The sequence below is a fragment of the Struthio camelus genome, chromosome 10 (assembly GCF_040807025.1).
Source record: "Struthio camelus isolate bStrCam1 chromosome 10, bStrCam1.hap1, whole genome shotgun sequence".
Lineage (NCBI taxonomy): Eukaryota > Metazoa > Chordata > Aves > Struthioniformes > Struthionidae > Struthio > Struthio camelus.
Window position 1 is genome coordinate 30316287 of NC_090951.1, and position 139100 is coordinate 30455386.

Sequence of the window (139100 nt, forward strand, 5' to 3'; positions counted from 1 at the left end):
ATGCACCCCCTTCCCCCCCCCCCCCCCCCCGGCCCGGCAGCTCCCGGGGGCAGGCGAGTGGGAACCTCTGACTGTTTTAGTGCGGCAGCATCTGGCTGTGCTCACTCCCAGGAATGCTCCTCTGGGGCGGCTGCTTGGGGCGAGAAACAGATTTTGCTGGAAAAGGGCTCCTCTGTGCTCTGCCCTGCCGAGGGCACCCACCTGTTGCACCCTGGGCACTCCCAAAATGGGGCTGGTTCCCTCCCTCGCCCCAGCCCTGCGCGACTGGCAGCAGAAGTGGCACAGGAGAGAAAGTGAAAGGGATGAATCCAGCCAAAAAGCCAGGCAGTGGGAAACAGTGGCCTGGCACCGTTGCCCTCCCTGTGTGCCTGGGGCTGAAAGCAGCTGCAGGGACAGGCAGCAGCTGCAGTTCCCATGGTGGGTGCAGCCCTCCCCCTCTCCGGCCCCCAGCCTGGGGGTGCTGAGGTTGCTGCAGGGTGCAGGGGAGGCACCCCAGAACCTGGGACCTGGAGAGACACTGGCTCCCGGGGGGGGGAGCCTGGCGAGGCAGCCAAGGATGCCTGGGCCAGCCTGTCCCCTTGTCCAGCCTCGGTTGGGGGGGGGGACTGCTCCTCACTGCTGGGCTGGGGGTGGGGGGGAGGAGGCAGAGCCTGGCAGAGCTGCCCAGACAGGTCGTGGCAGGGGACTAGTGGCACTGGGAGCAGGGCCCCAGGCTGCCCCAGTTCAGGGTGGCAGGGGCAGGACACTATTTCCCATCCCCTATTTTTCCCCAGCCGCTGCAGCGGAGCCAGTGCCAGGATCCTGAGGCCATCTGGAAATGCTCACTGACAGAAGTGAGGGACCGCGCCAGAGACAAAAAACCTGGCATTTCAGCAGCTGGGCTCAGAGCCATAGTGCTGCCTTCTCCTCCCATGGCCTCTTGGGGCTCCCTGCTGCCTCCTGCTCTGCCCTGCTGCCAGCCTGGGGCACCCAGTGGGTCCCAGCTGTGGGGCTGGCACCAGCAACCCCAGGGAGGCATTGCACCCCACAGGCTTCAGCAAAGAGGCATTTGCCCCAGGGCCCTGTCTCGCTGTCCTGCTGTGTCCTCGGGTCCCTGTGGCATGCAGGAACCCCCCCCCCCCCAAGGGCAGGGATGAAGCTTGGCAGGAAGGGATGGGCTGTTGGAGCTGCCCCCAAACCAGGATCCTTGCACCTCCTGGCAGCTTGGCTTCATGCAAGTCCCGCTCAGCCCGGGCCCTGCCAGCAACTGGGCAGTCATACCAGGAGCCTCCCCGCCTCTGTGGCTTCCCAAAATAGGCTGGAGAAGCCAGACCTGGAAAAGCCCCTTGATCTCAGCTTCCTCTAGGCTCTGCTGTGGCCAGAGCAGTCCTGGCCATGGGAAGTCCCAGCACATGGAGCCTAGTGAGGAGCTGGGGCTCCTCTTGCACTTGGTCCACAGCCCAAATCCTGCCAGCTTGGCTGGTGCCAGGCATACTGGCATGAGGGCACCATGGCTGGCAGAAAGGCTGTCTGGCCGCTGTCCTCAGCCATCCTGTGCCTGCTTACCTCCCCCCCCCCCCCCCCCCCGGGGCCCCAAACACTCAGCTCTGGCTTGGGTGAGAGTGGAGCCTATAGCTGTGTGACCCAAGGTGCCGAGGCATCTCCCAGCTCCCTGGGCTGGAAACGAGTGTTGGGGTTGTCGAGGGGAGGAGGACCTCAGAGCAGGGTCCACCTGCTCAGAGAAGGAGCCGGGGAGCTGCAAAAGGAGCCTCCACCCTCCTCCTCTCTGTCTGGGGCATGCTCCCCCTCCTGTGTGCTGTGGGGGAGAGGACCTGGAAAGCAGAGAGGAAGCGGGGCTCAGCGCAGAGGAAAAGCTCATGTTCAGAAACACCGACCGGCTGGCCTCAAGGCCAGAGGAAATTCAGTTGGGGGAGGACGGAGGGAAGAGCCGTTTGGGGGGGGGGGGGGGGGAGGCGCAAAGGATTTGTGCAAAGCAGCGTGCTGAGGCAGCAGGAGGGTTCGAACTCACTGCCTGCAAATCCTGCTGGCAAGGTCAGAGGCCTCAGGTACTGCTGGGACAGTGGGGATGGGATGCTCCTGCCCATCACTGAGAGGTGCTGGGGCTGATCTCCCAGCAGTGCCTAGGGACCCCAGTCTCTTCAATGCAGACATGCCCACTGCTCACATCTGTAAACCCAGAGACATCGCCTCTCATCCACCCCACAGCCACCAGCCCCTTCCTCTCGGGGATGGACCCTTCGTCTCAGGGGAGTTAGGTCATTTCTGGGGACATGAGGGCAACATATGAGGTGATAGCAGAGTCCCCTTGCTCCCCCCAACGACAACAGCTGGTGCCTGCACCAGCATACACAGTTCACCCATCCCACCCGAGGTCACTGAAAGCTGGATGTGTGTCCTCCAGGAGTGTAGCATGGCTAAGGCCCGCTCAAAGGACCAGTACTGATGGAAAGACTGGGTGAAAAGCATCGTGCGAGGATTAGAAAGCACACTCCAAACACCTTTCACTGCTCTGCCTACTGTTGCACCCTGCAACACTCTGAGCAACCCCCCCCCCCCCCCAAATCAGCCTGGACAGGGCAGACCAGCCCCAGTCCGTGCTACCCTCTACTGCACTGCTCTTGCCCCCAGCCTCGCCAAACCTTAGGCAACCTCACTCAGTCAAGCTAAGCTGGGGCTACCATGTGCCCCAAGCCTCCCCCTTTCCCCCAGCCTACAGTATAAGGGGTCTTGCTGGTCTCGCAAGGGGTTCCAGAGCAACTCCCTCTGCTGGGGAAAGCGAGGTCTATTTTAGCACAGTGCCACTTAGTGTCCATCAGCTTCTCACCTCCAGCAGCTCCAGGGTCATCCCCATCATGTCCCGGGGTTAGTTCTCAGGGCACACAGCCATTCCCTCATCCAAATAAAACCTTGCTTGGGTGGTCCCATTTTGCAGCTTGCCTGGGGAAGCTCTAACCCCTCTCTCACGCACACCAGCAGGGCAGAAAGATCTGCTCTCCTTGTGTGCAGAAGTGGCCAAAGTCCCCAATATGGTCATTCATTTTTCCTGGGCAGTGGCCAATGGCAAAACTCAAAATAAATATTTCCCTCGCCTCCAGCACCACCCGCCCCATGCTAGACAACAGCTGCAGAGGATTAATGTCAGCTAGGAGGAACAACCCCTCTACAAAGAAGGCAACGTTTGGCCCAAGACATCCAGGGAGAAACAGAAAGGGAGACAGAGAGAAGCAGAGTTTGGCTCAGATTTTGGTGATTCCTGAAGATCCCCTTGATGATCAGATCAGAAGCAAATCTGACTTTCTCCTCTGCAAAGTAAGGAAAGGAGAAACCACAATATGGTCCATGAAGGTCATCTGTCACTCACTCTCACTGCACATGCTGGGGAGCCCAGCCTGGGACCCTGCTCCTTTACATAAGGTGCTTAGGTCAGGATCTGCTTAATGTGAACAGGACAAAGCAAAAAACAGACCTAGGAAGGGGAAAGTCACAGGTGGGGACAGATGCTGGGACCCTAGCTCCCATACCAGTTTCCAGCTCCACTGAGCTGGACTGCATCTTGCCTGCACCGCTTCTGTCTCAGCTGTAGTGTGCGATGGGTGGAAAGGTTTCTAGGAACACCCCGTCATCCACTTTCCCTGCTGGAAGCCATTCACTGCTGCCACCTGGCAGGGCAGAGCTGCCCCAAGGAGATCAGGGGGCAAGAAAAGTCCCAGAGTTGGCTGGCCCTATGCAGTGACCATCAACAGCTTGGCAGCACTCCTGGTCAGGAGGAGCAACCCCGCAGGGAGCCGTTCTCTGGCTTGCCCCCAGGCTGCCGGAGGAGCAGTGCAGGGGAGGGTTGTTCTCCCATTGCTCAGCTCCAAGGTGCTGCAGCCCATACACTTGACATCTTCCAGTGGCCAAGATTTCAAAGGGAAGCTTTGCCTTTGATGTAGAAAGCAAGCTCTGAGCACTCCTGTCCTGATCAAAGCGCACACTTGCAGGACCTTGCCCCAGCCAATAAAAGAGGAGGACGAAAAGCTTGCAGAAGCAAGGAAAACTCATCTTTGGACAGACCCTGCTCCACCCTGGGTTGAAACTTTCCAAGGGCTCCCCCGTGATGAGAGATTCCTTTCCCTCCCACTAGACATAAATTAAAATAAAGCTTTAAGAAGGAGCAGGCTGCCCACAGAAAGGTGAATGAGCAGGAGATATTTAAGACCTATTTTCTGCCGGCGTCTAAATTGAGCCAGAAATTCCCCCCACACTTCTCTTTGCCCCTCATATGTGTCCCAGCCAGGTCAAAAGCTAACTGAAGTGGCAAAAACATGGGCCCTTCATCACAAAAGATTTGCTTTTACTCTAGAAAACTAGTGCTGACAGGATTCCTGTGACATTTTGGCCTATCTGCTGCCAGCATCGTGCTTTCCCATGGGGAGGGGGAAGAGCATCCAAACTTCACTTGCCCTCACGTCAGCGAGAGAGTCAAAAGATTTGATGAGAGAGGGGGATTAGAAGAGGAAGATTTTTGAACTATGCTATGTAAACCCACTATCGTCTGGCCCTAAAGGAAAGAGCCACTATCTAACGCTGCTCTGCTTTGTACAACATGTAAACAGGAAGATTCAGTATTTTGTTTCATGTTAAAAAATACACAGAGGGCCCACGTGGATGTACGGGTTTGTGGCTGGGAATCTATCCCAGCAAATCCACTGGCACAGCTCCCTAGAGGTCAGGCAGGAGTTGGCAGCAGGACCCACCTAATTTCTCTGCCCAGGCAGCCAGCCCAGGGACCCAGAGAACCTAGTCAGCTTTAATGTGTTAAGGTCACTCACTCAGAGCAAGTCCGAATCCTCAGTGGACAAGGGGTGACTGGTCCCTGCCCGTTACCCACAGCATCCTCGAAGATGGGCCCCAAGGGGGCAGGGAAACACAGTAGTCTCCCAGTGAGTGCTTGGCTGCCAGTGACTACTGAAAATATGTGCTTGCGAGCAAAGGTTTGTGGGAAAAGATGCATGCCTTACCTTGCCTGGGCTTGATGGATTCCCTCTGCCGCTGAGACTCCCCCATTCCCCCAGCCCTGGCAAGCCTTGCAACTGTGTTAGGAAAGCCTAGCAATGGACTTCATTGAGGCCAAGCCTTGGCACAGGATACAGTGTGATTCCACTTAACAAATCTCAAGTCCAGCCAAGCCTTGACAGACGTCAAGGCAAGATGTATGGTGCCTTCCCATGCGGACTTCCTTGGCTGACCAGATCTACCAAGCTATTCGGTCGTTATAACAACTGGAAAGCCTTCTGCAAGCACAACCCAGCACCGACAGCATGGGTCAGCCCCTCTGTTTCAAATCCTCCTAATTTAATGATTTAAAAAAAGGCAGTTGCATGCTAGGACACCCTAGAGGTCTAGGCTGCAGAGGTAGAAGCGGGGTCTGTATGAAGGAACTGCTGACTCTGACAGTGCACAGAGCCACCAAACCTTTAAACCAGCTGGAGAGTCAGCAGCCAGGATCAAACCCAGGAGCTGGGGCACGTTCAGAGCCCTCAGCATGCTCTCCTTCTGGGAAAGACCAGTTTTGTTTTAAGGTACAATAACATACAGGCAGTTTTCCCAACTCACTGTACAACCCAGCACCAGGGATGGATCATTACTAGCCTAGGTACCTGCTGACCTGATTAATTGCTTGGGGCTTGGCCCCAGGGAGGAAAGGTGTCAGCTACTCTCAGACTTTCTCTGTTACTGATGGAGGTTTGCAGCCTCCTCTCAGCAAGCCTTTCCACAACAAAAGCAAATTGGTTTGAAATCGGGAAGGGCTGCTTCAGAACAGGAAGAGACTTCTGCTTCTTTTATGCTGCTTTGCTAAACCTCCCCTTTGATCCCCAGGGAAAGGGACAATTTGGCAGCTGGAAGGCTATTGTGTGCCTTTTGCTATAAGTAGCTGCTAAAAGCTTGGTTGAGAGCTGGAGTGAGTTGTATAACTACACAGCTAACTGGACTGTGCCCTACCAGGCAGATAAGACTAGTTTGTCACTGTTGAGAAAATGGCTTCAAATAAGGGAATGAAAAATCCATTTCCATCTTCCAAAAGTGAACAGCATGAGTTTTGCTACAGGTCCATTATCCTGAACCTCAGGTGCTGGAATAAGCCACAATGGACAGATCCCATCTCCTGTATGGGAAACCATAGTGTTTTTCCCCTCTCCAGATTACTGTTGTCCATGGCTGTATTCTCCCTTAAAAAGGAAGGCTGCCAATCAAAGTCAAATTCAGAGGCAAATTTTAACATCTGAGTTCCTAACGAAATTCCTCAGCACTTTCTGAAGCGCTAACACGTGCAAGTGAATGGACCCATCACAGGAGGAAGACACGAGGAACAGACTTACAAACAGACTCAAATGTTTAATAACTTTCCAAGAGTGAGTATTACATCCATATTTAGAGCATATATAAAATAAGAGATGGAAAACCAGGAAGGAAAATAAAATTGGTATCTTCAAGAGGGCACACTTAACCCTGTAATTCCTGTTGAATCCTCTCTTCGGATGCAGAGTGGCCACTTTCAGCGACCACTCTGTGCAACATAAGAGATTAGGTACCATGCCACTTGCATTGTTTAGACTCAGCATTTTAGGAATGGCCAGGAAATCTCCAATTCTGTTCAACTCACATACCAACAAGGCAGTCCCAGACCTGTTACATGGTTAATTGTGTCCTGTCCAGAAGGGGGATCCCAGATGAATCAAATTTACCCTAGGCAAGGTGAGCTGATCTAAAACTTGGTTTCAGTAGGGCCTTCTCTTCCACCTGCTTTTGTTTTCCTACTGACCCCAAACATTTCTTGCATCTCTTCCCAACATGATGTTATTGCTGGACAGAGCAGGGAGAAGAAAGAAGACACTTATTAGACACTTCACATACAGGCAGCACTAAGCAGACTGTACTGGGTGGGCTCCGAGTGTTCCCTGGGCACCTCTGCAAGGCTCCAACAGTCCAGAAAGAAGTGACAGGTTCCCCAAAGGCATTATATACTGAGAACACTGCCTTCTACCTCCCACTAAGATCAGTGCCTGAGACCCCCTTCAGCTCCTAGAAATTTTGCCCAGGAGTCTTCTCTGCTAAAGGTGGAGGCATCTGCATTGAGACAGCTTGGCTCTGGCCAAGAAGGTGCTTCCCCAGAGAGCCACGCTGCCAATATGCTGGGGACTCCTGTCCCATTGCTGTAAGAGCAGAGCTCACCATGTCCTCCTGCCAAACTGCCACAATCTTGCCCACCCCCTTCTCACCTCAGCACCACCATCTGCACTGGGGCAGGGAAGAGAATTAGAAGGGGGTAAATTTGGGCTGGAGGGACACAAATGGCATCTCTCCTGGGAGACGAGCATGGAGCTGCAACCAGCTCTAACAAAAGCCACTGTACTGAGTCATGGATGAATCCAAAGGTTACCAAGAGATGCCTGGAGGCTGCTGCTCTGCCCAGAGTCCTTCAACACCACCTAGAAGGACACTGAAAGCAGCAGCACAGCTCACCCTGCTCCTAGATGGGAATGACCACTTCCATGTTGTTTCGCAGGAAACTCATTCAGCAATCCACTGGACAAAATGCTCACCCTAGCACCAGCCAGGGTGCTTCCTGGCTACAGGCCAAACCATAAAACCTACCAATAAACATTCTGCTCCTAGGTGAAAACTTTGGATTGCAAAGACAGAGGGAGGAGGAACGTTAGCCCTGGCCCAGCTATTGCTCCCACTCTCCTGGCCCATAGCTAGCTCACCTTGGCCTTGTTCTGGACAGGCAGATACAGCTTGAACTCAGCTGGGAGTTCATCCTCTGAGTAAAGCCGGTCGGAGAAATACACCCGTCTGATGCGACAGTTGGCATGGATCTGAGAGTCAAAATAGAGAGTCAGTCCCTTTTTCCATATGCTTTCTCCACATTCAGCTTTGCCTTCATGCAGCAGCCTGTCTCCTCTGAAGTCTTCCCCTCTTTCAGTCTGCCCATTGCTGCAGGGTGATTTCCACCTCTTGCCCCAGTGCCCCTACTGCTTTCCTCCTAGCTGCTCTGCACTCCCCTCACACCACAGATATGGGGACAGGATGTCCCAGCATGCCATCAGTTCTCAATCACTGTTATGGGGACTGAAAGCCAGTGGACCTACAGATCGTTGACGGCCAGCAAAGCATCCTGTTTGTTTCACAAGGAGAGAGACTTGTTTTGGCTACTCCATTTTAAGCCTCCTGCCTGAATCTTCTCAGGAGCCTCAGTGCCTCTCTCCAAATCTGATAGTGCACCACAGAAGAAAGGTTGGCTCACGCTCTTTGTCCTGTGCTAGATGCTCTCTTCAGCAACCTGAGCTGGCTCCAGAAATTTGGCCAAACTCTGCCATCTCCACAAAGTCAGTTCTACCTAGGGGCTTAGTAGCAGAAGGTTCTTTGCTATGAACTCCCCTCTGCTTCTCCACTGGTATCAGCACTAGTGAGGAAGACACTCTCAGCCTGCTGTATTTTTAACACTCCCTCTTTAGAGCCTCCCTGAGGACAGGAATGAACACTGCTCTGTCTGTGCCCACAAGGCAGCACTGCCACCAATAGTAGCCAACAAAGAAGCCGCTCTAGCCCCTTCACGGGACAAAACACGTATGTGAGAAGCTAGACACTTCCCAGGTGTTTACCCTGATATCAGCAGACAACACCACAGGGAACTGCAGCAGTTCCATTATATCAAGGAGAGAGGCATTCTCTTTACACAAGCATTCCTCACAATAACTCATGTCATTCAACATGGTGAATGTTAATCCGCAGCACAAGAGCCAAGTCTCACGTCCTCCAAAGAAACAAGCGCTGCTTTGGCTTTAGTTCAAGGAGATCTGCAAAGGCTGGGCCACTTCACCACCTTAGGGAACAAGCCTGATCAGGGGGACACACAAAGAACACACCACCCTGGGTCTGCACCAGCCAGGAACCCAGAGGGATGATCATCTGACACAGTCATGCCTGACCCATTGCTGTCTGGTATGTTCAAACAGTGCTGCACTACACAGCTAACACTGAGCAGGTATTGTCCCAGGAGGACACACGTGGTGTGCTGCAGCAAACTAAGTGGACTGCAACTCTTACCCTAGCTGACAACCAGAAAGAGGGAAAGGAAAAAAAAAAAAGGCGACGGGCTCCTTCACTACAGAGAAACCCAGTAAAGTGAGGCAGGACTGAAGTCTCCATTGTCTCCTCCCACAGTGCACTGCAAGGAGTGGGACTGGCAAAGGAATAAGTCAGGGTAAAGCCCAGATTCCTGATCTCCAACAAGGCTGTTCCAACCAGTTAGAAGACTACCTCCAGGTGATCTCTGTGTAGGACAAACCTGTTTCGTACCTGAACTCTTAGGGTCTCAATGTAATTTGTCCCATAAGCCCGGCGCGTGAAGTCTGAAAGGTTGAATTGGATTTGGTTCCAACCATCATCCAGCCGCATGGGCATAGTGCAGATGAAGGGCTTCACCCGAGTTGTGCTCTGGTAGTTACTCGCCCGGAAGCGCCGGCGTACGTTCTTATCATCCAGCACCTGGGGCGGGAAAGCAAGGCAGCTGATTCAGAAGTGAGTGGCTCTCAGTTCTCTGAGACAACAGCAAATCTAGACTCGAGTTCTATTTGTCTGTAAGAGAGGACATTCCTGTTCTTATCCCCTCCATTTCATAGAAGTATTTTTAAGATAGCAAATCAACTCTGTTTCAGAAACAGCTATGAAGCGATCGTGAGCTGACTGGTGCTCCCATACTGTCATAGCAGAAGACCTGACACAGGATATGACCAAGAAAGCACAAACTGTTTTGAGGACCACACTGCCTGGGACAAAGACAACAGTAAGACTACAGGCTCCTTAGGACCTTGCTCAACAGTCACTGCAAAAACACTCTCCAGTCCCTGGAGGAACCTCACCACTCTGCTCTCCTCACCTGCACTTCAAAAGTGAAATATTTCTTCAGGTTCTTGATGATCATCACTAGGAAAGGTAGTTTGATGCCCAGGGTCTTCTTTGGGTCAGCAGGGCATGTGATGTACGTGGTACTGAGAGGGACAGAAAGATGCTTTAGGATCTCACGCAGCACAAAGCCCACAGTCTGAACCCCAAACCTCTTACTTGACTTAAGGCAATCCTGGAGGGCAGGCAGACAATAGATAGCTGTGATAAGATCTCAGCAACAACCTATAGGGCTTCCTATAACAGGAGGTAGAGTTTCAGAGGTAGTAGCAGGGAGAACAAGATAAAAGGCCCAAAGAGGACATGTCAAATCCCACTTTTCCCATTCAGGACACTGAACACTCTCCTGGACAGCTTCACCTTCCTAATTTCAAGGCCATGTCAGCACAGTTTCTTTACACAACCTCCTCCTAGCTCTTGACTGAACAGGTAGAGCCCCCCAGAACACAGCAGAAGCCCTATGTACTGTATATGGCTAAGAAAACAGAGGCCATTAGCCCTAGAAGCACACGTCACATCTGGCAAGTTCTGTATCAACACATCTTAGGATGAAGAGAAGCGTTGGCTCAGCCTGTCTGTAGGAGAGGAGTCTCCACTGCCCTTATAAGGAGCGCCCTGCTCTCAATCTCCCCTGGAGAAGCCTTGGAGACTCCAAATCCATTAATGGAGGAGCCTGCGTAGCTCCCTCTAGTCGATGAAGACGAGATTGCTAAGTGAAGCACCATAAGCAAGTCCCCTCATAAATCTCCCTTTGATCTTCCTTCCTGCTGTCAGAGAGCAACTGTCACGTGAGAGCAGCAGAGCAGGCCTAAGATAATAAAGATGCAGAAGGCAGAGTGCTGCTTTGTCAGCAATTAGCTGCTTTGAGTGCTTTGAGGACTAGGTATCAAACAGAACTTTCTTCCTAACCAATAGGAAAATAAAGTGACTCTTTCCTTAGTCCCCATTGAGGATGACAGATAGCTCTACATGTGTGTGAGAGAAAGGTACAGTAGTTCCTCAGTGCTGCAGAAGGGTGGCAGTGATCTGACCCCAGATCATTTTCTTCTATTTATCGAAGAAGAGATCATAGCAACGTCTGAAGGAAATGTCTGCTGGGCACCAACATCTTTCACACTGCTCCAGGGCACGCTAGGAGAAAAAGAGCCGCCCTCTCATACCTGACATTAGTTCCTTCGATCTCCAGCACGAGTGACTGGATGTCATTGTCAGTGATTCGTTTGATGTGGCCATTCCGCACCTGGAACAGAAGCAAGGGAGACAACACAGAACATTACTTGCAAGGGAAACAAGAGACACCAAACTTCAGCGAGGAGACAGAGATCCTGGGAGAACCTGTCTATGTTCACTTGCCTTCTGTTGTCCTGGATGTCACTATTCCAAAGACTTCAATCATTACCCCAGAGTGCCAGAACTCCAAGCAAGAGTTTATGGCCCAGCACGCTGCACGGACGCTGAACCTAAGCTTCCGATCTATCAAAACACACTACAGTGAACACAAATGACTCAAGCCTCACACAAGAGGCCCAAATAAACAAACAGAAAAAATGTTAGAGCAAGATCAAAACAGATTAGGATAAGGAGTAAAAAAAAAAAAAAAAAAAAAAAAAACCCAAGAAGGATCAGGAATACAGAGGCAAGGAAAGGAAGCCACTAGCCAGCCACTAGTCACCAAGAGGACTTGCTTTCTATTGCTGGACATGGCTGACCGCCTCTATGAAAAGGCGAGACCAGATGAGAATTTGGTTAAGATTCTTCGCAGTTACAGAGCACACAAGTGCAGAGCCATTGTCTGCTCTGTTAAGTGGCATGGGGATTCAGCTACATGGATGCAGCCAGCTCCCCGCAGAGCTCAGGGAGGCCAGAGCAGACTCAGAAGCCAACACAAACTCATTTTTCTCTGAAAGCAATGTGGCCGAATCCCAGCATCCAAGGATTTATTTTTTTAATAAAGCAGCTCATTTCCCATCAAATTTATCTCCATTTAAAAGGCACTTTGGCTAATTAAGCCCTCTCCTCTTCCCCGACGCTAGATCAGCGAATTGTAGTGCTCCTTCCGGTTCCATGAATTAATTTAACACCTATCACTGCCACTACTATATAGGATACATTAAGCTTCTAATGGGATGGCTGCACTCATGAGGTATAAAATGATTTACAAGCTTGGCAATTCATCTCAAAACTGCTAAGTTCATTTCTTCATATGGACCTACCTGAGCAATGTTGTGCACATTTGCTGGAAGAAAGAGATAAGAGCTGTGAACAACTCACCTCTCTGGTCTGTCTCTACATTACATGCAGTTTCAAGAAATCTCTGCCCGGATCATCTAACTGCTGCTGATAAACACAAGAACACAACCTGCCCTGCCAGACTATTCTTAACCCTGCTTCAAGCCCACACAAATACTTCAAGAAAACATTAAGCTCAGAGAGAAAGAGGAACCTTAAAGGGTAACAGTCTCTCTCCTTTGCATCAAATGCAGCTCCCATGGATTTATAGGTCTGCTCAGAAGAAACTGACTGCACAGGATCTAGATGAGTTGGCAGCTTTTTTTTTTTTTTTTTCCTCCCCCCAAATGTTAAATTACCAGCGACCGGAAGCAGCCCAGTAGAAGCCTCATGTGCCTCTCTGTATTAGCAGTAGCAATTGGCATATGGGAAACTAAATCCTGGAATCCACAGGGATATTGTGTGCCAATTTAACACCAGGAAATAACCCTGCTTAACCAGGCCACAGTAGTACACAAGAAAGTCTGCCTCCATGCCATGTAAGACAGTTTTCACTAGGGGTAGCTTACAACTCCTTAGAAGGGAGAAGGTTCTGGTTTGGGCTTCTCTGGAGAGGGCTGTAACAGAGAAGACAGTTAGCTAAATATGCTTTAAACTGATTAGTCAGCAGTGTCTCTCTCTGCAACCAGGTCACATTCCTTTGCCTGTAATAGCTTTTCCTTCCCCAGATTAAAGAGACAATGTAAAAGAAGCAACTTCTTCCTCAGCATTGCCAGAAACAGGATGAAAGACAGCAGAGAAGAGAGGAGATAAGTAATAAACATTGACAGATTGTGGCAGAGGCCTTCATCCTAGTCCCAGCATGGCATAAACTTGTGTTAGCTGCACTACCATAGCAGCTGGAGAGATAAGGTAGGCAGGTCACACAGGCGTCCTTCTCCACAAAAGACAGCCTGTCTGCGCGTGCCTGCAGCAAGCTCTTCCAGGACAGACAAACAGATATTTATGAGTATGACATCAGCCCAAAGCTTCTGACCCAGAGGCAATGCCCACTGGATCAGAAGTCCAAACAGCCTCACCATTTCGATAAGATAAGGCTGAACTGCATTGAAAGTGCTCGCAGCCAACAAGGGCTTAAGACACTGCTTTCCAGGGCACAGTGACACACCAAATCCCTTCCCTGGTCAAGCGTTCACACTCAGAGAGCACTTGCTGGCTTCCCCTCTCCTCCCCTCCGCTTTTATATAGCGGCTACTGTTCTGAATTGGCCAGAGAAAAGAGAAACAGCAAGCACCCAGCTCACTCCCCTGCACCTCATCCAGGCTCACTCAGGAGCCTTGCTCCCCTCCAGGAAGCTAAGCTCCCCTTACACACGCTGCAAGGACCGTCTCCTTGATGGAGGACACATTTTGGTCACAGATGGATGAGCAATTCTGTCCCCCTGTCCAGCTCCGGAGGTCACTTGCCTCGAGCCCACATAAAGCAAGAGGTGACCATCAGCCATGGCCACGTTACCCAGCAAGAGAGCTCTGATCATCACCAAAAGAGGACGATGTGTATTGCTAAACTAACAGCTGTGTCTCAGCAATAGCTCCAAGCCTTCAAGGGTTTTCCACTACTCCAGAGGTACTCAGAAAGATATAATTTCAGAAAACTTTGGAAATCAAAAGAAAACACTCCACATCTCTACTTGGCCAATATTTTCTAGCCATCTTAAGCTTAAGAAAGCGGATTTTTGAAGTTGGAGGACAAGCTAATTACCCTCTTAAAAACAAAAAATCCTACAAATGCCTAATGTACTCTAAATTAGAATAATCAGGAAATTACCTGCTGTCTAAAGACATATTTTAAAAGCCTTTTTTGCAGATGCAAAAACCCAAAGCTGGGAGCAGTTTAGAGGGAGCAACAGCTTCAAAGACAGCTACGTCCGAACATATATATATATATATATATTTATATATATATATATATATCTTTTTTTTTCTTTTTTTTTTTTAAGGTCGATGTTGTTGCCTGTAACATGTTGCTAGACAAATATAACAAAGACCAGAGGAAAATAAGTAGATGAGTTGTCCTCCACAGGCTGAGCTGCCCTTCCACCAAGCACGCTGGAGGGCCAGGATTAAGCAGTCTGAGGCTGACCTCTGGAGGCCTGCTCCCGAATCGTTTCTGCCTGTCCAAGGCTGGCACTGCCGTTGTTAGGTGATCGGCTTGTGCATGGCTGGAACCATACTAGCAACAGCCAAGCAGAGAGACGGTTGTTGCCATCTTCATCTCCTAGGCTACTGTTGGTATGGGTACACCCTCACCTCTGAGGAGCCTTGCTAAAGCTCAGATCAGGTGGTGAGTCCAAAGGGGGCATGAGGCCTTTGTGCTACCTTCCTCCCCCAAGAAGGGAGAGGGGGCAAAACAAGAGGCAAAACACAGAAGCTAAGTGGCACTGCTGTAGCTTTCGATACACAGGTTTGGAGGGGCGGTGGGGAAGCGGCACGGACCATTACATTCAAGATGCTGAGATGTGGGGCATTCCAGATTGGGATGCCATAGTAGAGAAATGAATTCTCTAACAAGTCAGAGAACCGCTGCAAGAGATGACTCAGCCACAACATTAGCAGGAATTCAGACCCTGCTGTGCTAATCAGGGAAATTGCTATCTGTATTCTGACAGCAGAGCACTCACTTGACATTCAGATGGGTATTGAATATTAGCTGACCTCATATTCTTCCAACAGGATTTGAAATGGCTACGATATTCTGTCTCCATCTGCCAGCAGGAGGAATACAGAGAAATTAGCAAGAGGATCAATAGATTTGACAAGTTCCATTGAACTGTTTCCATTTGCTCTACAAAAAAAAGCTTCAGCAAGTCCCCCAGAGACTGCTAAGTGCATGTCTGTGCGTTAGCAGCAGAGGCTAAAGAATGGTGGTGGGACACTTCAGGAATCAACAGAGGGCTCTGAATAACTAAACGCAGACAGACTATGCTTTGCAAACAAGTCTCCAAACAATGCGCAAGAAGCTCTGGAAGGCAGAAGAGGAAGAGATCAGAGGCCAGCAGTTATTAGCTCTCTGCAAACACAGCTTAAAGTGGAAGTTCTTTCTGCAAGGATGGTGGGATAGTTACCAAGCTCTTCCCAAGACCTGGCCATTTCAGTCCTTCCAGAGTCCCCTGGGGCAGGACACTGGCATGCAGGACAGCAGATTTTGTAGGTCTCACTGCCAAAGCCTGCCCAGAGCTTACCCACAGCCCACTGTGGGGAAAAGGAAGACAAAGGGAAGGATAACATCTTAATATGCAGAGGTAGGTTATAAACGCTCACACAGTGTAACAAGGAAAGGCTTCTAGTGTCCAGTTTCCACATCTATATTGAATGAAGAAGCCTCTGATTCACATCTTACCATCTCCATCAAATCACCAGCACAAAGAGTACACCTCCTACTAGGGCTAAACAAGAAATGTTTTTTTCCATGTCACAAAGCTCTGAGATTCCATAAACTCTTCATTTTGCAGGAAGGCAGAATCACAGAATCGTTGAGGTTGGAAGGGACCTCTGGAGATCATCTAGTCCAACCTCCCTGCTCAAGCAGGGTCCTCTAGAGCAGATTGCCCAGGATCGCATCCAGACGGGTTTTGAATATCTCCAGCGAAGGAGACTCCACCACCCCTCTGGGCAACCTGTTCCAATGCTCTGTCACCCTCACAGTCAAGAAGATTTTTCTCAGGTTCAGATGGAACTGCCTGTGGTTCAGTTTCTGCCCATTGCCTCTTGTCCTGTTGCTGGGCACCACGGAGAAGAGGCTGGCCTCATCCTCTTGACACTCCCCCTTCAGATACTTGTACACGTTGATGAGATCGCCTCTCAATCTTCTCTTCTCCAGGCTCAACAGGCCCAGCTCTTGCAGTCTTTCTTCCTAGGAGAGGTGCTCCAGCCCTCTAATCATCTTGGTAGCCCTCCGCTGGACTCTCTCCAGCAGTGCCATGTCTCTCTTGTACTGGGGAGCCCAGAACTGGACACAGTACTCCAGGGGAGGCCTCCCCAGGGCTGAGGAGAGGGGCAGGATCACCTCCCTCCACCTGCTGGCAACACTCCGCCTAATGCACCCCAGGATCCCATTGGCCTTCTTGGCCACAAGGGCACACTGCTGGCTCATGCTTAACTTGTTGTCCACCAGCACTCCCAGGTCCTCCTCTGCAGAGCTACTTTCCAGCAGGTCAACCCCCAGCCTGTACTGCTGCATGGGATTATTCCTGCCTAGGTGCAGGACCTTGCACTTGCCTTTGTTGAACTTCAGGAGGTTCCTCTCCGCCCACCTCTCCAGCCTGTCCAGGTCCCTCGGAATGGCAGCACAGTCTTCTGGTGTGTTAAAGGCAAAAAGGTCACAGCCTTCTGAAGTGCTTGCAAAGACGTAGAGAGAACCCACATGAAGGCAGATAAGAAACTCCTAATTGGGGCATTCACTCAGGACATGGGAGAACATCAATTCCCTTGTTTTCAATCCACACAAAAACTATAGGTGCATCTCCTGCACCCCAGCAAAGGGCAGCAATCACTTATTGCCAGGTTTAGGTTGCTTTTCCTCCTTCCAGAAGCCCCAGCGTAGTCCTAAGTAGCCTTCTCCAGTAGAGAGGCCAGAGCTGGAAAATTCCTGGGATGCCTGGGTTTGGACGGATCAACATTTGCCAACAAACAATTGCACTGGAAAATCCCTTACCAAGTGTGGACATTTACTCACTGAATGCCTGCAACTGCTCCGTAAGGCCTCTCTTCCAATATGGTCTGCAAAAACAACATGCGGTCACTACATTCAGCTACTGTAAAACCACTCAGTCCAGTAGCAGCCACCAGCCTGGGGCGCACAGTCTCTGACCGTATGTCTCCATCACACCAGTAAACATGGTAACAAATGCAGGACACAACCTCGTTGGCACAAACATGCTGTGCGGGCCAGACACGAAGCATGCCCTAGTACTTTGCTTTGGCAAGTGAGAGATTTCATCAGCAACTTAGCACCCAGTTCCTCACTTCCAGCAGGCTGCACAAGGCCATCAGCACTCAGAACACGAGTGGCATTTTCCCAAGGTATTAGTTCACACAATCTTTAGATCATCCAACAAATGAGTCAAGAGCACAAGCACGATTTTTCTGAAGCGACCAAGCAGGGGAGGGATGATAATCACTCCTTAAAGGGTAAAGACTTGCGGGACTCCTCTTTCTCAGTTCCAAGGCAGCATGATGTCTTACTTCCTAAGTCCCCCCTTCACTTCCCATTGCTGTTAACATACTAAGTGTGTAGGATCAGCAATGACAAAACTGTTATAAGCCCCTCACCACAACTACTTTCAAATGGAAAAGCAAAAGACTGAGCCATACTGATATCCACAGACAAAGAAGCCAAAAAATCCACTCTGATTTCACTCCACACCTTTGTAAGCAGCGGTCACCCTCGCAACAAGCTAGCCCAAGCTGGATATGCTTCCTCGGGACAGACAGGTGTCTGGGCAAGGAAAGAGCTCCTGCACACAGCTCTGTTGCTCACAAGGACCACAGGTGTTGCCACCAGGCAATGTTAAAGCAGCCCAGTTGCATGCATGCCCTACAGCAGGTGATGAAAAGCACCCTGCACGCAGAGGTACTGTTCTCAGGAACAGCATTGCTCCTAATAGTCCAACTTTTTGTTAATCTTCTCAGGCCCAACCCAATGATGTTTTGAACCTGAACAGATTGCTGCTTTACACCAACACCTGCAAGCAGAGTTGCTGCCGGACACCCCAGAAGCTGCATGGTCACTACTGTGTCACTGTGCATAGGATAAATCATGTCGGCAGGGACCTTCACTCCAACCTCCTGCTCAAAGCAGGATCAGACCAGGTTGCTCAGGGCTTTATCTTTGTCTAAGTGCCTTTAGCATGTCCCATTCTTGCATCATCCAGATAAGCTGCTGATCCCTCTTCAAATCACAAACCCCCAAACACAAGGCCTAACGCACTCACATGAAACAATGCAACAAATACATTTGGGCACACGTACACAGTCAAAACAGGCCAGTCTATGCCAGGTAGCACAGTCCTTCATAGAGGAACACGCGCACCCTGCTGATGGGAAATAGGATGGATCAGAAGTGCCTGTCTCCCATCTCATGACTTGTAAATATTCACACCACCCTCCTGAGGTCCAAAATATAACACTGGTGTCTGCTTTGGAAGCTTTCATTCCTGCTGAAACGCCATCAGAAATTCAGGCTATGTTATAACATGACAATAAACTGAATAAACATTGTAACCTTAGAGAAGGGAGCCAGCTCTCAAGTGGTACAGCAGAATCGGTTTCAAGCAGTAACAATAACCAGCAAGGATTTGCAAAGAAAGAGAAGGAGGTAACAGGTCTCAACAACAGATGCAACATCTCCAAGCTTCCCAATAATGGCAAGAGCTCACAGATACCTGAGATACCCAGGAGAATGAGACTGTGGGGGACCCTCAGTATAACCACTGTAGAAGCAGGCAGAAGGAAAAAAGAAGGAGAAAAAATATTCATGACTTCAGTGTACACCCTAACACTAGCCTTAAACAGCTTTGGAGGCCATATTAAAAAAATGAGAGAACTCACAAGAAACAAGAGGGAAAAAAAAAACCCCAACCCTATCTTAGTTACATCCCGCTATTACATGGAAAACTCTGTATGAGAGCAGATGATGAAGCAAAGAACAGCTCTGCATCGGGCTGCACAGTTCAAGCGTTTGACTTGTTTTACAGTCACTCTCACTGCTTCACTGCCCAGCTCCTCGCTGCCCTGCCATCTTTGAATGGGTGCTCTGTTCAGCAGAGAGAGCAAAATACAAGTTTTTAAACCCCCAAAAGCACGAGGACGCGGCGCGAGCAACGCGGGGCCGGAGGCCGGAGCAGGCGCCTCCCCGGAGGCGCCGGCCCTGCGCGGCGAACGAGCCCGAGCGCGAAGCGAGGCGGCGAGAGCCCCCGCGCCCCTGGCCCAGCGGCGGGGCCGCCCCGCAGCCCGCCACGTCCCCGCCGCGCTCGCCGCCTCCGGAGGCCGCGGCCGGGCCCCGCCGCCCACCTTCTTGTCCCAGATCTGGAGCGGCTTGCTGCCGATGCTGTACAGCACGGAGAGGAAGCCGCTCTGGAACGTGTTCTTGAACATGCCGGGGCCGGGGGGAGGGCGGGCAGGGTCGGGCCGGGCCGGGCCGGGCCGGCGCGCTGCTCCGCCGCCGCCGCGCGCAAGGACACGGCGGCGCCCGCGGATCCTTCCGCCTCCGACTCGGCCGCGCGCGCCACGCGCCACGCGCCGCACTTCCGGGTCGCGCGGCGCCGCCGCCGTCACTAGGGAACTACTTTCGGCGCCACCGCCTTCTCCACCCTCCTTCTCCCCCGCCGTGTCGGATCTACTTCCGGCCGCCCGCAAAGGGGCCGCGCGTTGTCGGCGTGCGCGTGCTGCCCTGGCAACGGCGCCGCGCGGGACGCCCCGCCCCGCGAGGGGCGGGGCCGGCGGCGGGGAGGCAGCTCGGTAGCCTGTGAGGAGAGGGGGGAGAGCGGGTCGGCGGTGGGGGGGGGGGGTCAAGGGGAGAGAGGGTCGACTGTGGGGGTGCCGAGGGAGAGAGGGCCGGCAGTGGGGGGTCAGGGGGACAGAGGGTCGGCCGTGGGGGAGCAGGGGGAGAGAGGGCCGGCCGTGGGAGGGCCGGAGGAGAGAGGGCCGGCGGTGGGGGGGCAGGAGGAGAGAGGGCCGGCGGTGGGGGGGGCAGAGGAGAGAGGGCCGGCGGTGGGGGAGCAGGGGGAGAGAGGGCCGGCGGTGGGGGAGCAGGGGGAGAGAGGGCCGGCGGTGGGGGAGCAGGGGGAGAGAGGGCCGGCGGTGGGGGGGCAGGAGGAGAGAGGGCCGGCTGTTGGGGGGGGGGGCAGGAGGAGAGAGGGCCGGCCGTGGGAGGGCCGGAGGAGAGAGGGCCGGCTGTTGGGGGGGGGCAGGAGGAGAGAGGGCCGGCGGTAGGGGAGCAGGGGGAGAGAGGGCCGGCGGTGGGGGGGGCAGAGGAGAGAGGGTCGGCTGTGGGGGAGCAGGGGGAGAGAGGGCCGGCGGTGGGGGGGGCAGAGGAGAGAGGGCCGGCGGTGGGGGAGCAGGGGGAGAGAGGGCCGGCGGTGTGGGGGCAGGAGGAGAGAGGGCCGGCTGTTGGGGGGGGGGCAGGAGGAGAGAGGGCCGGCGGTAGGGGGCTGCCTGGATACCCTTATGGTGCCCCCTCACTGCTCTCCCAGGGCAGGCGTCCTCGGCGCTGCTGCCCGGGTTGAGCGCTGCAGGGATTGGGGCAGGCCCAGCGCTTCATCCCCTGCTTGCTCTCCCTCCATGGCCCCTGGGACACAGGGCCCGGCTCTCCCGGGATGCCCTGAGGGTTGCTGCCGGCCGGGAGCCGCGCACGGGCTGGGCCGCAGGAGCTCTGCTGACTGCACAGGGCTGCCCCGCGGCGCAGAGGCCAGCAGGTGTATGAAGCCTCCCATAGCTGGCCTCATGCCTGCAGTGCCTCAGGCTAGTGTCCTCCCTTCCCTGGGTGCCCAGCAATGCCCAGTGCCACGAGGAAGCCACTCGGTCCAGTCGCCAAACGCAGACTCGGCAATGATGGTGTGACAGGCCATGTGCCTGATGGGTGCACTATTAACTGAGGACAAAGCAAGAGGACACAACCCTACCAGGTATCTAGATTTGGGGTTCCCTACAGGACACCTGTTCTCTCTTCCTACACCTATCCAATCTTCTTCCCAGTCTCAGCCCTGCTTTCTGGGACCTGCGTGTTACTACTGATTTCTGAAGCATCAGCTGAAAACGCTGATCCTTGGTGCTTCATGTGAATATGTTTGATTAACATAGAGCAGGATAGCTAAGGAGGGACCTTGAAAAGCAGGCACATCTGACCTCTTCTCCTGCTAATGTTAGTGCATACCAAAAAGCCCTTGTTTCAGCAATGAATCAAAGCGCCTGTCATGGGAGGGAGCAAAAGAGACAGTGGCTGGTAAGAGTCCTCATAACCATTTAAGATGCCCCGAGGACAGAGAAATCTTTGTTGCATGTGACTCACAACAAGACATACTGCACGCATGATGCACAGTCCTCTGCGAGTACCCAGTGTCAGACTGGCCCCAGGGGCAGCTCCCTCTTGGGCCTTTCCAGCTGGGGAACCCAGAGCCTGGGCCCAAAGACCTGTGCGTTGATAGGCTGCTGTCGTGGCTGTAGTTGCCAGAAGTCGATGCAGGGGAGGAAGGCTGTGCTGGGCAGATTGCTCACTGGTGCTGGTCCATGTCTGAGCCCTTCTGTGTGCTGCCGAATGAGAGAGCTGCCTGGCGGTGCAGGTTGTAAGGGCAGGTAGGTCCAGCGTGGCCTCAGCACCAGGACGCCATCCTGAGCAGATGCCAGCTAGGAGAGAAGTTGTCACCACTGTGAAATCCTGGCTGAGACAGGGCTCACTTCTCTCTCCTATTATGCACCATGGTTTTGACCCATCTATAAAACATTGCCAGACGGCAGTCACAAGAATGGCATCTCCATCCCCTTTTCTCATTCACTCAGCTAAGTCTGTTACTGAAGCCAAGGTTGTTCGAGGCCACACAGCCATAGCTGGCCCATTGCAGCTAATGAAGTGCCTAATATTAAATCTAATGAACACTTGACTTACATGGATACAGTTTTGAAATGTCCCCATTCTCCCCCGACAGTTTGCAACCACCAGCCAGAAGGAGGCTTTTTGATTTTCTGACAATGCACGTTTTCCTTTGCGTATTTCACAGTTTTGGCTCTCCTGTGTTTTGTCTTAGGGGGGCCTAAGTCTCTCTCTTTGCTGGTTATAAAAGAATGGAGCATCTGGACAACGTGTGCATCACTTTGGTACTCCCCTTAGCCTAGCTCTTGCATCCCAAATTCCCAAGCTTAATCTGCCCCATGTTACTACTGGCAGTGGTCATGCCCAGTAGGTGACATTTGGCCATCCAGGCATTGGACACTGCTCTGAGTAGCTTGTGGACATCAGCAGTTACACATACCAATTAGAAATCCAGCATGATTATTAATGCTAAAAGCTCCATTAAAAAGTGAGTGATAAATGTAGTTGTTCAGAGATTAGCCCATCATATGGGAATCGGAGTTCAGGGTGTAACGTTACTGCAAAATGTAAGTACCGGAAAGCAGCTCACATTACTCCCAAGGAATTTGCCGACTCAGGCCTTCCAAGACATTTCCAGGTCATTTTCTATATCTCTATGGCCAAAGAGAATGCCAACACCTTTGGTTGGGATGGAAGGGAAGATTTTTGCTGTCACACAATGACTCCCAGAGCTGCAGCCATATGCTCAAAGCTTTTCATTTCTCCAGAGCACTGATGTGGCACTCACAGGGATGCTCTGGTGCCAGAGGTTGCTGCCTCGTTAGATCAGAAACTGTTGGAATGTCTGCGAAAACCCATGTTTTCCAGAAAAGCCTCCTACACACCAGCTGATGTGGGAGATCATCCCACTGCAGCGTCACACTTGTTTTTACAGTGGCATTTTCCTAGAGAGCATTTCAGGACAGAATTATTCCATTTCAGGGTGGAAATGGGCCAGATTCTGCACTCACTGATACCAGACATACCCATCATGAGGCAGACCAGACACAGTAGGAGGAAGGGGCAGGAAAACACGCAAACGTAGCGGCAGCATCACCTTCAGTACAATAACTCCAGCTTCTGCTTAATGCCAGTCGCTTTTGCTCTGAGCCATGCAGAGAAGCGCCAGCCCTGTGCAAGGATCTCTTCCCAAGGGAGAAAGGGGAATGGCTCCAGTTGCTTGGCTTATTTGTGCTGAAATGTGGTGATTTGTGCCCACATGATGGATTGAATTTCTGGATTAGTGGGAAGGGACATTTTTGTGTTTCTAGAGCAGTGCCAACTCCCCAGACCAAGGAGTACTGTTGAGGAGATTGCCCTGCTACACTCTTCTGGGAGATGGGCAAATATTGCCTGTTCTTTGCAGGAGCACAGATCAGACCGGACTAGACAAGATCCAGCCTCCACTGACTTCTGTGGAGGTACCCAGCTCAGCGCATGCAAGGACAAATGGTAAAACCCCAGCGTGAAAGTATTTGCCCAAAAATACAGGTGCCTGAGGAGTGAGGCTCTGGAAAATCATCCTCAAGTAGTAGCAGATGCAAGAAATGAAAGTGGCTTTCCATGAATATAGGAAACAGATGATGTGATGTGGCTGCACATAGGAGCCAGGGACTCTCCCTCCCTGCCCTCAGCCAGCCCAACCCAGCCACCCACTGCTGCTGCTCAAGCCAAAGCGGTGGCTCTGCCTCTTACCAGTACTGGTAAGAGAAATCTGAAATCAAGAGTCACAAAAACTTCTCACACAGGAGCACGTGGTGGGTGAACAGAGCCCTGCACCTGCTGCATATGCTGCCAGGCTGCCAAGGGACCATTTATTTTCCAGGAAATCTCTGTGCCCCAGGTACACGAGCCAAATCCAGCTCATCTTCAGAAACAGTCCTTATCATGAGCAAGAAACAGCACTGAGCACTGTACAACCCTAATTTTTCATGCTGTGTACTTACTCCTTTTTTAATTGTTATTGCTTTCAGCTTTGGCCTAGCCTCCAGAGGAAAGCGTTATCTGTTGGAATGGGTCCATCTTTATGCTCTGAGATAATCATGCCAGCGATAACCCTTGTCTTTGACTGTTTAACTACCAATAAACTCTTTTTTTTTTTTATTTCTGTCAACAGGGGTACGATGTAGTACCTTGCCATGGGGGGGGGGGGGGGGGGGCTGATGTACAGCTTTGCTGCTGTGAAAGTGCTTTAAAGTATAGACGGGGCCTTGCACATCCGAAGAGACTTAAAAGGGACAATTTTGGCTAGCAACTATATTTTTAAATAAAAAAATATTAAACTTATCCCTACTGTAATAACAAATATAGCCTCTATCATCAATGTACAGACACTAAATAGCATAAAAATTACCATCCTGCATCAAGGTAACAGTCCTGCAACTTAACTCCAGGCCCCCGTATAGCCTCTTGTTGTTAACTAACACCCTGTCCAAATCCCATCGATGGCCATGACATTGTTCGCTAGTTGTGCTCGTCTTTCCCGCAGACCCCCAAATGCTCCGACTGCCCCAAATGTGCGCTCCTTTGCAGCTTCCGGTTTAGCAGCACTTCCTCCTGCATTTACTAATCCTCATTCTCAGGCTATCAGTTCTCACACAAACATGAGGAACCACCAAAAGCAAGGCACTTCACTGTGAGGGTGACAGAGCATTGGAACAGGTTGCCCAGAGGGGTGGTGGAGTCTCCTTCGCTGGAGATATTCAAAACCCGTCTGGATGTGATCCTGGGCAATATGCTCTAGGTGACCCTGCTTGAGCAGGGAGGTTGGACGAGATGATCTCCAGAGGTCCCTTCCAACCTAAACGATTCTGTGATTCTGTGATTCTGTGATTATTTAGAAATGATTGGCTAGAGTACACCTCATACAGCACAGTTAAACAACTTAGTCCCTTAATCAGATGGCAAGAGACACCTGGGACAAACATCCAGCTGCCGTTCCTGAACAGCCTGCTTATTCACACACTCTCCACTTACCATTTTAATGCCATGTTTTGCTGCAAGGGATGTACAGGGAAATAAGTTGTGGTTTCAATTTGTTTGTCCTTATTTCTCAGTGAATTTTAAAGAAAAACAATACTTGTTGTGTCTCCTCTTGTCTAAGGGCGTGTATGGGCTAAAGGAGAGGGAAGAAACAGAGGAGCCTAATGGGATGTTAACACATATTCAAAATTCAGAATTCAAAAAAAGGCCTTGGGGAGATATATGTCATTGATATATGTCAATGAGACTCAAGCTGTGATCTCCCTTCAGCACCTTGGAAAAGCTGTCCCAAAACCCATGTTGCACACAGAGCTGTCTGGATCTGCAGTGTGGTCATTTCCCACCAGGCCCAGCCCTGGATCTCCAGCTGCAGGCAAACCTGAGCCAGCCACTGGCTCCAGGGGGCTCTCGCTGATGTCCTATCGATGCCACCGTGTGCTCACTTGGCAAGAAGTGGTTGGCTCGCCCCGCAAGCCCAGGCCCCATGATGTTGCTCGGCAGGATGGCTCAACCCCATCAGTTGCTGGAGAATGATGTTATCTACCTGGAGATTGCTGGGAAGGCACAGGTATGTCGCATGCCTTCCATCCTCACTCTAAAGGTATCGAGGAATTGGATTTGGGGGACTGTGCAGAGGGAAAGGTCCATCCTAAGAGAGTAATCTGGTCTGAGGACTGACTGAACAGAGGTCCCCACTCCAAAAATAACTGTCTGCTAAAGCATTTCCTGCCCTTCAGAGTTCCCAGCAATCTGATGCCTTCAGGGGAATGAGATCTTCAGGAAGCTCCTGAAACATTGCTCTTCTAAGTTTCACATTGCTGGAGGTGTTTATGAGAGTAAATGTAGCAGCTCTCTCCAATATCACCAAGTCTGTGCTTGCCTTGGAGGTGGATGCACTTGCTCTGGGTTCGTGGCCTAACCTGGATCCTGACCTTAAGCCATCACTGGAGAGCAGAGAAACTGCTTAGTGCTGCATGGCCCAATGGGCTGCTGATAAAACAATGCTTGGTCCAGTAAAACCAGAACCAAATTCAGTAAGTATCTCTGTGAGCCCAAAGCCTGTCATGCATGGCAAAAACAAGGACAAAGCAAATGACTTCTACAAGGGACATGAGATTCTGGCATGAGCTATGCTTTGGGCAGGGCTTTGTCCAGACAACTCTAGTGGTCTCTTCTGACCTGAATTATCTTTTGAGAGTGGGACTGGATGAAGGGCCACTTTAACGAGGAAACCAAAAAAGGAATTGGGAAGAAAATGCATATCCAGAGTATGTGGAGCGAGCATGCTGCAGAAGTGGCTTTAGGTGCCTAGGGGAACCTGGGCAAAGGCTGTGGAAGGCTTTGGGATGCACATGCCGGCTGAGCTTGTAGCAGTGCAGACTCACACCAGGAGGAGGCAGAGGAAGTTAGGCTGTTACATGAGATCAAAAGTGAAAAGGAGACCTCACAGTTCAGTGTGCAGCAGAGAGAGGCTGTGCCACTGTGTGCTGGAATTGTCCTGCAGAGGAAGCCAAGGAAGCAGGACACGCTGCCACAGAGAGATCAGAGGACATGCAGGAAGGCTGTCAGGGTGGAGCAAGGGTGAAGAATGCATCAACCCCCTCTGGCTCTGGACAAACTGAGGGCAGCAAATCAGCAGAGTTTTCTGACCTATTTCTGGCAAACAACTGGTAAAAAACTAAACCATAAAAAACCAAGTAGTCATTGAGAGCATCCTTAAGAGAGAAGCTAGGCTGTGGCTGGCAGTGTGGTGGGGCTGGAAGACATACCCCAGCAGCGGGGGATGTTAGGAGAGGGAGGACTGAGGTGGCAGTGGCACTTGGTGGTGGAGACATGCTGCAGGGACCACTGTTCTGCCTGAGCTAGCCTCACTTCTGCACAGTGTGTGAGGGACCTCAGATGGCCAGCACATTGGGCTCCGTCCACAGGGATAGGCTTTCACCACCAGGCTGGTATAAGCAGGGCAAGAAGCAACCTTGGCTGAATTTAAGCACCAGAGAAGTCAGATCAGCACAGCTCTTAGGTACCGTAGGTGTAACAGAGACTGTCTTTACACCTTGCCTCTGCAACAGATGAAGCCCTACCTCAAAGCGTCAGTAGCTTAAACCCACCTGATAGATAAGTGCACACCAGACCCCCAGATTGGCACATCTCCATGTGCCATGGGGCACATGGGGATATTACATGGGGACAGTATTGGCATTTCCATGTGTAATCCTGCAGGCTTTGTGTGAGGTCTCACTCCTGCATTTCCATTTCAGTCACTGCATAGGGGTCAGAAAAGCATCGTGTGGTTCTGTCTAGACACAAGCCCACCGCTTGCCTTACCCAGCTCCCCTCCCTGGGAACTGCTGCTGGGTCTCTGCATTTCACTGTTACATTTTTTGCTGGCTCAGTGGTGCCTGCATGTCCTCACCAGGATCAGATGGCTGTCATGGTAGTGCAGAGACCTGCTCCCTACTCCTTGCTCTTCCATCTGCAAGACCTCTGCAATCCCCCTGCTTCCCCCTCCCAGTGAGCCTGCGTGGGACATGGCACCACTGCTCAGATACACAGGCCCATACGCACAAACACAGCTAGCAAATACCGAGCTCATATATACACATGCACAGGACCGCTTCCATAAGGCTGTTGTAAACATACGTCACAGGGAAGTGCTGTTTTGGGAGGTATTTAGTGAGCCTTCAGGTTGCTGAAACGAAAATCATACTAGTACAGCTGAGAGCTTTATCTCAGAGGTAGCCTTACCCCAGGCAGCTTCAGTAACCGGGGAAAAACCACACAGGCAGGGAAGGAACGGGGCAAAGGGAAACGACCAAGTACAGTGGTACAGAATCCCAGTGGAGGATTTCAGAGCAGAGCTTCAAAGTGCCTGGGTCTGCTAACGTCAAAACAAAGGTTGCCTGGCCGGCCCCGTGCCCAGAGCCTGCTCAGATAACCACCAGCCTTACAACCAGGCTCTCCTGAGAGCTGTCAGCAAGGCTGCCCCGTGCAAAAGCAGGATCGTGGCCAGCAGGGCAGAGGGCTGCCAGGAGCAGGGGGAGATGCCTGGCTTGCTGTGCCAGAGATGAGGGATGGCCTGAGGCAGCAGGTAAGCCTGTGAGCAGGAGCTGCAGGAGCATGGGGCTCTGCAGGGAAAGGTGCTAGGGGGAAGGAAGGTCTCAGAGGAGGCTCAGCCCAAGAGAGAGAGGAGGAAGGAGCTCCCGGGGCGCAGACAGGGCCATATCCAAGCTCTATGGGGTGGGGAAAAAGCAGGTACCAGCATTAGCATCCAGACTGCCACCCAGACAGGTGCTCAAGCACCTCAGGTGCATCAAGGCCTCCAGAAGAGCACAGAGGGGTCTAAAGGGGTCCCCAAAGGCAGGTAGTGGCTCCTTCACCTCTACCCACAGCGTTTTTGTATAACTAGTTCCTCCAGCTTTTTTGCCAAGCCCAGGCAGGGAAAAGCTCACCCTGCCTCGTGGCTCCCTCCCCACTGAATATTCCTCTTCCTCTTAAAACTTTTATTCAATAATACAGAATTCTTTCAATTATAATATAGACCTGTCCATCATGATGCTACGTCCCCTCCCGCCCCAGTCCTGGCAGAGGCCAGAGCCAGCTGGTTGACCGTGGTCCACGGAGGTCAGGGGCAACAGCTAGGAGAACAGAGGGAGAAACAATTAACCAACAACTGCTTTGCAGACCCTTTGCATTCCCGTGCTTTCTAGGGCAGGAAGAGAGCACCAAGGACTCAAAAGCAGAGGAACCTTTTACAGGCAGAAGGAAGGGTTGTATTATAAACAGGTGAGTGCCATTGAGCCAGGTGCTGTGCCCTGCTCTCAGCCCTGCCTGTGCTGCGCAGTCTACCCACCATTGCTCTACGCACCGATAGGACATTTGATTTGGTTCTCGTTCTGCTTATGGAAAATTGGGAGAAACAGCATCAGACCTGGGGAGAGATGGTAGGGAAGTGAGCGTCACAGGGTGAGCGGGGCAGCGTCCGCGTATCGCAGAGCTTCTCCTCCTCCAGCCTGGCGAGCCAAGGCGACGGATGGAATGCTGCCCCGATGCCCTCCCAAACCTGCTCCCAGTCAGGCACAGACAACGGCCAGGGCCACAGCCATCCCTGCCGCACCTCTCTGCATGCGGGGGCCGATCCTGGGCAGTCCAGCAGAGCAGCGCTTTCACAGCTAGCCAGCCACAAGTTTGGAGTTTCTCCTCCCCAAACTCCTGTGCTAAGTCCCCCTCCATTGCCTGAAACTCCCCTTTTAGCCCAGCTAAAGGCTCCCATCTTGTGACAGCACAGACACTGTTGATACAGGCACAGACTAGCCAGAAAAGTTGCTTAGTGCTCTTAAGCTCTCCCCTTCTGCCCCCCTCAGTTGCTCCGATTCTGGTTTTTGAGCCTCTCTTACAAGGCACTCAAAAAACCCAAGGCATGTTCACGAGGAATCTCAGAGGCAGACTTGACGGAAAGGCCAGCACATGCACCAGAGGACACTCCCACTCAGTGCAGCAGTAGCAGCCAGAGGCAGGAGAAAGTACACAAAGAAGCATGTTCAGGAACGTGCCCCAGCCTCCTTCCTTCGAAAGGACGAGATACTGACTCTAGCTGCCCGCTGTCCTTACATGCAGGAAAATACTTTGCTAACATCCAGGGGAAAGCAGTGTTTCCTGTTTTGAGGGCTGAAAGGACTGATGGGCGCAAAGAGGAACTGAATCGAACTGCAACCAAGTGTACGTGCCATGGTTGGAATAGAAGAGGGAGCTGCTGTCGCAGCAGACACCTTCCTTATGTACACAGCTGCATCAGTTCAGCCATCTCATTTCTTTGTGGGATGAACTTGTCACAGCTTATCATAACCCTCAACTGGATGCAGGGACATTCCTGGCAGGTTGTTCCTGCCACTCTAGTCACTGCAACCAAGGCATTTACCCATTTCGAACCACATGCTGGGAAGAGCATGCCATTAAGAGCATCAAGAAAGCATTTCTGGTAGTACTTCAGAAGAACAGACCTGGTACTTCCCTACATACTGCCTTGAAACCCCTCATCAGGTTTGGAAATTGTCCAGCGCTCATTTCCACACCTCTATCAAATTTCCTACAACAAACCCAACTTCCTCCCCCTAACCTCTTCTGCCTTGGCTCTCCAGAAGTCAGGAACACCAACACACAAGAGCTGGAAAACGTGCGAGTTCCCCATAGCAACTTGGATAAGCAAGTACAGCCATAAGAAATGTCCACTTCTGCCTTTTCACAAGGGAACAATTCAATACCCATATAAAAGTGGTTCAGAAATTCAGGTATAAACCACAAAACGCCACTGGTGGTGGCACAGCTTAAGAGCACAAGAGAAGCCCAAAGCATTCAGGCCAGGCAGGCTGTAGGTAGCATAGATGGTAGGTCAGAGGGCTGGAAACACTAGCTGAAGTTTTAAGGAGCATCTGCAGTAGAGCTAAGGCTAGTGAGGGCCAGCTCTCTGCTGTGACAAAAACACTGCCGTTGAACGGTTCCTCAGCCTGGACATGGATAACGTAGCTCGTGCACTTCTCTTCGCATCCCAGGGTGAAAGGAAAGAAGAGCTACTCCCTCCTCAGCACATCTTTAGAGACTGCCATCCACCCCCACTGAGAAGAGACAACCCTGTGAGTACACACACAGAGAATTTTTGACTTCCAGCCACAAATCAGCAATTTCCAAACTCCAGTTACTTCTCCCTCAACCAGCAGTGTAACATACAAACCAGTACCATGAGCACCAGCTGTTTTGAGTCCAACATACCAGAACAATTGACTCCCAAGATGCACTGAAAACCTCCCGCTTCCTCTGTGGCCCGGAAGTGGACACAGTTTGCTGAAGTGAAACTCTTTGGTTGCAATTTTTCATGCTGTCAGCCCCAAGACTAAGAGCTCCCAATACCCTTCTGATAAAAGGGGCAGGAACAGACAACGACCTCCTCTGGGAAGCAATGCCTTCAGCTGTTGCTCTTTCTGGATATCCCATACATTTCAGACCACAGACGTTCAGACGTATAGATATTTATTGGTTTCAGTGAATTATACAAATGGATTGACCTGCTATCGATGCCAATAGAACTTTATTGGAATATGGAATGTAAACAGATGTTTCAAATAGAAACATTGTAACCTTATAAAAAATTAACTATTTCGACAATGCCGCAGAAGGAAATTCTGTGTTTAGGTGCTGGTGGGAAAACACTATCTCCAGCTTCTAGGTTTAAGTATCACCAGAACCACTTGATGAAATTACACACAGAACAAGTAGAGGAGGCAACTGTGAATCGTGGGGCTATAAAGCCATCAAGGGATCTGATGAAAGAACCCACAAGACGAACCCCCCACCCCCCACAACAGGATCGGCACCCCAGAATTCAACAAATGGCTGATTTTGTTAAAACACTACGTGGATCCAAAGTCCTGGATCAGTAGCTGCACAGCCCCCTTCCCTGACAGCTCTGCTCCCACCACACTGCTGTTTCCTGATCCTTCCCCCCCCTCCCCATGCTCTCCTCCCAGGCTTCCTCTCCACTCCTCCGTCCTGCTTCCCTTTCTACAGTGCTAGATTGAACCACTCCAGAGCTGTGCTCTGGCATGAGTCTGCATCTGGCATGAATTCTCATGGTAGCCACATCACAAGGTACATGGCTGCACATCTATCACAACAAGTCTTGCAATATCGACTTTCCTGAGCTCTGTGGGAAAGTCTAGGTATTCCCTCCCCCCTCCTGCCACAACAGCAGCCCTTCACATTCACAAGTTTCCAAAGCAGGTCTACTGAGTTTCTTCTCAGATGGAGCCTTTGTCACATACACCTGGAGGGGGAAATCTTACCTCTCCCCAGCAACTCAGATCAGTGCCTTTGTTTTAACGGTCAAAACCAATCCCGAGATGCTACTGGCTTCATGGCTTTTTTGTTGACACCCCTCCCAACCCACTGCCCTGGCATCTGCAATTGAAACTGGAATTCAAGGGTCAAATTCAAGCCCAGAGTGAGCAGAAGGACTCGGACCTCAAAACAGAGTTGCACCTGCTAACCCTTAGCCTGAATTTGGTTCATCTAAAGTGTAAGTCAGAAAGGCATGTTTAGAAAGAGGCATGCTAAGGGCTGATGGTGGAACAGCAAATTTGCCCCCATCAGGTTGGTGGGGAAGGCTGGACTGAGAAGGAAGAGTAGGATCCATAGAGATGTGAACCAGAATCAATCATGTTGGGCCCTGGGGATATCACTATATGTTTAGCTCTTGCAAAACCATTTGCCCAGGGCTTTGGTACCACAGGGTTAGAGTTACATTAACCACAACCACCAGAGAGGAACTGAGGTTTATGACCCCCCCCCAAGGTTAGATTTCTGCCGAGTATAAAGGGGAGGGGAAGGGGGGGGGTCGTTGGTTCATTTCCCTTCACTGTGTGACCGAAGGTTTTGTTTTTATTTGTAAACATCTTGAATTACCCGTCGTTTTCCAGTCTTCATCGTGCTGTTGTCAAGCCACTGGAGAGCACAGCATTTTCTGAGCTGGGCTGGGACTGCTCCTTCACCACTGGATCTGCAGGAGACACAGACCAGGCAGGAAGGGGAAAACAGTATTTAATAATCGGAAGCTCCACCCTGGCAAACCCTTCCAGAGAAACTGCCCTCAAATCCTACAGACCTGCTAAAGTTCCTTCAGATCAGGGAGCTGACATTCAATTGTGTCAGCTGCAACCCAACATCCCTCCTCTTCCCAGCTGGACCCCAGTCCTAGCTTCTCTCCAGACTCACAGAAATAGGGGTGCTCCATTGCCTCTTTGGCAGTCAACCTCTGTTGATGGTCATATCGCAGAAGCTTATCCAGGAGGTCTAGGACTTCTGGGCTGACCAGATGTCTGTTCTCACTGTGAATGAAGTTCTCCCAGCGTTTCCGGGAATGCCTGCAAAAAGATTGGCTGTCGCTGCCTGGGCTCTAACCAGCACAGCTGTACTGGGGGAACCACCTGCCACACACTCCACTTGTGCGAAGAGGTGGCTGTGATGGACACTGCCTACAGCTCTTCCTTGCACAAGCTACTGCTCAGCAAGTGTTTGCCAAAGGGGAAAACCCTTTTCTTTAGCTACACAATTGCGTGGATGCTGTCCTATGTCTAGGAAATGGTAAGCTGGGAAGGGCAAAATATTGCACATTCTCCTCTATCTACAGGGACTAGATACCAACATGCAGCAGGCATGGTGACACCCATGGGACCAGAAGAGGTCTGGCTTGCCAGTCAGCCAGCCTCACAAAAGCTGTCCTCACTTTCCCATCCAGCTCCAGTCTTTTTAGGAAATCTGAACTGGGAGATTTTGAGCTCTTAAAGCAGTACAATAGATTTTAGTCAAACATCTCCCAGAAAGGCAATCCACAACTGAGCTCTCTGCCCCCATCTAAGATCTCAGCCCACATCACTCTCTTCTTACACACCAGTGGAAGAGAAACTGTGGGAAGAATGGGGGAGGGCAACAGTCCTGGACAGCTGTCAGCACCAAAGCAAAGCTCTGTCTGGGACACAAGGAAAGCAGCAGCAAAACCTTTTTGGAGAAGGCCACCACATGAAGCTCTCTCCCCCTCAGCCCACACAGGACTCCAGTGTTTACATCTTCGCTCTAGGATGTCAACAAGCTAGAGAAGAAAGAAGCAGGGGATGGCTTGTGGATCATGGGAGAGGTGAAGGAAAGAGCCTGCATTTCCATGACCTGCTGAGATGACACAAGCAGCCAGCCAGGAAGCCTGCAAGCAGCACTGTGACCCAGAAGATCAAAGCAGGCATCGGCTGAGAGTGCTTCAGGGGATGCACATTTGGGTCACCTCCCTCTTCCCGTTACAAGGAAGACAGGTTGCATTTCACTTCTCCACTTACTGGCCCAGGATATCATTGAAGTGCGGGTCCAGTTCTATGTGGTACTTCTTGAGATACCCATACAGCTCATCTGTGCCCAGGACCTTTGCAATGCGAACCAGCTGAAACAAAAAGCACGTTAAGATAGTGCAGAAGGGCAGGCCACCAGCTTGGAAGAAGGAGCAGATCCTGCTGGGGTGATTGCTGTTGAACTTGTGACTCCTTTCTGGTCTGATGTCTACAGACAGGACCGTGTACTGTGTCGCAGAGGCAGAGCTACCCAGATCTAAGAGCTCTCTGTTGGGAAACTTCCCAGATTGAAGGAAAAAAAAAAAAAAAGAAAAAGGAAAAAAATATCACCCTTGAAACTTGTTTTTGCAACATGAGCATAAGACAATTTCCTTTTTAAGGCAGTGATGCGTAAGCCCAGATGGCTCAACTAAGCATGTAGCAATGTCCTCCCAGCCTGGTCGTCACATCCCCAGAATCTCCCCGTTACACACACAGATGAGATGGTGAGAAGACTCTCGTGATATAAGCTAGGTAGCAAAGTCCTTACCTGGTCATAATTGTCCTGGCCGTGGAAGAAGGGCTCCTTTCGGAAGATCATGCTAGCCAGCATACAGCCTAAACTCCACATGTCTAAGCTGTAGTCATACATCTGAGGGGGAAGAAGGAGAAACCGTCAGGGAAGGCATGCAAACCAGAGCCTGGTTCCCCAACAGCAGGAGGCAACCTCAACCTTTTAACTTCACAAGACTCTTTCCAACCCAGGTAATTCCCTGATAGGCAAAATTAGACAACCCAAAGGCAGCCAAAGTGCAACCACAAGCAATACGACTGGCTAGCAATGAGGAGGCAGACTCTTACTTGGTAGTCCACAAGGAGCTCCGGTCCTTTGAAGTACCTAGAGGCCACACGGACATTGTATTCCTGAGCTGGATGGTAGAATTCTGCCAAACCCCAGTCTATGAGCCGCAACTGAACATGCAATAAAGAGACACAGAGTCAGGAGCCATAAGTTTAGTTGCCTCAGGACGAATGAGTTAGGTGAAGCCAGGTCTGCCAAAGCCTCTCAGTCCCACAGTGCAAGCGTGGAGCCCTGGATGCAGGGAGGTACTCCAAGGACAGGAGATGCTCTCAGCAGTTCTCTGGTCATGCTGTCCCCTTCCCTCTGCCACCATGCAGTGCTGGTGGGGTTAACCCTGCCTTGGAGAGTTTGTCTCCCAAGTCAAATCATATCATTATTACTGGGTGAATTGCTCCCTACCAATGGCACCAGCCAAAGAAGGCAGGTCATTGCATATGAGGGAACAAGCAAAAGCCAGCTGGTGTTTCTGGTTGTGTAGAGGGGCTAGGCCCAAAGGCAATGTCAATATTAACTGGGAGCTGAGGGTAGGAAATTAGGCAGGAGGGGGGCCACCACATCCCACAAGGGAGATGGTCTTCTCTATGGCTGCAGGGGAGGGCAACCAGCTCCATTACTGAAGGACAACTGCTCTACTAAGAGATTCCATCTACTTGCAAGCCTTGTCTTGCCTGTACAGCCACTGCTGATCCACATGGAGGGCCCTGTGGAGCAGCAGCTTATTTGCTGTTGCAGTTCCCAGGTCCCTGGGGAGATGGGTACGCACAGTGTGCAAAGAAGTACAAGTACCATAATACAGAGGAGAAAGTCCCTTTGTTGCCCAATTCCACTGTAGCGAGCCAGGTACAAACATTCCCAGGCTCTGACTAGCAAGTCCCAGAAGCGAGGAAGCCACAGCAGGACAGGCAGGCTGTGCTCCAGGAAGAGCTTTTGCTCTGGAGGGAAAAATGCGCACATGCAGACAAGGCCTAAACAACTGTCCAGCAGAGAAGCCTCCATCCTCCTGCCCAGGGCCTCTGCACCCCACCACTGCAACTCCACAGGCACCTTCCAGGCTGAAGTAACAGCACAGATCCGCTCCCCTCAGCGAACAGGAATGCTGTGGGGCTGGCTGGAGAGAGGAACAACCTCCAAGCCACGGACTCCCACTTTAACACTCCTCAGTGGGACTTTGGCTATCTCCTGACATGGGCACAAGTGGAGGGGAGCAGGTAAAGAAAGGATGAATTAGTAAGTACAGTAGCCCAGACTCTGGGTATGCAGGTGGCAGAGTTTCAAACTTCCCGGGGCGGGGGCGGGGGGGGAGAGGAGGGAACCTATAAGCCCTGGTGCCATGGTACCTTTTTCTGTTGGTGGTCTATCATGACGTTGTGGGGTTTGACGTCCCTGTGCATGATCCCCATGCTGTGACAGTAATCCAGGGCCTGGCAGATACACACACACATGTACATTAGACATGGATGTAACTACATGCACAGCATTAACAGTATAACAGACAGTTCACAGCCAGGAGCAAGAATACCCTGTCCATGAGGAAATATTGATGTTTTCAGCTCTTTTGCTGCACATGATGAAGTATCAAGCTGGCAAGAAGACAGTATCAACTGCATGTCATACTGTAAGCCACAGGTCCTGGACCCATGTTTCCTGCATGTCTTTGGAGAGCACAGGCCAGAGAGGTATCCCACTTGGAGGTAGGCCTAACAGTTCAACCCAGGCAGCTGCCTTTGCTCACACTAGAAGGGCTCTTCTCCTCAGAAGGGGCAGATTCCTACATGCATCCAGTTTTATGGCCTTCCAGTGCAGCCTTCCAACAGTGCCCCAAAACATAAGCTAGAAAGTCACCTCTGCCCTGCTCATTTAAGCCAAACTAGTGCTTGCAAGAGGCAGGTGATGGCATGGAAGGGACAGCGATGCTGCTTAAAGCCTGAAGGCAGGAGCACAGTGAAGCTCTCCAGCTTCGTGACCTTGCACTGTTCACTCCCCCCACGCAGCTGTTCCCTCGAGTTAGAAGAGAATGCTGTTTTCTCATCTCCAAGGGGGGGGGGGGAGCGAGATCCATCCATCTATCAACATCCTTCAGATGCTCCAAGATCTCCAGACAGGGGCACTGAAGGAGGACACAGCCTATAGTCATTCAATATGCAAGACACCAGTGCCAGGGGAGTAATGCTGTCCTTGGTTCCCTGCCACAACGGGAAACACAGGAGGCAATAGCTTCAATCACAGCAAGGTCTCAGGGAATATCTCTGCAGTGACACACAGCCTCACAAACAACAGGACAGTTATGGCCAACAGTGGTCTTGGGATCTCCATCAGTGGAGATGTTTAACTGGTTAGACAAACTGCTTCCAGGGACAAAACAGCTCTAGTGCCTTGCTTAACCCAAGGCTAGGCCAGCTAAACAACCTTTTTTCAACCCTCCCACCCTAACCCTGGGTTGCCTTGGGCTCCCCAAGCTTTGGTAGGAAGGTCTTTCCCTTGCAAACAGGTAGAGCAAGCTTGGTGGTGCAGAGGAAGAAAGCCTTCCTCAAGCTCACTAGATGGATTTCAAGAGGTTTCCTCCATCACCAAGTCTTGGAGCACAAAAGTCATTCCCTAACCAGTGCCACTCATTTCCAGAGGCAAGGGATCCATGAAAAGCCAGCCAAGAAGGCTGACTCTCGAGGCCCTGCTGAGAACTGACATATAGACATGAGCTACTGCTCCAGCAGGTCAGCACAAAACAGTCCTGGGCTCAGCTGAAACATATAAGCTCTGCCCAATGCCCTTGCTGCCTCCTGCACCCTAAGACCCCAGGGAGGCAGCACAGGAGATACTAGAGATCTGCCATATGGCTCTAAAAATTTCCATAGGAAGGTGCAGGCTAGGCTAGTAGAGGAGCTATCCAGGGCACTCCTCATCCTTCCGCAGAGGGGTAGGGAAAGGCTTCAGCCAGCAGGTCTTAAAGGAAAGTACCAGAGTTGCATCAAACACCAGCAGAACCAGAAGCCTTTTTCCTAGGACCAAATTCATGCGGCTCTGTGACCACAGGGTGCTTAGTTGGCCAGCTTGTTCCTGAAGTACCCTAGTCCATCCCCCATCCAGAGACACAGGGGTCTAAGACCAAGCAAATAAGAGTCACCCTTCTCGGGCTGCATTTGAACACCGCAGCAGAAAGAAGCCTGAAGCTGGTGATCCCTCTCTTCTGGCTCTCTATGGTGCTGAGAGTCCCCAGGAACACCATTTGCTCAACCCTCCAAATACCTCCCAGTGCTCCATCCACAAAGCACATCCCTACCCAGCCACCAGCAATTACAAATGCTTCCCAGTGAAAGAACAGATCCTACAGAATCGGAGATTCTTCAGAGACAACTGAAGGTCCCCAGCTCAGTCTACAGCCTCATGATAACACTCTAGGCAACTAGATCTCCTCCCAAGCCTTCCCTGCTTATGAGACATGGATTCTGCATTGGACACCAGAGAAGTAACTGCTCAACAAGTCTTTTTAGCACTGCCCCGGGAACCCTGCTACTGCCTCTCTTCTCTGTGGCCTCTACAGACACACTGCTACATGCAACACCACTCACCTTCAGCAGCTCATACATATAAAATCGAATATCAAAGTCTGTCAGGATCTGGTACAGTTGCTGAAATAGATTTGGGGAGGGAGAAAAAAGAGAAACAAAAATAAATACTCCAGATTTGGATTAGTTTCTTTTCATACATCACACCGGCCTTGAATCACTGACCCCATTCCAGATCCCTTGTGAAAACTGCCATTCCTGAAGGCTGTCCTGGTCTCAGAGGGAGCACCAGACACCTGCCAGGGCTACATGCTAGGAAATCCAGAAAGGAAACAAGAGCTCCCATTAAAGGCTACTGGGATCCTTCCAACCCCTCACGACATCTTTCCAGCAAAAGACTGGCAGTCTGCCTGTCCACAGAAAAGAGAGTAAGTCCTTCAAAGCATGCTGGAGTTGACAGAGATGATCGTGCCTCTCTGTTCACATACAAAGCAATGCTAGCAATTCTACAACACTGAGAACAGCATTCAGAGAAGGCAGGCTGGGAGCACCTGGGCAAGGCTTCCAAGCACCCACGGTGGGGAGAGAAAAACATTAACCTGATAGTGCACAGGGCTGGGAAGCACAGAGGGTAGATACAGGCTCAGAGTGGTGGAGGCTCCAACCCGCCCAATCCCAAAATAAAGGTTAATGCCGCTTAAAAGCGCAGAAATGCTTATGGGGGCAAGGAGAGTGCAGCATGGTGTTTCAGTGAAATGCTGTCGCTGGCACAGGTCTGCCACCCTCCTCTCTTCCATGTCCTTCTGTTGCTACTCATCAATGCTGAGGAAATGACAAAGATCCAAGGTGCATTTTAAGCTGCATCATGTCACCAGCAGTCATTAGAGAACTTGTCATCCTCTCACTCCCACTCCAGGTCACAACTGGCCCCAGGTTTGCCTTTTGCTCCATATCTGGCACTGGCAGCTGTGCAAGCCTGATCCCATTAGGCTGCTGCTCTGCTTCAGGGAAAGCAAGGTAAGAAGCCAGGACAATGCTAGGCTACAGGGGCTGGGCCAGGAAGGACAGTCATGAAAGAGCTGCAGGACCAGACTCCTTTGTCCTTTCTAACAAGGAAAGCTCACAGCTCAGGTGAATCACCCACTGCATTAACACTGAAGCCAGCCAGCCACCATGAACACCACCTGGCATCTTTGAGAAATCCCACAGCAACAGATCAAAATCTACCTTCCAAGAAAGCAGTTCTGGCCCTGGATCTTCTCCAGGCCCAAGCCAAGATCCTCATAAGAGGATTCTCACCCTGCCATACTTTAGCAGACCATTCCCAGTGCTGCTCTGGGAAGTCATCTGGCAACATATGAGTGTCATCTACACACAGAGCCTAAATGGCCTCCAGGACCTAAGCTTTTTTCTCCCGAGCTGGAATGATCTTAACACTTAGGAGCAACCCAGTGAAGCAGATAAGTCAACAAGGAGCAAAAGGGATATAGCCACAAGCTACAGCAGGGATAGATTTCCTGACCTGGTTGCAGGTGACTCTGTTACAGAGTTTAAACAGCTTGCTTAGCTAACAAACAGTTTAGGGGATAGAGATGCTTAAAACATGTGAATCATCAGCCTTGTTCAACACTAACATGCTTCACCTGGCAACATCAAAGCATCTGGGGAAGCCTCCCAGGGCAGCCTCCCCCTTCTACACAACACAGTGACACATCAAGGACATGAGTGGCAGCAGTAGAACAAGGCTAGAGTCCTATTTCCCTGTGCCCTGGCTCCTCTGCTTCTCTCTGCATGCAGAAAGAGATGGGACAGAGGTCACCGATCCTCTTCTGCTCAGATCAACGATGCAGTTGGTTCAACTCAGTCTCTCCAACTCTGCTCCCTGATACTGCAAAGCAGGGCTGCCTCTTTAGCAGAGGCAGCCGTTGGGCAAGCAGCTTTCGACAGACTTGCTTAGAAGAGCTGCCTGCATAGCCCAGCACCTCTGACCCCCTTGCTGCACCAAGGCCAACGGCGCGGCAGGCTCTGCTTGCTACAGGGAGCAGTCCCTCCACAAGCCCTCTTGGCCCTTCCCTGCTCCTCTGCCCTATGCAGCCAGGTGGGTGTTTCCACTGCAAGATGGTCAAACACAGCAGCTGCCCTGGGAAAGCTTCAGAGAGTTCTAAATCCCCTTTGCCCAGCCAGGCGAGAGCAGATCCCTGCTCTGTAGATATCTCCCACCCTCTGCTCTTAAAGTCTGGCTCTTTGGAGCAGAGCTACCAGAAACATCACTGCGGGGCTTGCTGTCTCAAACCCACCTAAAGTATCTGCTCAGCCAACTGCCAGTTTTCCAGATCACACAGGGCCTTGAAGACCTGGGCCAGTCTCCTTCCTCCATGCACAACACTGGGAAAGGTCAAACCTGTCCCCTGGCAGTTTCCACCCCTCCCTAGCTTTCAGTGCTTTTCTAGCACACATGTAACCAATTGTAAACTAATCTGGTTAGCACCTAAGAAGGTACAGACATGCTCCCCTCCCTCCGCAGAGCTGACAGGAGTTAAACACTTACTCTTCTCCCTTGAGTGAGCAAGCACAGCTCTGCAAGGCAACAGGGTGGCTCCTAGAAGCTTTTGGAGGAGGGCTGAGCCCTAAGAGACACTGCTTTGGGGTGCAGAGCAGGCAGCAAAGGAGAAGGAAACTGCTTCCAAAGCATCCCGGGCCTTGGCAGCCATACAAGGGAAGAGACCCTCTTCCATATTTCTGCATCCCCTATGCAGGGCAACAACTATTGTTTAAACTAATTTAAGATGTACAAAGAAAGACCACATGTATACGCCTCCTCACAGCGGCTTGGCTTGAAAATTCACCAAGGTGTACAAGAAGCAGAAGATTTGACTCAGAAGTCCTCTGTCCTCACAACTGCAACACAATAAAGATCCTGAAATAACCATTCACTGCTCACCTTTGCTGCCCATCCTTCCTAACCAGCTGCAAACTTGCTGGCATTTTTTTTAAAGAATGAGTAGCAAACCCAACACAGTACTGCTCCTGGAGTCCCAGCTCTGCCCCTTTCTTATGCAAGGGATTTGTCTCTTCAAGTCAGTGAAGGGCCTGCACAGTGCCAGGTGTGCTCAAGGATTAAACAAAATACATGACAACTTACAGTGGTTGAGGGACAATATCCCATTTCTACTTTGAAACTGATTAGAAATAAGGCTTTTCTTTTTGCTAATGAATACTGTCTTGATTGCATGGTTCTGCAATACAGCTACGATTTAAGGCAGATGGCTGTGTAGCTTGAGTGCTCACAGATGACCAGTGATACAACAGAACTGAGAGCCGAAGAGAAACATGGGCCACATATACAAGCTGCCTTCATCCCACAGCAGAATATACATTTAATCAAAGCTCTGGCTCATCATCCCTATGAGCATAGAACCATCAGTTTAAGGGGGGATCGAGCCAGGTAGCTTAAGACAACATAATCAATTCTAGAGAGGTATCATGAAAGGTTCCTGTTTATCCTATCATTTAAAAATAGTCAAACCTAGTAGAATACAAATTTGCACTGATGACTGGGAATCATCTGTAGCCATAGTCTTGGAAGGACCTACAGAACTGTAGCTTCTGTCCATGCATAGAAAGCCGAGGGAACCTGGCTGCTGTTCTCATGAGTGCACGGGCACCAATAGTGACAACTGCCCTGTGAAGAGGCAGTTGAAAGAATTATCATCAAGTAAAAAGGTCAATTTTGCTGAGGAAAAGCAACTGCCAGAAAGGAGACAACTGATAAGGACGTATCCAAGCTTGTAAACAAGTATTACAAACAGAAGAGCGAAAAATGCAATCCTACAAAGTAACTGGCAACCACCTGTTGTACACAAGCTGCCTTGGGAACCCTTCACACCCTGAACATGATTTGCAAGACGCATATGGTACTCATCAGTATCGCAGAGTCTAGAAGCCAATGCAGAGATGGGTGGATCAGGAGCTGCCACTTCAAAACAAAGAGAAGAGGTCCCTATCACCTGGATTAGCTCATGTGGCATTTAATCCCAGCTGAGTTTGACTGCCTGGGGCGGGGGGGGGGGGGGGGAGAGGATATTAGGTCTGCAAAGCAGGAGGGACAATAGAAGGACAGAAGGGACAATAACAGAGACAACAGGACTCTGGGTGCTCTCCAGCTTGCTTCATGTGCAGAGGGCTGGACCAAGCTAGGGCCTCTAACAAATTGGCCTCATCCACCCTGTGCTCTTTCCGCTTGGCGTAACTCCAGAGTAAGTGAAGAAACAGCTCTGAGGCCTCAATATAAAAGAAGATATCCATAGGTACCTGTGTGCATGCAGCAGTTCTGCAAGCTGCCTGTTAGCTGTGGCCCTAAAGAACCTACCCAGACAGATAGTGAAGCAGGCAAGTTCAAATAACCCACATGGTCCATACATAGCTAGTGAAATTCAGGTTACAAATAAGCTCTGAACATGAATACTGCATGCCCTGGGGAGCATGACTGCATTCCCAAGACAAGTTATTCTTGCCTTGTACCAGTGTCAGCAAAAAGCATCAACTCTCTCAGCCTTAGATTTCTAGGGCTGTGAATCTGGTGGTTCCTCGAGAGTCAGGCTTTCTCCTATGAGCCTAGAAATGATCTGCTACAAAATAATATAGTTGCTTCCGGTTCAGCCAGAACCCAGCACTGCTATTTCTGCTGTGGCCAGATCAATGTCATCTTAATGGCTGCAAAAGTGCTTGCAACTGCTCTCTGTGTGGCTGAGGAGGGCTGACCTGCTACATTCTCCAAGCCTACCAGCCAGGGCTGCATTTTTCAGTCAGAATACCTACTGGCCACCAGTCTCAAGGACTACTTAAAGCTCACGGACAGATTTCAATTATTGGGTGGTATCTCTGAGGATAATTTTTCCCCTCTAAGGACACCAGAGTGGCATAGTCACATTTTGACTAAAGACACACACAGCGATCCTCAGCAAGGTGTCCCACTGCCCTAGGGATCTATTTTGTTTCAAGGTCTATATTAAAAAAAAAAAAAAAAAAAGAAATACTCTAATTCGAAAGTTAAAAGTTTCCAGCATCAGCCTTATTCCCTGAGAGTCCCCGGGTCACCAGGAGAAGCAAAGGCACACGTTCCCCGCAGTACACAAGGCCCTGGAATAGCCCAGCTGATGCTAGTGAAGCCCAGACAAACCAAGCTTGCTTTAATTAGCCCTGAAAGGTCACCACATAGGACTACTCTCACTGCTGTTTACTTGACAGGGGTAATGCTCATCTCCCTGCCCAGAGCTGTCAGGGTAGACACTGCTGCAAGTTACTATTATTCTAGTCTCTGTAGCCAGTCTCTACATGACATAAAATAGCACTAAAAACACCACAGCTAGAACAGTTACAGCTCTGGCTACGCTCAGTGTCTCACTCAACTTGCTAGATCAACTCTGAAGGGATGGAAATAACGTGTGCAGCCTCACAACCTATGGTTCAGCTCACAAGCTCCCTCCTTTCTACCAGCAACAACCCCAAGTCCTTCTCTGGGTGTTTAGTGTACAAGCTGAAGCTGCATCCTACAGTGTGTTTATCTACAAAACGCTCCAGAAAAGATGTGAAGAAAAGCATTATCTTATAATAAGGAAGAAAAAAGATCTCCGAGCAGTGCAGGAAGCGATGGTTGCTGGCTTTCTAATGACAACTGCTCAATTAATTCTCCACCACTGACTTAATAACTTATGGTAAAAATTCACATGGGGGAAGCAAAGATACCATTCAAATTGGTGTGGTTACTAATTACATATCCCTTTTGTATATCAACTCGCTTCTACCAGCCAGAAGTGTTTCACAACAGCACATCTAGTCACTGCTGCACTCAGCTAGAAGGACCCCCACTTTGGAAACAAGTAATTCCACTTGGAGCTCCCCAGAAATCACAAGAGACAGTGAATATACTGCAGCCTGGGATGGGAGAAAAGCTCTTAAGACTCATTCAGGACTCCCTGATCCCCTACGCAGGCCCACTGGGAATGGGAGATCTGCTTTCCAGCCTCAGACACCCCATAGTCCCCTGGTCTGATGGATTTCAACACAAAGCAGAGTTACCATCTCCATCAACTGCGCTGGCATAAAGAGAGCATCACAGCACAGGGGTTAACTTGGACTGAAAATACAGCACAACAATAATTACTAAATTGAGAAGGGAGTAAGAAGATCTGATCATCCCTCTGATTTTCTACATCTGTTGAACTTACTTTTCAAAGTTGGGAGGAGATGCAACACACAAGGTTCTTATTCCTTCTCATCTAGAATCTACTTAGTAACTTCAAAGGTTCCAATTTAAGCCAGGGAAGGAAGGTAAAGCTGACATAGGGGACAAATGCCAATTCCCCTCTCAGCCTCTCAAGGCATATCCAGTAACCCATGTGCACAGCAACCTTAACAGAAATGGGAAGTCTCCCCCCTCCACAACCAGACAGACTCACCTTAAAATCTGTATTGTTGATGTACTCAAAAACCAGAGCAGGGGTCTTTGACTGCAAGAGAAAGAGAGAGAGAGTGTCATGGTTTAAAACACCCTCTTGACCTTTATTTCCCTCACGAGACTTGAGAAAGCTCTAGCTTCCTGCCCAGCCCTCACTGCAGAGAGCAGGGCAGGAGCAGGAACGCAAGAGGAACACAACCCTGCTCCATCACCAGGCTGACGCAAGCTCCTCTTACACCCCACAGAGAAGGCACCAACACAGCATGTTCGACCAGTGCTGCTCCTCCACTCCACTGAGCAAAGACAGCACTGAGCAAGACGAAAGATGCCACCAGAGGCTAAGACCTCGCAGCCAATCACAGGAGGAAGGTCAGCCAGGACTGCCAACGCTACAACAGCGTCATTTCCTTTCCACGGCTGACAGCAAGCTGGGAGTCATAGGCCTCAGCCAGCTACTAGTCAAAGAAAACTTCCTGGGAATGGGGAAATTGTGGCAAAGTAGACAAAGGATATAACCCCTGGTTAGCGGGCAGGGCAGCCACCAGAAGGATGAGAAGTACTTAATAACTAATTGCCTTGGGAGACACTTATGTTTCAGAGGCCAGACAGCAGCTGGAAGGCTGCAGTCTCTGTTTTCTTACAAAATGTGGAGAACTACCAAATTTCTCTCTCATCAGCCAGGGGAAACTTATAAGAGACAGAGGGGGCATACAAGGGTCTGGGCAGCATGGAAAGGAACATTAGCTCATCCAAATCAATTCATCTCAGGAGACCCTCGTGAGCTGGACACTGCTCATCCTTGGTTAGCACAAAGGCAGGGCGCAGTCAGCACCAAACCCGAGCCAAGAGCAGAAGTCACGCCAGCAGGGGCCTACAGGAGGCCCAGGGCCATGCCTGCAGCCGGTAGGAAGACAAGCCCACCACTCACACCAAGACACACAGGCACCTACCACCGGGTCCTTGACAGTGTCAATCAGATTAATGATGTTGGTGCCACCACGCAGATTCTCCAGAATCTTAACCTCACGTTTTATCTTCTTTTTCTTCACTGGCTTAAATACACAAAAGCAATTAGAAGTGAGAGTCCTTTCAGAAATTAGCACCAATTTTTGCCAGTGATTTTGACTGGATCACATTACCTCCCTCCTCCCCCTGCGCCCACCCTCACATGAAAACATTTATAGCTTCAAAGAGCAGACACAAAGGGGCTGGCACACAGACAAACACCTTGAACAAACCAGGATCTTCCTCTCTTCAGTGAAAGCTTTCCGCCCATCGGGGAAGTCTAACCACTCTAGACATAAACATATTTGTGACTCCAGTAACTGTGATTGAAAGTGCCTTGGACTGCTAGGCGGAAACCTTAGCACGCTAATTCCATGTTCTATGTTTAGAGCCAAAGGACAAACATGGCAGATCTCATTCCCAGCCTTTGTTTACTGGCATGATACAATATTCTGCTCCTTACTGCTGCCCAACGCGCTTCTTCCAAGGAGTGCTTTAATGCAATGAAATGAAGACCTGAGATTCTCTAACACCAACATTTCTAATAAGATCCTGAACTGCTGTGTCTAACTATGTGCAAGACTGTTTTGCAACCACCCCAAGTGCTGAGACCCATCTGTGTGGCACGTTACCACATCTATACACCACAATTATTTTCAAAGCATAAGGATGTTTTAAACAGTTTTTGACTCCTCATCAAATCTGTGCAGTCCCAGGAATTCCCTTTGCAAAGCAAGCTTTGCTCTGGACATCATCCTGCAGAGAGTGACAAAGAACAGCTGCTCCCAAGTCAGGGGGCTCGTAGGTTGGGTTAGCTGTTACACTCTGCTGATCCAGCGGTTCATTTCCATGCAAAGGAATGATCATTTCTGTAACTCATCCACTCCCAGGACAACGTTAGTGCTGGGCCTGCTTGAAAGAGAAAGCCAACATAGCAGCTAAAAAAAAGTTAAAATAAATAAACAAAAATCTGGCTCCTGACCAGTGTAGGCATCACCAGTTGCATATCACTGCTGACTCCAGGAGCCTTGCCTCATTGCAGAGCTGGAACAGCCCCTCCTGCACCACCAGTACCATTACAGAGAGTCACAGAGATACCTTATGAGGACTGATAAAGCCCCTGCCCGATTATCTGTGAGGTTTGCTCAGGGGAACACTTATTTCCAGTTGTTTAGTTTTCCAAAACATTCACCTTCCAGCACGGAGATTCTGGTCTGTTAGGAGGGGAGGAAAGGGGTGAAGGGGTAAAAGGCATCTTACCAAAGTGACACAAGCTATGAGGTGTCAGCAACTCCACAGCAACCTTCTGTGCCCAGGATGAGGAGCCACAAGAGCTCAGCAGCTCTCAGTCCTCACCAACTTGCCTCTGCTGCAGCCTCTCGCTAGGGCAATGGCTGCAGAGAGCCAATATGGCAGTTCATGTTCTTGCTATAGGCGAATCCCGGACAATCCTTGGGTTTTAAATCCCTCAAAGGAACGTACGTGCAGAGAAGAGAAGGAGCAGAAGCTTTAGATATACTGGAAAAATCTGGTATTTATATACGTGATAAAATATGCTCTCTCTCTAGGCTCTTCAGGTAGCTGAAACCTTCAGATTCAAATTCTGTCCTCCTCCAAGTCAAAAGGCAGGAGCTAGACTTTCAAGCCAAAAGATGAGAATCTCAGCCCAAAGCAAAGTGCCAAAAATAACAGCAATGCTGGTACGGAGAGCATCAGCACCTCATAAAGCCACTGTGTAAAACGGCAGCAAGGCCGCTGCAGCTGTCAGCCAGAGCTGGAGCAACTCCCTGGCAGGGCTCACTGGGAAAGGGGCAACACCGAAACACATCTGGAACCAGCAAAAAGGTTGGACAGACAGGGAGAGGCAGCGAGAGCAAGGGTCAGAAACCCCCAAGGCTGGGGGGCCCACGTTTCTGAACCCAACAGGAAGATGCTTCATTAGGGAATGATTTCATCTATGTCAGCATGGTGACGGACACCACCCTTGCTTTGTTCACAGGCGCTGATCTTCACCAGAAGGCCAAGATGGAATTAGAAGCCATAATTCAGTTACGCTGCCCATCCAGCGAGGCAGACACACACACAAGCTGTACTCCAAGTAACTTCAAAGAGCTCGCTCGGCTGCTGCTGTCCCTAATGAGCCACCGGACAGCCTGACTACTCTCTGGCCCTTGCATGCAGAGTCCTTCTGCTGCAACACTCACACCTGACTAGGAGCTGAAACAGCACCTGAACACAGCCAAGAGGAGCACAATGTCCAAAGCCTGCTTTGAAAGACCTTTTCCTTTATATCATACTTATTTCAATGGCCTTTCACGTCAGCTAAGTAGAGAGAGGATATCCCTCTAATGTAAGGTTTCCATTTCTCCTTCCATAGCATCCACCGCTCCTACTGTGGCAGGACACGCTTTCTTCCCCCTCACAGTCACTTCCACATGTTTCTACCTTTTCTGAAGTGAGATAAAGATGTCTAGCTCAATCTCTGCTAGAAATCTAACCCCCAATACACTTCTCAAAAGACATGAGCAGAGAGAATCAGCAACTTTTGGAATAAAGGGGAGAGAAGGAAGGTAAGCTTTCCCAATGAGACACCTACAGATAATCGCTGACATATCAAAAAGCAACATCTCCATTGCCACTTGGGGGGGCGGGGGGAAAGGAATCAAGCAAACCCTGTCTCAACAAAACGGAGAGCTGCGAGCTGCTTGCTGTTTGCAATTTTCCTGCTAAGCTTCAGCGAAACCCAGCTTGGACCAGGCTGCCCGCGCACAGCTTACTTGGCTAAACTGCCTTCATGCTGGGTGTGAGCCAGGGCAAAGGCCCCGCAGGCCTCCCTTGGGCACTTCTGAGCCAGGCAGCGGCATGGGAAACCCTGCTCACTTCAGCGAGCTCCCTCACCAAGCTGCTTTAAAGAGTGATAGTGTGAGAGCACTCTCCCTGGCCCTATCCACTGGTCGGGACAGAATTTTCTACCACTAAGCAAATAAGGATGAGGAGGGGAGAAATGCCACAGGTTAAAAAAAATATCTTCTTAGAGGAAAAGCTACCACCAGGAAGTTTCCCTCAGAGATCAATGCTAGGGGAACAGAGGATTTCCTCTTTTCAAGTTTGCAGGAGAAAACAGTGGCAATCTCTGGCCTCCACTCCACACGACTTTCACCCTACAAGCTTGACTAACCATGTGCCATCTCTTACCCATACATGTTACACCATGCCAGACGGAGCCCATTACTCCAGTTACAACTGCAAATGCAATTTACCACCCAGTAACACGTTACTGCCCAAAACTGAACTCCAGTAACCAACTCCAAGCCTAAACTCTTGGATTACCCCATCTGCCAAGTCAAACGCAGTAGTGCAAACCACTGCAACACGTGGCCAGTACTGCAAACCAGCTGACTCGTGCTAAATGGTCACAACCACAGAAATTCTGCTACTTTCTCTCCCACCTCCAGACCCCGGGACTGCTGAAGTCGCAGACAATCTGCAGCATATCCTCCGAGCACCAGGATTAAGTCTGGGTTGCTACAACTGTCTTTCACGGTCACCTGATCTGTCTCTCCAAGGATGTTGACTGCAAACACACATGGATTAAATGTGAACTGTCTCCAACCATCTACCTCTCCCAGCAGGGATGGCTTCTAAAACACCACCCCTTAGGGCCAGAAAAATTTTAATAGCACCTATTTGGGGTTATTTTCTTCTATCAAGCTATGAACTGTGGCATTTCAGGTTACGCTGCCTACATGGCTCAGTTCCCCCCTGCCCTGCAAGGGAGATTTCCAGCAGAGGAATGGAGCTGACATCTAGATGAAATTAACCGCTTCCAAGTTTGATCAGCCTACATTTGCAAGGCAACATTTTATAAACGTGCAGACTCCAACTCAATCCGCTCCCACAGCAGAGGCATTTCAACACTTTTTCCTGCTGGGATTCTTCAGTGACCAGTACGAGTCAAACTCTCACTGCAGCCTTTCCCTCAAGAGACAGGCTCCGATGGAGTCCCTCTGCTCTATGCAAACACCCATTTCCATGAAATCTGTAGAAACTTGACAGCTTGGAGACTTCTGTCATATTTGGTTGAAATTGGCCAACGAGTGCAAAAATTACTGGGGGGGGGGGGGCAGGAGTGGGAGAAGAGGCTGACAGACAGCAGGATTGCATAAGGCTTGTTTCCATAGGAAACCAGGCTAAAAGACATGTCTCAGTTTAACTGTATCTACACTGGGAGGGGTTTAATTATTTCAACTGCAGCAGTACCCTCAGAGCAATATGACTGTCTAACACAAGCCAATCTTCACAGAATCTTCCAATTTCCTAGAATCTTTCCAGTTTCCTTTCTCAGTTGAACTAGACATAGGGTGGCTGTGGACAGGGGAGACAAAACCTAGAGCTCACAGTTGTCCACTATGTTGAACATCCAGAGCAGAGGGACAAGGTGACTCCAAGCCACAGGAGGATGGATGGTCTCTCCTGGACTCAGCAGCTCTCACACAACTTTCCCTGCTGGTGACCTGTCACTGCAGGTCTTCCACCCTACTAGCTGAAAAGATCACGAGGACTCTTCAATCTGCTTCAGAGTCAGTTGGAACAGAACAGGCAATGAAAATAGCCAAAACTAACCTAACTGCCTTTGTCCAAAGAGAGCAGGGAGCATTCATATGGGGCCTTCCTTTAGCAGAGCTGAGAAGTGGCATGTGATAAATAGTTGCTTTGTACTCAGGTAGGTGCAGGAGAAAAACCCCTCTGTGACCAACTAGGTTATTATGTCAGAAATCATGTAAACTTGTAAGCAGGGAAGAGTGCAGCTGCAGCAAACACCAGCTGGGAGAATTAACATTGTTTGCTAAGATAAATCTTTAAACATAAGACTGCAACCATCACTTCCTGTCTTGAACGAATAAGTGTCTGCCTGGTTAATCATCTTTTTTGCTTGACTCCTAAAGCAAGGGGAGACATTTGTCAGATTTTTCAGCTTCAGCCTTCCCCAATAACCAGTAGACACATCACTTGAATTCAAGCAAAGATAGAAGAGTAAAGAACTTTGTTATTCAAAGTTCTCTGAATATTTCTACACTTAGGGAAAAAACAAACAAACAAAAAAAACAGAGACCAGGAAGAGAAGCAAGATCCAAGTTACATTCAAAGTGTAAAAATCATTTTACATTAGCCAAAAGCAGTTAGTGAGGCAGCATGCACATACTGAGGAGCACACATGATACTCTGAAGGAGTCGCAGAAGGTGCTGGGTTTTGCCCAGCAGGTGCTCTGAAGAGGAACCCTAGTTAGTACAGCAGGGCAGAACGTTTGGTAGTCAAAAGATACAAATCCCAAGGAAACCAATGCCATTTGTCCCACCCCCCACAAAACAACTTTAAACAAAAAGGTCTATTCTTTGCTCACCAAACCTGAATAGCCAAGAAACACCACAATTGTTCCAGCAAACAAGTAGGCAACTCTCAACATATAAAGTCCAAGACCAGAAAAAGGCTTGACTAGCATCTACATTACAAGCTTTAAAGATGTAAGCTTGCACTACAAACTCATTTATCTCTAGCGAGTGTCATCATCAAAAAGGTCTTAATAATCAGCCTATAAAGCCTGATGCCAATTGCTCAATACGAAAATTGGCTTCAGGACAGCAGTGTTTATTTTGTCAGACATCAGCTGGGAAATCAAAGAATCGTATTCAAAAGAGCCACAGAAATCAAGAAACCCACTCGTATTAGTAGTTTGTCAGTTGTTTGCATCTTGCAGCGTTCATTATGGGAGTTCAAACCTTCCTCTCCAGAGCTGCTCTTGAATTTTAGAAAAGAGAAAAAACCCACTCTGAAACTGCTAAAGCACTTTTGCTTTTTAACCCAAGTTAGGTATCAGGAAATGTTCTGAGGGCAGTGACTATTTTCTTCTGAACACCTTTTCTCCCCCTACAGCACGTCCCTGAAAAAAACCCTTTCTGGAGCTACAGGACACAGGACTCTGCCCACAATACACCAAGACTTCCGCAGTCAACTAAAAGGGAGATACACAAGGACCAAATCCCGATTCCTCACCACCGCCATAGGAGGGAATTGGAAACACTCCTTCAGATTCTGCCCTAGGCCAATGCAAACACAGAGACTACTGTAACTCACCCTCCTCCTCCTCCTAGGAGTCGCAGTTTCGTATCTCACCAATTCCTTGCAGGTAGGACACAACCCTTAGAGTTATCGGGGCCACACCCAGGACCATTTCGGTTGATCTCAGCTTCAAACAAGGCTGGACTCCAGCAGCTAAGCTCAGTGCCAAGCTCAGTGTAGGCAACAGGTGTTTAAGAGAGAAGAGCTGGGCAGCCAGCTCTCTTGCAAAAGGGCTCGTTTCAGTCCTGCCAGAGGAGGAAGTGGGCCAGTGAGAGCCTATTCAGTGAGTGCAAATGCAGGAGTAGCAGAAAACACAGAACTACCAGGAGCAGACATTGAACGGCTCTGGTGGAAGGTCAACAGTTTTGGTGGAAAGTCAGTGATGCAGTCAAAAGCTCCAGCCCTGGGGGACCAACATCATCTGATCCTATTTCCCTATGCAGTCCCTTCTTCATACCATACAGATTCATTTCAAACCCCTCTCCCCATGCCCCCTTAGGATGTGCCTCTATATGGTGGCTCTACAGCTTTTAGAGACAGCAGAAAAATTACTAAAGCTGCAGAGCTATCCCCTAAACTGATCCCTAGCTACTAAGAGGATAACTCTGAGTGCAACACTGGAAGGACCTTGCAGCTCTGGCTACTGTACCAGTGGCTCTGGAGGGTTTATACAACCGAGAAGGGGGAACAGGGGGAAAAACAAACAAACAAGAATGCACTTGTGAAACCAAGTACATGGTTGAAAGTTCCAGTTCATGGACTCAGCATAGAGGGACAAAAGCCACCAAAGGAGAAAGGGGTTATTTCATCTTTGCTACAGAATCTCTATTTTGCTGGTCCCTCTCCTTATAACTGCATTCTTTCCCTAACTTCTGCTTGTGTGTTTTGCCTATTCAGATGGTAACTATACAAGGGAACAAAATAGTTTCTTTATGTGGTGGGTTTAATGCTTTACAGGCAAACAGACTGTACATAAACACACATATCAGGAAAGCAGGAAGGCTCCTGTGCAGAGTTGACAATATTGATGCTACAAACTCTGCCTTGGGCAAACACTCAGATGGGCAGTAATTGGTACAAGAGAGCAGGCTGTGAAGGACACAGCAGTAGAGCTGAAGCTCACCAACAGCTATAACTGTAGGTAACTTTAACAACAGCATTCTCACCACAAAGAGTCACCCACAGAAGTTATACACAATGTGGAAAGTTTATTTTTTAGAGTGGCAACTTGCAGTGCTGTTCACATCCCCTAGGGTTTTTTCCTCCAGTATGGAGGACTCGTTTCCGGGTACGCAAGAAGAGGAGACTGCAGACACTTTGGAGCTACATTATCAGGTAACAGAAATGAGAAGTTCACCAAAGAGACAGCACAAAGCTTGCCGATCAAACTCAGTGATCCACCAAAAAAAAAAAACAAAAAACAAAACCCACACACTTAACCTCTTGTGGTTATGATAAGAAAGATCAAAGTTGAGCTTTAGATACCCGCACTGGACATAGACAATACATAACTCACTGGAAACAAGCATCTTACACTTCACTTGTACATACAGAAGAACATCAGACCTCATTCTGTGAGCCAAATAGTAGCATCAAATTTAAGCAAGATGCAGAAGCACAGACACAACATTTTCACATGTTCCCTGCTCCTGGATTGGCCTTCCTCGAAGCATGCAGGAAGCATGCCCACAGTTGCACTGAAGTCAGCCAGATCAAAAAGCCCACAAGAGCCTCATACGCCAGCTGGGGACTGCAGGAACACAGCTGCTGATCGACTCTATGCCCTACACCTGAGATGGGTAGGAAGGACAGCACAGAGCTGAGTACACCACCTCATACTGAGGATGACTTCAGCCCCATGGCACTTGTTTTGCTGAATTTTTACTCCCTGAACATGCCAAAGAGCTGGAGAGGTGCCCTCTGCTTCGCTTCTAAAGATAAAAGCTTTTGGAGAATGCTGGCAGAGGGTGGCTATGGGGCAAGCCAGGGCTCCTGCCTTGCCTTCACAAACGCTGTCCTACACTGAGCATCCTGGTGTCTAGCTGCAGTGGTATGCTAAGGAGCTTGCCTGCTTCATTCGCTTTTAAATGAGAACTGCAGAAGTTTCCTGAAGACAGTGACGTTAAGAGCATCACAGTTCCAAAGCAAGGCATTTGACCCATGAAATGATAGAGTCACCTGCATGACCTTATTTTTGCTCCTTTGCTGATGCACATTATGACCACAGCTAATGACAGGATTACTTCTCGTTTTCCTGTAGGATTATGGGGTAGCAGAACAGGAGGGCACTGTTCTGTACTAGAACGGTCAGGAGAATGGGGCATCTTGCTTTATGCAAGCCCAAATGGCCAGGGGCATTCTGATACCAATCAGAGCCATTAGCTCCCTGGCCTTGTCCAATGTTAATGTCACAGGGCACTTAAACACAGGAGGCAAGTGGCTGCTTGAAGAGGAAGGGTAGTTATCTTGTTCACGCAGAACTAGACTGGGACCTTTGCTCTAGTCTTGACTTTGTTGAGGCTAAGGGACTTGCCCAAAGTCACACAGGAAATCTCTGTGGCTCAGTTCTGCATCTGAGACAGGGTGATAAAGTTTCCTGACCTCTCTGGAGGAGAGTGCAAGATGATCAGGTACCACAGTTCCAAAGAAAGGGAGAAAAGAGGCAGGAGAAAATACTTGCTACATCCTAACCTGAGCTCAGTAAGGATAAGCTCTTTTGAAGAGCGAGACTGGGAAGAGATCTCAGTCACCTAACAAGAGGCACAGATATTAAGACAGTGACTCTTGCTAAAGATCATTCTAATGAATAACTTAAATTCTCCCTCAAGAAACCGTACAGAGAAAGGAGTGACTGTGCTAAACAGCAGCATCTATCACCCAGCAATTTTTCCCTTTGTCCCACCTCCACAACCACACAAAAACCTGATGACTTCTGGTTGCACTTCCCACCCTCTTAGAATCTAACTTGAATTAAGAAAAACAGAGACTCGGCCTATTTGTTAAGGCTCCACTGTAGATACACGTAATTACGTTTGCAATTAAGTTTGAGTCTAGCTACAGGAAACCAGAGGCACTTTCCACAGATCAGAGAGTGATGTTATTGCCACATTTTGCAGGTTTTCATGATGTATACAACATGATGCTCTGAAACTTGCCTTTCACTGACCCACTTTCCACTGAGAAGAAAGTTCACCTTTATTTATCTGGACTTCTGCTTTTCCTTGCTCACTTGCAGGAATGCTGTTTGCATTTTAATGCAAGTGGGGGGAAGCCAGGGGAACGGGTAGCAACACCATCTACCTCAAATCTGGGACAATCCAGTCCCCTGTTGTAGGGTGTTACGGCAACACGTTCGGGCCCCAAGGAGAAGGGGCACCCAGCCTCCCGCAGACGACTTTTGCCAGCCGACTCACAGTTCAGTGCTGACAGGCACCCTAAAGACGACAGAGCTCAGCTGCCACAGCGAGAGGAGCATTGCTCCAGGGCAGGCCCTTTAGGCTGGGGACAGGCAAGGAAGAAGATTTCTCAAAGACTTTCTCTGCAGTCCTGAAGCCTAGTGGCACCTTTTTATGTGGGGCAAGATCTACAGTCTCAACCAACCATAGCACTCCTGGAGAGACCATCGGGGCTCTAGAGCAGCACACAGAAGCGCACAGTTTCCTCAGCCTAACCACAAGCCATCTTGCTGTAACATACAACCCTACACTGGCTACCTCTGACTACTCTCTCTCAAAAGAGAAACTCCTGCCTGCCCCTACCTAAAAAACAAACAAACAAAGAAAACCCACACCACCTTATGTAAAACATCTAAAGGAGGGGGAAGCCTGAGCAGTATGCCAGAAGAACTCAGCAAGGACACAGAAGCCTCACTGCTCTGCCTTTATGCCAGGACTCGGCCACAGGGGCTCTCCCTAATGGCTCACCTAGCCACAGTCAAGGCAGGGATACAGTTTACTCCTCTGACAGGAAGTCATGCCTTGCCTAGGAGCTGTGACCCAGCAGCCTATGACAAGTTCTCTGGGAAACCAAGAAGGATCCCAAGAAAGCAGGAATAGTGGATGAGTGGGGAGAGGAGCAAAGACAAAACTAGCCAGCTAGCCACACTATCAGATCAGATCTAGCGAACTCCTCCTAGCCTCAAGGCTATGACCTGGAGCAGAGACACGTATCCTACGTAGTTACTAGCCTTAGCGGCTGCAAGGACAACTTTCCAAGCTCTGAACCCTCCCTGCACACTGCAGATCAACATGAGCCCAAATTCTTAGTATGCCTGTGATCAGAAACTAGCTCCCACATGCTCTTCAGGAACAAGTAAGAAGCGTTGCTGATTCTACAAACAACAGCCACAAGCATCAGCCAAACCAAAGCCAAAAGCACCTTTTGTTTCTGTTTTTCGATTCTCCCCCCCACCATCCTCACCCCCAGACCACCATCACAGACTTCTGCAAACACAGCTACCACGCCTCTCTGTAAGCACACTGCTTCAGCATCAAACGCAGTAAGGTGTGCCCTACAGAGGCTAATCCAGTGCATTTAGTCGTTCCAAACTGCAACCGGTTACTTTTGCAAGAAGATCCCCACACCCCAACCTCTATACAATCAACACACCAGGGCATATCACTAATGCTGCTAACTGTCAAATGGTCTGCTTCAGCCTCCTCAAGTTTCCACAGTATTTTTGACCTGACCACAGTGAAGTTCTCTTCCATGGAGCAGATCCTTCAAAGGGCCAAATCTAAGATTTTGTTTGCTTTACTAAAGCCTGACCGCTGAGCATCCTGCGGCCTGAACCCTGAAAACGCCGCACGCCAGCTGTCTAAAGGTTAACAAAAAGATTCCCCCCTGGGCTTCATATTCCTGTTGACATGGCAGTCCTTGCAATGTTTTAGACAGACATTGCCAGATATGATTTACCAAATGCAGGCAGCACATGCAACACTGTTCAAGTGTCAGGACTCACAGCACTCCTCCTCCCGAGGAGCTCTCGGCCTGGAGCAGGCTCCAGCTACTCTGCACAGAAGGGGTGGAGACATTGAAACATCACTACAGCACACAGGACACTAAATCCCTTTCCCAAAATACAGTCCAGCACTCAAGTGTCCACAAAGCAAAGAACAAGAGTTTTGGGGTGCAGGACAAGACCTAACAGTCTTTTGGCCCTAGCACAGCTTCTTTCCTCCTTATTCCCAGCTCAAAAATGAAACGAGGGCCACTGCCACCATGAGCCCCTGCAACCACCCGCGAGGCGCTCACCTTGAGGATCTTCACAACTACCCTCTCGTTGTTGGTGATGTTGATGGCCTCGAAGACCTCACTGTACTTTCCCCGGCCAAGCTTGCGAACCAGCTGGTAGTCATCCTGATTGCTGCAGGCACCAAAAAAAAATAAAAGAGAGCAGAGGGAGAGGAAAATAACTGACAGGGCACCAGGCTGGGATGGGGGGAAGGGGGGATCCCCCTCCCCCAGGCCATTCCCGCAGCCGCCCGCTTCCCCGCGGGGGAGGACCCATGGGGACGCCGAAAAGTGGCGGGGGAGGGGGGGGAGCTGGCTGGGCGCCTCCCCTCGGGCAGGGGCCTGCAGGGCGGAGGGGCGGCCGGCCGCCCCCAGCCGCCGGCGGGCCGGGCGAGGGGGCCGGCGGCGGCCCGGGGAAGGGGGGTCCCCGCGGGGCGCTTTACCCCCAGCTCGGGACGTGCGCCTCGTAGTCCCAGTACTCGCGGCTCCTCAGGCTGTTCACCTCGGCGTACACCCGCGCCCGGCTGCCGGCGGCCGGGCCGGGCATGGCGGCGCCGGGCGGCGGCGGCTGCAGGAGGAGGAGGAGGGCGCGGGGCCGGCGCGGGAGGCCGGCGAGGCGGGGCGCGGCGCGCAGGAGGGCGGCGGCGGGGGGCGGCAGGGCCAGGCCGGGAGGGCGGGGGCCGGCCCCGGGGGCGGGCAGGCGGGCGGGCGCGGGGCCCGCGCGGAGCTGTGGCGAGGCCCGAGGCCGCTGCCGGTGCCCGGCGGCGGCGGCGCTGCAGCCTGGGCCGGCCCCGAGCGCGGCGCAGCCAACCCGGAAAAGGCGCCGATGCAGCCGCGCCGCCGCCGCGCCGCCCGCCGCGAGAGGCGGCCGCCCGCCCCGCCGCCGCGCCGCCCGCCGCGCAGCGCCCCCGGCGGCGCGGAGGACGCGCCGCGCCCTGGCCGCCGCCCGGCGCCAACGGCCGCCCCGCGCCGCGCCGCCCCCCCGCACCGCCCCCGCCGCGGACCGCCGAGCCCCCGGTCACACCCGCCCATCGCAGGCCCCGGGGCTGCCCCCGGCCCCCCCCCGCAGCCCCGTCCCCTGCCTCGCCCCGACCCCCGCACCCCCCCGCACCGCCCGGCCCCCCCCCCGCAGCCCCGTCCCCTGCCTCGCCCCGACCCCCCGCACCCCCCCGCACCGCCCGGCCCCCCCCCCCGCATCCCCCGTCCCCTGCCTCGCCCCGACCCCCGCACCCCCCGCACCGCCCGGCCCCCCCCCCGCAGCCCCGTCCCCTGCCTCGCCCCGACCCCCCTCACCCCCCCGCACCGCCCGGCCCCCCCCCCCGCATCCCCCGTCCCCTGCCTCGCCCCGACCCCCCGCACCCCCCGCACCGCCCGGCCCCCCCCCGCAGCCCCGTCCCCTGCCTCGACCCGACCCCCGCACCCCCCCGCACCCCCCGGCCCCCCCCCGCATCCCCGTCCCCTGCCTCGCCCCGACCCCCGCACCCCCCGGCCCCCCCCAGCCCCCCCCCCGCAGCCCCGTCCCCTGCCTCGCCCCGACCCCCCGCACCCCCCGCACCCCCGGCCCCCCCCTCGCATCCCCCGTCCCCTGCCTCGCCCCGACCCCCCGCAACTTCCGCACCCCCCGGCCCCCCCCCGCATCCCCGTCCCCTGCCTCGCCCCGACCCCCCGCACCCCCCGCACCCCCCGGCCCCCCCCTCGCATCCCCCGTCCCCTGCCTCGCCCCGACCCCCCGCACCCCCCGCACCCCCGGCCCCCCCCTCGCATCCCCCGTCCCCTGCCTCGCCCCGACCCCCCGCAACTTCCGCACCCCCCGGCCCCCCCTCGCATCCCCCGTCCCCTGCCTCGCCCCGACCCCCCGCAACTTCCGCACCCCCCGGCCCCCCCCTCGCATCCCCCGTCCCCTGCCTCGCCCCGACCCCCCGCACCCCCCGGCACCGCCCGGCCCCCCCCTCACATCCCCCGTCCCCTGCCTCGCTCCAACCCCCCGCACCCCCCGGCACCCCCCGGCACCCCCCTCGCATCCCCGTCCCCTGCCTCGCCCGACCCCCTGCACCCCCCGGCACCCCCCTCAGCCCGTCTCCCCCCCCACCCTCTCACAGCACCTGGTGTGAGAGGTTGCATCACAACCCCCCTCACCCATGGTCATCACGTTATCACCTGTCACAGCCCCTGTCACCCCATCACCCCCATCTCAGCTCCTGCCTCCCACCCCTAGGGTACCCCCGTCACCACCCATCAGGCCCTGTCACGCCCTGTCACACCCCAGCCACAGCCCCTCAAACACTGTCAACCCATCTTCTCCTTTCAGAGCCCCTTCAGCTCCTGCCACCCCCATCACTCCCTGCCACAGCCCTGGAGCAGTCCCAGGCAAACACTGTCACCCCCATGACCTGCTGTTACAGCACCTTTCACCCCCTCAACTCCTGTCACACCCCCATCACAGTCCCCCACCACAACTCCTGTTGCACCATCACCCTGTCACCCCATCACCGTCCCCTTTCAACCCCATCAACCCATTACACCTTGTCACAGGCCTGTCACCCTGTCACATGCCCCGTCACACACCCCATCACCCTGTCGCACATTCTTGTCACGCACCCATATCAGCCCCATCGCCCCATCACACACTCCATCACACCCTATCAGCCCCTGTCACCATCTCATACCCCACATCCCTCACCGCTACACACACCTACAGCCCCCCTAACCCCCAGGGAGCACCAGACAGTAGGACACTCTCAGCCTCCAGTGACCCCCAGACTCCTGAGCACCCCCAGTCCCCGAGCACCCCCAGCACCCACGGGCCCCCCAGTCTCTCAGGCACTCCAAGCTCCCATGGAACCCCCAGAACCCCCAGCACCCCCAGCCCCCATGGGACCCCCAGCCTCTGAGCACCCCCAGCCCCTGGGGCATTCCCAGCCCCCCCAGCTCTGGGGTCCCTCAACCCTTCCACCGCCAGCACTTTTCACAGGCCCTGCTGCCACTGCTACTTCATCTCCCCGAAATGCAGCAAGATCAACTGGCTGTACTTTGATGTGGGCATGAGGGGTATCCAGGCCTACCCCTCCCGAACCAGGGCATGTGGTTTTGGAGGGCCTCCACGAGTGACAGCAGTTTGGAGCAGGGCTGTAGCCCCAAAAGGAATGCACACTCTTTGCCACGTTCCGGGCCTTGCTTTGACCAGGGCTCATGTCCTTGGTCTTCTCCAGACTAAACTGACCGAAATAACCCTGTGTCACCTGCCAGTCTTGTGTTGGCACTGCTTAAGAGATTTTCTCAGTGATATTTGAAACACCCTCGTCCAGGAGCTTACGGATGGTGATTAACTTCTAGGCAAAAAGCAGGGATTGCTCCTTTCCATTCCTAACTCTCTCCACCGGTTTCTAATCCCTACTTTTCCTTGACCACCAAAGAGTTTCTCAGGATTGCCTCTTCCAAAGGCTCTTTGGAAATCCAGAACAAAAATCTCTCAACTGATTCTCCTATTATATTGGCCTGAGGAGAGAGTCTGGATAGATTAGAGGCTCCACTTTCCTCTCTGCACTGCGGGAGACATGTTGATTTGTCCACATCCTCTTCTAGGGCTTCATCAGCCTCTTTCTAATCATTGTTTCACTCCCTCCTCCAGCTGCTGAAGGGAGGTTAATTGGTCTGCAGGCCCCAACATCACCCTAAGGCTTTTTTTAGGAGGGGTGCTTTTTTAGCACTGACCGCATCACGGTTCCTCAGTTCGGTGTTTTATCCAAATGAGAGTGCAGGTTTTTCTTCACAGCTCAGCCACTCGGGCACAAAAGGAGTTGCCTTTGTAAGTGAGGGGTTTATTCCAGTGCTCTGCCACCTCAGGCTCTGACATAGCTTCATTTTCTCACATTTGAACCCCTGGATTAACTTGCCGAACTGGAGACGCAGGCTATGGCGTCATCATTATTAATACCAGGTTCATGTGCTGTTGGCTTGCCCAGCTGCCTGCAACAGCACTGTGTAGCTTTTTGGTACCTCAGCCCCACTCCCCTCACCCAAATCCCTTCCCTGGTCACAGTCTTTCATTTCCACAAAGCCAACAGGGGAGTTTGCTCAAGCACCCAGGTGCTCCAGACCACTCTTCCAACTGGAAACGTGGTAGGACCAGTAAGAGTCAAATCAGCCCAGCAGGAATGCTGGACACATCACATATGTGGACCCTTGGTCACAACTAGGCAAAAATGACCCAGGACCTGAATCTAAGCTGGAGCTGGTCCCTAACCTGCTGTTAGGGATGGTAAGAGGTGAAATTATGAGAAGAGCCATCCCCTCAAGCTGTCTCCTGAGCATGGGAATGTCAGTGCCCGGTTCCAGGTGCACGTTCATCTCCCTTGTGCTTGGTGAGTCACGGTGGGGGGCTGCTAATTCCAGCCTTTCTCCAAGGTCCTCACCTCTCCCATGCTTGCTGGATGCGTTCAGGTCTCAGTGCCAGCCTCCAGCTAACAAGGCGAGGAGAGCCGTGTGGATTGGTCAGCGTGGCCAGTCCTATCTCCACAGATTTAATGAGGCAGTGACATAGCAGCCAGGCTGGAGTGGCAGATCAGCATCCCCGTCCTTGTTATGGGACCACAAGTCTGGCTTCGGGGAAACAGAGGAAGGTTTTAAAACTGTCCTGGGAGATAATTCCTATCTGCCAGAATTTGGTGACATCTCAGCACAAGAGTGAGCAGGGAGAGAGATGTCATTGGCCTTGTAGGGAGCCTGGGGGGAAAGTTTCAGGGATCAGGACAGTGCCAGCAAGGAGCTCGTGCTCCCAGGCCCATGCGGGACAGATGAGTCAGGCTGGCTGCTGTGGAGAAAAGAGGAGAGAAACCAAAAAGGACGGGGGCGGGTGAAGCAGGGCAGAAAATGAGCGTGAGAGCCTTGTTGAGAGCCTTCCTGCTTCTGAAAGGTTAAACTAGTAGTTGTCTGACAGTTCTTCCAGCCCCCCAGCAGCTGAGCGAGGAGAAGGGCTGGGAAGGCAGTTTCTGTGATGGAAAAGAGTAATTTGCAGTAACGCTTCAAATCAGCCCTTCAGCAGGCAGGTTGTCTCGGGCAGGAGGCATGGGGTGTTGAGGCCAGCAAGCTGCCCAGCTTTGCCCTTGGTGCCCACTCGCCTCTATCTCAACCTGCTGCCACCACCCCAGAGCCAGTGGCATTTTCAGGGTGCTCTCAGGAGGGGTACATGGGGGGCCAAGGAGGAGCATGTCAAGGAAGCCCTGGCCCCAGAGGAAAGGGGATTGAGGGGGAAACGTCAGCTCACTTGCAGCTTCCCTCGTGCATCTGCTGTTCAGCGTTTTCACGCATTGAGAGGGACATGTTCTCACGCGCTGAAGCCCTTCTGGAGAAGCTCTGCTTCTGCCTGGGGCTGGCATTTAGGAGTGTTACAGACTCACAGATGAGCCTTTGCGCTTGCCCCAGCAATGCTATATTTTTATCTGCTGAAGGGAGAAGAACTTGCTGGGGCTTTGCTTCAAGCAGTGCAGAAAGGCCAGCAGAAGCAATGGGAGAAAAAAACACAGAAAGGCCAGCCTGAGCTGGGTCACTGTCACCAGGGGACAAGGGACGTTGTGGGCCACCAGCCATGCACCGAAGGGTATCAGGATTAACACCCAAGCTCAGGGATGCCAGCACCAGATGGGACCCACTGCAGGTGACAGCATGGGTGGACAGCGGGGAGGACAGATCTGGCTGGAGACCAGAGGTTGAAGCATCACTAGTTTCTGAGAGGAGCTGGGGCTGCTGGAGGAGAAGGAATAGCAGCCTTTTCAGCCCGGTGACCTATAGAAATGGAGATCATGGGATTGCACCACCTCTGCCACCCATCAGTCCCCCTTAAAAAATCAAAGCAGATCTAATTTCCAGCCAAGACTAAGGTAATGTTTGGCCAATCAGAAACAAGGGCAGGGATCAAAAAGGAATTAAATTTCTCCAAATTTTGCAGAAATAAGAGGTAGGGAGAAAGAAGACACGTTAACTGGTACCTTTTCTGCCCCAGGAGCAAGCTGGAGCAGGAGGGCAGCCACATGCTGGGATGCAGGGATTGCCGCAGGGAGGTGCGCTTTGGGGCCACCGCTGTCCCCACTGATGCAGGGCGCTGGCCTGGCTTTTTGAGCATGGGTTGGGGCATGGCTTACTCGGTCTTACAGTGGCACTGTTCCTGGTGAGTCCTCAGGTAAATCTCAACTGCTATTTTTAATGTTGCTGCTGCTCTCGCTGAACGTATGCCTTATGTTCAGTACTGGCAACCAACTTCACAAGTCCTGGGCTGACTTGGCTGGCGCTGAACACGGTTTGTAATATCGCAGAGGAATTACTGCTAGCTCGGGATTGCATTCCTGCCCATCACTATGCTGCCTAATAGTGGTGTCAATAGTATCACAGTGGCCTTTTTAACACCTCAGGAAGGCCAAAGGCAAAGGTAGTTTAAAGCTGGAGCCCTCACCTGGGACCATCCAAATGTCAGCTTCATCTTGGCTGGAAATTAGACCTGCTTGAGGCTGCTCTGTTTTATGCCGGCTGTCAAGGGACCTTTCCAGCCATCAGGTCACAAGGCCACCACAGGTGTGCTTCCTTTTCTGCAGACACAGACTTTCCTGTCTGGAGTCAAAGGCAAGGCAACATTTTTATACTACATAAAGATTTTGTACTTCTTCATACTGCTAGTAATGGGGAAAGCATCACTCAGGGAGCTGAAGATATAAGCCTGAGACTTATGGAAATACACATAAGAGAGGTGATTTTCTTTTCCTTTAGGTGCTAAGAAAGGAAGTTTCAGTTCATTAGGCTAAAGCTGCTGTGGGTACCGGACTTTGAGGTTAAAGTGGAGGCAACCTAAAGAAAGTCTCACTGAGAAAATAAGCACATGGAGTCAACCACGCATGGCAAAACCCAGTGAACTTCCCAGGTGCCTGAAAGTGAATTACCAGAAAACCAAACAGGACTTTATAATTTTATACTTTGGGTTCTGACAGTACACAGTCCAGGTGAGACTTTCACAGGATTTTTGGAAAGCTAGGTGGATGGGTTCAAACCACTTGCTCTCGCAGCATCAGAGAGAAAAGGCAAGCCAGCAGCCACTTCTATAAGGTTTGTCTTAGCAAAGCAAGCAGAAAGTCAGCTATCCCTTGGGGAAGTCTGGCATAGTCAGAGGACAACTCAGCAGCCTCTTGTTATCAGGATTACAGACTGAAAATGAAAATCATCTACCAATGGCAGTGCGTGGTGGAATAAGACTCCGAGAAGATGCAGAAGTACATCAGCTTTCTTTCAGAGCAAAGATCCTTAGATAAGTTAAAATTTACAACAGTATATGCAAAGAGGTTGAGTCACAGGTTTAAAACAGCACCATGATACTGGCATGTGTATACAGCTTTTTCTCAGAGCGAGAAGGCTAGAGCTGTGCCACTAGACAGCTGAGAAGTTCATTTGTCCCAGTAAACTCTACCCAGGAGCATGTTAAAGATCCAGAGCCAAACACCCCCAAGTCGTAGGGAAGTTTGGATCCATGTCCAGGCCTAACCTCTGAAAACTCAGGTGCCCATTGCCTGCCACCAGCAGCTGAGGTGCCCTGCAGCCAGCTGTGGTGGGACGCAGACGTACTAGCACGCTTCGTGGGAAGGCAGATGGCATCTGAGGTTTCTCCCTCTGCACGAAACCAAAGACATGGGGCAGGGATGTGTACAAAGTTGCCCTGCTTGCACCTGGAAGTTTGAGCAATGGCTAATTATGGCAATCTGCATACACTCCCCTTGCTCTGCATGTACAAGCCAGGGAACAAAGCAGATGTGCCAGTCCTGCAATCACATACCCACTTTATGGAAGAAACAGACCCCCAAAGGCCCACTTTTTACAGTATGCTGCTCTTTGGGCATGCGTGCTCAAACATCAAGTCAGCTACCCTTTTTCTGATGGCTCATTTTCCCAGCAGACTACGCTGGCTCATCAGAAGTAACCCGTTTCATCATAGGTGACATAACCCTGAGAGTTTCCCAGTGGGACGCAAGCAGGTTACAAAACCAGCTTGCTGGGCTGATTTCTGGCAGGAAACGCACCTGGAGATCGGCCAGCTCCTCCAGCTGACTCCTTGGCTGCCCGTCTGCAGGCCTGTCCCAAAAGCAGGAACCCAAGGCTTCCTGGCTCCTGAGACAGCTGGTTCCTGGCGTTGCAGAGTCTTAATGTTGCCTGACACTTCCCACAATAAAAGCCCTGTTTGTAGTTACTTAGCAGTTTGTCAAGCTTTATCTACTTTCTCCAAAATGTTATTGAACGATTTTTATTGTTAGCACTATTTTCAGATCCAACCAAAAAGGTCCAGCTGTTTCCCAGAGTAAAGTTAGGGAAAATATTTTTCTGTTGTTTGGCCACTAGAAACACTTTGAGATCTTATCCTGAAGGTACTTCAGAGCTTTGGAGCAAATGCTTGTCATTTGGCAGGGGACGAATTCTGTGGCAGAGAAGTGCTGAGTCTCGCTGACCTCTGAAAAGCTTCGCAGAGCTGGACAGAGAAACTTTCTGAGCCACCCCCTTTTCTGCAGGATTCCTGTAGGGATACAAAAACCTGAAATCTTGGATAAATGCCACCACAGATACTAGGCAGATGATACGCTGCAAAGCTGGTGCATTCTGGACACACTGGACTCACTGCAAATTCACACATCAACATCAGAAAGAGAGCAGGTTTCCTCTGCTTGTGGTAGCACTGGTTTGTAAAATCTCCAGAAGGGCTCTGCAAGATGAGTAGGAAGCAAGATAAGCCTATGGGCACACCTTCAACAAACAAAGCAACTGATGGGAAACAAAAATAATAAGCCAGCACTTGAAGCTTCTCATCGTTTTCTCTGGCTGTCATTGAAAACCTTTGCTGCCATACCACACAGGCCGAGAGCCTTTCCAAAAGGTTAGGTGTTGCAGCAGTTTAAAAAAAAAAAAAAAAAAGATGGAGAAACTCTACCCTGGAGCACTGCTCCTCTCCTGACCCTGCAATGAGAGACTCCAGTATCTTGCTGTTGCTCCACTGTCAGGGAATATCTGGGACACCCACTGGCATAGGACATGGTTTGCCCTGCTCCGATGGGGGCCCAAGTGGAGGTTGACAGTCTAAGGTTATACTTGCCTATGCAGTCTTCATCAGCACAGCCTTTAATTTCATGAGCCCATGGTAAATTTTCCTGTGGGGTCCCTGTCTCACTGCACACAAGGAAGGCCTCTGGAAATGAACCAAGGCTGCATCGCACATATATTCTCCCCTTCTGTTTTATAAGAACATATCTCAAAAATCTCTTTATTTCACTCTGACACTGAGTTCCTGTAAGTGATGAAGAACCTCAAGTGAGTGCTGTGCTTCCTGCAGCACTAATGAGGGCAGGAAGCATGTTTCTTTGCCTATGGATCAGATGCGATTATGACTCAGATGTGTCCCGAAGATGAGTTTGGACATATTCTGGCCTTTATGTGGATTTGCAGCATCCTTGTCAGATTCTTCTGCAAGCCCAGCAAGATCAGGAGCATGACATAATAAATCAACTTTGTCAATGGGCCAGAAATAGGACTGGCATTGCCACTGTATTGATTTTTTTCATCTGGTTATATAACTAGGTTGACTTGCGCCTCTCATCCCCAGAAAAGCTGTGTGGATGCAGCACTGGCTACATCACCAATTCTGAGAGGAGAGATGCACATCGTTGGCACTGAGCACTCAGTACAGTGCTGCCATTTAGAAGTGAAAGGACACTGGAGCACCACGAGCTGGATCTGACTCATGGGTAGGGATGCTCAGACACGATGCTCCACACCCTTATAATGCTCCTGAAAATACACATGGCCATGGGGGCTCCCACTTTCCTGACCGGGTGCTAAAGGTTCCCATAGTTTTACTGCCGGACACGAGAATAGTGTAATAAAGCAAATTCAGAAACAAGATTAAAGCGTTGCAGATAAACACCTGCAACTGGGCATGGGTATTCCCGTTGCACACCCACACCTAAGCAGGGGGAATGGTATTACTTGTATCCCTCCTTGGGCTTTGCCTGTACAAAACGTCGAGCTGATGGACAAGATCCTTTCAGGCAGCAAGCCAAAGCACATCAACAAGTCCCTTTGCGGAGGTGGTTAATGAGAACCAGGCTAACGAGGACCCTTAGGCACTGATGAGAGAAATGCAGAGGGAAACATTTAATCTGGGAGTTTCTGGAAGTACAAAACCCAAAATAGGAATGATGCAGACCTTCACCTTCAGCATCTCAAACATACCCCTTCTAATTCTTGCAAAACCACACCGATGCATTTGCACTGCTGAAGCCTTAGGGAAACCCCAAAACCCTGGTTCCTTTCCCAGGGCACCTGGCTGTGTCTTTCACTCCCCCTCCAACCCTTCCCCCCCCAAACCCTCATCTAGAATTAGCTGGGCCTGAGCTGGGGCTTGGGAGCGGTTGGCAAGCACCCCAAGGGCAAGTAGGGATGGAGCAACAGTGGGATCCTTTCAGAGCTCTCTCCCTGGAGATCTCCCGCCTTTGGTGGGAGCGGATCCCAAACCGTGGGGGAGCATCGCACCCAGATGCGGTGGGGAGGGTCGTCCCATGGGTGCCGGCCGCGCAGTGGGTCCCCCTTGTGGAGATTCCCTCTGCAGCTTGGAGTGTAGGGTGGCCCTGGGGACCAACGTGGTGGCTCCGTGGCCCCTCCATGGTTCAAAGGCCAGGATGGCTCTGAGGACCAGCGCAGTGGCCTGGTGTCCCCTCTGTGGTTTGGGGTGGCCCTGAGGACCAGCACGGTAGCCTAGTGTCCCCTGCATGGTTTGGGGTGGCCCTGGGGACCCAGTGACATGGCCTGGTGTCACCTCAAGGTGCAGGGTGGCCCCCGGGGACCAGTGAGGTGGCCTAGTGTGGGAGGGTGTAGCTGTATGGGAGGAGGGGGGAGAGGGAGGGAGAGCGTATAGGGGGAGGGAGGGAGGGAGAGAGAGAGAGCGCGAGTGTGGGGGGAGGGAGGGGGAGAGGGGGGAGAGAGGGAGAGAGAGAGGGAGAGAAAGAGAGGGAGGGGGAGGGGGAGAGAGGGGAGAGAGGGAGGGGGAGAGAGGGGGAGAGAGGGGGAGAGAGAGGGAGGGGAGAGAGAGGGGGGAGAGGGGGAGAGAGGGGAGAGAGGGAGGGGGAGAGAGGGGGAGAGAGGGGGAGAGAGAGGGAGGGGAGAGAGGGGGGAGAGGGGGAGAGAGAGGGGGAGAGGGGGGAAAGAGAGGGGGGGAGAGAGTGTGAGAGTGTATGCTGGGGGAGGGAGAGGGAGAGGTGGAGGGGAGAGAGGGAGGGGGGAGGGGGGAGAGAGAGGGAGAGAGAGGGAGGGGGGAGAGAGGGGGGAGAGAGAGAGCGTGAGAGTGTTGGGGGAGGGAGAGGGAGAGAGGGGAGACAGAGAGCGTGGGGGGGATGGAGGAGGGGAGAAAGAGAGGGAGGGGGAGAGAGAGAGAGTGGGGGGGAGGGAGAGAGGGAGAGGGAGTGTGTGTGCGCGTGTGTGTGCATGCGTGTATGTGTGCGCGCGTCTGCGTGTGTGTATGTGTGTGTGCGTGTGTGCGTGTCTGCGTCTGTGCATGCGTGTGTGTATGTGTGTGTGCGTGTATGCGTGTTTACATGTGCGTGTGTGCATGTGCATGTGTCTGCGTGCGTGTGTGCGTGTGTATGTGTGCGTGCGTGGGTGCGTGTGCGTGCGTGGGTGCGCGAGTGTGTGCATGTGCATGTGTGTGTGCGTGCACGTGTGTGCGTGCGTGTGTGTGTGTGTATGTGTGCATGTGCGTGTGTTTGCGTGCGTGGGTGTGTGTGTGTGTATGTGTGCATGTGCGTGTGTTTGCGTGCGTGGGTGTGTGTGTCCGTGTGTGTGCGCGTATGTGCACGTGTGCGCGCGCGTGTGCGTGTGTGTGTGTGCCTGCGTGTGTGCGTGTGTGTGCGTGTGTGTGTGTGTGTGGGCACGCGTGTGTGCGTGCGTGTGTGCACGTGTGTGTGCGCGCGCGCGTGTGTGCATGTGCGTGCGCGTGTGTGTGTGTGTGCGTGCGCGCGCCCCCTCCCCCGCGTTGCCGGGAGACGGCGTTGGCGGCGGCGATGGCGGCGGCGGCGGGCGCGGCTCAGGAGCGGGCTCGGGACGCGGCTCAGGAGCCGCCGGCGCCGCCGCTCCCGCAGCTCCGGGCCCTGCTGCGCGACGCCGGGTAGCGGCGGGCGGGGGCCGGGCCGGGCCTGCGCCCGCGGCGGCGCACGGGGCGGGAGGGGCCTCGGGCCGGCGCGGGACCGGCGGCCGCGGCGCCGCGAAGGCCCCACCTGAGGTGACGGGGATTTTCCGGAAGCGGCGGCCTTGCTCCCACCCCGGGGCTGCTTCGCAGCCGTCTGCTGGCAACGTTTTTTCCCTTTAGCAGCTAGCTCCCAAGGGGTGACTTCACCTGCCAGTCCAGGGAGGTGTGATGTGGCAGAGAATCCTCCCGGGGAGGCGAGGAACAGGGACGGCCGTGCGGCCGCGTCGCCTCGGACGACTCGGGCTGGCCTGGCCAGGGCGAACCTGCCTCTCCAGGGGCTCCTTAGCACCGGGCAGCTGCGCGTGCAGCCAAAATGCTGTTGGCGCCCAGCGAGTCACTGGGTTGTCGCAGACCCTGTGCTGGGTGGTGGGTTTTTGCAAGGGATGTCTTAACTCCAGTTAGAAGAAAAATAAGGTCACTGTAAATGAAGTGTGCCTCTGAACCGGTCTTGTGGGCCTGTCACAACTTGCAGAAGCAGCGTCCCAGCCCAAGAGGAAAGGCTCTGGCTGCCTTTTCTGCATCCTGGTTTTGTGAGGGGGGGTCTGGGGCCCTCGAGTGCGTTTCAGGATGCCTGTTTTGCCCTAAATGGTTCTGGCTGTAGCAGTGTTGCCTTTACCCTTTGGCTGCGTGCAGTGACCCTGCGCTGAGCCCGGCTCTCACCCGCGAGAAGCAAAGCGTGCCTGACCCCCGCCTCTCTGCAGCCAGGCCAACGCCATGCTCAGAATCGAGATGGAAATGTTCGAAAAATGGTACCGTAAGATGGAGCCGCAAAGCCTGTCGCTCCACCTGCTGTCGGACGCATGTGACTCCTCACCAGAGATGATACAGGTACTGTTACAGAGTTAGGGCAGCAGCTGCGTGTTTGCAAGTAACTGTGTTTGCAGGTCTTCCTCCTAACATGACTGCAACTAGCCATTCCCCTTGCTTTTTCTGCAGTTCTCCCTTTGTCCTCCCTGTCTTAAAGCTTATGTGGCAGGAGGTTTGAGGGCAGCAGTATACATAGATTGCAGCAGATGAGCTCCTCTTGGCATCTCTCTCAGCTTGAAATGAGTCTCCAGCTATTTGAAACAGAGCGAGCAGAACAAGCTATGCTGGTGGTCGGGGAAGGTGCGCATCTGTCCCCCTGACACGCGTTATACTTAGGCTTCACAGTGAGGAACAACTTAACCTAGACACCTACTTGAAAAAAGATGCTACTGGTCTAGGTATGAGAATTTGGGCTCCCTTGCTGTTTCTGCATTCAGGCCAAGGGCCAGGCTGCCTTTTGATTTCTCTTGCAGCTGATGCTGTTTCTTCCCTATATGACAGCACTTTGTCCTCTTGAACAGCGAGTGCCAGGGAGATCTGGAAACACTTCACACGAACACACAGCAATGAGTTAACCCCCCCAGTGCTTATTTTGAAGTAGATGTAAAATAAATAGGGAGGCTGATGCAGAGAAAGTAGGAGACTTGCCCAAGGCTGTGTGAGATCTGTGATAAGGGTGCTCCGCTCCTCCTCTTCTCCCTCTTGGGGAAGTTCCACATAGACTTAGATCTATATGCATTTGCATTCATTTACTGCTGTTGAATGCATATTGCTCTGCCCCTTTTCACTGGAGCCTGCGATGAGCCCTGAACAGACTTTTGAGCAGATTTTTGCCTCTTGGCCTGAACTTCACCTTTTCACCAGCGACTCAGTGTATAGAAGTTTAAGACCTTTTCTGGTGGAGCTCCTTTCAGCCAATATCTTGTACTAGATTTGAGCTGCTGCCTGAGTCCAAAGTAACCGCTTTCTGTTTTTTCCCAGACTGAGCCCTTGGGAATTTTACCCTTGGCCAGATGGGAGCAGTCTCACTGTGAAGCAGCGCCTATGTTGTTGTGTCTCCTCATGAGCTGTTAATTGCTTCTGAGCGGTATTAGTTCTGAGAGCAAATTCCAGCCTCCTCCTGCTGCAGTGAGCTCAGTTCCTCAGTGTCTCTGACCCAGGCAGTTGTAGGAGACCTCATCTGTTCTACATGGGAAGTTGTAAATAATGTCCCCGTTAATTAGCATCTTCACTACAAAGAGGTGGTTTACCTGCTCAGGTAAAGTCCTAGTGTTGGCTTTAACCTATAGCCCTGGATTTGCCTGTTGGATTGAATTGAAAGTGCTTGTGTAGGAGGGTTTTGTGGGTAGATGAGAGGACACATGGGGCAGCCCAGGTGTGGCCATGCATTATCCCTGCTCTGGAGATGTCCCCTTGTCCTTGCTGTAAACTGGAATCCGTCTAACATGTGGCCCAGGAGATTATTATATTTTTGAATACGGGAAAATACAGTAACATTTGGTCAGGGCTGGTTTTCTAATGGCATCTGCATTGTTCCTTGGTGGTTGCAGACACGTGGCAGGTACAAATCCAAGTCGCGTGGTCCAACAGACCGTTTTGTAGGCCTGACAGTGGAGCAGAAATGTGAGCTGGCTGAGCGGGAGCTGGAAGAGACAAAGGATGAGATTCAGAGGCTGAAGGAGGACTCTGAGCAGACTATACAAAACCTCGAGGTATGGCTCGCCAGGGACATTAGGATCACCAAGGTGTCAAACAGTTTTGTTACTTTTCACACCTCTTTCAATATGCCAGCCCTCATGCCAGAGAGACAGACTTGTTTGGCAAGGGCTGTTCATAGCAGAGCACTGCTATGAGTGATCCTGAATTGAGGGTGGGAGCCAGTACCTCACCTCACCCTTTTCTTGAGGGCAAACACATGAATAGAGTGGTCCCCAGTCTCTAAAGCTACATTTTATTATAACACAAACTAATAAAAATGCAGACTAGAAGACTTTTAAATAAAGAAACTCAGCTCTGCTGTGTTAGATGGAAGAAATAGATGCTTGAAAGCAAAATCTCCTTTTTGTCTGTTTCTTGAAGGTCCTTTTTGTCAGACAGGTTCTTGTCCTTTTTGTCAGACATATTTTTCACTCTAACAGCTCTCAAGAGCTTCCTGGTTTGATTGGACTCTGTGCAGGGTCTATCTTTCCACTGCCTTTGAGATTTGTTTGGGGCGTGCTCCAAGTCTCCTGCTCTGTGTTCCTGCTGCAGGCTTCTTGCTGCTGTATCTCCATCCCTATCTGCCCTGGACTATCTGCCAAGAGCTCTGCCTTGCCAAGATGCTCGGGAGCTCTTGGGAAAGGAGGAACCTCCTCTTTTCTCAGTTGGGGCCACCTGATGCAGCATGCAGAAGCCGGGCCAAGGGAAGCTGATAGCCTGTCTGTCTTGTGTGGCCACAGGACACGTGCAGCGAACAAACAGTGATATTTTTTTGTCTTCTGTAGGTTTAGTTAGACTAGTGATGTTTATAGCTCAGGGTAGCGTGACAGACCCTGAAACTCAGGCATGAGAGATGTTTTTTCTTCTTTTTGAGTCAATGAAATAACAGTACTGTATAAGACTGTACCATGTGTCCCAAGCTACACAGTATGAAAATCATTGCTCCCAGAGGAGAAACGCTAGTAACACTAGCAGGAAGTATGCCTGGTCCATTCCAGTGTTGTCTATCCCCAAAGCTTTCTGAATAAGGGAAGCTGTCACCTCTTGACTGCTATGTGACTTTATTTCTGCAGGCAGTCATGGAAGAAGCAGATATTTGGTGGGCTGATGTTAAGAAAGCCATCAGTGATTTTGACAAAGATATCATCAGTACCATCTCCCTGAAGAAAGGGAGTATCGTAGCTTCTGAGAAGCTGCTGAGATACATGGAGGAGAAGAACCACCAGAGGGTCAGTGCAGCAGGGCAATTTTTGAACCTCGCCTCTCATCTGAACAGTATGTCATTTAGGCAGAATCCTAGTTCCTGTACTCATGTATGGCCTGTGTAAAATTTTCACACCTATCTTAGCAAGTCTGTTTGGACAACCCTTGTCACACGTGTCAGTCAGTGACTAGTTTGGATGCTCATCAGACCGGTGAGCTGCAGCGCAGCTGTGAGTAGAGACTGTGCAGGGCTCAGCCCTCCAACTTAATGGAGCCTGGGAAACTGCACAGCCAGTGTTCCCACATTTGGGGCACGGTGATGCTGAGCAGTGTTTCTCACTGAGAGAAGTGAGTGCTCCTTTCTCAGCCAGAGGTGAAGCAGTGTGATGACTGCATGAGATGGACAGGAACCAGGTGCTCTTTCCCATCCCAGACTCTGCTGTTCCACTCTAATCTGCTTTCTTTCTCTAGGATCTGATGAAAGAAAAGTTGCGCTTGAAAAACGATTCGCTCAAGAGTTACAAGAAAAAGCTGCAGCAGCAGCTCAGGCAGGTGTGTGTGGCAATTGAGGGGAAGCAGGGACTATATAGCCCCTCGAAGAGCAAAGGGGTACAGCCTGGTGCAGAGATGTGTGGCCTGCCCTGTGCAGAGAATCATGGCCCTCCTCCTCCTCCTTGCTTTCCCTCCTTTGCTTCCGGCCTTGCTGCCTTTGTCAAAGGGCACTGTCGTCTGCCAGGAAAGGTTGAGACCTGAAACATCTCTGCACGCATGAGATGAGACCAGAAGTCTCACAGACTGGAGGATGGCAAATCTCTTTGTGCTCTGCAAAAGATCTATGATGGATCAGCGCAATTTCCTGGGGAAGGGCTACTGGCATAGCAGGAGCCTGAGCAAAGGGAACCTTTGCTTTGCTGTCTGTATTGCTTGGATCCACCAGGCTAGGACACAGAGCACATGGGGAGCAGCATGCTGTGTCTCACATTTCTCCCTAAGCCCCAGGTTTGCAGCCAGGCTGAGGTCTGTTCTTTAAGTCTGCTTTCCCCACAGAGCAAAGCCCTCTTACTTGGGATTTAAATGTGGTCAGTAATCTGTAGCTGTGCTTTCGTGGGGTTTGCAGAAAGAGCAGATGGGAGAGACGCTCCGTGAGATACGTTTCGAGCAGCTGCAGATTAGAAACATGCAGTACCAGGAGAAGATTGATGAGAAGAACCAGGAGCTGCTGCAGCTAAAACTGACCTCAGGAAAGACTGTCCAGGTCCTCAACTTCTATAAAGTGAGTGAAGCTCCCAGCGCCTCCATTTTCCCTTTCTTCAGTTTCCAAGAGTCAGACAGAAGATCATTAACAGCTCTTGCGTCTCAGAGAAAGGATGCCTTTCCACTGATTTAACAGTTCAGCTGGGAGGTTTGCTTGACACACCATAGAGTCCCACGTCCCTCTCTTAGCAGTGATGTCCTCATTCATGTTTGACTGCAGGCCAATGACAGGTCTCATGCTTTGCAACAGGGCTATTTTACATCCCAGGGAAAATTCTGGTTGGAAAGAGCTTTGGTGCTGACGTGCACAGGAAAATACATTTTTATGTAACCTGTGACATTTGAAAGGATGTCAAGAACTGCAGCCATGTCTCTGAGGCTCTGATCATGTCAGTTAAAGCGCTTCTCAGCTGGGAGTATTTGCTTCTCTAGGAAGAACCTTTCTGTGTGGATCAGTCATAAACCTAGGCTGCTGTGCTGTGGGCTGTGCTGCAGTGTAACATAGAGGACATAACTACTAGGTCACTTGAAGCAGTATCTGTGGTAACTGGGTCAACACCTCTCCCCACCCCATCCCACCCCATGCCCACAGATTTTAATGGCTTTCGCGCTTTTCCCCTGTGTCCTGGCCATAGTTTGGTTCCAGCTTCCCATCTCAGCAGTGACCACACTGCTCTGGATGAGGAAGTGATGGCTGCCCAGCAAGATACGTATCTTACCTGTGCATACACAGAAGGGGGATATTTTTCAAGTGGACATGGCTAGTGAGATGCTCAACTCTACCTGCAGTGAGTGTAGGACGCCTCTGCCATTTGTGCTTCTGAAGATCGGAGCTCATAACCCACATCAAGGAGCGGCTGTTGGAATTACTCAGTTCTCTCTTCTTCCAGTAGGAAATGCTGGGCTGCAGCAATAGCTCTGTCTTTGTCAGCACAGGCTCTTGGCTCAGAATTACCTGCTCTCCTGGCTAATATTGCCCCAGCACTTGGCAGCCAGCGCTAGGGCATGCTGCTGCCTTCTACAGGGGACATGAGATGCCCAGTAGATCCATTTGGAGCAGGGTTCCTGCACCGTCAGCGGACACAAAGCCTGAAGAGGGCCTGCGCTTAGCAAACAAAGGGGTAGCTTCGCAGCTACCTGAAAGCTGTGGTTGTGCTTGTTGACACTATTCTGCTCTTGTATTCCAGAGGAGGCTGCAGAATGCCATGGAAACATCAGTATGCTTAATGAAAGACATCTCCCAGAGAAAGGAGCTGATGGAGAAAATTGAAAGAGAAGCCATTCTAGTGGAGGAGGTAAAAGGGATCTGTTCTAGGGTTTGGGAATTCCTAGGAGTTCACTTGGGGGGACCCTTTTAAGGTATTTTTTGTGGTAGATTGAATACCGTTCCCCATTTGAGGCACTGCAGTGGGCTGGATACCTGTCTACCTTCATGGGTCTGAGAGTAAATCCTGGAGCTTCTGCTAATGCCAGCGAGAGGCAGCAAGTTTGCAGAACAGGGCCCTTTGTGGATTTTGGCCACGGCTTCACAGGTGGTATCAGCCATCAGTTTCCTGAAATTTTGTTTCCTCGAACTCTTCATCAGCAGCGTCCTCTCCAGGGAGAAGTGGCACCACTGTCACACCAGTCTGGAGACACACATCCCAGCTGGGACACCATAGCTTTGGGCAGTGGGTTCAAAGGGCTCCCTAGCAGCCGACTGACAGGTCCTGAGGCACTGGTGGATGCATCAGACTGTTCCTCCCAATTACATAGCCAGTGTTGGGGTCTTAGTTTATCCTGATGGCCTTCTTCCCTGGAGGAATGGCCATCAGCTGGCAGAAGACCATTTTCCTGGGATTTCCTTGCCCTCTGTCCCTTTTCCTCTTCTAGGAACGAGCCAAAGCTGAGAGCCTGAATAAGAAGCTGTGGAGGCAGCTCTCAGATTACAGAGTTCCCCCTGTTCTGAGGTATGTGCATGAGAAGATGGCCATTAGTGACCTCAGAAACAGTCTCAAGGCCTGGGAGAGGAAGGTGGCGATTGCTGAGGTGAGTGAGACAGGGCTGAGTGCATGTGGGCCTGGGCTTGCGCAGAGCTAGATGTTAGATCCCAGCAGGGCCACATCTGTGCCTGCCCACCTGCAGACACCCTAGGGACTGAGGTGGCTGCTCTCTACCTGCCAGGAAGCATGAGTGAGAGCTCTTGAGCTGTGGTTTCACTGATGTATAATAGAGCTGGAGGCGCTTCCTGTTTGCCAAGTAACGATTGCTTCCTACTCCAAGGACAGAGCTGAAATATTAACAATTGAAGTCAGAAAGGAAGCCAGGGCAAGGACACAGTTTGTAATTTGACGGGAAGCACCATCAGGCTGTTGTTATATTGAAGCCTGTAATGTGTTTAAGGAGAAGGGGACATGCAGGGGCTGATGCATCTCTAGCTCTGCATATGTAACCTGCATGGGCCTTTTCCAGCACCCCTCTGCCTCATATCACTGCTGTCTGAACATGTTCAGGCCCTTCTGCTTTCTTCTCTTGCAGATGTCCTTGAAAAGCTACCGCAGAGCATGGAACCTGGTCAAGATGGCTAGTAACCAGCACTAGAGTAGTCTGATGCTGCAAGGCAGCCAGTGAAAGCTGCAGAAAGCGCCCGCCTGGTCTGGGAGTTTGCTGTCAAGTGGGTAGATGTAACATGCTGCCAGCTGCAATGAGATGAAACCACTTCTGCATGAAATGATGAAGAAACTCAGCTCTGTTGTGAGGCCGTCTCTTTTGTCAAGTCCCAACAAATGCCAGCTTCCACCAGGCTCTATTGCCTGGCCTCTTTGCAGGCCCTGCTAGGTCAGTCAGTTGTGCTCTGAATGCTCCCTTCCTACCTCCCTCTATCACTACAAGCAGTTATTCTCTGGTGATCAAATCTGACATGTTTACATGGCCCTTTCTCTCTGGACCGGCCCTGGTGATCACTTAATGTAGGAGGAACCAGAAGAGATTCTTTGGGAGACTAGCGTTTAATAGCTCAGAGTGTGCTCCCACAGTAGAGGAAGAGGGCACAGCAGTGCAAGTGTAGAGGGCAGGTCATTGCAACATGACATGCATGAACCAGGAAGGCTTTTTGAGTGCACAAGAAAGCCTCATGTAAAATAACATGTAAAATAACAAAACAGGAAGAGAGGAACAGCAATCATTTCCCCAAGCACCTGAGGCTGGTATGAATGTCCATTGGAGATGGGAAGCTTTTCCCCCCTGTAGCAGTCATAGTGTTCTGGTCCTTTGTGGGTTCTGGCCCTACCTGGCCCATCCTCAGATGAGTTCAGGCGTGTCTTTTCCTGCTTGAGGTTGGAACCATCTTCCTGAAATACTCTCACTGCTAGTTTGAAAGCTTCTTCCCACTCTTCAGGGGGAGCCTGCAGAACAGCTCTCGCTCTGACTAGTGTGGGGAACACAGGAGCTCCTGCCCTTTCTGTGGTGGCCAAGATCCAGTCGCTGTAGTAGGACACTATCGTGTACAAGAATGGTCCATAGCATCTCATGCCGCCCTCACTGAGCACTCCTTTCAGGACCCATTTCTCAGTACCCTTAATCTGACACATGACAGGGTTGCCTGGGTCACCCTTTGAAAGACAAAAAGGCAGGGTTAGATCACCACAGCCCGATTTCCCGCCTGCCATTGTTCTTGCATCTGGTAGACTTCACTGGAGTGAAAGGAGGGCAAGTCGCATCAGTTCCTTCCTTTATTGTCACTGACAGCAAAGCACCACTGAGTCAGGGGCTGGCTGTCTTTGGGCTGATAGAAGACACCATTCCTGGGTGCCCCAGATGAAGTGACCAGGCTCTTGGGGGATCCACAAGCCCCTGACTGTCAGCCTAGCCCCATGCCTGACCTCTCTGTACATGCCACAAGGAATCCCTGTCTGCTTTGCCTTCCAGCGATCAAGCGAGATGCTCCCTGGCATTGGCCATGTCAAAGGGCCCTTGGAAATAAGCCATGTGGCCTTGTCAGTAAAAGAGGCTCAGAGACCAGAGCAGCACCCCACAGCCTACAGAGACACGGTTTTTCCCTCAACCTGCAGGGAGACGGATGTCACACATTTAGGCAGAGTCTCCCACGCCTGCTATTTGCAAGCTGTGCTGAAGGGATCTTTTCCTGTAAGGATCGAGCAGAAGAGACCCAACAAGTGTTTTGGCTGCTCTCCCAGCCTTGAGTCAGAGTTGTGCAGAATGGGGGAGAACAGGGGAAGAAGTGGTTTGGCTAGATGTCTGCCCAGTTTGGGTTGGCGCTGCATGTTCCTTACCAAGCAGCCTGTCACATTATCGGAGTCCCTGTGGCTGCAGCACTCGGTTGTAGTGATCCTTTTCAGTGGGCAGGGATCCACATCCACCACAGAGATCATCCTCAGAAAGCCACCGCAGCACTTCCCCCTGGCTGGCCAAGAGATCCAATTAGCTCTTTGTCCTGGACAGACCCTCGCCTCCAGAAAACAGGAATGGGCGACTGGCTGGTATTTCTTGTTCCTGAGACACATGGAGCAAAGACGAGCTCTGTCTGCTTTGCTCCCATTAGCAGTGTTGGAGGGGGGGAGTGGAGAAGCAGCTGTCTACCCTGTCAGGGAGGGTGGGGGGACTCTGGTTGCCATAGGATCAGGGGGTTACCTGCCATGGGATGGAGCCAGCCCGAGACCCAGCAGTTCACGAGGTCTGACTTAGAAAGGCTTCTCTGGGGGAAGCAGATGGGCTGAACGGTGTCGTTGAACTCCAGCGGGGTGGCTGTCCTGAGCAGAGCTATGTTATTGTAGAGCGTGATCTTGTCGAAGTCCTCGTGGGGGATGATGGAGCTGATCCAATACTGGGGCTGGTCCTCCCATCGCCTCTTCATGTCACTTAGCCCAACCACGGCCAACACCTGCTGCCTGCAGAGGTGGCCAGGAGGGGAGAAAAAGGCAAGGGCTCACCTGTCTTTATAGACCACAGTAGAGGGGTGACCGGCGACTGCCGGCTGAAGCAGTGTTTCTGCAGAGTGATGCCATGGGCTTAGATATGTTGCATAAAGCAGGGCAGGGCCTGAGGGCGTGGGGAGGGTTTGGGGGAGTGCTCTGGGAGGGGGAGCCAGCCTTGACACAGGCTGTGTTAATGTCATATAGTTGAAGCAGGCCCTAATGTGACAGTCCTGTCCCTGTGCCCAGGGCCCAGGTGACCTCCCAGAGGGGGGTACCTGGCACATTCACACCAGTCCTTTTTCAGCTCGGTTCTCGCTGCCAAAGAGGGGAATCACAAGCCCTGTGTCTGAGGCTCCCACATCCCTCCTGGGCACAGGGCTTGTGATGGGACACATCATGTCTGGGAAGGGACATGCTGGGCCCTGGATGGGTAGCCATCTGGCAGCCTTGTTTGTGAAGGCTGCCAAGGAGGACCCGCTAGGGGAGGGTTTTCCTTGCCTCAGCTGGAAGTGGTGGAGAGGAGAGCAGGTGAAACTGTGAGGGCTGTTCCCAAGCTGCCTACAAAAAGACCTGCTGATGAACCTAGCAAAGTGGGAGCTGGGGAGATCCTGGATGGAAACAAAAGCCTGGTTCAAACTGTGCCCCTGACTCTGATTTCAGGGCAATTCTTCCGGCTGCTGCCTCTGGACAGTGACAAACCCCTCCTGATCGTTCAGAGGTGTTTTTATCTCCTGCAAATCCCTGAGTCTTGCCCAGGGGCAGGGGGGGTGCAGAGCACCTCTCAGGCTCTAGAGCGGGATACCCAAGGCACGGACCTGCTCTGCAGCCTGGACGCAACGCTAAGGAGCCAGTGCTCACTCAGGATGGAGCCGAAGGCCAGGTGGTCATGCTGCGGGTCCTGCAGTGCCACCACCCACGGGAACTGGGCCACAGTGGCAAACTCCTGTGTTGATCGCGAGGGGGACACGGTGGCCTGGATCCCACAGGCTGCAGGGCAAACGTGGGGCATGTTGCTGGGTGCATGTGGCCCTGCACCTCTTCTGCTCTCTTTGCTCTGATTCCCTCTTGTCCCCAAGGCTACCTCTGCTTCCCCTTCTCTCTGCACTCCTCCTTTTTCATTTTCCTGTCTCTTTCTTCCCTGGCAGTGGCAAGCTGCTGAGACCCATGCTGGTCCTCCAGGACCTGCATCCTCCCGGCTGTGGCTGTCCCAGATGCTGATCTTGCCTGGGACTGATGCCAGCAGCACCCACGATCGGTCACCATCAGGGCCAACTTGGTGGCACAAGGTACGCAAGGATCAGATCACGCTACTTTACTCACCTGCCACAGTGGACTGGGACAGACACAGCAACACGAGACCTCGCATGGCCCCGGCCCACCAAGGAGCTGGGGCCATGAGGCCAGGGCCTCGCTTCCCTCCCCCTCCACCAGGAGAGGGGGAAACTGTGCGCTGGGTGCCTGGCTGCAGCCTGCCCCCAGGGGCTTTTCGTGCCCATGCCAAGTGTGCAGGGCTGCTTTCCCTCCCCAGCGCTCGGGCCCTGCACCCAGGCGCTGGCTGGGGCCGGGAGTCAGGGATGCCCATTCCCAGCTCCCTGCCTCCCAGCCCCTCTCCCTGGCCCTTTTCCTGCTGAGCTCTGCCTGCTCCATCACCACCCTGCCAGGATCCGGCCTGCTCCGCATTCCCCCTTTGCTCGGCGCCCCAACACCTCTCCAGTGCCCTGTCCATGGCTGTGCTGTGCGGTGTCTCTCCGGCTGCGGGCTGCCGAGGCCCCACTGCTGAGGCCCCGCTCCCAGAGGCAGCAGAACATGGGCGCAATCTGCTCTGTTAGCTCAGTGTCGCCATGGCGGCCCATGGGACCCAGCAGCCGGCCGCTGGGAGGCCGTGCAGTGGTGGTGATCGGCAGCTCCCATTGTGGGGCCAGGCCAGCTTGCAAGTCCCTGTTCAGAGAGAGAGGTTCCCGAAAGGCTGCTGCAGTGGGAGAAGACATGATGATGCTGGGAGAAGAGGGGTCAGATGCTGGGATCACTGCCCATGTGCAAGGAGGATCTCCCTGGGGTGCAAGTGCCCTGAGAAGGCACCTGGCAGAGACTCTCATGGTGCATGTATGTGTGCACAAAAATGATCTTTGATACCCAGCTCCTGCCCCAGGGGTGCAGTGGGGTGGTCTCTCCCAAGGACAGCTCAGCCTGCCTGGGAGCTTCCTCGCAGCATGGCCACGTGCCAGGGTCTCTGGGCACACTGCTCCGGCCTGCAGGGAGAGGCAAGGGCAGTGAGAGCAAGAGGGAGCCCTGGTGCTGTGGAAGGGGGCTTCTGAGGGACCCTGAAACCCTGAGGGAGGTTAGGGAACCTGCAGGGCAGCAGGACCTGGTGTAGGGGCACAGCCAGGCTACAGCAGCCAGCGGCTGGCCACTCCTGCAAGCAAGCCAAGGGTGGCAGGCAGCATGCCAGTGGGGAATGGGAAATCCCTTCCTAGCTCACGAGAGGCCAGACACAGCTTTGGAGAGCGGTATAGAGAAGGTGGGGAGGTGTGAGGGACATGCAAGCTCCTCCTTTCTGTTGAGGAAGATAAAACCATCAAGGAAGAGAAATGACAGTAGTGCTAGTATGCATTAATTAATGACCATGGGCCCCCTGATGAAAGGAGCTTGGGAAGGAGAAGCCAGGGGGAGGCAAGAAAGCAAAGGTGCTGGGTCCAGGAAAAAACGTGGTCAGGGCTGGCCAAAGGAATGGGGCATGTCCTCCTTGCAAAGGTGGCTCTGGAGCAGCCAGCAAGAGCCCTCCCCACAGCGGGGGGCTCCCAGAGTGCAGGTTATCCATGGGCATCTTTTCTCCCTAGCAAGGCATATGGTGGCTGTGGGTATGCACACCCAGGCCAGTGCCTTGGATGCACGCTGCGATATTGAGGACAAGCATGGCCAAACAGAAGGAAAGTGATGCTGGGAGAAGGCTACACAACATGCATGGAGGAAAATGGAGGTCCAAGAACTTGTTTAAACTTCACATAGATGGAGGCAGTGTCATCTGAACTGATTTCCTCCCAGCCTTTGAATACATGTTTCTTGTACACAGAATTAGCTGGAGGCAGGGTCTATGCTGTGTTCTGCTTAGGACAGAAGCACCCAGGGAAACCTTACAAAGAGGATGGTTGTTTTCCTCTCCCTGGATATAGCTGGTCCTGCATGTAAGAAATTCAGCGTTCTCCTCTCTGTTAGTGCTTATCTGCCCTGCTGATAAGGGCCTTTCGTGTGTATTATCCCTGGCTCTTGTGATGTTGTGTTTGAAATGCCTTGGAAATCAGCTGGGAGGCAGCTGATGATCCACAGGCCCATTTGCAGCCCATTTGTGCCAAAAGGGACCACTTGATCTGCAAGAAATGAGAAAAATATTTTTAAGAAGTGGATTTCGCCCTGCATTCCCTGAGAGGGGTGCTGCTCCGGGTCTGATCCTCAGGCACCAGCAGGGCTATTCCAGCATGATGCCGATGCCACTGCAAGAGTATTTCCAAAGATCACGCTTGTACCCGGCACTTGACACCGCCTGAGCCTAAAGTGCTTGGCAGCCGCTCCACTGACCCATTGGTGCCCTCTCCTGACTCACTGAGTGTGACTTGAGTTATTTGCCATTATCTGGATCCACAAGGATCAAAGCCAACCGGCCTGAGACCACTGCAGGGTGCTGGTAGAACCAAGATCAGTCCCTCTGGAAGCACAGCCCGCATGGTGCTCGTCTAGGGTCCACCACGTTGGCCAGGCTGGGGATACCAGTACCCATGCAGCAGTCCCCATGGGCAGCACTAGACCCTTGCCTTGGCCTGCTCGAGCATCGTCCTTCACCCCAAGGACCAGCCGCCTCCTTGTTGCTGCTGCTGGGAGATGGGCAACTCTCTTGCAATGAACCTTGGCCCGCTGGCAGCCTGGCCACAGCCTGTGAACTAACAAGGTTTCAGCCCCATGGTTAAAGAAGCCAGCCTGATCCTGCACAGAGACAAAGCCCAAAGCCTGCCTCTGGCTCTGCACACGCAGAGCTGAACACGTTGATTTTCACGAGCCTGCACAAAGCCTTCCTTGTGCAGGAGGGAAGGGCTGTGCGGATCCAGCCAGACAAGTGCTCTCCTAGCCTGCATGTCTCCTGATGCTCCATCATTTTTATTCTTTGCTAGATTGTTCCTAGTGCCAAGAAAAATGTAACAAGTAAAAGCATCTGATAAAAATCTATTGACCACAGCCAAACCGGTCCACGTAACACAGCCTTAGCAGCTTCAGACACATGTCCACTGAGTTTTCCACCTAGGAAAACAAAGGCTGTGTCATAGTTACCACACTATCAGTACTTTGATTAAAGTTTGCATTATCAGAACATAGGGAGATGTCTGAGAAATGATTCCAACTTCCTTCTCTGAACCTGGTTTCCCATTGTGCAGTGACAAGGCTGTGCCCTGCCTCTTAAAACATCTCCTCAGCATTCTGTGTTTCTCCTCACCACTGGCCTTAGCACTGAGGCCCTTATTCTCAGGTTGGCAGGGAAGCCTGTAGATTGGCACCAACCCCTTCCAGCTGGGTGCCCTGCAGGAATGATGCACTTTGTCTTCCGGTGGGTATGTGGTGGGTGCGTACGTGTCACTCGGTGACTTTCAGAAGGTTTCAATTTTCCTGGCAGCCTCCTGGTTTAAAGCCTATTTGGTTAAGAAGCAAAGACCAAAAATCATGCATGGCTGGATGTACCTTTCTCCTGCAGTTTCCATAGGGATTACCGAAGAACTGTATGGGAAAACAACTTTTAGCTACTGCTGCTTTCAAACTTCTGTCTCTAAGGCAAAAAATGTGAACCCTTTATGAGTAATCCCTTAAGATTTTTAGTGCCATGATGGATGGTTTTGGTTCTGTGCTGAAGGCAGTGGCTGCAATGGAGGCTCCCATGGAGAAGGCATGCATGGTATGGGCAGGTCACGTAGCAGGACACAAGGCAGAATGAGCTCCCCACCATACTCCTCTTGATTGACATGTTTCTATAAGTATAGAACACATGAGGAACACATCTAACACCTAGAGACAATGGTTTGTGCCTTCCTCAGAGGTGGTGAGCTGGGACTGTGTGGCAAGTAATGCACGACCCTAGGCAAGGACAGCTGCTGCTCAGGAGGTCTGCTACACAGCTTGTTTAGCCAGCTCCATGGTTTGAAAACATCTCTGGGTGGCAACTTTGCTTCCTTATCCCTGCCTGCAACAGCCTTGGCAGGGCACTGTTCCTCATGCAATGATGCATGAAGCTAAGGTGCACAGGCTGCAGCAGCTCAGTGGAGCTACTTGGCCTTTATGGAGTTTGCAGGGAGCAGCCTGATGATGGTGAGGGCACAGAGAGGCCCATGAGACATTTTGTGCATTGGCTCAATACCTTTTGAAGGACCCTGGAGCCACTGGAACCTTAAGATCCCTTCCAATCCTGTCCTCTATGATATCCTCTTATCCTCTTCTCCCAACGAGAACAGGGGGTAGCAAAAAAAAAAAAAAAAAAAGAGACAGAAGGTAAAAGAAATAGAAGGCAGATGAGGAGATGTATAATGAGGCCTTGGTTCAACATTATAACAATGGTGAAAAGAGCTGATCCAGTATAAACTCACTCTGCTGGCTCAGATTTGCTTAGGCATGTTGGTGGGTTAATGTTTCATTGGGAGGCTTTATGCCAGATCAAGTATCAGCCACCCTTTCGCAGGCAGTGTCCAAGCCTAAAGCTGCAACCCTTCAGTGTTATCTGTTCAGCACAGATGAGACTGTGTATGGCTAGCTCATCCAACAGACCGCAGATCCATCACCAGCAAGGGTGAGCCACATTATTAGAGGCTGCAATGTTTCAGAAGCTTTTGACTGTATTTGTTCAAGGATCTTGTTCGTGTAATACTGAAGCATATAGCCAACCTCTAACCGTTGCGGGTTTTGCTGAAAGCATCGCCTGAGAAGGCTGGTGACAGACCTGCTAGACTCCCCTCCCCCCACCCCGAACCAGCCTAAGGGCTGAGCTCAAGCCAGCACGTCAGGTGAAAGAGCTCCTTCACATTTTGTACCATCCACAAAGTCCTCTCTGGGACATGCTCAGCCCTGCTGCCTGTAGAGTTGCGCCAGAGACTTTACTGACTTTGAAAGATGTACTGAACTGGTCTTTCCCCACTCTAGCCAGTCTCAGTCATGCCGGAGCTCAGCACTTCTCAAAGTCACACTGAATTTGGCCCCCACAGTGAGATGCACTGCTTGTCTCTTGGTCTACCTTGCTTCGCTTGGGCCGATGTGTGATGAGAACAGTGAGACAGCAGAGGCTGGTGCTGGAGTTGTTGGTACTGGGCCACCCTTGGGTGCTTGCCTGCTCGGAGATGCTGCAAGGGATTCCAGCTCTGGCCAGCCGGCCGCTGAGGCAGTGTATGCAGGACATGAAGTGATCATCTCCTAATTTACAGCGCTTATTCAAGGAGATAAAGGCAGCTGTGGGCAGCATTGCATCTACATGGCTGTTGGCACTCTCAGTCCTGCTCGTCTCCAGAGGCAGTAATTACAGCAGTCATTGCTGGCATGGCCAAATTAAACAATCCAGAACTGGTGCTTACAACACTCACGGCTTACTGCGTGCCTCATTCAGGCACATCATTCAAGTTGGCTTCATCCCATTTAACTCAGAGTACTGAACCGAGGCATCCAGGCTAGCAGCCTGATCATCCTGGTGTCCTCAAAGAGATAGGCAGCCCCCCGGGGTAAGTCCACCCGTGGGACCTGAGTCACCTCGGGCACTTGTCTGCATCCCTCTCCAGTCTGCCAAAGGTACATTTAGGTTGAAGATGCTATTAAATTTAGGTGGGGTGGACAAGCTCAGCCCTAACTGCACTGTTCCTGTTGCGTGTTTTTGCAATATGTCTAAAAAGCATCAGCCAGGAGTGAGGAGCCATGCAAACACATGGAAAACAGGCAGTCCCTTCCCTTGGGGACTCCCAGCCAGAGCAAATCTCATTGTTGTAATGTAAGGGCTCAACCCTTCTCATAGTCAACTTGCGTGCCAATATTAAGACAGTTGCCAGAAGCTGGAGTCAGCTGCGCTGGTGGATGTGGGGAGCGCTGGATGAGGCAAGGAGATGGTAAAATAGCTGTGCCTTGTTCAGGATGTGCTCAAGCACACACTTCATGTGCTTCTGAGAAGGGACCTTTCTTGCACTGCAGTCAGCTGCCACACCCTAGTTCCTGCAAATGCTGCTTGTTTCCCTGAGCCGAGGCAGCACAGGCCCACAGGGCTCGATATAGGTGGTCTGAAGCCACAGTTTGACAATACAGGGCATCCAGTGACACTGTGGCTCAAGGGCTTCAGAGGCATTGTTATTGCTGCTGTAACTTCCCACCACTGAGCCGTGGCCTCGCTGTCCTTCTGCATGGGAAGGGTGAGGCACACGTCCTCGGGAGATGAGCTGGCAGGCAGGAGGCAGCTGGGCATTCATTAGCCACAGCCACTGTCCTACTGCTGATTAGAGCCCCAATTCTGCCACCCTCAATTACACTATTCGATGGTATTCTGCCAGCAGTGCTGCTGGTTTTAATGGGGCTGCTTAGGGACTAGAGGAAATATTCAACATCTGTGAGGGTGGCAGAACCAGCCCAAATGATTATACCTGCTAGAAAGTGGTCACTTGGAATAAAAGGAAAGGAGAAATGTTAATAAACCTCAGAATTTCCTATTGGGAGCAGAAATGTCTTTGCTTCACCTTAGTATTTTTCAAACAGTGGGAGAGTGTTCTCTTGCAATAGCCTTCTGTTCTATTGACATTATCTCCTCATTAACCCAATTTTACCATTTAAATCAGTGGGGGGAGAAAACTGTATTTGTTTAACTGCTTTTTAAAATCAGTTTTTCAGGTGAGATGTTGTAACAAACAGCAATATTTTAATAGGAAGAAGTAATTTTTACAGCTTGTATTTATATTCAGCAGAATTTTCAGTGGAAGAGCTGTTTCTCAATTGCCCAGGAACCTTGTGCAGAGAAAAACTTTTACACGAGAGGTGACTAAAGGCAAGGATTCCTGTAGCTCTCACAACTCTGCTCTGCTCATTAACCTTCAATATGGATAGTGGCCAGCCTGCAATTCTCTGTCTTTAGCTCTGCAGCCGGATAGAGTTTTACATCCTAGGTAGATCCTTCCATATTAAAGATGAGGGTACTTCAAACTTGGGGTTGTATCTCAAGGTATGTTTTGTTACACCTGCTGCGTAGAAAGGAAGACAGAACGTACAGGGCAACAAGGTTCTGGGCAGGTCAGAAGAAAAACAGCCTCCAAGTTGAGTCCTTCCGGTGGTGAAGGATGTAATAGTCATGGAAGTACAGCAGCACCGTGAGAGGGGGCCCCAGGACCAGGCTGATCCACATGAGGATATTACCGTAGCTGCCACCAAAAAGCCATTTCAGCAAGCAAGACAGTGGGATCTGTAGGGAAAAGCAAACAGCAGTCACTAATAAAAGTCTGGTTGGTCATTCATACCATTCTCTAAGGGATATGTGTGCCCTTAACTAGAGGGCAGATCCATACTGAATTTGTTTTTCTATTATAAGGATGATGACTCAATTTATTTCTAGGGGTGCCCTTGCCAAAGGGCTCTGGGCCTTTGCGCTTCATAATAAAACAATTAAAAACCCCATTAATGGGACCACCTGCTAAAATCTTAGTAGGCTAGCACAGAAAGAGAAAGAAAGGGTCATATATGCAGAGCCAAGAGTTGCCAAACTTACAGGCACCATAGGAATGGAAAGATTTTGAAATGATTTTTAAAGGCTGAAAGAGATTAGATGGAAAGGATTTGAGAAGGCAATGTGTTTTGCATTCAGAGACCATCAGTGTTAGGTCATTACACTGAGGAAATCTGCCCCCTAACAATGCTCAAAAGCTTTCAAATTAGTGGCAGGCTTAGCACAGAGGGGGTGATCTAGATGGGGGATCTCCATCCTCATAGGGCTAGTTACAAAACCCTTTGGACTCTGTTCTCATTTGCTGAGAAAGATTTGACAAGTTCAGGTATAAATGACTCAAAGATCTGGTTTATTTTTTCTCACCTCTCTAGTGATTGTAGACAGTACACAAAACTCCCCAAAAATGAGGATACGTTTTCTTGATGGATTTACAAATGGAGGAGTCTGGATGCATGGCTTATTTTTTGTGACAGGAATGAAGGAGGCTCTTCACTACCCACCAAGAATTATATTGCCATGGAGCGGTCCATTTTGAAACCCATCATTTACAGTCTTGCCTGTCTTATACATGCCAGAAAGTCAAAATTGATGGCTTTAATTGCTAGCTTAAAACTACAATCCTTGTGCTTTACTTGTTAAATATCATTAAAATAACAGTACCAAGAGTTTTGTGAGCAGTGCTCTGACAGATTTAGGTCTGCCAGCAGATTCTTCATTTTAGTGTCAATGTCTTCCCATACCTGAGAGAGCATAACAATAAACATCCAAAACCGGAACATCTTCAATGGGATGGCGATTAGATACTGGAAAAGACAAGATCAAGAGTCTGACATGCACTGGTCTGTGTGATCGTATCTTGTATTTTGCTCTGTACAATAAGTAAGGGGTAGTAGAGCATGAAGGGCCCAGTGCTGGTGAAACTTCATTGACAGTTTTTCTTCATATAGGAGTCAAACTTAAGTTCAAAGGAATTCAAAAGGGGAAAGAAAGCCTTGAGAGTCACAGCTTCTGACAAGCCACCAGGCCATGACCCTGTTCCTAGGGAGCGGAGCAAAACAGAGCAGGACAGCCAAGACTTCTGTCCTAAGCGTGAGCTTTGTTCATCTGATGCTCCCATCACTTTGGTATCTAAATGGCAAGAATCAGGAGTATATCGACACTCCAGTCCCTGTCTTGGATAGAGGCCCACTGGCTTTCCAGAGGTTCCTCATAGCAATGTCTGGAAGCCACAAAGTAATGTTCTTGGCATTAAGTGACAGTATATTCTGTGCTACAGAGCCTGCTGTCCTGAGAAGAGGAGATGCCATACAGAGTGATGACTCTTCCAGTTTCTGCCTCCATCCTCGGCTATGCCCAGTTACTCTGCATCATGGATCTGAGGACAAGAGAGGCTCCTAAATTTGCCTGGGTGATATATCCCTAATCTCTGTGGGAAGTGAGCTCTTCTGCCATTTCCAAACCTGCAGGATGCCTGGAGACATGAAAGACTGACATACTCCCAGACATACTCCCCCCTTTCATCTGACTCCATGCTGTTTGCAGCCACTGTTTCCTATTTCCTGGGAAACTAAAAGCTTTTCTTCAAAGATCAGCTGGAGGTGTCTCCCCTAACCGTTGAAATTTCTAGCTTGACCTAAGGTTTACTCTAAACTCAAGCTAGCAGGCTGACAGCGAGGGCAGATGGAAGGTCAAGAACTGCACGCACTCAAGCGTAAGTAATGCAGTGGGGACCCAACCACTCAGCACTGTTAATACAAGCATGCTGGGGTGCTAATCTAATCAGTTTGTGAAGCTCTAGTGCTATTTTGCAATGTGACTCCTCTCACTTGAACTTACATCAGTATTCAAAACTATTTGCTATCTAACTCAACCTCAAACCTTAGTCCTTTAGTCTAGATGCTGGTCTCAGCACAAGACATCCAGCTTGGATTGGGATCTGTAAGCAACTAGAGCAACTCTCAAAATCTCAGAAGTCTCTCTTAAAGCTATGAGTTTAAGTGACTGAAAGTCTCTGGCAGCATCAGCTAAGTATGCCGTGATGGCTGCTACTGTGACCTACCTCGAAGAAACATGCAGAGAGTAGAAACACAGCCAGTCGGGCCTGCCACTTGTCATAACCGTGATGCAGTAAGGGCTTGTAGACGTGTCTATTTACACAGCACAGAACAATGTGAAGAAGCTTGATAAATTGTTCCCCGTGCACTGCTAGTCATTAACATCAGGATTAATCACACAGAGCAAGATAATGGGGTTTATATCAATCAGCCACCAAAGCCAAAGGAGTCGCTCCAAACATGCACACAAATAAGTGAAAGCAGCAGCTCACAGAAGAGCTACAGTGACTTGCAGAAACACTGTTCATTCTCACCTTGATCTAAAATCTTGGTAGTGACTGATGGAACTGGGGAAGAAGAGGCTGCTCTGAGCTGCTGGGTAGGTATGCTGCCATGAAATTAAGTCTAAACCTTCACAGGCTGCCCAGGATCCTGTGTGCTTCCATACAGGATGGGTTTTAACCCTTCCTTTGCATCTTTTACTGCACACACATTAGAAAGCTATTCATAAAGAAGGGTGAGATATTACAAAAAAATGATCATTTTTAAGTTAGGCTCTTTGTCCCTACCAAGGGCACTGAAAACCAGCAACCTGCTTCTGGTTTTCAGGAGTGCCGAGTACTTTGTGGATGCCATAAAAATAGCTGAGGAGTTTATTTAAAAATCAAAACCAGGCCATTTATGTGTCTACCTATTTAGGTAGCCTAAGGAGCCTAATTTTATGAACTACTTTTTTAAAGCTCAGCAATAGCTTTTGTCTGTCGGGAGGTGACAGACACAAGGATCCTCCAGAAAATGCCTGCGACTTTGTAGAGGTGGAAGTCAGTATCAGAGAGTCATGAATGTTGCCAGTCCTGATCTCTTCACTTAAAAGGCTCAGTTCTTACACTGCTGCCTTTCTCACTTTGCTCAGCAGCCAAGCAGGAGCAAAGCTGATTTGTGTCCAACTCACAGGCTTTCACTGGGGTGGCAGGTGACTGCTGCTTTCTCCTGGAAGCTTTTGGGCTGAAATGCATAGGCATTCTTTAACTCTCCGAATCTGCATGGGAAATGCCATAAAAACAGCCTCCCAAAGGCACTGCTGGAAAGGAACATTTTCTGTCTATTTATAGTTTTATAGGAGCCACCTTCCAGCTGAAATATTAAGGAATTCCTTGGAATCTGCCTCCTTCCTAGCCAGGTCATAGAGATGCTCACAGCCTGGGCTTCCTGGACTTTTCCAAGATTTTGGCGTGAAGAAGTAGAGTGGGTGACACAAGAAGCATTTATTCCCTGATAGGAGTCCTGATTCCTGCCCTCATAGTTTTCTGCAGTGTGATTTTCTGCTTAGATCCCTCCCCCGAGGAAGGCTAAGATTTAGCTTACAGGGGCTACAATACTATTTCTGAAGAGACCATTCCCAGCAGTACAAACTACATGCTTACAGCAACTTTGAAGCTGTTAAATTAACAAAGTTTATTCATTTCAGTCAGCACCCTGCTATTCCTTTGAGACTACACTAACATGTAAAGCTCGCTAATTAATTACTTTAAATGTCAAGGTTTAATTACAATGCCTCAGAGTTAAATTGCAAGCCAGCCAAATTTTTGGGGCCATACAGGAGACAGACAGACATATTCTGAGCAAGTTAATCCTTCAAAAAAGATTATTATTATTAATGCTATTGATTCCCCAGCAGTGATGGTTCATCTTTCAAATACAGCGCATGTTAACTGGAAAGTGCAGAAGGCAGTGTTGTACCTGTCTAGCCATCTGTGAGCCGGGATATTCCATCTGGACCAGAACTGTAAGACTGAGTCTGCATTCCTGCAAGGACAGAAGGAGTAGAACCAGTCGTCTTTTTATAACGCGAGAGGCACCATGCACCCATCCTACCACACAGACATCCTTCCCCATGGGTGAGGTAAAGGTGTATCAAATTGCATTCGGGCTGGTTATCACAGCACAACTGAAAATCTTATCGTAAGAAAACTGGATTCCCTGTCACCCTTGGAGTCTGAAATGAAGACAACGCTCGTTTGGGGCAGTGGGGCCAAATAACCCAAAGTGGATGCTCCATGTACTCACACAGGCTGCCAATTTGAATGTGAGCAGTACTCCACATTTTTCCACATTTAGAATTTAGAGACCATGACCTCAAAGACATGATAACGCATACAATGTTGATGTGCTAAATCACCAAACTTACAGCTGATAAATTATTTTTGGCCCTTGTCAGCTGTGAGGGAGTTTCAGGCTTAATTATAAATGTGTGACTGAAGTTCTGAGTACAGACGGAGAGCCCCAGAAAGGCAGCAGCTGTTGATTTCAGCGAAACTGAGTGTAGGAAAGCGTTGCAGAGATTAGCTGCTACCTGTAGATATTTATCAGGAGGACTAAAGGAAACCTCCTCTGCCAGACTCCACACCTAACCTACTGTTCGCCTGGTCCATGATGTATGTTCAGTGCCGTGCAGCAGACGATAAGATCAGGTTGAACATTTGAGCAGTCTGTAATCTGAATGGCACCGTTCCTGATTTCCCTTTTAAAGCATTGGCAGTCTGAGAGAACTGGAACAGTCAGTCAGTCAAGGTAACAAATGTCTGACTGATGAGAGATACCAGCACACATTGCCTTATCATTGACTCTGCCAGGATATAAACATTTCATCTTCCTGACAACGCTTTCATCCGTCAAAGAGGATGAAACATCCGACGGAGCATCTCCTGGTTACACTCCAGGGACGGTAATTTTGCAGTTCTCTTAAATGCCGTGTCCATATTGGTAACTTACATTTAACTTATACTGTCTTAATAATTAAAAATCGGGACTTAGAAGATCATGGCATGGTTTCATCTCGTAATATCTACTGGCTTCCTTAGAGCCAGCTCTGGAGTGATGTTTCACTAGAGAAAAGAAAAAAAAATCTGCCCTTTGTGAAAAACCTGAACATTGTGAACTCTAAAGAGTCAGACATCAGAAGAATATTTTAAAAAGCTACAGCCTGCTGAAAAAAAGATCTTTATGATTTCTAAGCCAGCTTCATGACTTTTGGGACTTGATTCATTATTTTCTAAATATATTGTTGTCAAAGCTGTAATTTAGCTCATAAAATGTTTGTTGTTCTAGGGATAACAACATTTCCTGGGTTAATAGATTCTGTGACCTCCTATGTTTTGGTTATTTTTAAAAATCAGTCACTGGCAGCCAGCTGGAGAGTGCTCTATTAGTGAACATCCCTGGAGAGCAGAGACTTTTAACCCTTGATATCTTTTTGGCATAGAGGATAGGGCAAGGACACAGAGCTCCTCACTGAACCTTGGAAGAGAAGAGAACTACAATGACACAGCCTAAATCGTGCTGTGCAGCACCCCTGTTGACCAATTTCCTTGGCACAGAGCTCCTCGTGTCCTGTGTCTGCTCTAAAATCAGGGTGCCAGGTCAGGGTGGGCAGTCTGACCTGCACCTTGCACTGGAGTGTCACCTGCTGCATCTCTAGCTGATTTTTGCATTTCATATGAAGTAATATTAAAATATTAGCATTACATATTAACATGTTAGAATGTATTTTACGATTTTGTAATGAAGTTAAAAAGTAAAGGACTGAATTCTTGACTCATGCAATATTATCTGTCTCTGCTCCGAACCTGTTCCAGCAAGGCACACCCTACTTCAAGGTGTCTATGGGAACCACAACAGGCGAACCGGTGTCAGTCACCCATGACCTGACTCCTCCAGACGTGAGCATTTCAAACTGAAGTCAGACATTCAGAGGGGCTGTTACTTGAGAGGCTAAAATCATCTTTATCAACATCATGTCTTCCTAAATGTCCATATATATTTCAGGTCAAAAAAAGAATCCTTTAACCCACTGCAAATCTTGTTTCACTTTTAGGTTCATACATGCATGTTCCTGTTCTCCGTGGAAACCCAGACTGTAACTTCTGTGCCATCAACACTTAAAATTTTAATAGATTTTTATTAATACAATAATTTGATGATTTATATATGCAAGTAGGTATGTAAATACTGTGTAAATACACTATATATTTATTCATATATGTGTACATAGTATTAACATGTATAAGGGCATGTGGTTTTACTGGCTAAAAAAATAAGAGTATAAGGAATTCAGCTACTCCTAGAAAATATTTTCTGAAAGTGTTGTTTTAAGGTTTGCTTTTTCCTTTTTATTAAAAGTGTTTTTTTTTCTCAATGTGGAGTTCAGCAGGCTTCTGAATGACTTCTAGCCAGGCAATCAATAGCTGGATGTACATTCATTTTTGCCTAGCTACTGACTCTGTGTCATTTGTTATTGATACCAAGATGTCTAGCTTCTCTTAGCCAACTACACGGGAAAAGGAGCTCAGATTACAGAAAATCCAGCAAAGACTGAAAACATAAATGTCATTTAGAGTCTTCTGGTACTTGTTTTCACAGATCCATTTCCTTGTGTGGGGATGGGAATGGAAACAAGAAACAGAAGCTAAAATAATTTTAGATGCCGGATTATATGTCAAGCCAAAATAGGTAAAGATCTGATTTGGATCCTGTCCATACCTTACTTGAGTAAATCAAGTGTCTGTTTCTAAAGAAACAGTGGTGAAAGCAAAAGTTAATGTTTATTCCTAATGTGAACAAAGTATATCAGTTACAGTCATTTATACCAAAATAGGTATAAAATCATTGTCACACTGGTGGTAATGTTCACTGCCCTCTCCACGAAGGTGTAAATGACAGTCATAAATGGGAGGTAGGCAGGGACTGTGACCTTGTTTTCGGAAAGCCTTATCTTGTTTTTGCCAAACATGGATTACCCAACGAACCTGACTGGTTAAATTCTAAGACAGCATTCAGTCATGCTAGAGACTTGTCAAATTAGATGTGTTACCAGCTAATCAGTGTTATTCTTTGAAAACTATTTCACAGTTCTTAACATACCTAAATTAGGCTACACTAAGCTGCAGCACACTCTTTCTACAGGAGGTGAAAGACACCTTACCACCAGTCTAGGTAAAATTGCCGATCTCCAAATCGTAGCAATTCTGCAAGGCAATTGAGGCAGGAGTGAAAGTACCAATAAAAAAATATCAGCCAGACGAAATGATTTGGCACCTATAGGAGAAACAGACAATAAAATAAACTCTTCCCTCTTGGTTCAATTCCACTGTTTCAGCACAGTTTGACTATAATCTGATACAACTGTTCTTAGAGAGAGATCTACCTCAGCTTGATTTAAACCATCCATTTGCAGGCCAAGCACTGAGAGAATCTTTTAAATATGCTGTTAATATAAAAGGCGACAAATAAATTATTTGGATATAAATAATCTCACAGACCAATAGAGGGCAAGGTACCAGGAGTAAATTGCAAAGCTATATGGGTCTGTGGTGTGTAAGGAGATGATGCTGGGACTGAGAGAATGAGAAACAGAGAGCCCTTAAGGAAACATGGCTTCTTTGGTCTCTGCTCACGTTCCTTAGCCCCCTATTCCACGTACGAACAAGGGAGGATGCCCTGCAGAGACAGCACATGCGTGTGCATTTGTTATCTTAAGTAAAAAAAAAAAAAAAAAAAGTCCTCATTAACTGAACTAGATAAAGGCAAACACAGGAGCTACAGTATAGAAATGCTGGTGAATTAATCACAGCACTACCTTCAGTGAATATTACCAACTTGGTCCATGCCTGCATACAAAAGTTGTTAACATTTTAAATACATCAGTATCATACAGTCACAAGTCTCCTGTGACTCCTCATGTAACACAGTTATATGAGACTAAAGATGCTATATACCTTCATTGGTGATACAAGAAAGAGAATATAAGAAAGAGTATAAAGCCTATTTTATAATGGGCTTTATAATGTTTCACTGCAAAAGCAAGTGAGGGTGTTGGGCCTTTGGGTGTTAAACTCAGGTTTTCAGAGAATCCACCTCAAACTTGGGTTGAAAGCTGTCCTCTGAGACACCTCAGAGATGGGCAGGGTCCTCTGCTGTACGTCTCAAGAAGATTAAAGAAAGCGACTGAGCTAGCGCTAAGGAAAAAGCTAGCTAAATTTATGACAGGAAACACTTCTGGCCAGATCCTCACTCTAAGAATAATAGTTTGAGAAAGCACCAAATGGCAAAAGCCACTTCTCGACACTGATGTTGGACAAGAGTCTTCTCGCTTCTCCTGCCTGACATTCATGGTTAACTGTGCTGTCAGAAAACCTGTTGATGGATGTAATAGCCAACAGCACCCGGCTCAACACTCAGGCGATGAAAGGCCTGGATTTTGTCGGCATTGTGATTCACCATACGAGCACAGCCTGAAAGGCAGGCCGGCACAGCAAAGGAAATCAGATGAAAATCAGTTGTGAAAAAATGAGTATGATGAGAATCCCAGCACCATTGAATCCCATCTGCACACAAAAGCAAATCAATTCACGTCTTGATAGTGATGTGCAAGAGCGTGGGGGAAAAAATGTACAAATCACCAGTGGCACCTGCTTCCCTAAGATGAACACGGCTTGTTCACTGACGATTTACAACTCCAAAGCCCACTGCAAACTTACAGTGCCCATTGCTTCTATCTTCATATATGGATGTAAAAAGTGGAAATACCCAAGAATACAGGCAGATGTGTAAGGGCTCTATCCAGGCTATTTATAAATGTGTGTAAATGAGTCTTCCCAGAAGCTAGTGCCCAGCAGCCCCACGTTATAGGCAGTCTGCATGGAGTTCTGTATGCGTTCAAAGCTAGGCCCTGAGCAGAATCCGAGCTGTTCATATTCTTTTACAAATGTCAGAGAATTTAACAATTCAGCAGATGTGCAAAAAGTAGCATGCAATAAGCAGGGAAGCCAGAGCCAGGCCAAGTTCAAGCCCTGTACAGGTTTGATAGCATGGAAAAGATTTAGATACAGAAAAGAGCAATGAATGAATCACAAGAGATATATCCCACTAGAGTCAACATGAATGTTGCAGTTCATTAATTTCAGTAGGAAGTTTGGAGATTAAATTGATTGTTGAGTCTGGGCCCAAGCCCACTTAAAATAATACGAATCACTGGGAGGGCAATCAAGTGCCATAAAGGTTGATAGGGCTGAGAGGTGCAGCAGCAGCAGATCCCTTACTCCTCCTGAGCAGCAATGTTGTTCATAAATTAGGATGTGATGGTCACAGATCCAAGGAAACTGAGGCCTGCAGCAGAAGAACCGCTGAGAGGCTTTGCAAGTAGAAAAGGAGGGGGCAGACTAATACAGGGAAGAGAAAAAGAACGTATAAGGTTCTCTCAGGAATGAGATGGGTCTTCCTGCATAAGTATTTGGGGAAGTGGCATGGCTGCTAAATCAGTGTTGCAATTTTCTCTCTAAGGAATGCTGTCCTTTCTTCTCAGCCCTGAGTCTATGCAGTACTCTTTTCCTGGCTGGGTCGCCATAATTCAGTGTATGAAGATGGCTGTGAATACAGGGCATAGGCTCCAGCTGGTACAGGCTGCTGCTGCCCAGTTTATACAAGGCAGTTTACGGCCTCACTCCTTATGATCAGCACAATGCATAGAGAACTGCTGCATCAGAAATTGTACTTTGACCCCCAAAGCACCAAACAACTACACTTCCAGGAGACAATTGAAAAGCCCAAAATGAAGCCTGGGACGAGCTGGAAACAAACTACTGTCAAGCTAGGGAATTAACTTCCATGGCAGATCAAGTGACTGTAGAGTCAAACTTTAAGAAACACTGTAAAATATTCCTCTCTGAAAAAGCCTTTCTAGTATGACGTACAAAATACTGAAACCTCTCCAAGCCCTTTTTATCCAACCCCCTGTCAAAACTGATAAGATGCCATACCCAAAGTACAGTTATGATCCTCAAAAGAGACACTAAGCAGAAACTCCATGAAATCCATTGGCTTTGATATTGGTATTTTGCATGAAGGCATTTCAGGAATGCTACCATGAAGGGCAATGGTATTTGACAGATTAAGAAGGGAACAGAACTAACATGCTTGCATTCCCCAACCTGCTTTGTTTTATATTGCAAGGTGAAGTCTCTAACGAGCATGCATCAGACTAGCTGTTGAACAACAAGCACGTAGATTGACCTTACCGCTAATTTCAAAATGTATTCGGTAAGCAAGGTAGACTCTATTTCCTGCAGAAATAAATAAAATAAATTAAAACATTATCTCTAGCAACAATGTGAAGTAGAATATGGTCAAAGAAAATAAACTGGTATTATTTGCTTACATTTATGGGCTTCATTGATTTATGTATATTTGGTACAATCCACTGAAAGAAAAAATAAATAGAGAGCAATGAAGGTACATACAGTTCTGATTGGAAGGCCCTGTAAAGTCACTCATTATTTTGTGTCTGCTATAATTAAAAAACACAGCTGCAGCCTCTGTAGCATATGAGCCCATACAGACCAGCACCAGCAAACAAGTGTGCTCCAGCAGCAGATGACCAACGGGCTGCTCTCCGCTTAGCAACGAGGACAGCTGTAACGCCTTCACCGTCCTTCAGACAGGCAGCCAAGCTCGAAACCCCACTGTATGAGTGGGATAAGCCAAGGGTAGCAGGACAAAGTCCTCCAGCCTTCTCCAGCTGGGAGACAAAGGCACAAAAATAACTCTGTTGAGAGGTATCAACAGAGAGGCGCCTCCACAGTGTATCCTATTGTGTGCAAAAGGCTGCTAGCTTAGGTAAATAGCTTGCAGAGATAACTATTTTAAGTACTTTACTATAGTGAGGGCTTTGTAAGGACTACTCCATACTTATACTGGAACAAAAAATTCACTTGATACCACCAAAAAAATCTTCTTTGACTAAATCTCCCTTTACTGTTCTCAGCTGCCACCACTGCGGGCACAAAGGATTCTGGAGAAAACCTGCAGTGGATCCTGAATAAGCCAAGTGACAGCTGCTGGGAGATCGAGCTGATGTCAAGGGAAGCATTGGCAAGAAATATTTGTATTAACATAGCTACAAAGCTTGTCTTCTGCAGAGCCCACAATACCTTAAAAACTTACAGCCTTTTACAGGGGAGAGGAAACTCAGACCCAGAGATACAAGTGGTCATCCAGTAGGCCATAAAATAAAACGAGAAAGGCAGTGGATGCACAGGGAAGCTGAAAATTCTCCATTCCTTCATCCCAGTGCCTTCTCTTTCTTTCTTCACACTAAGCAGGCACTGGAATTCTGAATTGCTGTTTAAGTAGATACAGATAAGTAGATAGGGATATGTATGTTTAAGTGGATCGGGATAAGTATAGACATGATAAAGTGAGCTGGTTTTGCACTGCATAAGCATTAAGGCAGACGCACAGGTACTTTATTCAATAAAGAGAATAAAGTGGTGCAGGTCAGTCATAACTGAGGGTTTTTTTTTTTCCTGAGGAAAAACTTCTTTACTGTGAGGGTGACTGAGCACTGGAACAGGTTGGCCAGGGAGGTTGTGGCATCTCCTTTCCTGGAGATATTCAAAACCCGCCTGGACGTGATCCTGTGCAATGTGCTGTAGATGACCCTGTTTGAGCAGGCGGGTTGGACTAGATGATCTCCAGAGGTCCCTGCCAACCTTGGCCGTTCTGTGATTCTGTGAACTAGCTTATAGCGTTAAATGGTAATAACTGCATCCCAGCAGTCCTTGTTATATGGGACAACGAATCCCTGGGTTTTAATATTAAACAAAAAAACCAATACCTGCTGAATTAGCCCCAGCATGAGGTGAAAGAGAAATACCTGCAAATAAAACATGACACGACTTCAACGTCCTTCATTAATCATGTTAAAGTCACCACATCCTCAGGCATCACTCCATATCTCCATCTATTTTGCATTTGTATACCACAACCACCACACTGTCTTCAAGCACAATTACCTGACACTGAAATTGCTTACGCTGCAGCCTTCCTGTGAAGGTCTTGGAAGCTGGCATGTGTCCCAGCACATTACTCACTCTAATATAAGATGTCAACATCTTAATGCAAGGGCCCTGCTCATCATCAGCGTTTCGGGGAATCCACCATGCACGTTGCCCACACTGACAACGGACCACACACAGCCTTGCCTTGCTGGACCAATGGCTCTGCAATGAGTGGCTAGACTAGGGGGCTTAATTTGGTCTCATTTACTGGCAGGAGGTGAGAGTCCCATACACTTCACATCACCTCTAGGTCAGTTCTCACAAGAGCCCCTTTAAAGGTTAATCTATGATGACCAAATCCCAACTTCCTAAAAAAGGAGAGAGGGATTAGAAAGGACTGTGTAAAATCCCCATGATTAGTAAAACATCACTATATGATGTCTGAAATGTGCATGATTTAACAGCACAATTGTATCAACATTGAAAGCAGCTGCAGACAGCTATGGTGACTATTGCATTTTTAGCAAAGTGCACATACAGTCTGCAGGACATTTGTTTACTCCTTCAGGACCCCACAGACCTAAGAAAATCATTTTAAAATATCAGAAATAACTTCCTTCTTTTCCCTCAAATATCAGGGAAAACATGCCTGTGTGATAAGGCAATGTTTGACACACAGCTGTTACATCAGCATCCAAGGGAACATAGGCCAACTGTACTGTGAATCTCATCATTTAAAATGACAATTGCTATTATTCAAGGAGGGTCTCAGAAGCTGACAGGTTTAAATGCAGTGCCGTTTTCTTACCATTTCAAGCAGCCTTTTAATGATGTAGCCATATCTGCATTGTTTTAGCCGTGGGAAATTCAGCTGGTAGCAAAGTGTTGGGGCTAGCAGAAAGTAATACAAGTCTTGGAGGGAAAGAAGAGAAATACTACATTATTTTCTTGTGTTAAGTCTGATTAAAAAAAAAACTACTCTAACATTCAGAGCCCAGGTTGTTCTGTGCAGTTCTGGGAGCTGTATCAGTGCATACCTTGTCATGGTTTCACTAGCTGTAGCTGGGAAATAAATGGGAATCTCCATGTTGCTGAAACCCACATTGATATTCCAATCTTAAGCAGAGCCACAGGCTTTTTGAAGACCATTTGTGACACATGGGGGCATTCACTTCCTTTTGTGACTGTACAGAACCATGGCTGGCACATCACAGATAATACCTGTTAGAAGTTTACTTCATGTAAAAAGAGGGACAGGGGCTTTAAGCTTCCTTTCAGAACTACAAAGTGGTAGTAAACAGATTGAGGTGAAGGGAACACCAGATGCAGGACAGCAGTACTCATGGGATGACACTGAACCATCTGAATACAGAAAATACAGTGCCTACACTGTATTGATCTAGGGTGATTGCTAGCTTGTTGAAGTCAATGACAATGGTCTTGACATTAAAGGGTGGGTTCGTTCTTTATCTTTGCATCTTCTCAGTCACAGATCCATGCACTCATCAAATAACCTCGACGTGAGGACAAAGCTGAAAGAGTCTCATAAGCCCAAATTGCACTGCATAGCAGATAAAACTCACTGCGTTTATAAATGAGCCTGACTGACTGCTGCCTTGTCACTATTCAGTACAAAATGTTTTTCAGTGTCTAAGGGTACAATGCCCCAAAAGCTCTCACATTAGCTCACTGATGCAGTGTTCATTTGGAATTCAGCAGTCAAAAAACTCAGCTCACATAAATGAGAGGAAAACTGGCAATGCAGCAAAGAGACCCTCTAAGCCAAACACATCCTCTTAGGAGGGTCTTATCACTGCTACTGTAGATCAAGCAGAACTCTTGCACAGGTGTTCAGTGTGCCGGTACCACTACTACTTCTCTAAAAACCAGACTAGCTTGTTTGCTGAATTGCAGCACTGGGAGACACGCATCACACATGAAACTCATGATGAAGGATTTGGGGAATATTATTAAATGGATATCTCAAGTTAAATTATTGTTTAGGAACTGAAACTAATGCCCTGACTTTCAAAATACCAAAACGTCCGTCCACAACTCTCAGGGAGTTCAACTGGAGGGATTTTTCAAAGATACAAGCTCATTTTATCAGCCACCAAAATGAGATGATAGAAAAGTGTGTTTGAAAAGGTTTCCAGGAACTCCACGTGCCCTAGAATACTCACTAACCACCAGCTTCTGCAATTTTACAAACATGATTTTCATTTGAAAACTTTTTTCTGTGCCTCTGTTGCCTAGTGAAAGACACATGTGCACAAAAACAGACTACACAGGAGGAAATGGCGATACTTCTTATACCTGAAGTGCTGTCAAATACACACAGCAAACTTGAAAACAGCAATCTTAGGTCACTTACAAAAACAACAGTATTTTCCAACAGAGGTTTAATTTTGGAGGAATAACACCAAACCTAAGAGAGATTATGAAGGCAATTTTTGTTCCTTTGGTGGAAGCAGAAGCTACTCACCTGCTAGGCTCTCTCTGCAATGCTGTGCAGCATATATTATAAAAATCCTACTCTGCTGACAGAGAAGAGGTACCTGCTGTAAAAGGAGGAGTTGTTACCTTTTACTTTGAGGTTCATTGGGTACACAATCTGCTTTGACTGTCCTCTTTCATTCCTTCTGGAGTGATGGCTGGAACATTCTGCTGCTAACACAAAGCATACAAGGGATCAGCTGGTTTCAGGTGAATCCAAGGCCACCAATGACGTTACATAACAAGAAATGGCTGATACTACACCAGGAAGCTTTCCATGAAGTCCAGGTGATGGCACCAGCATGAACTTTTTACTCCCTTCTAGTTTTGTTTTGATTCCTGCAGAGTCTCCAGCAAGCTGGGGCAGGGAACCCTTCTCTCTCTCTTCTGGGATTCAAATGAACACTAAAAGCTCGAGACTCTGAGCACCTACAGCTTCTAATGGGCGGATTTTCTTCACCCACCTGTGAATTAGGACAATGCTGTTGTCCCTCTTTTACAAATGGGACACAGAGGAACAGCACAAATCCTCAAAGCTGAGCTGTTTCACAAATCCTCAAAGATATTTTCACTTCAAGTCCCTCCTCTCCATCACGTCCTCTTGTTTTTAAGGTTTCAACTGTGAGTAAGGCACTTAGATACCTCTTAGGCTCTTGACATAAATGACTTGTTCAGTGTTACATGGAGAGAGTGTGGGTAGCCTGGATGTGACATCATCATTACCGGGCTAATTTAAAAGGAGATCCTGTCATGAACACTTCTCATCCTCTTTGAGATTATACGCCCCACAAAATACTGGTAGGATAACCAGGAAACAGGATTTTGTTGCAAGATCATGTACTGCATAAAAAGAAGGCTCACATGCTCTAAGAAGAAGAGAGGAAGGAGGTTAAAAAGCAGCATAAATAAGACTGACTAAATAGAAGCATGAAGTGCGGTATTTAAAAAAGCTCAGCATCAGCCTAAGATTGCTTTCAACGTTGTCAATGGCAGAGAAGAACTGGAATCATTTTTGCCATTACTCCCCATTAAGGCTATGCCTTCATGGCAAAAAAGGCATGTTTTTATACTGAAATAGTCATGCAGCTTCAATCAGTCGCATTGCACATACACTTTGGACAATCTGTAATTACACGATCCCATGTCTGCTTTCCACAGAGCCTCTGCTTCGCTCAGTCCACAAGGCAGAGATGCCGAGGAACTTATTCTGATTCACAGGACTGGGTGAGTCCCATTAGCTCCAAGTCAAAGAACAGAGAAAGAATCAAAGTGCCTTTTTAAGGCCGAAGAGCGCTGTGAGAAAAAACGTCAGGAACAAACATTGTTCAGGAGATAACTGAGCCTGGGGAGTAAGCAGCAATGTTACTAAGTTGGTGTGAGGAGCAAACAGAGAGGTTTAGGGGAGAGCAGGGGAGGAATCTAGGCATTAACTTTCCCTGTTGTGTGGTGTGACTGTGTGTAAGCACTTAGACCACAGTTCTGTTCCCCTCAAACGCAGCTATAAAACCTTCCTTTGATGCATTAAAACAAGATCTAGCCCCGTGCAGCAATTTATGCCTTGAAATGGACATGTTAATCAGCGCTTCCAAAAGCCTGGTGAGGCAGAAGATGTCTAGATGTCCCAAAGACTCTCTACTGACAGGGAAACAGAGAAACAAAGAGGATGAATTGCTCCAAGTCACAAACTACATCCGTAACAGAACTGGGAGCAGGGCGCGGAAATCCCAGTTCTGAGCTCAGTCCACACATAAGTAGATCATCCTTTTCAATGTCTGCTGCCGCTCACATTGATGGAAGGCTGCTGCATTTTCTGACCTTGCATCCTGGCACTTCCTCTGACAGATCTGGGGTTCCCCTCCCTAAGCCAGCGATTCACCTGGTAGTAGGAGAACAGTTTCAGGGTAATGATGAGATACACAAACATGGTCAGCAGCCCGCCAACTAAGAGAAAAGAGAGAAAATAGAGTGAAGCAGGAGCTGACACACCAAGTTATCTTAGCTTCCCAAGTGCAGACAGTACAAGAAACCCCTCTGCCTCTGCTAATCAGATAACAGACATCCTTGTTTATACAGTCTGCCAGATGCATCCAAAATAGACATCTATAAACCATTCCCTTGGCTAACCTGAGATGCAGTGACACTCAGCTGCCCAGGTAGCATTTTATTTCATACATACTTGGAATTAACGCCACCAGCGGAGATGTTAGCAGAGCGTCTGGCCAGAGAGACTGCCTCAGAGCCCTCTGTGGTCAGTGCACCTTCTGAGTGGGTGGCCGTGACTCCCTCGCTATGTCCCAGCTGCATATCAACACAGATACACAGTGTCTGCCATAGAGGGTCCTCCTACAACTTAAAGGATGGGAGCAGAGCCAGCCTCATCCCACCCTGAAATCTTTCAGCTGTAAGAGAGAGGGGCCATGACAGCTTTGCTTGCACGCAGCAAGTCCTGTACGGCAGCCCATATAAAAAGAGAGCCATTCTAAGAAAGTGACTTCCTTTACTGTTATTCATTATTTCACTCAACTGAATGTCACCCACGTGTCTGTTGGTCTCTCTCACTCTCTTGTGTGGGCATACATACACACAGAGAGACTTTCTTATAGCCTGCTTAGTCTATTCCTAAATAGACCGTCCTAAAGATAGAAACACAGTGGGGCGCTAATAGCTTAGAAGACAGGAGGAGGAATATCATTTGCTGCAACTTTCTGACGTTTCCATTGATTTATGAGTTGTTTCAGTAGATGGAGCTATTGCAGTATTCACCATGAATAGCCAATTAGGCCAATTCAGTGTGTTCAAAGGAAAACAGTATTTGCCTGCTATGTGGATATTTGTCAAAAGACTCCTCAGCTGTATCCAGGCAAATATAGGTCATCCAGGCAACTACATGCTCTTTTAGCAAATTTATTGGCTTGCTCTGAATCTCCTAGCACTAATTTTCAGATCTATAGGCTCATTAGTATCACAGCCTAAGCTTAAGGTTTAAGATGCGTTTGAAACCTGGCAGGTACCCAAATCCTGCCTGCTCTGTAGCTCTGGTACATAAAGAGCAGCCTTTGCCATGATAATCAGCCAGTTCCCCTCACTGGTGCCAAAATTCATGTTTTTTAAATGTCAGATATCACTACCGTGGAAATGACATATAGCTGCAATTCCTGAATTGTTATGTTGTAGGATACCCTTGGCTGATAGAGCAAGGCTTTCAGAATATTTACAAACATGCACATTGAGGAAAGGAATACAAATAAGAATACAAGCTTCCAAAAATATTTTCATTTATGAGCATGGCTCTTTAAAGGTTCCAGAAAGATAATTATGAACATAAACTTAGGCATAAAACAGCAAGCAATTCATGGTACAATTAGAATTTGAGATAAACGGATTAATAATCTCCTGCTCAAGCATCTAATTAAGAAGAGGCTGTATTCATCAAAGGCTTCTGTTGACATTATACATTACTGAAGGGGAATTGGGATTTAATATCTCCTTGGTATGCAAACTCATTACCATTTTCCCTGATGATAGCTACATATATATACAAAAGGGCCAGAGAATATTACACTTAGCATGGAAAGACAGAATGCCTTCAAAAATTGACCTCTTATGCTATGCACGCTGCAGAAAACCTGCTCGTAAGCTATGTAGGCCTGGTTAACAAGTCTGCCCTATATACTCTTAAATGCTTTTTTTTAATTTTGAGTGTTGTTAAAGATAATATTTTATACTGGGCAGCCCTCCTTCTACAGTGACAGTTACATCACTTCTGGGACATGAAGCCATTTACTGCTGGGCTGAAGGTAAGCCAGGGTAACGCTTATAGCCCCAAGCAAATCTCTCACCTGGAGTTATGGCTTTCATTCTATAAACCATCACAGCAGGGAATGCTACCAGTGAGAGCAGGTTCAGAGTCTGCAATGCCAAACCTATGCATCCAGAGCCACGAACCTACAAAGGACACGAATGGTGTGTTATTACATTATCCAGGGACAGTTTGGCCTTATGAATAACATGCTCTAATCAGAAGGGAACTGGTGAAATGGAGAGCTCACAGAAGGGCTGGACAGAGAGCAGTCAGGCACACAAAGAATTTCTGCCATGCATTTCTACTAAAAGCTAGGGCTCTAGCTTCTAACATATCATTCAGTCCCAGGCTCCAAACCAAAGGCTACTCGTTGCACTAGCTCCTGTGGTAGTTTTGCATTGAAATAACTATCAAAACTGAGGCCACAAAACCCTTTTCACTGGGGAATAAATCTAAATTTAGACCCTAATCTCCAAATGAATGTATAAAGTGAATGAGTGTATCTACCTCACTGCAACACTAATGTTCTTTACAAACATATCATGGCTTGCAGGCATCTCATTTCCCCCCATATATATGTAGCAAGGAGTCAGATTAAAAGGATGGATTCTGCTAGAAAGACCCATCATTACAAAGAGCAAGCATAATTAAGAAGGAATCAGTTCACTTACCTTTTTTAAATACCTTTCTATAAAAACTGCAGGAAGGGCAAGCAAAACAGAAGCTGCAAGGAAGGAAATAATAAAACATCAAGAAATACCTATATTAAGGCCACTTCTGGAATGTACGCTCAGAGGCTGGCCTGGGCCGAACTTGCTAGCAGCAATGATCAGCTAACACTTTTCTGGGGATCACCAAAGCTCTGCAAAATGGGACTTGCATTTATAGGGCTGAAGTTTCTGAGCCCATGAGCCATGGAGAGGCTGCCTCAAACTGACTCACTGCAGTGATGAGACTGTGAGTAGAATGAAGCATATTCAAGGCCAGCTGCTAAGCCATCCGCCTGGGGAGGACAGGGTCGTCTCTAAGGGTCCTTCTGTGGGTAAGGTAGCATGCAGCAGCATCAGATAAAAAAGCTGGACAGTGAATTCATACAAATCTACAGTTTTCAACTGCTTCTGTAGGGTTGTCTGAGGAGTCCTGGAGCGGCCCTTCAAATCCTTCTGCACCAACTTGCTGAGTTAGAGAAGGAATCAATACCATCTCTGTGACTTCTCAAGAGCCTGCAAGGGCTTGTAGGTGTGTTTCAGCACTAAAAAGGATATAACTTGTTCTCATTCATCTCCAGGAGAGATTAACTCTGAAATCTAGTGATAATTTAAATTCAATGGTTTTAACCACGTCACTCCTAATCAGCTTTGCAGAAATAGCTAGCTGTTTTGGTCTGGGCAGTCAGAGCAAACTATGATCATGCCCTTACCTCCTCAGCTAATTATGAGAAAGGGAAATTGAATGCAAGTGAACATTTAAAAGTGGAGGAACCTGCAGCAATAAAAATGTAACCTCATGCAGGGAAACAAGACGAGCAATGTTTATTAAGAACAGTAGCTAAGTGTCAATTTTCTGGTGTTCCATAATAAAATTATTCCTAATGTTTAAAGCCAAAATAGACCTGAATGCAAAGATGTTATAAACATCCTGCTGCAATTTTAGGTAATCATATTAGATCTTTATCTTTAGGGTTTGACTCACACATTTCACATCATTAACATTTCAGATGTGCTAACCATCTCTCTGTTTCCACACTTTGTGGAAAAGGAGCAGCAAACTACTATGGGCAGCAAGAGGTTCCCAGAGACATCCCAATTCACCAGTGATTCTGACATCTGCTTGTACAGAGGTAAACCAACAGGTCTCATCTGGCCAAGATTCTCATCGCCTTGATTCGATTTGGAATCAAAAACTTGATTCTGTTTGGAACAAAGTGGATTTTTCTACCACATTAACAAAGCTGATCCATACAGGAAACCAGCTAGTCACAGGGACTGCAAAGTCCCTCTTTGGCACCTCACTTCCCATTGATATTACCTCCTGATAGACTTAGGAACCCAGAAACTGTTGCGAATCTGACCCTCAGTCTGTGGAATGAGCTCTGTTAGAAATCACAGGCCATTACAAACCCCACCTGAAGTAAAAACTACTCTCCTTCAGTCTGCCATCTCTCCTAGAAACCTGTAAAAGTGTCGACATTAAAAAACGAAGCCTTACAAAAACAACACCCTGTACTGCATACAAGTCTCTTCTTGGAGAGGACGTAAGGGAAAGGCTGAAGTGCATACAACACTTAATGCACTCATGAAAGACACTCAGACACTCTATGATGGAGATGAAGGGTTGGAAAGAACAGAATAAAAGCACTTGCATTGAAGCACTGATCAAAGGTGGTTTCATTTTCTTTCAGGGCTGCTAATTGTGATATTAAAAGACACTATCAATGAAAAATCACCATTGGTGAATGGATGCAATAGCACTTTCTTCAGTGGATTTACATCTATTTATGCCATTGAGATATTTGGCCCTGAAATTCTCCTGTGAAAAGGAGATAGATTTTTGAAGTCTGTATTATGAAAATAAGGGTCTAAAAACATCACTCATCTCAATGAGATTACTTTGGGTTTGCCAAACCTTCCTCATTGAATGTGCTTTTTTGTTATTTTACTAGCTCTGCTTGTAAATACAGGATTATAACAAAATGAGAAAATCAAAAGATATGCAGTCTCTCCTAGCAGAGATTAAAACTCTAAAAACCCACATCTGGGTTTGTGTGATAAAACTTGGACCGAGTACAAGCCACAAAGTCCAGAAGAAAAAAGATTGTTTTTAAAATAATTCACAGGGTTTTTTCAACTTTGAATGTAACATTCTTGCATATTTGGCTGATGGCACTTCTACACTGCTGGCTTACCGGCAATGAGATATATTGCTGGCCACTTATAGGGGTCTTTCATGAAAACTGAGATGATCTTTATGGGATCAAAGAGTAGTCCGTACCTGAAAGAGAAAAGCAGTCAGATTTGAGGATAAACTACGATGGGATGTTCTCAGAACTACGGAGCCGTTCAACTGTCCGACTATCACCAGATGCCTATCTTGTCTCTTCCTCTCATTCCCCCACACCTTGAATCACAGAACTTCTCCCAGTTGGGAAGTTCAAAAGGAACAGCAGTATCCCGTTAAGCTTTAGACTCGAAGGGTTGATATCTGAAACCCTCCTTACACTCTTCTCAGGCTCCCACCACCCCCCTGCTTTGAGTAAATTCTTACTATAATCACATTATATGGGCCAAATTCTCAGTAGATATTGGTGTAAGTTCACTGTCTAGAGTTGAGTATTATCAGCAAGAAGATCTACATTTCTATAATGCAGTAAGACAAATATCTCTATAGCATTTTTTATGTTGAAAGATCCACAAAACTCTTTACAGGCTATGGACAAGATTCTCTACTTTTTTGTATGAAGCAGTGTGCTCTCAGACAGGTGCTGTCAGGCAGCACTTCCCATACATGATCAGAGAAGGAATTGTTTGGATCTTTTCCCATTCCAGCATGCCATGCCTGAAAAAGGAGGACAGCCTGAGCAGACATCCACAGCCCAGAAGTGCAGACTGCGGTAGTGAGGAGGCATTTGGACGTAAGGTACTTAGAAATTCTGCTGGCCAAAGACAGTAGGCCAGACCTATGCTCAGGGCCCATGGAAGCATTCATGCTCTGGCAAAGCAAAGTCAGCCTCCTTTTCTAAGGACTTGGAGAAATAGCAAGATTTTGCTTATCTACTGCTGATGGATGAAGGGCTGGAGTCATGCTGGTAGCCCAGAAACCATGGGTCAAAGAGCGTAGGCAACTGGAAACATGAAGTCAGACCACTGTGCTGTTCTATCCAGCTAAGGATCTTGGGTCACTGGTATAGACAACATGGTGGAAAAAAAAAAAAAAAAAAGCCAGATGCAAGAAACAATGAACACAACCAGTGAAAAACCTAGTAACATTATTTTTTTGGGTTATTAACAATTAAACACAGATTGAGTTGATAGAAACCTACTCTCTCTGCAATTCAGAACTCAAACTCTTATTCTAGTTTCCAATAAATAAGTAACAATGCTTTTTTCAGTAACTCACTTGATAAAATTCTCCAGACTCATGTGAATATGAGTGAGGACCTAGAATGAAGAAACAGCTTACCATGATATATACAGCAACATATTTAAAATACCTTTAGTCAGCTATCATAATTGCTTATTCTAGTCTGCAAAAACAAAGACTTTTCAAAAAACAGATTAAAAGGTCTCTGCAAATTTTACCACCCCATGTTGCTTTTACTAGACATGCCCTGGATAGCTCAGAAAAAAACATTATTTAGCTCATATAGCAAAACCCCTTCCCGTCCTCTATTTAAAACAGGTAATCAGGCTCTAATTTTTATGCAGTTTCTTAAAAACAACTGCTTTCTTCTGTGCAAAAAGGAGGACTGATTCATTAGATCCTATGGCTTTTGTGCCTCAGCTTTGAGCATCAGGTGTAACTGCGCTGAATGGAGTTGGAGAGCAAGCAGCTTAGTAGGAAGAGCATCATTTCCAACAGCTCCCTATGATATGTTGACATAACAAAAAGGGTAACAAAAAAGCAAAAAGGATAACAAAAAGGCATTACAAAAAGGAAACTGCTGATGTTTAATGTTTTACATTATGGAAAAGACTCTGCTTTGCTCGACTGCTTGAGTAGAACTACTTTACAGGTAGGACAAGGTCTCCCTCTCAAAACCAAATACAGTAGATCTTTTTCTTTCATCTGCATCATGGCAGTTTTCTACTCATATCACTACAGTCATCCTGGGACACCAAAAGTTTGAGAAATCTTGCCCCTTTGAAATCTACTGCAGAAATACAGCGCTGTGCGTTAATCAGTAATTTTCTTAATTATTTGCTGAAGATAGTCATCACAATTTCCATTTCTAAACCAAAAGAATAGTAAATTGGCACCCTGGGAACTCCAAATGCAAGAGCTTAGGCGAGAAGCACCAAAAATTTTTGCCAGTATTCCCATTAAAATCACGAAAGGTTTTAGCTGCATGGCACCACTTCTTAAATGAGAAACCTTCATCAGATGCCTGCTACTGATCTAGTTGTGACTTTCCACTTACCAGCAGAACTACAGACCAGTTAAAAATGCCTTGGAAATTGTTGAATCCACTCCCACATGATAACAGAGATTCACACAGTGAATGACAGCTGGGAAAAAATATTGAAGAGTTCTAGAAATGATTCTATTTTCACTTTGTTATTAAAAATGCTGTTTGCAATACTAACTATAACATCTGGTTTACCTCATCACTTTAATTTTCCTTTTCGGTAGGTACTTAAAGGAGTTTGAAATTAATTTTACAAGCTGGCCAGAGATCCTGCTGACATTGCTACCTTCTGTCTGAAAGATGATAACTAGAAGCTGGGAAACCAAGTTCTACTTTTGCCTTCCCACAGGATGCTTGGTAACCCTAAATCCCTTCCCTTTTTCTGTGGCCGTTCTCCTATCTGCAAAATGTGCCATGATTCTCCTCCCTTCCTCCACATGAAAAGACATGATACTTTGAGATGTAAACCTGACCATGGTAGATCATTAATAACATTGCCAAATCTCTCCCATTTGCAGATGAACTGAACCGGCAGGTGATTATCTCCACAGTTTAACTAGTGACTTGTGCTGCTTCCCCTTTTCCTTCAAAAAATAAAATTGCTACTAGACTGCAGAATCTATCTGTTAGAGAGCAGTATTTATTCATATGACATAGCACTTAACTCTCTTACAGGTAATCCAACTGAAGCCAATAGGTTTATTTGAGTTATAGGTCCATATTTGCACAACAAAGGGCTTGCAAAAGCTTGTATCAAAAATACAATATGGCATTACTTACAAAGAATAACTCCCATTGCCAGGCAAGTTAACTGATTAGGAAATGCAAATCTATTCTTATGAGTTGAAGTCCCAGAAGGAAAAGGGAGGGTCTGAGCCATCTCAGAAAGGGCAGGAATGTAGGCGGAGGGCCTGAGGTACAATCTGCTGCCTTCCCTCAGCCCCCACATCGTGAAATGGAAACCTCTGCTCGCAGATGTGTGCATGCCACACACCTGAGTGGTCCCTGTGCACCTGGGAAGCTTTCAGCCAGGCCTGGCTTCACTGGAATCAGTGGTCTCATTTAGGGACATGAAGACAGCCAGGATCCCTGCCATTGTTTCTAATTACTTGATAACAAACACAAATAGTAAAAGCAAGTCGTGCTATAAGCATATATGGCACTTGAGACTCCAAATGAGAGGAGAAGTAGGCTCAGTTTCAGACTTTGTCTGTGCTGTTGAGACTGATGTTTCCCCTCTCACTTTGATTTTGAAAAGTCAGGTGAGGAGAGGTGGCAGGGAGTGGTACCTCCTGCTCTAATGCCTGCCCCAGTAATCTCATCAATATCCTGCTGCTTCTTCAGTTGTTTCATTTCATGTCTTTAATCTTATTTAAATTACCCAAGACAGCAGCACCAGCTGACACTGTCAGAACAGCACATACACATGCTGTCACATCACATCGCAGCAACTGCAACATCCATATCATACACGCCAGCCAGCTCTGATCAAATGCAAGTCCCTAGAAGCAGCAAGTAGTACAGTTTTGCTTCCCTGAGCTTATCTGAGATATTAAATAGGCTCAATTTCCTGATATTTGAGACTTAAGAAGTCCATAGGTGGGATTCAGCTACTGTCCCTTGCTTTCTAAGTTTTTATTCTTTCCTCTACTTTTCCCTGGCCTCAATTTATCTACCATACCTGGGAGTGATGTGTTTTTTACCCATCACAGTCAACGCTTCAGTAGTATTTTGCTCTGCTGTCCTCAGGTTTTGGCAGCTGCTCTCCCTCACCACCTCCCTCCCTCCTCCACCATCTTCTCTCAACATTTCTTTCTCTTTCTTCTTCTTAGCACACTTCTGCTCCCTTCTCTATTCTGCTTATTGAACAATTCTTGTCTCTTCAAAGCTACAAATGCAGGAGGAGAAGGAGGCCTCCAGCTTATACATACACAATGTACAAGCAGGGTCAGTTATAACACAAGCCGTTCCCTTTCTTTCAGAGAGGTCTTGAAATCATATTTATTAAAACAGAAAATGGTTTGGGATGTTGGACTGATTATGCATAGTTTTAAATTAAGATTCACTCACAAGCGTTCAAGGATAAGAGCCTTCCTATACCTTTCTCGGGATGGGAAGGCAAACTGGTAGTATGAAAAGGGGAGACGTTTGCTTGCCAAATCCATCGTTCTTTACAATTCACACAGAACAACTCATCAGCTGATCTTACAATGAGTGAAAAGATCTTCCCCTTTGAGATCTTCCTTCAAGTTTGTCCAATACCTTAGTCTCTCTGGGTCTTCATGCCTTACTTCAGTACCACATGCTACAGGCTGAGGCATCTCAGGACATAGAAAAAGGGTAGTTTTCTTTCTTCTTCTTGTAGACATCTTACTTCTGCACCCTAGGAAAAGAGCTTATTCCAGTTATGTAGCTTTCTTCTCACTCAAACAGTGCAAGCTTTCATATTTAGCATAGAGTTTTGTTCCTTAAACCCAGTTAATCAGGGAATATCCTTATTAATTAGTAATCCTTATTAATCCTTATTGATTAATTAATTAATCAGTAAATTATAATTTTATCAGAACTATCCTTTAAAAAATGCTTCTGTAAATTGCCCTGTAACTCATTTGGAAAATGTGCAACGACAGAAATATTTATTTTCTAAAAGGAAAGATTTCTTCTCGCATTGAAAAAAACAGGACCATAGTTAAGATTGTTCCCTGTAATAAAATGTCTATTTTCTGTGCCATGGATAAAAATTCAGTGTCTTACTACAAATTACCTTTTACACAAACTCTTTTCAGGAGCAGGCAGTGGCCTTCCAGCTGTTTTCAAGATTTAAGGCACCTTATTAATGGGAAAAGGGGGCATTACAAAATCCAATATATGCACATGTGTGTGGGTGTCACATTTACATACACATGTGCATATATTTCTTCTGCTCACTGGTCTCTACCCCTGCTACTTGTCTAACAAATTGACAGCACTTAGATTTTCACAAATCCAGCATACCACAGTTCCCCTAAACCTGCTGCTTCGTAGTTAGCTGGCTGTATTTGTATAGCATGTATTGCCATGGTACCTAAGGGATGTGCAGATGATGGAAGTGCCTCATCCTAACGGCTCAGGCTCTGCAGCTTTATTTTTCTTTCACTGTTATTTTCTTAGTACAAGATAAAATAGTACAAGATTTAATAAACTGGTGCAAATTTTGACTGTTTTGTCGTTTGACTTTGATCAAGATATTAAAGTACCAGTGTGCTCATTAATGAAGCCAAAAAAAAAGAAGAATCAAATCGCAGCAAATCCAGGTTGAGCAAACAGCAGGGCAGGGAACGCCGAGGTCACCAGAATCATAAGATAATTGAAGAGACATTATCTTACACCTTAGTTACATACTGAAAATGTTTTTAAACAAATCATCAGAATCCCTACAAATAACTGTCATTATTTTTTGGGGGCAGTGTCAGGTCTCGGGGTTGCAGCGCTGCTCAGCTGCTTGCTCCTCTTCCCGAGCGGAGCAGCTACACGCGATGGGAGGCAGAGGCTGCAGTATTTACTCGGTATTTTAAATAACCTGACTTTACAGATCGTCGTGCATATAGAGCACAGCGTTTGCAGCATTCACGGCTCAAGGAAGAGCAAGGCAACTTTAATGCGGTGAAGAATGAACTCAAACAAAAGCACAGGGTCCGATTCCAGTTTGCTACTTCAACACATATCTGAGGTAAAATCCAGATAAAACCAGAGGGCAACACTGGCTTGATGCTAGCACAGCCAAGATCAGGACGCAGCCCAGAGCGTTTGATCCCACCATCGCAATGCGCCTCCATTAGGGGCGCAGGGCAGGCTCGGCGGCACAGTCGGGGAGCGGGGCGCCGCCGTGACGGACCGCCACCGGGCCGGGCCGCAACCGCCCGCGGGCGCGGGGCCCTGCCGGGGCGGGGCGGTACCACGGGCCGGGCCGGGCCGGGGCTGTGCCCATGGGGGCGAGGTCTGTGTCGTCGCGAGGGCTGCGAGGACGGGGCGTGCCTGAGGGGACGGGGCTCTGCCTAGCAGGGAGCAGCCTGGAGGCAGGCCTGTGCCGCCGAGGGGGCCTGGCTACAGCTGTGAGGGGCCTGGGGGCGGGGCTATGCCTCAGGGGCCCGGGCTCTGCCGAGGCGAGAGGGTCTGGGGGCGGGGCTGCGCTCGTGGAGGGGCCCTTGGGCGGGGCTGTGCCCGGTAGGAGGCGTGGCTATGGCTGAAGGGGTGGGCCCGTGCCCAAGGGGCGGGGCGGAGCCCCGGAGGGCCGGCTGTGCCCCCGTTACTCACCGGGAGCCCCCGCCCTCACATGCTGCGCCTCCCGTTGCCCAACGTCCCGCCGGCAGTTACCGGCCGCCCCGCCCCGCTTCCGGCGGCGCCGCGCGCGTTCGGAGCCGTCTCTCCCCCGGCCCCCGCCGGCGTTGCGGCGTGAGGGCCGCGCAAGAGCGCCGCGGCGGGGGGAGGCACCTGCTTTGGGCTCTCCCGGTGCGGGGGGACGGGGACGGACAGCGCCGCTACCCCTCCTACTGGAGCCGGCCCGGCGGGGACTGTCGGTGCCTATCCTGCGGTCGCTAATCGTTTGCTCCCGCCTCCCGAGGAGTCCCCAGGACGCATGCGCCAGGGCGCGCTTTCTGGCCGCAGCTGATAGAGTCTGCCCGAGTGAGCGGGAGCCGCGGCCTGAGGTGTCCGGGCCGCTTCGCGTCCGCTCGCCTTGCCATGTCCGAGGCGTATTTCCCCGTGGGCCCCGGGCTGGGGCCCGAGGAGAACTTTCTGTCGCTGGACGACATCCTCATGTCGCAGGAGAAGCTGCCGGGCCGCGCCGAGAGCACCCTGCCCCGCCTGGCCTTCGCGTTGGGCCAAGGAGCCGGCGCCGGTCCGGGTGACTCCATTCCTGAGGTAACCGTCGGGCGAGGGCAGCAGGAACTACAACTGCCAGCAGCGGCCGCGGGGCGCGGGCGGGCACCTGTGCGGCGGCGCGGGGTACACTGGGAGCTGTAGGCGCCGCCCCACCGAGCTGTGGCATGGGACAGTGTAGCGTGGAGCTGCTGACGGGAGATCTCCCCAGCAGGTTCCCCCGGTATCCCTCTGCCTCTCGTTAGATCAGGAATCGGCCCTGGTGGCTTTGCAATCTGATGCCTCGGGCTGCGTGTGGTTTTGGTACAGAAGCCTGTACCCTGCTCTGGTTGCAGCATGGGACCTTTGAGATGCTTGGTGAAATCGGAGGACAAGCTGTAAGGGAAGAAAGCATCTGTATGGCACGTCCTGTGTCTGAGCAGAGCATGCCACTGAGCCGATTTATGTAGCTAGAATTTTCCTTCACTTCTCAAGCGTTTTGTAGTCTTATTTCTCCTAAATGTTACAAAGAGGCAAGAACCCTAGGAAGTATGGATTCCCTCTTCACTTTGAACCCTAGTGGAATGGTTCCCTGGCTCGTGCATCCAGTGTTCAAGCTGTAGGGCATGGCTGCTGTTCCCATGTGGGCTCAGAGAGCTCATGGGTTCGCCACGATACTGCAGACTTCTTTCCATGTGTTGCAGGCTCCAGATGGGGCCCTGGACTGATCTGGGGCCCTAGTGCTGAAAAGACTTGCGTTTCAAGTTATTTTCTTGAAAAACAACCTCCCTCTTGCTGCGAGGATAACATACGAGTGATTTTTTTTGCCTCTGTTTTTAGGGGTGCTGGAAAGAAACTTTTAGCTGTTGTTGTATCTTTTATCTTTGTTGTAGTCATTTTGCACCTTTTTCTTCCTGCGTTTCATAGTCTCCTATCCACTCCAATAAAATGCTTTCAGAGTCTGGCAGAAATAATTAATGCCTCTGAAGTGCATCTATTTCATATTTTCGCCACAGTAGAATTTTGTAAACAGAACTGACTTTTTGTAATACTTTATTCTTCATTATTAAAGCTCACTGTCTTTTTGGGGGGTTTATACGTATTTTCCTGGGGAGGACAACTTTTGTTTCTGTCACATTCATGCAGGGATCAAAGCTAGAAATACCTCTGTGGCTTGCTAAAGGGTTACATGACAGCAAGAGAAGAATAATTTCTATGGAACTGCCAAAGATTTACAAGGAGGCCTGGAGGACAGTGTTCAGTGCTGATGCCAATGTGGTTGATCTGCATAAAATGGGACCATACTACTATGGATTTGGCTCCCAGCTCCTGAACTTTGACAATCCAGAGAATCCTGAGATAGCTCAGACTATCTTGCAGGCAAGTAATTGAACTAAGTCATGGAATTTCATTTGATGTTTTTCCATCTTTTCCTTGTTCCCAACTGCTCTGCAATACCCAGAAAAAATATTCTGTTTTAATCCAGATGACTTTTGACTTGAGAAAGGATTTCTAGATCAGGCTGTGTGATCGTTTTTGTCAACTGCAGAGCCTGGTGCAGTTAATGGAAGTCCCAAGCATGCATCCAGGAGTGTAGCTTTAGCTTGGAATTTTCTACTGTAAATATGACATTTCATAAAAATACAATAAAACAGGACTAGAGGAGAGGTAAGATTATTTAGTCAGTGCCCTTGCTCCGAGGCAGAATGAATTCGCCCTATATTATTTCTATTTATCTAACTTTTTTTGAAGCTCCCTAATGATGGGAGGTTTCACAACCTCCCTTGGCAATCTTGTTTCAGTGCTTTACTGTCCTGGTCTTAGAAGGCTCCCTCTATTGTCTAAACTAAATCTCCTTTGCTCCAATATAAGCTCTGTTCTATTCGTTCCATCCAAAGTAAACACAGTGAACAGATTATTCTCTTCCTTCCTGCAATAGGCTTTTTTGTATTTGAACGTTGTTGAGTGTGTTCCCAGTCCTGGTTTCTCCACACTGGAATAAATGGTCCCAATTCATTCAGTATCGCATTGTGGGTCATGCTTTCTAGCCTTTACTTGTCCTTATTGTGCACTGCTGGAGCCTTTCCAGTTGATATGCATCTGCTTTGAAGTGCAGTGCTCTGAACAGCATACATTCTCCTGCTTCAGCCTTGCCTTGTGCTGATGAAAACAAAACAAAAAAAAAATTACTTTATGAATTTCTTAGGCCATGCTGCAGTTTGTTCATTCTGATGCAGCACTCTTGTTTTTCATAATAGCTTGACATTGATGCACATTCAGATTGCAGTCCACAGTGAAATGGTATAGATTGCGTACCCAGACCATTGTTCTTCATCCTGTATTTGCTGTTGTTTTCAGACCATATCTCTAATTTGTCAGGATAATTATGAATTACAGTTCTACCCCCCCAGCATGCTTGCAGTCATTCCTCCTCCTCCCTCATGTCGTTTGCAAACTTAATAAGCATAATTTGTATCCTGTTATTAAGCTCATTAATGAAAATATCCGCTAGTACTGGGTTTCAGTTAGAACCCTGTAGAATCTCACTCTGTATATTTTCCCTTCCTGATAAGAGTTACCAATAAATGTCTTTAGCTACCCTATATTTTCAGCTAAAGAGTGGTTTAGCTATATCTCATGAAAACGCCTAATGACAGACATCTTTCTGATGCTTTTCCTCCCTTTTTAAGGCTCAGTATCCTGCCATAACGGGAAATTAAATTGGTCCGTAGAAGTTTGTTCTTGACAAATTCACATGGGCTGTCATTCTTCTCTTTATTTTCTTCCAAAATTTTAAGTATAGTTTAATTGTTCCAATATGTTTCCAGGAACTGATATTAAGCTGATGGATGTATAATTCCCTGGCTCACTCTTCCTCCCTCCCCATCTCTGCTTTCTCTTTTAAAAGATAGTATCTATCTTTGCCTATTTCTGGACTTCTGCAACCTCTTCTGTCCTCCTTGAGCTTTTTAAAGATAACCACTAACAGCTTTGAGATTTCTTCAGCCAGCTTTCTAAGTAATCTGAGATGATTGCTATTGGCTTTCTCTCTCTCTCTTTTTTTTTTTTTTTTTTAAACGAAGGCTGATGCAGAGAGGCTTTAAAGCACTGCTGCTTTCTCAGAGTTATCCACTGAAACCTTGCTTTGTGCATTGAGAAGATGACCACACCTTTCCTTGGCTTTCTGCTTTCCGCTAATGCGCATCTTTGGAAAAGAGCCACTTTAGCACGGATCACTTGTTGACAGACAAAACAGAACATGGGAAGGTGGGCTTTTACTTTAATAAGACCAAAACAAGAGGGTAGTTGTGCTATTTGACCAAAAAAGAAAAAGACTTACCCTCTCCTCCCAAGTATTTAGGTACTAAAATTAAAACATGTGAATGAAGCATAACTAGTTAGTGTTTATGAAGTGCTTAAAAAGTCAAAGTGAGACTTATAGAATACATATGCTATAATTAATAAGTAAAACTCTAGACTATTACAATGCTGATGTTTCTAAAACCTTTTCCTGAAATAACGAAGCACAATTTTTCAGGGAGCATTAACCCCTTTCCCTGCCCTCCCCCCTTTAGCTTTACTTTTGGGAATAAAATCCCAAATATGAGCCTTGTTGCTTAGCTTTTTAAGGATTAGCTTTTTAAGGATTTTTTAGGATTTAAAATTTGGTTCCTGGTTAAGGTTTTATCAGCATATTGAATTCTTTACAGTGACAATTTTGGCTTAACATCCAAGCAGTTCATAAGTTGCAGCTCGTGTGTTCATATAGCAACCACCGTGGCATGAGATTCTTGCGACTAGTTCTAAAGCCAATGACTGTTTGTGAAGTGAGAGGGAATAGATTGTAACTCAAGCAGGAAATGGTCTGCCTTTTGCATCTAAGGTTTATAGGTGCTACGTACAAACAGCCTTGCTAGCCATTGACAGGCCTTTGATTGGTTGTGGACAGATGGGGCAATGCCTACATCTTTGGCTTTTCAGTCTCAAAAGCTCAGGCCTCTAGCACTTGAGCCTGAGAAATCTTTGCATTATCTGTCAATAATTCTGCTTATCTTCCTTAGACATTTATTAGCCGTTTTCGTCGTATTATGGACTCCTCTCAGAACGCGTACAACGAAGACACATCGGCGCTGGTGGCTCGGCTGGATGAATTGGAGCGAGCCTTATTTCGAGCTGGCCAGAAAGGATTGAATGACTTTCAGTGCTGGGAGAAGGGACAGGCTTCTCAAATCACGGCTTCCAGTCTGGTCCAGAATTATGGGAAGAGGAAGTTCACAGATATGGATGGTTGAAAGCCTGAGGAACATGGACCTGCAGTGGACACTGAGAGATCTACACTCTGTCTGTCACAGAAAAGAAAGATGAATCAGCTTTGGGAAAGGCCAGACTCCTTGTCCATTAATGGGAATCTTTCTCCATAACATCTTTGGATTAGACAAGTGCAAACTTTAAAGGCAGATGGCAAGTGTATAAAGAAAAAATAGATTGCATCACAGGATAGCTTTATGGCTTACTCATACCACTCCTGAGGATTTGCAGTTCTAGTCTTTCCTCCATGGCTGAAAGGATATGGGAGGCTTTTCTGAAAGTATAATTAATATTTATTACTCTTTATCTTCTAAATTGATACTTACAGTACCAGATCTATATGGGCAAAAAAAAGTGTAATTCCTTATATTTCATCTTGCCATTTGTGTTCCAAACTCCTGGGAACGGCTATTTCCATCTTTCCCATTCTTTGGGGAACCCTAGTAATGTGAAAAGTGTGGTAAAACTGCCCGGACGTTTTCCCATATCATGTTATGCAGAGATGTAGCAGCTACTCTTCATTAGGCATGAGGGGTTTTTGTTTGTTTGTTTTCTGGTAGCTTTTGTATGCAGTATCAGTGCCCAGAGAAGAATACCCTCTGTTTATCCATGCAACAATTGAAGTTGCCTTGCAGGTCTCAAATGCTGCCTTGTTCTCTCCCTCCCTTTCACCCCACCATCAGGGTGCCTTGATTCTGTATAGGGGCAGAGAGTGTTCTCATTTGATGTGGGCAGCCTTTGTGATGGAGATAACTCTACAATGGGGCCTGTGTTGAACTCCTCAGCTCATTTTGCAGAGGAGCCATCAGGAAGGAACAATGTGTCAGTCTGGGCTGGATCAAAAGCAGCAACTTTAATGGAAACTGCCCCCCATTATTAGCCTGAGCCATTTGTTTTCCCATGAGAAATTCTGATTGCTAAATTTGGCTAATAATGAAGAGACAGAGCGAATGAATCGAGGTTCCTTCCTTCTGATCCATCAGTAAAACATCCTAGTAAATGTCATTCTTGCCAGTGGGAGCAACTGGAATTGGAACTTGCTAAATAGCAGAATAGTTATTATCCTATATAGATGTAGATGTCCTTAAACCTGGATTTTGTGTAAATCCCCTTGGCTAAATGGGAGACAGCAAACGCATGGTTCCTTCTGTAGGAAGCAATTCCTGAGGTCAGCAGAATGGTCATCCTTGGGAAGTAAATGTTAGACGTTTTAGAGGTGTTTCTCAACATCTGTAGAAGGTGGCCCTTGTGGAATAGCTAAGAGGAGGGGCTGGATCATAGTTGTACTGAGCACTCCCCTCCTCTTTGGGGTATCACTGGGAGGTGGGAGTGGATGTGAAACAAAACGTTCAAGATTTTGTACATTGAGATCCAAGTCTTGTGGGAGCTGTTATTGTAACTGCAGATGTATTTTGATATCAGATATGTCAAACTGGGTAAAGGACCTCGAGTACAAAGGGAGCATGGCCATTCCTTGGACAAGAGGAGTGAAAGCTCTGCCCCTTGAGGCTATGAGAGAGACCTGGGTGCTGCATCCAAAAGCACCTTGGCATCTCTGTCTGAAATGCACAGGGGCAGCTGTCCGGCCACAGGAGACTAACTCGAAGTTGTGCTTGAGAAGGGTTTTTCAGTAAGTGCAAGATCAAATGCTGCTGCACTTAATGGCACATAATAGCCTATGCCTCTTCATGAAGTGTTTGTATATTTTTCCTTCTCTGAATTTTTATGTGAATAAATATTTTGTAAGGGGAAGTTCTTCATGTAAATTGTTGCAATTTCCCTGCAGCAGGAAAATTGTCACGGATAGGAAAGTGCAGGCCTTTGCAAAACTGTGGCCATGAGGGATAATGCAGTCTTGTTCATATGATTCCTTTTCTCTTTTAGGTAACACATTTGGGAGCTAAATGCATGCAGTCATGTGAGCACAGAAGTACTTCCTGTCTGACTTATCCCACGTGGGCAACAGCAGTTTGCTCAAGTCATGGGAGATAGCTTATAACAGAGGCACATTGGAGGCTATTGATTTTATAAATATGCATCTTTATGAAACAGGGGATGGATGGAGGTGATTCCATGTTACCCTGACTTTGGAATTTTTGCCTAGTTGATGGCATAGCAGCGGGTAGTGGATAGGAATTGACTGTCTCCATGTTTGTACTGTGCTGTCTCAAGTGCTGAAGCATAGTCTCTTTTAAGTCACACATCAAAACTGTGCTCAGTGCTCGAGCTTCAAGGGAAGTAAGTGTAAGTCCATCTTCGATGAAAAGCATTTTAGATTTGGAAGGATTGTTTTAAGGAGAGAGTGACTTTGAAATCTTGTTGGTTTACAAAAACCAAAATCACTAGTTCCTCAATTTCTGGACTGATTTTGGATCCAAACTCATTTTCCTACATCTTTAAGAATATTTTTCTTCTTTGCTGCTGGGAATAAATCTAAGCAGACAATGTACACTAACCAGCATTTTGTGCAGCCAGCTTCAGAGTGAGGAGACATAGTCCTTTTTCCCTGATAGTAGTCTTCAATGTCACTGCAGGACTGACTTTTTGTAGATAGTCACTATCACTTTTAGTAAACCTGAATGTTTAGTAATAAACACCAGTAGGACCCTTTTAAAATTTGATCCTTTGATTTTAAATTACAGGATTTGGTTAGAAGATTTTTTTTTTCCCCTAGCTGGCTGAAATGCTTTATTCGATCCAGAAATACTTCATTGTTGCTCCAGACACCCACTGCTGCTGAGAAGCCTTTTAAGATAACTAACAAAAGCCTGCTCTGTAATTTTTATGAACACAAACTGTCCTTTAGCTTGCTGCTATGCAACCATATAAGTTAGAGGAGTTTGGACTTGCATATTTCCAAAGTGGCATAATAAATCTTCATTACAGAACTGTACAAAAGAGGTCTGAAAGGGACTTTTAAGAGTCATTGCTCCCAATGACCCTCAGCTTTTAAACCGAAGGGCTGTTAACACTCATGAAAAACATTCTACAAACCATTTCTTTTACAGTATTGCCACAATGGATTTCATTACAATCAAATAAAAATTAGGCAAAATTTGCAATGCTGATTAGTTATGTGTTTACATTAGTATGTAAAAGAGCTATGGGCTGACCTACAGCCCAGTCTTTTTCCTAAAGCAAGGATTAGCTCTGCCTAACTCATCTCAGAGTGATGTTTGTCTAACCAGCCCTTTTAAAAACCGCCTCCACTGGAGAACCCACCGCCTCCCTAGACAATGAGTTCCTGCGCCTAACTTTGTTCATGAAACATTACAGAGTTGTGCATTTACTGACACAGCAGAAAGGAGGGTCACTTTCTGGCAGTGAATCACTGTCAGAATGATTAGTGAAACTGAAAAACTCCTTCCTCGCCTGTGTTTCAGATTAGCTTCTCTTAAGACTCTTAGCTCTCTTTATCCCTTCTCTGTATTTTTGTCATGCAAATGAGGCAGTCATGGATGTATGATCTAAATCTAAATTTTCCTTTTATAAAACATTTTTGGTTCTTCCTTTGCCCTAAACGACGTCTTATTTTGTCCTCTGGCTTTGATTGTTTTTTTTCTTTTTTTTTTTTTTTGGGGGGGGGGCAGGGAGTTGGCAGAAAGAAACTATTGATCGCTTCTGCCAGACTGGAAGCAATAGGTGTCGTTCTGATTTCTGTATCGGAGATCTATAGGTATCAAATTAGATGAAGAAACAGCAACCAGGCCAAGTAGCAGCAAGAAATGTTTTGAGAACTGGCATACTTTAGTACCACATATTATTTTTATCAGGGAAACAGTGGCACCTAACTGAGTTAGTTAGGAGCACAAGCCTCTCTGATCTCGATCAGTGATTTTTTTTTTTTCTTTTAGCCATTTTTTGGTGATCAGCTATTACAAGACCTACCTTCAAAATTTTAATTCAGCCAGTTGCCCAACAGAGGTCTGACATAAGCCAATAGAGGGACAGTGGCGAATGCTTTTTTTTACATACAGCTTCTTCTGTCCCTAGACGTGTGCTTTTATAAAACACATTGTCTGGTAGCGTATCACATCGCTCAGGAGATCGCAGCTTCGTTTTAGTTCTAACACTGTCTCCGTGCTTGGCAGAAGGCAAGTCACAGCTGTTCCTTGCCTCAGTTTCCTTTTCAGACAAATGAAGATAACAGTACCTTATTAGAGTGTATTTTGTCCTCTGGATGATAGGCAGTGTCTTATTTTCTTACAGCAAATCTGCCAGCCAGGTTTCCACAGCTCTGCTGCATCTGCTGAGGCTCAGATCCTTACTTGATAAGTACTTGAGAGAGCATCTAAAAGATTGCCCTTTTCAAAAATCACTCCAGTTTCCTTGATCATTCCTATCAAAGCCTTTCTGCCGAGCTTCTTCAGGGCTGCCTCATATCTGATAATTTTAAGTATAAGCACTTTTCCTAATCTGTCCTACCTGTAGAGCCTGTTGGCCCTGCAGGAGAGTGGCCAGGCATGCAGAACAGAGCCTGCGTTTCTTCTCTTTCTCTGATGTTACCTGATCAGAAGTGCTTTCGCTAGAGTTAATAGTAGCCTGAGCCCTAAATGCTGAGCAGTGTCTTCACTGGGATTTTGCACAAAACTGGTGGAAGAGTAACAGATTGCGGTGGTTTCATCATGTCATACAAGTGAGTAATGGGGGAGGCCCACCTACACTTGCAACTTATATCTGATGGTTCTGTTTTGCAAGACTGGCTTTGGAAACTGATTGCTAGCACAGGTGCCTTTCTGTGTTTTATGTTGACAAGGCAATTTGATTTAAGCCTGTAGCAAACAGATCCTGCTTTTGAAAGAATCTATGGCAGTTTGGGCTTCCCTTGAAAGTCTACTGGCTGAAGACCTTCTGAGGAATTGCCTTGGGATGCATCTTCTATCTCAGTGGTGTATGTTGTTGCAGAATGAGAAACAACTCTTTGTTCTGAAACTAAACCTAGTGTCAGCAGGACCTTGAAGATTGTGTAAACTGATTAACATAATGTGTGCATTGCTATGGAAAGTCAACCTACTGGGGGTTGTGTTGGGAGTTGAATGTATATATTAACTATTGTATTGAGTTTTTAATCTAGTTTGTTGTGCTCTCTGACTCAATATGCACAAATATATCCAATCCCTTCAGTGCTGAGGTAAATCTGCAATGACTCAGGGTCAATGAAATTGAAAGCAGAAGGCTTCACGTTGTTGGCGTTCTCTGCCCATACAATATCGTCATCTCAGCCTGAGTTGGACAGGTTGGAAATTTAGACACTGCTGATATTAGCCAGTTTCAGAGACACTGAGTTGCTCTTTCTGTTCCAGTCTGCAGGAGCCTCTCTGTTGCTGATTAAAATGCACGTGTTGGGTTTTCTCAGTAGTTCCTTGGGGATTTTGAAACGATGACCCCAAGAAGGCCATGGCCTGGGAGGGTCCCTGCATGCACTGCATGTTAACAGCCAGGAGAGGGGGCACTGAGCTTAAGACATTGTTTTTGTGTGAGTCCTACCATAGCTGCTTAAGTTGTGTATAGAGAGGTCCCTGGTGATGTTTTTCTGCCTTTGAGATCAAACTTGTTGTCCTAGATTTGAGTAAACAAGAAGTGTGGATGTCATGCTTGGCATAGATACTGAAAAAGAAGTATTATTGTTTGCCACCTATGGAGGGAAGCGGTGCGAAAGCTGCCAAGAAAGAGTTGCAGGCAAAGGAGAAGATGGACAGACGCTTGGCTGTGCCCCTTGAGTAGATTTGAGTGTGCTCAGGACACAGTATGCAGAGTACTACCTGAGTGAGTAAGAGACTCAAGTGAGTCTATGCCCTAAGGGGTCCTGCGGTGGGTTGGGGAGGAGTGGAATGCAGAATGCAGAAGCCCTGACTTCTGCTGCCTTCTTCATAAAGTGCTATTTGCTTAGCCCCCAGTTGCAAAGCCTGAGCAATGGAGTTGGGATGAGCGTGTGTGTTTAAAGGCTGTGAATCACAGAGATCAGCAAGGGCAAAGACCAGCAGGCTGGTGGCACGTCTGTTCTCTGTCTGTCCTGTCCTCCCCACCAGCCTCAACGCTTGCCATCCAGAAATTGAAAACATTGTCTGCCAGTGGGTGTAAGTTCTGCTGTCCTCTTGCCCCTGGCCCTGGTGGAATGACTGGTTTCTGTGTGTGGCTCTTGCTCTTTCTGTAATTTGTCCTCATGGATATCCTCAGGGATTTGTAGGAACAACCCAGAGACAGAGAAAACAACTAAAGTTGTGTCTGTGTTCATCTCCTCACCCCTGGCTGCAGGGAGCTCTAAGGAGCAAGAAAAGCAGCTTTAAAGAGGCTATTACCCCCAGCAGCGCTGGAAAGCACCTGGCTGTAGGAGCAGCATGCATAGGAAGACAGCCAGCCACAGGGAAGTGAGGCAGATGGTGGCAGCTGCAGCAGTCCCTTTGGGTTTGCTCAGTGAAGGAGATGAGTAAGGAGGAGATGATGGGAAGCAGAATAGGCGAGGAGAGGGAGAATATCTAGAGGCCTGAAGAGGGGCAGGTCAACATGCACTGTGGTACCCCCTCATGTGCAGGGGTCTTGAAGTGCCCTCCCTTCACCATTGCATCTGACTGTAATATCTGCATAACCAAACTGCAAGGCTACTTCTGGCCTTTGCATCACTGCATTGTTTGTCTGAAACCAAAGACTCTGATGTGAAGAGACCTAGAGAAGTGTAGGGAGGCAGAGGAGGCAGGAACTGGAGAAGCAGGGAGTAGAAAAGAGCACAGAGGAGCTTGAGACAAGAAGGCTTGAAGACAGTGAACTTCTGCCTTCCCCAGGTGCTCTTTTCATTAGGTATCTGGTTTTGCTTCATAGAGGAAATCACTCCTGGGAGCCTGATTCTTCCCTGGGTACTGAGGGCTTGCCATGCTCTATGCCCTCTTCTTGCACAGGTGCTGAGCTCCCCTGGAGTCTGGCCAAGCCAGCCCTACATTGCTGTTTTGGAGTGAGCTCTACACAAGAAAGCAGAGTGGCACAAAGAGCAGCAAGTGCTGCAGCAGCTAGACCCCTCTTCAGTTGTTGTGGAAAGTTACAAGGGGTGGCACAACCCCAAAAAGCCAAGGCATTTGTTCTGGTTTTTGAAACACTTCATTAATGTCATTGACAATACCAGCAGGTCCCTGAGATTAGCACGCTTCTATTTTTGAAGAGTTATTTCTAATGGCAGGCTTCCAGGCAGTGCCAGCGGCCTTAGTAATCTTTCTATCTGGATTGGCAGGACACACTGTGGTCTTTTGCCTTTCGTTAGCCTCCGTGAAACCATATAGCTCCAGCTCTTTACAGATGCTCCCCCACACGTTGTCATCAGGTTTTCTAGCTAGCCCTGTGACAAGGCAGAAATCTTGTGTATTCTAGGACAGAAGTTGCCTTTTTTCTAGATGCTGGGCCCCAGGGAAAGCCTGGGCTTCACCTAGACTGAGCAGGGTTTGGGGTGGGAGAAGTGTACCCCTTCCATAGATGCTGTTTGCAGAGTACATTGCATCTTGCCACCTCAGACTGCTCTCTGATTGTGCATACATCTGGATGTCCAATTTCAGGTTCAGCTTCTCAGGGGAAGCAGCGTGTCATGCTGATGGAGGAGAAGAGGAACGTGGCTGCCTTGGTGCGTGTCCCTGGCAGGGCCGCAGCTGCAGCACCATGTTCTGCTGCATCAGGAAAAGGTGTAGCTGGAGCTGCAAAGAAAGCAGAGGGCCAAGCAGCAGCTGTCATTCCCCGTGGGAAAGTGAATTTCCTCTGCTAACAGCATCAGCTCAGCCCCCTTGAAAACACATGCTGTTGGGCCTGATCCTCCCCCAGCACCAGCTGGAAGATGAGGGAGCACAGCAACACCCCAGGGCCAAACCCATCTAATACTGATGTTCTCTCCCAAGTGTTTCTTTAATGCCTGATGTTGCAATATCTGAGCTATGTTTGAGTTATGGGACTCTAGTGCACTACAAACTGTCCTTGCTCCCCTGTTTCAGGCTCAGGTTCTCACTGACAGCAATGCATTAAAAGCGCTTCACTTTTAATTATTCTACCCAAACAAGGAGAGGAGGGGGGAAATCCCCAAGGCTGAAGATGGCTTTAAAGCTTGGAAAGCATCTGCTGTTCATGCTGGGATCCTGTAAGATAAGAGAAAGATATGTTCACCATAAGAAATCCCAATTTGCCTGAAGATGAGCTTGAGAAACTGCAGCCCTAAAGGTATTCCCCCCCTTACCCCCTCCGCATTTATCTGTGCCTATAAACAGGCAGTGGAAGGAAATGTCTACTGAGAGTTTGGATGCTGCTGTTCTATCTCTTTCCTGATGCTGTGATTAAAAAAACAGTGGCGAAAAGCAACTTGGGCTCCCAGTTTGCGTGGCTTATAAGGCAAGGCCTGTCTCCCCGATAAAGCAGAAGTGCAAGGAAAAATATGACAAAAAAATGGCTTACCAAATAACTCTCACAAACAGGAGGTCTCAGGTGGATAAATAAGGTTTTTCTCTGACTTGAGACCAAGAAATTGCCAAATGCTTAAGACTGCAATGTGACTTTTTTTTCTCAGGGGTTAGAGCAGAAGGGGAGCAAGGAGATGAGCATGCAAGAACATAGTCCTGAGAGGACAGAAATCAGTATAGCTTTCTTGCATCAATGACATTGCGCTGATTGTAGGGTCCTTAACCTCCAGCAGTGGAGATGATGACCTGGAGCTCTTCTGGTGTGGCTGTAGCTCCGGAGGGACTATGGAAAAAGAGACCTATGTCTGTGATAGCTTTTTCGTGTATTACGATGGTCACAAGGTATTGATTCAGCAAGAAGGTAAGACTGGCCATAAGACCTAGGCAGTGTTTGATTCAAAGTGCTTACAGAGTGATGTAGGGCCCACTGCAGCGCAGAGTCTCGCCCACTTCCTTCTGACCTTCCTCTGTTTCTGCTCCTGACTCCTTAAAGACTGCTTCAAATATTAGTGCTCTCCCTCCTGCTGCCCATGATGTGGCTGGTTCCATGTCACACTTGCCCTCCTCTTCCCAGTGACTTCACCTCAGTTCTTCACAGGTCCAGGGAGAGCTTCCAGGTGGGCAAGAGAAGTCTGGACTGTGCCCTTTTCAGCTGCCAGGTGACCAAACCCACAACTGGATGGTGTTAGAGGGCCCAAGCCAAAATCCACTGGTGTCACCTGAAAGGCTCCTCCTGTGGCTTACCACGGGCTTCACATTTGGCCCATAGCACTTGAACTTGGCAGCAACGCACACTGGAAGAAACAGTAAGGCAGATAAAGAAATGAACCCATCATCAAAACGATCCCCCAGTGGTTGTTTTCAAGTCCACAGACAGACTGCAGATTCCCTGTGTGCTTCTGCTCCTTTGGTGAGATGTTAGTGCTGGTTCAAATGAAAGGGTCACTGTGAGCATCCCCCTAGCCAAACAGTCTTCAGACTTCCCCTGGGATCAGAGCTGCCTTGGTGTGCACCATGAGACAGCCCATGCCCCCGAGAAGCTGTTGGTTGAACGGGCTGCTCAAATAAGCTATAGAAGAGGAAGAAGAGATCTGGGACATGGAGTGACTGGCCCAAACCACAGATCAGCCAGGAGCGGGGCCCATACTGAGCACTGCCACATGGTCCTGATCCCCACTGGAGTCCATAGGTGCCCCTGTGATGGCAAATGGGTCTTGCTGCCAGGATGCAGGCTTTATTTCCTTTCTCTGGTGTTTTTCTGGCCTGTGGGGTGCTGAACAGCCCCTTTTGCTGGGGGGAGGCAGCTCTACGGCTAGGGTCAGGAAAAAGAGACTTGTTGTGAGGGCTGTGGGTGGTGGGGGAGCTGTGCCCAGGCCCCGGTCATCATTAATGGAGTCCCTTTTCAAAGCCTTCCTTCCCAGGGCTGCAAGATACAGTTTTTAGTGACTGCTTTGACTTTGAAGCCAGGCCAAGCTACACATGAGAGAAGGAACTGTAGCCATTCCTGCATCCTTATCACATCCTTTGCAAAGGCTTTCAAAGAATGTGAGGATGCGAGCAAAGCTCTTTTTTGCTTGTGGAGATCTGAGGAGCACTGGTGGACCACAGCAGGGCCAAACTCAACTCGTGTTTCTGAGCAAGACTGTAGTTGCTCATATTGTCCTTGTAATGGTATGAATCTGGATTTACCCCAGTGAAACCACTGGAGTTGCTCCAGATTTGCACCAAACCAGCTGGGTTTATTGCAGTTGCTGTGGATTTACCAAGCCCTGCCTGGAATCTGAGCTGTGATTTTGCTTTCATGTGCACGTATACAGCTCTAGCTGCCTGGATGGGAGTCCATCCTCTGCTGACACAGTCAGAATGGGGCTAGCAGATTATCACCTGCCTGGACTGGGGGCCAGCCAGGCCCGGGTCTCAGCTACGCTGCTGCAGTGACCAGCACTGCTCCCGATTTACACCAACATCCTCACAATGAGGCTCTGGCCTGGGCTATGGCTGTGCATGTGCAGCCCTGAGCACGCAGTGACATTTAACTCCTGAATCTGTGAAGTGATCCCATCCTCACCTCCCAAGCCTTCCATAAATCCCGACTGGCCAGGCTGCTCCCAGTGACCAAGGGCTTTGCCTGAGTCAGCAAGACACAGGATGATACAGGGAAAAAGAAATCACTTTAAGTCAGTCCTTGGGAACGGCATCCACTTCGTGGCAGAGACCGATTTAATCTCCTTAGCAATCGCCTCAATCACAGAATCAGCAGGATGCTAATTAATTGAGAGGCATTCAGCTATGAATGCTTAGATCCCTCCTGGCTTTGAGCAGAGCCCTTTCAGGTTTGACTGTTGTAGCTGATCGCTCTCCTAATGAATGGGCCTGCCTCAAGTTGGAGCCCTGCACAGGGTGTCTCAACTTGGAGGCCCGAATTGCCCTGAGGGTGCTGGTCCCTCTCTACTGACTCTGGCTGGGCTTTGGATGTCTTGACACGAGTGAGATGGTCCCACACTCTGTCTATGTGCTGGTAATGTTGGTCTGAGGAACAAGCTAGCTAGCTGATTGCTTGGGGCCCTGTATGTTTGGGAGATGACTGGGAAGAGGGGGACAATGAGGACAGGCCAGTTTGAGCCTTTCCACTTGGAGGACATCGGTTCTGTCTTTGCAGGGAGGTAGCAGGACCTAGGAATGGCTCACACCACAACTAGCTCTTGCAGATAGTGTGATAACACCGCTGACCCCAGCACGCTGGGCAGCCTCCTGCCATTTCCTGCCTGCCAAGCAAGGAGCAGAGTGGAGGAGAAAGGCAGTCCTGGTGTCTCACCATGCTCTGGCACCTGCTGGACCCTACAGATGCCAATCTGCATCCAGAAATGGTGTCAATCCCTACACGCATTGGGATGTGTATGAGGAAGCAGCGTGATGGAGATGGGGATGACATGTGGCTCCACTCTGGCATTCACTGCTATATGGACACTAGGAAGCAGTTAGGGGGTTCTCTGGTATGTGAACACAAAAGCAGAGCTGGTCCTAAGTAGGACAGCTGGGAATGGCAACCTCCAAGAGCAGCCTGCCCTCAGTGACAGAGCATGGGAGATGCTGAAGGATCAGCCTTGGCCTCCTGCTCGCCTGCCATGTTCAGCCTTGGCTGAACAGCCCCTGGCTCCTGGCTAGGTTTGACTTTGGCCCTAGGAGCCCAGCGGATGAAGGTGGCTGCAATGTGCCAGATCCCACACCCTGTCTCTCCCCAGTCCCTCTGGACTGGAGCCGGCCCCTCACCTCCATCCTGAAAGCCCACAAGCTGATTAAGCCCAGCGTGTTAATTGGCTGTGACAGCTCATTTTGTTATCTTGCATTTAGTTATTGATGGGGTGCATGTGACTGGATTCACAGTGAAGGTCAGCACCAGGCTGGGCCAGATCCTCCCTTTCTGTCCGTGCAGGACATGGAGCTGAGCTCTGGCAGCTGCTAGTTTGCCACAGATGGGCTCTAAGCAGGCTGTGCGGGGAGGCAGGATGAATAGGCTTTATGGATTTTTTTTTTTTTTTGCTGTTCAGGGATGGCTTTGCTCTCACATCCCCTCTCTAGCCGATGCACAGCCCTCAGGGCTAGCAATGCACTAGTCCCCTGCTTAAGGAGGTTGAGCATCTGCTGAGCTCAGGCCAGCACTGGCCTGTTCCCTGGGCCTCACGCAGGGTGTCTGACAGAAGAAGTCATGCAGCTGGGGAGCAACAATGTCAAGGATGGGTTTATTCACACTAGGCAACACTCCACTGCAGGAAGATGTGGAGACCAGAGGAAAAGCGGGTTCAAAGGGGCATTTGGTACCCATGTGTGAAAGCAAATCTTTCCAGGGCTTTTCAACACATATCTGTGGATTCTCAGGAAGCCCCCAAGTATTGCCAAGGTCCAGAGAGACGGAGGTTTCCCTGCTCCAGGGACAGTGGTTCAGCCCCATGGTGGGTCTGGCTGTTGGAGACAGTGGCATTGGCACCAATGTTCAGCAGGATGGAAGCTCAGGATGAAGGAGAGAGGAGGCAGGCTTGGCCAGTGCTCTTAACCAGAAACTGCTGAAAAATCCATCGATGTAGGCATGTCAGAGGCTGCAAGGGCAGGGGTGCCCCCCCACTTGGAGTCCTGCGGCAGCCTTGGTGCCCAGAGGGGCTGGATTTACAGGCTGGCAATGGGGATCAGGAAGACATGCTTGCTTAAAAGCTCCAAAATCTTGGCTCAGGCCCTCAGTCCTACTGAATGTGATTTTCCAAGGAGACTGAGAGCTAGGAAAGAGAGGTTTACAGTCCTCCACCGAGCCACGAGCCATGGGGGGGGATGGCTATGGGGGGAGGCCTGCCTCTGCAGTAGGGAGGGCTTGCTCAGGGTTGTGTTGCAAAGTGATGGAGCTAAGGGTTAACCCACTGTCCTGGGACAGCCATGTGATGGTGCCTTTGGCCAGCCCGCTGCTTCCTTCCCTGGGATCTGCCAGGTCCACAGCTTAAATGCAGAGTGACAAGAGAGTGCATTAGTGAGGAGCAGGATGAAATCGTTAGGAATGATGGATCCCCCCAGAGCTAGAGGGATTGATCAGCCACCGGTCAAGGAGAAGGTCGGGGCAGAGCCTCAGGGATGCCTGCTCCTGCCCGGGCAGGGGCTGGCTGTGCTGGCAGTGGTTGCCACTTGTGCTGCTCTGCCCCCACTGCACCCCCCCTCCTTGCCCAGAGCCCCAGACAGGGAAGCTGATGCCTGTGAAACCCCCAACTTGTCCACTCTCCTCCAAGCGCCTTTCTTTTCATGATCACAACCCTCCAGAGCCCCCTTGCCTCAAGGCAGAACTGCCTCTGCTCCTCCTAGCAATGGTGAGGCACAGCCTCTCTTTGGCCCTGCTGTCCATCCTGGAGCGTGAGCCAAAGGCCCAACCTGGCTTTGCCTCAGAAATGCTGACAAGGTCCCAGGAGTTTGGGCAGCAGAAATGGAGCAGGTTTGGCTGGCTCAGTCTTTGGCTGCATAAATATAAGGAGCTTCGAAGCCATGCAGGACTGCTGCAGCCACCCAGCGTGACTCCCAGGGTATCTGCCTTGCAGACTTCCGTATCAGACCAGGCTTAGGTTTGGGCTAGAGCAGCTCATTTTCATGGCCAGCCTGTTGACACGTCTGCTGCCGGTGATGGGCATCTGCCACCTTCCTGGGAAGGTGGCTGGGTGTCATGAGGGCTCCCCTGCAGTTTGGACGCAGAGCAGGGAAACGAGAGCCAACCCTGTGGAAGTGATCAGCATCATCTTGCCCTCAGTGAGAGGGTTGCCAGGCTCACTTCAGTTTGCTTCTTGTCTTTCCCACATTAGAAGCTAAATACAGTGCGCTTAAAACGTTGCCAAACTCCCCTGTAGACTTTATGGATGCAGCAGCCATGTAGTGCTGGAGCAGCGTTCTCATGTGGTCAGGAGGCAGGAAGGGGAGGACTAACCCCACTGCCTGAGAGCCACCGCTCACTAGTTTCTATTGAGGGGCTCTTTGCAAGACCATGTGTCTGAGAACGGAGAAGCCACATAACTGCTTGGCTATTCAGGAAATGTTTTACTGCTGCCCACTTAGGGGCTGCGTTTTATGAAGCTTGCTGCAGTCTGGGTGAGAGCGCGCTGAGCTCTGCTCCCAGAGTGGATCCAAACCATACAAGATCAGAGATCAGCCCCCTCCTTGCTCCCAGCCAGCCCATCCACAGGAGAGGTCCTGGGATCTTCAGAAACACAAGCACTGCCAGCCCCAGGGTCTCTGTGCCTCTGGGAAACCGGTGGGGGTTTCAGGGCAGCCTGGAGAACTTGGTCTCCCTCAAGTGCCAGCACATCGCTTCGGCACATCCCATTCTCGCCACGAGGCAACTGTGATACACACCAGTGATGTTCCCTGGTCCTAGAGGAGCAAAGCATTCTACTGCAGGACGGGGACCCCCCTCCCTTCTCCTGGCTGAGCTCCTAGCTGGACCAACACTGCCCAGAACCAGCCAGCGGGGCAAGAGGTTCTGCCTGCCAGTGCCTGGCCTGTGAGCCCCCGAATGCAGTCAGCGGGGTTGTGAGAGCTATGGAAACTTTGAGAACAAGCAAGTCTTCCCACTCTGTCACCCTCCCCTTAAATGCGAACAGCAGCTCAGAGCCAGAGGAGCCATGCCTGCGAAACGGCATTATCCTGCTCACCAGGGGGAGGTAAGAGTGGGTATCGTTATTCCATCGTGATGAACACTCTGTAATTGAAAACGCTTATTAAATGCTGCCTTTGAGAATGTGCCAGTCTCTGGGCTTCAAGGAGAGAGACCCTGCCGTCTCTGCTCTGTCTCACTCCTATCAACTTGTTAAACACATCTGCACACACGCAATCACTCTCTGAACAGCTCTGCTTTGCTTTGCTGACAGGTATTTATTTAAAGCCTGGCTTGGCTCTGAAAAGGGACTGTCACAAAAAAACGTCATTGCGGGGCCCTGCGTTGGTGCTGCTCACTCATGCAGCTGGGAGGAAGCAGGGAGGGACGGAGGGGGCTGCTTAGGAAGAGAGATGGGCAGGAGCAGTGTGCGTTCACCCACGCCACTGGGCTCAAAGGCCTTGGTGGCAAAGCAAGTCCCACAGGGGCTCTCTGCAGCTGGGATGTGGAAAACAGCTCCTCCAGAAGAGGTACATCCTGGTGGTCCCCAGCCCTGGGAGGGCTCTTCATGTGCCGGGCCCATTCCTCCAGCCTGTCTCTCCTGATGCCTCTGTACATGTCTTGAAGAAACTCATCCAAAGCAACATGGTTCCTGGGGCTAGGACACCTTGATGCCACATTAAGCATCTTTCATTTCCCATCTTTACATTGAGAGCCTTTCCCTGTTTGCCCCGGTGCAGCTCCAAAGATGGGTGCAGACTGTAGTGAGGACGGCCACTTTGGTGCAAGTAAAACCCAAGGGAGACAGGTGAAGCCTGTAGTTTCCGTGTGTTTTGAACAAGGGTCTGATATTCCTGGAGGTGTTTCAAGGCCTTGAGATGGAGCCTGCTGGATGTTGAGCTGCTGCCGGCTCACGGGAGTGCAGAGCAGTGGAGGGGTCCCCTCAGCAGGGTGGCTGGCCCGTGGCCAGCTCCGGCATGAGCGGCACAGCCTGTCCTCCAGCCCTCTCTGACACCTGCCTGCATGTGTGCTTTTCGCCTCCTCTCTGCTGCTCCTGGAGACATGCTGTTCCCCAGGCAGTCAAAGGGATATTCGTATTCACACTCAGTGCCAGCATCATCTTCATCTTCAGCTTAGAGGCCAGGGGGAGGGGGGGAGGTGATAGCCCCTGCTCTGGAAAAGCCATGCACACCATCTATATGGGGTTAAGAGAGCAAGAGAACGTAGCTCCAGCAGGCCTAGGCTCCCGAGGCACCCTTGCATCTCCTGCTCAGCTGCAACCGCAAGTGCTGGGGGGCTATCTGATCCCATCTCCCTCCTAGGCTAGGGGCTGGGAGGATGAGGAAGAGGGATTATCTCTCCAGTTTCTGCTCACTTTGGTGAAGGTGTTACTCACCCAGCCCCGGCTCTTCAAACCCACAAAATGCAACGCCTAAGTTGCAATGAGATTTGAAAAGCTTCATCCCAAAGAGAAGGGAGTTCAAGGCAGCTGTGCTGCTCAGGCAAAGATTGGGGGGTTGGGGGGGGGCTGGATCAACAAGCAGAAATCAAACCTAATTAGCACAAGCGCTCGTGAGCTCACTCTATTATTTATGGAGGCATGCACGCTGCTGACGTACTGAGCTCCAGGGCCAGATCCCTCCCTGTATAAATCAACCTTGTTCTGCCGTAGCCAAAATGCACTTGGCTGATTTACGCCACCGGTGGATCCAGGCCTTGAATTCGAGGCAGATGTGCCAGTCCAGAGCCAGGCTTGGAAATGAGCTGATAGCAAAGTCACCTGGGCTGCCTCGTTCATGGCTTCGCCCCAGTGCAGCCGACCCATGGGGATTTTTCCTGGCAGGCTTGGGGGGGGGGGGGGGGTGTGCTTTCTTTTTTTTTTTAATTAAAATCCTCCCATTTCCCTGAGAGGTAGGAGCTGTAAGTACAGGGAGGAGCAGCGCCTGACAGGAGCAGCCATCCCTGCAGCATTGGGCCAGCGACTCAAACAGCGAAGGGAGAGACTCAGAGTTTTCATGAAGAAAGAAACTTGAACAGGACCCGACCCTATTAGAAGGACTTAGAGGAAGAATCTCTCATTAGGGCCTTCAGGCTGGGGCAGAGCTTGCAGCCAGGATGGAAAATTACTGGTAGACCTGCACTGCAAGGGAAGGAGGTGGCTGGGAGGCTGGCAGCCGGCCAGCCCCAGCACAAGCTTCGTGCTGAGGTCGGGGAGCAGCCCGGCAAGGCGAATCTCTGCCTGAACGAGGTGCCCTGCACCAGGAGGCAACATCCCAGGCCCAGGCTCATGGGCTTTGCTCTGGGGAAAGGATGCTGAGCTCCCTGCAGGATCACATCTTCCCAGCCTGGAGATGGCATGACTGGCTTCTGCCTGTTGCTACCCATAGCCCAAGCCATGGTCTCGGGTACTGGCCATGCCATTTTGCCTCCTCCCCTTGCTCTGCACAAAGTCCAACAGTCTTGGGGGGACCGAGGCCATCCCGGGGCCAAGCACATGCCCAGAGCTCTGGTGATTTGGGCGCTGGGTGTAGGGTTTGGGGTTGCAGCCCAAAGCTCTGGTGATTTGGGCACTGGGTGTAGGGTTTGGGGTTGCAGCCTTTTTGCTGCCTTGTGGGTGCAAGGCTGGGGCAGATTGCTCCTGGCCCAGAGTGGGAAGAGGATGGGACATGGGACGGCGCGTCACCAACAGCCAGTTTCCCAGCACCGCTCTCTCATGCCTGAACCAGCCTGGTGCCCCTCTCGCTGTGGCCATGGCCATAGAGGTGCTGGGTATCCGTGATCCTGTGTCTGCTGCTCCGCGGACACCTCCATCACAGCACAAGCATGTCCCTGAGGGCACTGAGGGGATGCTTTCACCTGCTTTTTGCACCTTGGCAGTTGCTGATTTCTGGGTGGTTTTGGCGAACAGGCCCTTTGAATGTGTCTCACTTACTGCTAATTCCCCTTTTGAACACCTCGACCAAAAGAGCCCATCGAAGATTCAAGGCGGAGCAAGGCAGGGCCAGGAGCTGCACACTCAAAACAAGGTCTTTATTTAAGGTCAGTGAGAAAAGCAACATACTCGCACACAACTCAGGCTAAATTTAGCCCTCTGACTGCTCTGTGCATTGTTGCCAGACTGCACGCGCTTTGGGTGTTACATAATCCCTGTCAAAGCCCTCGATACAGGCAGATCGAATGCGCCAACCTCCTGCTCCAGCAAACACACCTCGAAAAGCCTGACCCTTCATGCTCTATTGGGGAGCCACCGCTTTGGAAGTGCTCCCTCCTCCCTGTTCGCACACTTTCCCTCTGGGTCACTCTCCGTTTGCAGACTTCGGAGGTCTGCCAGCCGTGTGAGACAGGTGCAGGGTACAGCATCATTTGCTAACCCCAAGTGCAAGTGTCCAGGCTGCTCTTGCCACATGCCGTGGTCATGCCAGTGCTGTGAGCCACCCTGCAGCTGCTGTAACAGCCCCGGGGCCATTATGCAGCCTAAACCCACTGCTGGGGCTATGGCTGCTCCAAAGGGTGTCAGGAAGGAGCTGCCCCATCCTTCCAGCGGCTGAGGTGAGTCAAGCCTGAGCATCTCGCCTCATCCACCCCCACCACCCATCACACTGGGGACAGCTCTGCCCCCTGCCAGTGATGGGTGAGCAGAGGGGATCCAGCTTCGTGCTGCCCGGAGATGTCCAAACTGCCCTGAACTGCTTCTCTTGCTGCCCCCAAATTAGCCCGTGGCTCAGGGCACAGGTTGCAGCCTAGAGCTGTACAACTTGCTTCAAAACCCTGCCCTGTCACCGAGCTTGGATTTGGACCTGTTTCCTTTATCAGTAAATTGTCTCCATTCGCTCACGGGGCCCAGCTCACTTCTGGCATATGAAAATGTCACCGTGGTCCTAGCCCAAGGGCTTCAACCACTGCTGGAGGAGCAGGGCCATGCCAGAGCCTTTTCATTAGGGTTTATGGCCTTCACTCTCTCATTAACTCTTGCAAGGTTCCTTCTACAGATGGGGAAATGAAAGGTCCCCAGTCCCCATGTCCTGCCTTCGCCTCTCCCCAAGCACGGGCATTGCTGGATTCAGTAACTTGGCCAGAGAAGGGCCCCCATGCCTCTCTGCTCCAGGCACCCATTGATAGGGGCTTAGGCAGCTCAGGTGCTAAGGATCTCAGCTAGAAAGGCAGCCCATTGCTCTCAAATCAGGTTTATTTGAGCATGGTGACTCTTGGGGAAGAAGCTGGGCCCTTCTGGGAGCAGCAGTGCCAGGAGATATTTGAGCAGTTGCTGGGGTTTTGCTTCATTTCCGGTGGCTCTGGCAGAATCTGCCTGCTGCAAACTCTGCTATGCCAAACCGAAAGCAGAGCAGCTGTAAGGAGATCTGCGAAGGCGGCTTTGAGCCTGGCAGCCCGTTCCTGGGCCCAGGCGCTCCATGCCTCAGTTTCCCTACTGACAAATCCTGC

The 139100-nt window shown here is 49.3% G+C and overlaps 6 protein-coding genes and 1 long non-coding RNA gene across 21 annotated transcripts; 3 read left to right on the plus strand and 4 right to left on the minus strand.

Annotated features, from left to right (window-relative positions):
• Positions 1-6355: 6355 nt before the first annotated feature.
• Positions 6356-19484, minus strand: CFAP20 (cilia and flagella associated protein 20). Of its 2 annotated transcripts, XM_068955523.1 has the most exons (6): positions 19248-19484; positions 11109-11188; positions 9923-10034; positions 9343-9531; positions 7749-7859; positions 6356-6843 (listed from the first exon to the last, which is right to left on the minus strand). In XM_068955523.1, exons 1-6 carry the CDS (start codon positions 19329-19331, stop codon positions 6838-6840), a joined length of 582 nt encoding a protein of 193 aa, XP_068811624.1. In that variant the 5' UTR covers positions 19332-19484; the 3' UTR covers positions 6356-6837. The 2 variants fall into 2 exon arrangements, with proteins under 2 accessions (XP_068811624.1, XP_068811623.1); XM_068955522.1 differs by lacking the exon at positions 6356-6843 and having other exon boundaries at positions 7740-7859; positions 19248-19454.
• A 19-nt stretch (positions 19485-19503) lies between these two features.
• On the plus strand, positions 19504-24097 carry LOC104138454 (uncharacterized). Of its 4 annotated transcripts, XR_011143178.1 has the most exons (5): positions 19504-19701; positions 20727-20860; positions 21977-22046; positions 23168-23253; positions 23775-24065. It is a non-coding gene; the product is annotated as an uncharacterized lncRNA (long non-coding RNA). The 4 variants fall into 4 exon arrangements; XR_011143179.1 differs by lacking the exon at positions 21977-22046 and having other exon boundaries at positions 19581-19701; positions 23775-24097; XR_011143176.1 differs by having other exon boundaries at positions 19624-19701; positions 20727-23253.
• A 6693-nt stretch (positions 24098-30790) lies between these two features.
• CSNK2A2 (casein kinase 2 alpha 2) lies at positions 30791-57450 on the minus strand. The gene is made up of 11 exons (XM_068955713.1): positions 57268-57450; positions 56846-56957; positions 45420-45521; positions 44471-44521; positions 38076-38135; positions 35847-35930; positions 34509-34619; positions 34198-34299; positions 33660-33760; positions 32548-32696; positions 30791-32332 (listed from the first exon to the last, which is right to left on the minus strand). The coding sequence occupies exons 1-11, from the start codon at positions 57369-57371 to the stop codon at positions 32256-32258; spliced, it is 1053 nt and encodes a 350-aa protein (XP_068811814.1). The 5' UTR covers positions 57372-57450; the 3' UTR covers positions 30791-32255.
• An 11425-nt stretch (positions 57451-68875) lies between these two features.
• CFAP263 (cilia and flagella associated protein 263) lies at positions 68876-76780 on the plus strand. 3 transcript variants are annotated; one of them, XM_068956186.1, is made up of 9 exons: positions 68876-69002; positions 69785-69911; positions 71441-71602; positions 72662-72817; positions 73263-73343; positions 73909-74064; positions 75233-75340; positions 75918-76073; positions 76563-76780. In XM_068956186.1, exons 1-9 carry the CDS (start codon positions 68899-68901, stop codon positions 76623-76625), a joined length of 1113 nt encoding a protein of 370 aa, XP_068812287.1. In that variant the 5' UTR covers positions 68876-68898; the 3' UTR covers positions 76626-76780. The 3 variants fall into 3 exon arrangements, with proteins under 3 accessions (XP_068812287.1, XP_068812290.1, XP_068812288.1); XM_068956187.1 differs by lacking the exon at positions 68876-69002 and adding an exon at positions 69049-69116 and having other exon boundaries at positions 69717-69911; positions 76563-76769; XM_068956189.1 differs by lacking the exon at positions 72662-72817 and having other exon boundaries at positions 76563-76769.
• A 375-nt stretch (positions 76781-77155) lies between these two features.
• PRSS54 (serine protease 54) lies at positions 77156-80324 on the minus strand. The gene is made up of 5 exons (XM_009666068.2): positions 80279-80324; positions 79774-79945; positions 78675-78931; positions 78317-78447; positions 77156-77635 (listed from the first exon to the last, which is right to left on the minus strand). Exons 1-5 carry the CDS (start codon positions 80322-80324, stop codon positions 77156-77158), a joined length of 1086 nt encoding a protein of 361 aa, XP_009664363.2.
• Positions 80325-86788: 6464 nt separating this feature from the next.
• Positions 86789-115545, minus strand: LOC104138457 (diacylglycerol O-acyltransferase 1). 9 transcript variants are annotated; one of them, XM_068955443.1, is made up of 18 exons: positions 115272-115341; positions 113241-113354; positions 110991-111078; positions 109970-110010; positions 108759-108844; positions 106525-106577; positions 105891-105996; positions 103867-103992; positions 102139-102225; positions 100364-100467; positions 99393-99431; positions 97935-97976; positions 97795-97839; positions 94704-94816; positions 91463-91528; positions 89728-89815; positions 88409-88471; positions 86850-87407 (listed from the first exon to the last, which is right to left on the minus strand). In XM_068955443.1, exons 2-18 carry the CDS (start codon positions 113345-113347, stop codon positions 87240-87242), a joined length of 1422 nt encoding a protein of 473 aa, XP_068811544.1. In that variant the 5' UTR covers positions 113348-113354; positions 115272-115341; the 3' UTR covers positions 86850-87239. The 9 variants fall into 9 exon arrangements, with proteins under 9 accessions (XP_068811551.1, XP_068811544.1, XP_068811548.1 ...); XM_068955447.1 differs by lacking the exon at positions 110991-111078 and having other exon boundaries at positions 102139-102222; positions 113241-113361; positions 115272-115428; XM_068955446.1 differs by lacking the exon at positions 110991-111078 and having other exon boundaries at positions 113241-113361; positions 115272-115359.
• GINS3 (GINS complex subunit 3) lies at positions 115283-134806 on the plus strand. The gene is made up of 3 exons (XM_068955458.1): positions 115283-115877; positions 116961-117194; positions 119876-134806. The coding sequence occupies exons 1-3, from the start codon at positions 115698-115700 to the stop codon at positions 120104-120106; spliced, it is 645 nt and encodes a 214-aa protein (XP_068811559.1). The 5' UTR covers positions 115283-115697; the 3' UTR covers positions 120107-134806.
• The last annotated feature ends 4294 nt before the right edge of the window (positions 134807-139100 follow it).

Coding starts and splice junctions, on each gene's coding strand:
- CFAP20 (XM_068955522.1), bottom strand. CDS start 19,331: ATGTTCAAGAACACGTTCCAGAGCGGCTTCCTCTCCGTGCTGTACAGC. Junction 10,035..11,108: donor ATCGAAGGAACTAATGTCAG/GTATGAGAGGGC, acceptor TGTCCCTCTCAG/TACCACGTACATCACATGCC. Junction 7,860..9,342: donor TTGAGACCCTAAGAGTTCAG/GTACGAAACAGG, acceptor TTTGACTCTCAG/ATCCATGCCAACTGTCGCAT.
- PRSS54 (XM_009666068.2), bottom strand. CDS start 80,324: ATGCGAGGTCTCGTGTTGCTGTGTCTGTCCCAGTCCACTGTGGCAG. Junction 78,448..78,674: donor CTGGCTCCATCCCATGGCAG/GTAACCCCCTGA, acceptor TCTCTTGGCCAG/CCAGGGGGAAGTGCTGCGGT. Junction 77,636..78,316: donor ATAATGTGACAGGCTGCTTG/GTAAGGAACATG, acceptor TGTCTTTCAAAG/GGTGACCCAGGCAACCCTGT.
- GINS3 (XM_068955458.1), top strand. CDS start 115,698: ATGTCCGAGGCGTATTTCCCCGTGGGCCCCGGGCTGGGGCCCGAGGAG. Junction 115,878..116,960: donor CGGGTGACTCCATTCCTGAG/GTAACCGTCGGG, acceptor ACATTCATGCAG/GGATCAAAGCTAGAAATACC. Junction 117,195..119,875: donor TAGCTCAGACTATCTTGCAG/GCAAGTAATTGA, acceptor TATCTTCCTTAG/ACATTTATTAGCCGTTTTCG.
- CSNK2A2 (XM_068955713.1), bottom strand. CDS start 57,371: ATGCCCGGCCCGGCCGCCGGCAGCCGGGCGCGGGTGTACGCCGAGGTG. Junction 34,620..35,846: donor TAGACCACCAACAGAAAAAG/GTACCATGGCAC, acceptor TTGCATGTTCAG/TTGCGGCTCATAGACTGGGG. Junction 32,333..32,547: donor AATGGAGCACCCCTATTTCT/GTGAGTCTGGAG, acceptor TGTCTCCTGCAG/ATCCAGTGGTGAAGGAGCAG.
- LOC104138457 (XM_068955443.1), bottom strand. CDS start 113,347: ATGTCTACAAGAAGAAGAAAGAAAACTACCCTTTTTCTATGTCCTGAG. Junction 106,578..108,758: donor AGCAATATATCTCATTGCCG/GTAAGCCAGCAG, acceptor CCTTCCTTGCAG/CTTCTGTTTTGCTTGCCCTT. Junction 97,977..99,392: donor TGCTGGGGCTAATTCAGCAG/GTATTGGTTTTT, acceptor TTTTTCTTTCAG/TGGATTGTACCAAATATACA.
- CFAP263 (XM_068956186.1), top strand. CDS start 68,899: ATGGCGGCGGCGGCGGGCGCGGCTCAGGAGCGGGCTCGGGACGCGGCT. Junction 69,003..69,784: donor GCCCTGCTGCGCGACGCCGG/GTAGCGGCGGGC, acceptor GCCTCTCTGCAG/CCAGGCCAACGCCATGCTCA. Junction 73,344..73,908: donor TGCAGCAGCAGCTCAGGCAG/GTGTGTGTGGCA, acceptor TGGGGTTTGCAG/AAAGAGCAGATGGGAGAGAC.